Source organism: Trifolium pratense, linkage group LG5 (assembly GCF_020283565.1).
Source record: "Trifolium pratense cultivar HEN17-A07 linkage group LG5, ARS_RC_1.1, whole genome shotgun sequence".
NCBI classification, from domain to species: Eukaryota; Viridiplantae; Streptophyta; class Magnoliopsida; order Fabales; family Fabaceae; genus Trifolium; species Trifolium pratense.
This window is the reverse complement of record NC_060063.1, coordinates 53,355,940-53,491,356: the sequence shown is the minus strand read 5'-3', so window position 1 is coordinate 53,491,356 and position 135,417 is coordinate 53,355,940. Positions and strand designations below refer to the sequence as shown.

Below are 135,417 nucleotides of genomic sequence, written 5' to 3'. Positions count from 1 at the left end.
GGCTTTGGTAGATCATCTTGAGCTTCAGCCTTTCTTTTTGGTTTCCTCTTAGGATTATACTGACTTACAGGAGCAGGAGGAACCATACTTCTATCAACAACAAATCCTTCTTGTCTGAGCACCTCCAAATAGTCCTGAATAATGTGCTCAGCATCAGCTTCAGATATAAGTGGATATCCATCCACATACAGACGATCCTCAAGCCTAACAGTGAACTCTTGTGGGGGAGCAACAGGCTTAGATGCAATCAAACGCATCTTGGACAGAAAGTTAGCATTCAGAATTTCTGGATAGAACCTCTTCTCAACCAATTCAGGGTGGAATTTCCTCAAGTTCTGAACAACATGACCTTGATGCAGAAGGTCAGACAACAGCCTAGGATAAACTATAGTAGTTTTCCTCTGAGATTTACTTGCAAAGATGGCTTCACAAATCCTTTCAAAGAAGTAATCTCCAAGATTTACCTTCTTGTCTGTCAGAAGGAAGTACAGCAGATGACGATGCGTCCAGGAGATTGTATCAGTCCCACCAACCCTTGGACTGATAGCTGCTATGATGATCTTGAAAAGAACTCGACATTCATCAGTCAAACCCTTTACTTTCCCTTTTAAGGAGAAGTCTGTGCATATGAGATGCAGAAGATCATCTCTGAATCTTGTATCCTTTTCAAACACATCTAACTCTATCCCAGAGTTAGGTAGACCAAGAAGAGCATTGAAATGAATAGGCGAGATTGCCATGTTCATCCCACAGATATTTGACCTAATCTGTACACCTGTATACTCCAGCAAACCCATTTCCTTCCTAGTTTTACCCTTCAGACTAGGATTCCTCTCAATAGCAGCAAGCTCTTCCTTCTTAGCTTCATGCTTATCAAATACCTTTGCTTTCATCCAGAATTTCTTCAACAAATCTGGGTAGATAGGACCGTTAAGCATGTCGAAATACTTATCCCAACCTTGAGTGGTAAAGTACTTTTTAACATCAAACCCATTAGCTTGTAGACCATCGAAATCAACCATCTTCTCTGAAAGAAAAGTAAGTTCAGATTCTGGGAATTCCATCTCATTCCCAACAATCCGAAGATTCTTGAATATGAACGGTGGAATCCTTTTTGAAGAAGAAGACGAAGCACCAGCCATTGTTGGAGATTTGGGTAAGGTTTGGAAGACTAACGAGAGAGAAAGAAAGTTTGTTGGAGGTTTAGAGAGAATATGAAAGTGTAGGTTGTGAAAGTGAATAGTGTGCAAGTGTATTGTGTAAGTTTTATTTAAATGCACACAGTTAACACGAAAATAGCAAATTTGGGAAGTTACGCTAATTGACAAAAAGTTGAATACCAAAAATCATCATTAACCACCCACTACCTGACACACGTAGACCACGTGCAGAAATTTACTCGGTAACTGCTATTTTAATGGACAACTGTTCAGCAGTGAATACTAAACGTTTCCCACTAAAATAATTCAGAGCCTCTGAGTTATTTAAAATTCTCTATCAGAGTTAAGTACTTCAGAGCTTGTGTTTCAGATGTTCTGAATCATAAGTTCTGATATACCTAACCTCTTACACTTTAATTGCCAAAAACAATTTTTCATTCAGAGATTGAAAACATGTTCAGATGTTTCTTTATAAAATCAAATCTTTCAACAGATAAAGCTTTAGTAAATATGTCAGCCCATTGATTTTCAGTATCAACAAACTTAATATCTATAATGCCTCTCTGAACATAATCTCTGATAAAATGGTGTTTAATTTCAATATGTTTGGCTCTAGAGTGTAGGATAGGATTTTTAGATAAATGAATGGCTGCAGTATTATCACAATATAAAGGAATATTGTTACTGCTTACCTGGTAATCTTCTAACTGATATTTTAGCCAGAGTAGTTGTGTGCAACACTTAGCTGCTGAAATGTATTCTGCTTCTGCTGTAGACAAAGCTATAGTAGTTTGTCTCTTACTAGCCCAGGAGATAAGGTTTTCACCAACAAATTGACAATTGCCACTTGTGGATTTTCTTTCAATTTTATCTCCAGCATAGTCAGCATCACAGAATCCATTTAGCACATAATCATTGGATTTCTTATAGAGAAGTCCAAGATTAGTTGTTCCTTTCAGATACCTGAAGATTCTCTTTACAGCTGTAAGATGAGATTCTCTAGGATCTGACTGGAATCTTGCACATAAGCAAACACTGAATAAAATATCTGGTCTAGAGGCTGTCAGATAGAGTAAGGAGCCAATCATACCTCTGTAGACCTTTTGATCTACCTTTCCTTCATCATCTGACTTGCCCATGTTGGTAGTTGGATGCATAGGAGTATTCATAATCTTGCAGTCATCTAGATTGAATTTCTTCAGAAGTTCTTTAGTGTATTTTGATTGATGAACATAAGTTCCTTCCTTCTTCTGATTGATTTGAATTCCAAGAAAGAACTTCAACTCTCCCATCATGCTCATTTCAAATTCATCCTGCATTATCTTAGAAAAATTCTTGCACAAAGCAGCATTAGTTGAACCAAAAATAATATCATCAACATAAATTTGAATAATTAAAATGTCTTCTTTGGTTGTTTTTCTAAAGAGTGTGCAGTCAACCTTTCCTTTCTCAAAACCTTTTTCAAGAAGGAAATTACTGAGTCTGTCATACCAAGCTCTTGGAGCTTGTTTCAGACCATACAGTGATTTCTTCAGTTTAAAAACATGTTCAGGGTTTGAGACATCTTCAAAACCAGGAGGTTGCTTAACATACACTTCTTCAGAAATAAAACCATTTAAGAAGGCACTTTTAACATCCATTTGATATAAGGTTATTCCATAATTAACAGCATAAGATAGAAGTAACCTGATTGCTTCAAGTCTAGCAACTGGTGCAAAGGTTTCAGTATAGTCAATCCCCTCTTGCTGACTATAACCTTGTGCAACCAATCTAGCCTTGTTCCTTACCACTTCACCTTGTTCATTCAGCTTGTTTCTGAATACCCATTTTGTTCCAATAATGTTCTTGTGTGAAGGTTTAGGCACTAGAGTCCACACATCATTCCTTTGGAATTGATTCAGCTCTTCTTGCATTGCTACAATCCAAGCATCATCTTTCAGAGCTTCATCAATCTTTGATGGTTCCATCATTGAGATAAGACCAACTAATGATTCCTCATTTCTCAGTTGAGATCTTGTCTTCCTTGGACTATCCTTGTTGCCTAATATCAGTTCCTCTGGATGTGATGATTTGTATTTGAAAGTATTTCTTGGGGGCTCATCATCTTCAGACTCATCAACATCAGGTTCAGCAGATGCTTCAGTACTTGGTTGTTCAGAGTCTGTAGGAACTATTGTGTTCAGAGGTATTTCAGAGAATGGATGTTCTGAGTAGTTAGGAATATCTGAATATTGATCCTCTGATACCTGAAATCTAGACAAACCTTCCACAAGCTCTGACACTTGGTCAGGCTCTTTGTCATCAAATTTGACATGCATAGTTTCTTCCACAGTATGTGTTTCAGAAATATACAGTCTGTATGCTTTTGAGCGTTCAGAGTATCCTATAAAGATACCCTTATAACCTCTAGCATCAAATTTCTTTAGATGGACTTTGTTGTTTAAGATATAACATGTACATCCAAACTGATGAAAATAAGAAATATCAGGTTTTCTTCCTTTGAACAATTCATAAGCAGTCTTGTTCAACTTAGATCTGATATAGATTCTATTTTGAACATAACATGCTGTGTTTACAGCTTCTGCCCATAAAAACTTTGCTACATTTGTTTCATGCATCATGGTTCTGGCCATTTCTTGCAGAGTTCTATTCTTCCTTTCTACAACCCCATTTTGTTGAGGAGTTCTAGGAGAAGAGAATTCATGCAGAATGCCATATTTTTCACAAAAGTTTTCAAAAGGTTCATTTTCAAATTCTCCACCATGATCACTTCTAACTTTTAAAATAGTGTAGCCTTTTTCATTTTGAATTTGTTTGCAGAAGATGCTAAACTCATCATAAGCTTCATCTTTTGTTCTTAGGAATTTTACCCAAGTCCATCTACTGTAATCATCAACAATTACTAATCCATACTTCTTTCCATTGATAGAGGCAGTTTGAACTGGCCCAAAGAGATCAATGTGAAGAAGTTCCAATGGTCTTGAGGTAGAGACAATGTTCTTAGGTTTAAAAGATGATTTTGTAATCTTTCCTTTTTGACATGAACCACAAAGTGTGTTTGAGTGATATTTGATTTTAGGTAAACCTCTGACAAGGTCAAGCTTACTAAGCTTAGAGATTAACCTCCAGTTAGCATGGCCTAACCTCTTATGCCAGATCCATTTTTCTTCACTCAAGGTCAAAAGACACATTACTTTTTGTTCATTCAAATCAGAAAGATTAATTTTATAAACACTGTTCTTTCTCAGACCTTTGAATACCATGGTGTTATCAGATTGTTTAGACACAGTACATGATTCCTTATTAAAGACAACTACATAACCATTGTCGCAAAATTGACTTATGCTCAATAGATTATGTTTGAGTCCATCAACTAACCAAACATCATTAATAGATAGGGAGGAATTACCTACTGTACCTGTACCTATTATCTTTCCTTTCTGATTTCCTCCAAAGCCAACAGAACCTCCTTCCTTCATGGTTAGCTTGGAAAACAGTTGTTTGTCACCAGTCATGTGTCTTGAACACCCACTATCCAGATACCATGAGTGTTTCATGATATTTCTTTGAATGGCAGGCTGTATGAGAAACAACTTTAATCACTACGATGGAACTCTTTATCACAGTTAATGATAAAGTCATCCCAATATTCTTCCTCTTCATTGATCAAGTTCTGATTGTTCACTTGAGAACTTGTCAGCCATTGGTCAAGGACATAAGCCCTTCTTCCTTTGCATAGGACTTGTTTCCATACTCTAGGTAGGACATATCCTTTCCTAGTTGGTAAATCTGAATGATACATAATTTCAGCTTTTGGTACCCATCTTCTGGGTCCACGCTTGTTAGTCCACAAATGCTTACTGTGTTGTTGAGTGTGAGAGAAAGATTTTGGTTTGGAATAATAACTCTTTTGTAAATGGTTCTTAGTTTGAGTTCTGTTATTATTCCAGGACTTGGATTGTTTATGCTCCCAGAGTTTGTATTTATCACCAGTCCATTGATTTGACTGGTTATATTTACTGACTCTAGAATCATAAATAACCTTAGTCCTATGTTGCCTCTGAGGTTTGAGGTTTGACTTTCTTTTAAAAACTTCTGAGCCTTTAGGTTGACTTTTCTCATGAACTAGAATTCCTCTGGTTCTAGAAGTTGAAGCCTCAGATTTTGAACCTTTCAGAACATCTGAACTAATACTGTCAAGTTCTGAATAGCTTTTATCTTCTGAGCTTTTCTTCCCAGATCCTGAGGAACTTGGTTCCTCTGAGTTGTCATTTCCCAAATCTCTCAGATTATTATCCTCATCTTCCAGAGTACCAATTTTCTTTCCTTCTTCACTCTGAGGTACAACATAGTAAACCCAAGATTTTCCAACCTTTTTGGGATAGGTCTTTAGCTTTGAATATGTTCTACCATATTCATAGCCAACTCCCTCTCCTCTATGTCTCATGACATTATAAACAAGATTAGCAGCTTTGCTCTTACCAAGGTTGAGATGCACAAACTGTTGAAGAGCCATTTCTTGCTCATCAGTAGGTTTGTGACACACAGCACAACCCTTTTCAAGATCATTTACTCTATTCAGAGTTTCTTGATATAGACCTTGAAAATGTTCTGCTTGTTCAGTCAGAGTGTTAAGGTTTTCTTGTAAAACTTTTTGTTTACTTAACACTCTGAGATGTTTCTCAATAACCTTGTTAAGTGCAGTTATAAGTTGAGATTTAGAACAATCAGAAAATACCTCATCAGTTACTTCTGAATCTGATTCTGATTCATCGTCTGAGTCTACATCTGAGTCAGTTGAAGCCATTAGGGCTAGATTTGCTTCTTCTTCTTCCTCAACTTCTTCCTCAGATGATAGCTCTTCAAAAGTAGCCATCAGACTCTTTCTCAATTTGCTTTTGAATTGTTGCTTCTTTGAGCTGTATCGTTTGCTTTTGTCTTTAGCAGACATTTCTGGACAATCAGCAATAAAGTGTCCTGGCTTCTTACAGTTGAAGCAGTTCTTCTGATCATCCTTTTTGCTGACAAAATTTCTTGAGCTGTTTCCTCCTCTGAAATTTCTTTTGTTAAATCTGTTCCATTGCTGAAACTTGGTGAATAAGGCAAACTCATCCTCATTCATCTCATCCTCTTGACCATCAGCAGAAGATTCTTCTTCAATATCAAGAAGCTGAGTCTTAAGAGCCTTAGAAGTAGTCTTAGTTGACTGTAAAGCCACTGACTTAGACTTCTTCTTAGTTTCTGAGTCAGCATCCAGAACCATCTCATGGCTTCTGAGATTGCTTATCAGAGCTTCAAGACTCAGAGTCTTGAGATTTTGAGCTTCCTCTATTGCAGTGACCTTAGGTCTCCAAGCAATAGGAAGACTTCTCAGAATCTTCTGAACATGGTCATAGGTTGAATAACTTCTCTTAAGAGCTTTAAGACCAGATACAAGGATTTGAAACCTTGTAAACATAGTCTCAATGTTTTCATCTTGTTGCATAGTGAAAAGTTCATATTGTCTTATCAAAAGACTAGCTTTAGCCTCTTGAACCTTTTCATTACCATCATAGGTAGCACACATAGAATCAAAGATAGATTTAGCAGTAGACTTGTTCTCTATTCTGACATAGTCCTCATGTCTAATAGCACCAACAACAATATCCTTTACTCTATGATGTTTAGTGTAGGTTTTTAGGTTAGCTGGTGTGAGTAACTTTCTATGCTCAATGGACAACCTACCATGTTCATTCAAGTTTTCAAAAGTTACTCCCAACTCAACCAAATCCCACAACTCATGATCAATAGCAGTAATATTGCTATACAGTCTCTCTTTCCACCACTCAAATAATGAAGCATCACCATTGAATATAGGGGCTTTTCTATTGCCACTATGTTCATGTGATTCATTACTTAAGTAGTCATAACCAAAAGCATTTCTAGGACCACCACCAGCACCACTGGCCTCACCTTCACCAGTAGTTCTAGTACTACTATCATCTCCTCCAGACATAGTGTTCTCACAAGATCTTTACTGTCTCACTGTTAAGTGAAAGTAACAGACCAGGTGCTCTGATGCCAATTGAAGGTGTGAAAACACAAGAAGGGGGGGGTTGAATTGTGTTTTAGCTAAGTTAATACTTTTTCAAGTTCTTAACTCAACTACGTTAGCAGCGGAAAAGTAACACAATAAATAACAAGATAAAGGGAGAGAGAGATCACACAAACAATTTATACTGGTTCCTCTCACAAAACGAGAGTAGTCCAGTCCCCTTGCACTTCCAAGGGATTTCACTATAATCACACAAGATTACACCTGCTCAAGCACACAAGCAAGAGACTTCTCAAACAATGCTCAAGCACACAAGCTTAAGACTTCACACTTAAGCACACAAGCTTAAGTCTCACACTTAAGCACACAAGCTTAAGTTACACACGTAACAATAAAGTATATAAAAATATATAAGTGCTCTTAGATGAACCTAAAAGAGAGCAAATACAAATAGTACAGAGTATTTGACTAAAGTGCAAAAACACTTGATAAGATTCAGAGCTTGTATATCAGAGTTCAGAGTTTGTTCAGCACACGTTCAATTCTTGATTATTGTTATATTTGTTGTAGCTGAATCTTCTAGTATATATACCACTAGAAAAGAGTCGTTGCAAAAAGAACCGTTGGAGTTGATAACCTTTTGTCTTCAAGCAGTCTGTCTTGATGCAGTTGGTTGTATCCAAAACTAAGAAAGAGTTTCAGGTACTTTGACTACTGCAGAGTGGACTTTCCTTATTCAGCTAACAAAACTGAAGACCCACGTTCTCAAGATAGGACAGACAAAACAGAGGTAGCTGAGCTGATCAGACTTGAAAGGTCCTTTTCTCCATTGGTAAAAGAGTTGACTAGCAAAGGGAATCTTCACAGCTTTCAAAGAGATCTTCAGAGTTTGATCAGACTTTACTGAAGTCTTCATCCTCTGAACGTAGTAACCTCTGAAGTCCAACATCTTCTGAGCGCTTGTGAACTTCTGAGTTCACATCCTCTGAACTTCACTCAGAGCTTATATGATGCTTATATCTGCGCACTTAAAATAAATTTTTAGTCCTTCCAATTGTTTATTAATACTTTGTTATCATCAAAACCTTTATAGATTTAGGGGCAAACATTTTTAAATCAATTTTGTTCCAACAAAGTAGTTCAACTGGTTAAACTAGTTGAATTAAAGATTAAGGAGCAAAAAGTTCAAGGTTCAAGTCCTGACAAAGAAGGAAAACTAACATAATATTTTAATACTAACAATTAACACTGCTTATAAAAAAAAGGTAAAGAACATGTTGGTTTGGAATGCAGTGACACGTTCTGATCATTAAATTAAAGATAAATAATAGTGATTTTTGAATATTTTTCATCATGCTCATGCAACTAGTTGAGCAAAGAGAAATGAAATCAGTACAATGATCAAATGATCAATTGTTAGTTAGTTCAGTGGTGATTGACGTCGAACTTGGTAGAAAAGACTATGGTTCAATTCTCCACAAATGCAATCGAGAGAGGGCTGAAACCACTTGATATCTATAGAACTGACTCCCGAACCAGATTAAACTGACGGTGAAAGAAAAAAAAAAATGTTGATACAATTATTATGATGATTCAATTATTATTAGTGTATGTTTTGGCAATGCTTTATTTGAATTTGGACATATTACCAATATTAGTGGAAAGTTTTAGATCGGTTTTGTGTACGCTACGTACTCCTAGAAACTTTTGAAGGCCGATGAGTAAAGAGAAATTGAGATAAATAATGTGAATTTTGAGAAGGATACAAAACCGGTGGTTGTTGATATAATAAAATATCTATAAATATTGTATTTGGTCACACTCACAAAAACTATTATATTATTTAATAATTCGAAAAGTAAATGTTATATAATTATTTTTTAAAAATACTTGTTTTACTTTTTATAAGTGTGACCATTTAAAAATATCTTCCAATTAGATTCATTAATTATTCTATGAGATATTCTTTTACTTATATTGGGAGCCAACAAAATATACGTACAATAGTTTATTTTTGTAAAGTAAAATAGATTTTAATTTGGTATTTGTGTCACATCAAGTGAAGTTGGAGACAATTTATGCTTAGGTAAAAATATACCAGTACGTATCTTTGGAATAAATTTTAGACTTTTTGGGATTGCCAAACCAATGCGACAAAAATAAAAAAACCATTGTTTTGTTGTACTTCTGCCAAGCCTCTGCTGCTCAAACACCATAAATCCATTGTGTCAAAAAAAAAATCCATTAGGGTTTATTATTAAAAAAAATTCACTAAAATTATTATTACAGTACTCCCTCCGGTCTTAATTATAAGAAGAGATTTATTTTTTAGATACATTGAAAGTTTAATGTATCTAGTTTATATTATTGTCTGAATACATTAAATTTTAAATGTATCTAAAAAGTGAATGTTTTCTTATAATTAGGACTAGAGGGAGTATTATAGAAGTGGGTAATAAGTGTCCCTTTAAGCATGTAGTCTGGTGAATGTTTATCCAAACCTTTAAAATGCGACATTTTGCCATAAACAAACTTTCATAGTGTATTTTGACATATTTGAACATATATAAAAGAGAGGAGAGATGAACAATCACCTAAAAATAGTCTCGCTTTTAAGTAGGATTTTAGACCTTATTTTTTAGACAAATTTGAAATCAGTTAAAATTATCTCTTTATGAGAATGTCTCATCTTTTATTTTTGGATTAAAATTCTAATTAATTCTTATCAATGACACACTTACAATTGTCGTGAAGAATAATGCTAGAAAACACACTCTTTAACACACACATTTCAACACATTTTTTATTATTAGTTGAATTTCATATTACTCCCATAAAAAAAATGTGGGTCCCTTTATAAATTTCATGAGACCCATATGAATTTTAACCTATAAAAAAGAGTGTGATAATTAAAGAATGTGTTGTTAACACTCCTTACGAATAATTGTCATTGACTTATCAATAATTTCATGACTATGGCGCCTTATTAATCTTCTAATTAATCTATTTTTGTTTTTTCTTTTTCCCCTTTCATTTTACTTTATTTGAAAATATGATTTGATTAAATCCTTAAATATCATTTAATTTTAAGAGTTTGATCTAATGATAAAAAGATAGACATTAAATTATGAGGTTTCGAACTCATGCAAGGATTTAAAATGTAAAATACCTTTATAAATATTATTTGAACTCTAAAATATTTCCTATTTTAAACTCAGACACTATCTCATACCCTAAATTTTCTTACATAAAAATAAAATAATAATGGAAACACTTAAATCTATATATTGTATTTTCATCACATAATTTTAACCGTCTCATCTCTCACCATTATGAGATCCCTTAAACCACACCCTTCTCATCACTAACTTTGGCTCAACACCGAACTGTATATATAGTTATATACTCTTACCTTTTTTTTTTTTTTTTTATAACCCGCTAGTTCATAGGAAAAGATACTCTAGTAGGCCAGAGTTCGGCCACGAGATAAGTAAAGTCTGATCAAGAAATTGTTCTACCCAAGAATAGAACCCGGATTCTCCCGAAATCCGTCATTTTTAGTGAAACTCATTAACCACTTGAGCCCAACGACTTAGTTTATATACTCTTACCTTTACTTTACACACATCTACTAACTTAAACATTTGAATATTTGCGGATACTCTCACTTCAACAACAACTATTCAAATGTAACATACTCCTCAATGTTGATCATTTTTTTCTCACAAACATCCGTAAACCTGTTTAATGCAATAACTACCAGAGTCATGTTAACACGCGTCATAAGAGTACAAAACAATGTATCTTAATATAGAAATTATACATTTAATGATATAAGAAATTTAATGCTTAAAAGTAAAAATGCACAAGTTTCAAAAAATAATTTCCATATTTACTTAGTAATGTAATTTTTAATTTTTTTTTGAAAGTAAATACCAATTAATTACAGTAGTTTGAATTTTTGTGTATAAAAAGAAGAGTTACTCCTCCTACTTTGAATTTTCGTAACAGTATCTATCTTCTTCAACGTCGTGGACCACGTCGAAAAAGGGCCATTAATCCAAAAACATGTTGTCTCTTCTCTCTCTCTGCATCACTTGTTTGCTCTTATTATTTGCAGAAAAATAAAATAAGAGAGAGAGAGAGAGAGAGTCCAACTTCTCCTTTTCACACTCCAGTCCACCACGCTTCCTTCTCTTTCATCTCACTCCAATCTCATTTTCATTTTCATTTTCATTTTCACCTATAGCTATAGTATCTTTTACTATTTTATCCTTTTATTCATTCACAAAAACACGTATTACTTTTCAACTTCACTTCAAATCAATTCGTTCGTTTTCCTTCAAAATTCTACCCATTTTCAAATTAATTTCTCCTCCATTGGATCAATTCAATTCAATTAGGGTTTCATCCATCCAACTCAAGATCTACCTAACTCAATTACTACTACCGGTTTGGATCCGATCGGAGCTACAAACAGCGCCATCAAATGGCGCTGTTCAGAAGATTTTTCTACCGAAAGCCGCCGGATCGGCTTTTGGAGATCTCAGAAAGAGTTTATGGTTTGTTTCCTTTCTAATTCAGTTTATATATATATATAGAAAGTGTTTTTTCAACTCTAGTAATAATTTATTTATATAACTCAAAAGATAGCTGAATTTATGGTGTTTAGAAGCTATGTATGGTAATAAACTTTAATTAATAATATCATTTTGAATATTTGCTATGGTAATGTAATGTGTCACAACAATGTGGAACTTCCTTCAACTTAATTAGTGAAATTTGGAAATGTGCATTTTCTTAACTCACTCTATTGTCCTCTTAACACATTAAGGCCTGTTTGGATTCGCTTATTTCAGCTTATCTATACTCACATAAGTTTTGTGAGAACTTATGAAAACAACTTATGATAATTTTCATAAGTTCTCCAATATAGGTTATATAAACAACAGCTCGTAGAAAGTATAAAAACAATTTATCTTTTGCTATTAAAATAGCTTATAGCTTATACATAAGTGCTTATCATGATAAGAGCTTGTGCGATAAGCTGCAAATATTGTTGTAGCTGGCTTTTAAGTTGTAACAGTTGCTTTTTTGACATTGAAGGACGGATGGTAGTTGGCAGAATGAAATTTTGAAGTGGCTTTTTCTGTTAATTTTTAGTTGTGTAGTCTTGATATTTTTTTAAGCTTATGTACAACAATTTCATTTCCTCTTTGTTTAGAGTTTTTGGCTTTTCTAGTTCTCTGCTACTGCTTTACTATATCGTCAAGACCAAGTTTTGACTATTTATTATGTGTTTTTCTGTTGTAGTTTTTGATTGTTGCTTCTCCCCGGAAGTCTTGGAAGAAGATGAATACAGAGTTTATATGGGGGGAGTGGTGGCTCAGCTACAGGATCACTTTCCGGATGCTTCTTTCATGGTGTTCAACTTCAGAGAAGGGGAGAGACGCACCCAAGTCTCGGACATACTTTCTCAGTATGACATGACAGTTATGGAGTATCCTCGGCAATATGAAGGTTGTCCTCTTTTGCCTCTAGAGATGATCCATCACTTTCTTCGATCAAGTGAAAGCTGGCTGTCTTTGGAGGGGCAACAGAATGTGCTTTTGATGCACTGCGAAAGAGGAGGTTGGCCTGTGCTGGCATTCATGCTCGCAGGTCTTCTGTTATACCGGAAACAGTACACCGGAGAGCAGAAGACTCTTGAAATGGTCTACAAGCAAGCTCCTAGAGAACTACTCCACCTGTTAACTCCTTTCAACCCACAGCCTTCTCAGTTCAGATATCTTCAGTATATTTCAAGGAGACATTTGGGTTCTGAGTGGCCACCATCGGAAACACCCTTGTATCTGGATTGTCTGATTCTTAGAGACCTTCCATTATTTGATGGTGGAAAAGGTTGCAGGCCTGTTGTGCGTGTTTATGGCCCGGACCCTTCAAAACCTGCCAATAGAAGTTCAAAGCTTCTTTTTTCAACCTCAAACTCCAAAAAGCATGCTCGACACTATCAACAGGTGCTTTATATATTTACCATATTGACACTGAATTGTGAATTCATTAGATTGAGCGTGTTCTTAATAAATTTTCATCACAGGCAGAGTGTATGCTCGTGAAGATTGATATCCATTTTCGTGTGCAAGGAGATGTAGTTCTCGAGTGCATAAATTTAAATGAAGATTTTACTGGTGAGGAGACGATGTTTAGAATTATGTTCCATACTGCATTTGTGCGGTCAAATATATTGATGTTGAACCGTGATGAAATTGATATTTTGTGGGATGCAAAGGATCAATATCCCAAGGACTTCAAAGCAGAGGTAAGTTATTGTTGTTCTTCTTCTGCAAAAGTCATTTTCTTAAGCAGTAGGAGTTGAACACATACTCATATCTGTATCAGGTGCTTTTTTTGGACGCTGATGCTGTTATACCTGATGTGAACACAGTCATGGTGAGTGAAGATGCAAATGAGATAGAAAATGCTTCACCTGAGGAATTCTATGAAGTGGAAGAGATTTTCAGCAATGCAATTGATGCACAGGAAAGTAAGGCAGATGATGATTCTCAAACCTTTCATGACAATGCAGTGGGTGGTGAAAATCATAAAGGGATCTTGAGGGAGGATTCAGATCCTCATGCTTTTCAGGATTGCACGCAAGATTATGGGATTCTCAAACAGGTTGGAAAGATGGATTCCGGTATTAATGCTGTGAAAGATATATCCGTTGATGATGTTAACTACAAGTTCAATAAGAGCATGGATTCAGATCCTCAAGCAGTGAAGGACATTGCCATGGATGATGGAGAAATTAAGTCAACTTCCACTGCCATCACTTATGATATGACGATACCTCTGGAAACAAAGGAAATCCTTGAGGACGCTGATCGGGTATCAGAAATTATGGAGAACAGATTTGATGAAGATAACGAAGCAACGGAAAAGGAATTAGATTACAAGGAAGGGCAGCCTATGCCTGATAGTTCCAAACAAAAATCTGGTAAACTACTTCCATCTACTGCTAAGAAACAATTTCCATCAAACTCAAAGCCAGGAGATACTGTTGGAAAACAAAAGATTAAAGAAACCGCTGCTTTTCAGGCAAAACAAGCTAAACCAACTGCAGTGACTAGGTGGATTCCTTCTAACAAGGGTTCTTACACAAATTCGATGCATGTATATTATCCACCATCAAGGATTAATAGTGCACCAGCTGGACTGTCAAATTTAACCACTTCAAAGGAGAAAATGGAAGATAACAAAGCAAAATCTTCATCTGCTCCTTTTGGCTCTGCAGCAGTTGTTTCTGCTGACATGAAAAATGACCTGAAATGTCGGAAGGTGGCCACTTCAAAATCGTTTGGCCACACAGTATCAGAAATTGATGCAAAATGTCCACCATCACCACCATCAAAAGAGACATCTCTTAATTCAGCTACTCGGGCAGAAGAACAGAGCTCAGAGCAATTGCTACAGCCTCCCCCACGGCCTCCTCCTCCTCCCCCTCCTCCACCACCCCCTCCGCCACCACCCTTAACATCATTTAGTAGACAAGACATTAGGGTGAATTTACAGCCTGAAACTTCTCCGTCACTTCCACCTCCGCCACCACCTCCACCCTCCTGGAAGTTTGTGGCTTCATCAATAGTTGGAGAGACCCGTGGTTCCTTACCACTCTTGCCACCCACTCTTCCCTTTGCTAGCAGTGAAATTACATCAAAATTTTCTGAAGTATCTACAACTGTGACCCTGTCAAGGCCTCCCCCTCCTCCACCACCACCTCCACCTCCACCAATCCCCCCTCCAAGGTACGAAGTATCAACCATTCCTCCTCCACCACCACCACCAACAGTACCTCCTACAAAGCGTGGAATTTCATCAATTCCTCCTCCTCCTCCTCCTCCCCCCTCATTTCCTATGTCTTCATCAAACATTTCTTCATTCTCGCCACCTCCAATTGCATCTCATAAAGCTCCAGCCCCACCGCCACCCCCACCTCCGCCACCTTTTGCTAATTCATATATAGGTTCACCACCTCCACCTCCTTTTAATAATGCTCCACCAGCAACACTTCCTCCTCCACCACCACCACCACCACTTCCTCCTTTTACTAGTGCTCCACCAGTACCACCCCCACCTCCTCCACCCCCTTTCAGTGCATCTCAGTCTACACCCCCTCCTTTTAGTAGAGCTCCCCCACCTCCACCTCCACCTCCTCCAATGTCTAGAGCCCCTCCGCCTCCACCTCCTCCTCCTCCAATGTCTGGAGCCCCTCCACCTCCTCCTCCTCCAATGTCTAGAGCCCCTCCGCCTCCACCTCCTCCTCCGATGTCTAGAGCCCCTCCACCTCCTCCGGTGTTTGGAGCCCCTCCACCTCCACCTCCTCCTCCGATGTCTAGAGCCCCTCCACCTCCTCCAGTGTCTGGAGCCCCTCCACCTCCACCTCCTCCAATGTCTAGAGCCCCTCCACCTCCACCTCCTCCGATGTCTAGAGCCCCTCCACCACCTCCTCCAATGCACGGAGCACCACCACCACCACCACCTCCTGGTGGTGGTGGTCGAGGTCCTCCTCCTCCCCCACCTCCTGGTGGTCGAGGCCCACCTCCTCCCCCTCCTCCTGGTGGTCGAGGCCCACCTCCTCCACCTCTTCCTGGTGGTGGACCTCCACCACCACCCCCCTTAGGTTCCAAAGGTGCCAGTGTTGGACCTGCACGCCCTGGTCCAGTGGCACCAGGTCGTGGTGGATATGCACGCCCTGGTGCAGTGGCACCCCGACGATCCTCCTTAAAGCCTTTGCATTGGAGTAAGGTTACAAGGGCATTGCAAGGAAGTTTATGGGAAGAATTACAAAGACACGGAGAACTGCAAATGTAATTCTTGTCTACTTTTGCACGTGCTTAATTTAATCATTTAAATTTTGTATAATTGTACACTGTTTTTCTTGTTATCTATATTCCGATATTTGTAATGACTGATTTTGTGTTCTTTTCTAGTGCACCAGAGTTTGATGTTTCAGAGCTAGAAAAACTTTTCTCTGCAAATGTTCCAAAACCTACTGATTCAAGTGGCAAACCTGGAGGGAGGCGCAAGTCTACAGGATCTAAACCTGAAAAAGTTCACTTGGTATTCTTCTATATGGATATTAATGAAATGTGATTTTTGAAATTAGGCATGCATGAGAGGTTACTTGATGCTATTCACTTAGTCTTTCCTTCTAGAAATTTAATACACCATGATTTGTAGCTTTACTTCACAAAGGCTTTCTATAGTTGAACACTACATTTATTTCCAAATAGAAATTTTATATCTTTAATTTTATATACTTTGTGATTTGTTCCTTAAAAGAAGCAGTCTTCATTGTCACCTATCTTGACTTATCAGATAATTGCCGTTAACTTGTTAAGGAGACCAATGTATACTTTTCTTTAGTTTTAGCATGTGAATAAAATTACCAGCCCACCTCGATATGTAACACATAATCATTGCTGACTGTACTGATTATGTCCACAATAATTATTGATCTATTATTGTCCCTTCAGTTCATTGCCTTTCCATGATTAAAATTCTGGTAATTAAAGTTTTATGAATTGTAAGGTGCATATTGATGTTGCTTTTTACCTGTCAGTGCTTACCGCTTAAAGCCAATATTTGTTAGAAACTCATTGACTTGTTTTTTTTATTTGGTGCTTCTTTAATAACTGTCACTGATCAACAAATTTTGTATTTGTATTATTGATGGGTAGGTTGACCTAAGGAGGGCCAATAATACGGAAATCATGCTAACTAAGGTTAAGATGCCACTCCCTGATATGATGGTAAGCTGATGCTTTCATTTTATCTATTTTATAATTATGCTAGATGATTGATTTAAGTCAAACCATTTTATATTGAAAATAAATATTCTTTTACAAGAAGCATTGCTCTGAAAATAACTAATTTTGTTTGCATTCAGGGTGTTTCTTAAAATATTTTTTTATATATGGACAGTTATATGTTAATAGTATTAGTACTATAAGTTAGTTGATAGGAGATATTGCCAATAACAATCTTTTTCACACATATCTGCTACAAGTTTCTAGCTTATGAAATTTCCACTTTCAGTGGCAAATATTATTTTTTCTTACATGTTGAAATGAATACTCTCAGGCTGCAGTACTGGCTTTGGATGACTCGGTATTAGATGTTGATCAGGTGGAAAATCTCATTAAGTTTTGTCCCACCAAAGAGGAAATGGAACTTTTGAAGGTGAAGTTTAACAACTTTATCCATACTTCTTTTATCTCGTTTTAACAATTAACGGTTCTAGTTTGATGCTGCTGCTTTTACACTAAAATGCATTCTCCTACTTTGACTTGTTTGCTTTGCTAATTTTGATTCCCCCTGTTTATAATTGTTTAGGCATACACTGGCGACAAGGAGATTTTGGGGAAGTGTGAACAGGTGTGCAATGTTCTATTTTAGTCATTGCATTATATGTGATTGTTATTAATAGAAAGTGTTAAGTAAACATTATATGGGGTGTCTTTTGTGGATTACCGTTAACTGATTGTTATTAGTAGAAAGTGTTAAGTAACACATTCAATTTGTTTGTTCATCTTTATCATTGATTTCAAAAAAATATGGAAGGAGGTGGGAGGAATGATGACTGAATAATGTAGCCAGGTACCAAAACTTTAATGCATATGAAGTTAAAATTTACCCACAAATAAATTGACAGTGCTTGGTTGCTTGTGAAAGGAAAAGTGATTTAGCATTTACAAATCCCCATATTTCCCTTTAGATATTTGGTTATAAACCAATTCTTTAGGTCTTAGTTGATTTAAGTTTCTATTATATATATGCATTTGTAATTATATTATATTTATTTGGTCGTTTCAGTTTTTTTTGGAGCTGATGAAGGTGCCAAGGGTGGAGTCAAAATTAAGAGTATTCGCTTTCAAAATTCAGTTTCAGTCTCAGGTTTAGTGGTGTTTGTAACATTTTCTTTGTTTTGTGGATTTGGTATTTTCCTTCCGTTATCATACTTTCCTCTTTATGCAGGTTACAGAATTTAGGAAGAGTTTAAACACTGTGAACTCTGCCTGTGAAGAGGTACTTTGCTTATGCAAATACTAACATTATGCTGTTTGTATTTCTTTGACCTTATGCATTTTTTTTTTCTTGGTTATAGGTCCGAAAATCTTACAAACTAAAGGACATCATGAAGAAAATACTTTTTTTGGGTAATACATTGAACCAGGGAACAGCAAGAGGTAAGTCTTTTTTAGTTGTGGTAATTCTTATCATTATCTGTTTCTGGACATGGTAGACGCAGACTTGATGGTGCTAGCTCTATTTTTAACATTTAGATAATCACTGGCTGTTCCTATTCGTCGTTAGAAAAAACTTTTATGGGATTCTATTAGGATTTGGATCATGTTCATCATCTCACCATTAAAATTTATTGAATCCCACTTATCTATTTTTTAAGTTTAAACCCTAATGAATTTTAATGGCGAGACGATGAACATAACCCTCTCATGTTTGACTCCAAATCCATTCTATTAGATCTAATCTAATGTATGATGGCCAGTTTACTTTAATATCAAATGTTTTCATTTTTGCAGGATCTGCAGTTGGATTTAAGTTGGATAGTCTTTTAAAGCTCACCGACACTCGTGCTTCTAACAATAAGATGACACTGATGCATTATCTTTGCAAGGTATGAGTTACTGAGTATCAATTGCCATAAACAAATATATCATGTGATTGCTAACCGTTTTTTCTATTTCTAGGTGCTAGCTGAAAGGTCGCCCGGACTCCTTGATTTTCACAAAGACCTTGTTAGTCTGGAAGGTGCCACTAAGGTGATTATTTATTTTGGTTCTATATAGCCCCCCATCCCCCCCAAAAAATATCAACTGCAGTTTACTACCCTAGTTTGTTGGTCCAGTTTTACTCTTCCCCTTGTAAAATTGAACACTGAGCACATTTCTTCCTGTTTTAATGACCAAACGATAACTGATAGAAGCTGATGAGCAGGGAAGTGACTAAAAAAAGATCAATTTACCTCTTTCAATCATCATCAAAGCTCAACCTTTGAGACCAAAGTTCATTCCTTTGGCATAGTTATAAGGCCTTTTTCTTACCTACTAAAAAATCCATGAGACTTTGTGAAATTCTTGTAAATTCGGTATTTAGTTAATTTTGTAATTTATGGGAAAAGTGCAAATGGACTTATTTAAATTAGGGTGGCAAGCTGCATTAAACAAAATAGAAAAAAAGACCAAAATGCAAATAACTTCCTTCACTTATGGTAAACTGGTTTCAAATTTGTAATCTACTTAAAAGATAAGTGAAAAATATTTATTTCAATCATAAAGTATGAAAATTCAGAAACCTTAATTGAAAATGCAATTGCCAATAATCACAAAATTCAGAGAAATTTCACCAAGGAACAGAGATGCATAGGTAGGAGTACGGTACCAGTACCGGGTATGGAAAACATTAGTTAAAAAAAAGGTACGGGTACATTAATAAAACACATGAGTTGTTTTATATAATATAACACGAGAGCTAAATAGTTCAATTCACGACAAAAACTTCACAATAAAAGTTTAAACTGTGTATGGTTACATCAAAAAAAGAATCTCAAATAATCTTAGTTATTATATTAATATATGAGAAAGCAACAAATTTCACTTGCGACAAAGGGTTTTTTTTCCCTTCAATTCTTAATGGATCCAAGGGATTATTTTCTGGATGTTGAGTGTACCCTTGATTTACTTATTGGTCAAAGTTGAAATGGCTATTTGTATTTTAGCCAAAAGAAAATACTGTTGGGATAAATAGGACTTTATAACTTTTGGGTATAGGTAATAATGATATTACAATGTGAATTGATTGGATACATGAATTATTTCAGATACAATTGAAATCATTAGCAGAAGAGATGCAGGCAATCACCAAGGGATTAGAAAAGGTTAAACAGGAGCTTGCTGGATCGGAAAATGATGGACCTGTGTCCGAAGTTTTCTGTAAGGTGTTTATCTTTTTTACACAATAAGGTTTTTTATAAGGTGTTTATCTTTTTTAGACAATAAGGTTTTTGTATTGGCAGATTGAGAGGTTACAACTTACAAGACTCACTCAATTACTATGTTTTTGGGTTATAAAGGCCTCATTAATGTCACCAATATTAGAAATGTGCATTTTATGCATCCAAAAGCATAGTAACAAAGCTCTTCAATTCTTTATATGTTTCTTTTGTTCATATAAATATTATTTGTGTCAGAAAATGGCTATTGAGATCTTTGATTTTCTTTTTATCAGTAATCAAGTTTTGCATCATACTACTAATCTAATTCTACTTTATATGGTTTATTATCTGGTTTACATTTTCTTAATGTTCTGTTCAGACGTTGAAAGGATTCATTATGGTAGCTGAATCAGATGTGGCAGATCTAATAACACTATATTCTACGGTGGTAATATTCTTAACCATCATTTTGTTACATTGAACACCAACACAGAAATAAAATGATCAAGTAATTTGACCATGTATGGACAGGGTAAAAATGCAGATGCACTTGCACAGTATTTTGGCGAGGATCCAGCTCGATGCCCATGTGAGCAAGGTAAGCTAATCATTAATATGTATTCATGTCGGGTGGTATAACATGTGCCAGTTGGTCTTGTTTACTGGTGACTTATTTTATCATATCACAGTTCATTAACATTATTTAACTGATATTTGTATGGAAAGTACATTTTCATCATCTGTTGCATTTATGGTTGGGACAATCGTGTATAGTATATTCTAGAAATTAGGGGTGATGTAGAAGATGGTTTTCTTCTCTAGGTTTGGGGAAGCATGCTTGGACTTCAAGGCTTTCTATAGACGAGAGGGAGAACAGTCAAGTAATAGTAAAATGAATATAGGGGAATATTTAAATGAGAGGTATTGCTGTTACGTTGTGGCTACAGCGTAGCGGAATTTGTACTAGTCTCTATTGTACTGTGATACACTATTTAGTACAAAATATTGTCAAATAGATGCTGTAGGGGCATTGTGGCACTGTTGCATAGAAGAATTTGAAAACCGCCATTTTCCGTGCTTAACAACACTGGGGAGGAGTGAACTGAATGAAATTTCGTCATCCAACTGTGATTAGGTTTTGGTTGAAAACTTTAGTGATAGGTTTTCTTGTCTGGTTCTATAATGCTCAAGCTAACTTAGTTTTCTTGCTGGTTTAATGGTTGTAGTTACTGCAACTCTATTAAATTTTATAAGGTTGTTCCGGAAAGCACATGAAGAGAATTGCAAACAAGCAGAATTAGAGAAGAAGAAAGCTGAGAAAGAGGCTGAAATGGAGAAGGCTAAGGGCGTTAACTTAACAAAGAAGAGTGCAAAAGATAGTTGAACTGGGTTTTCTTCTCCTCTGCACCAACAGCCTACTCTTACCGAAGAGCAGGAAGCTACCCATGCAGGGGGAATGCTTCTGAGGCCAGTTATGCCTTACAAAACTTCTCCATCTGCGATGATGATGTGAAAATGAGCCTTTCGAGCTTATCTATTGAAGGTGGAATATCAAATGCATGCCACCTGGGGACGTTTGAACACACAAGAAGTTAAGAGTTGATTTTTTGATGCTGTTGAATCAGATATATTCGGCCCATTAATCCTTTTTGTCAGAAGACTAGTATTGAGTTTACTCCAAATGGGTCTTTGGAATGATGGATCGTTCCCGTCGTGGTGGATGCTTATCATGGAACGTAAGTGCCGTTTTGCCAGAACTGATGCTTACTGTGATTGCTCAAGATGCCATCTGCATCCTCCGATGAATGCTATTAAATGGTGGACCCAACCCATCTCATGATGGTTCAAGAAGAAAATTTTGTTGTGGAGCATGCTTTCTGTTCCTGTAGAGCTGGCATTGGATTGCATCATTCATTTGCCTTATTTTGTCCAACACTAGAGCAGAAGCTTTCTGGATTTGCAAAGCCCTGCAATGTAGTACCATGAAACCCTTGTACAAATCACTAACCCTCTCCTTTAGGATCCAATTCTTTCTCATTAACATAGAAATTAGTTTTCCTTTTTAAGGGAGATTTTGGTAGATACCATCCAGAAATTGTTGTATAGATGCGAGGTTAAGAGAAAATAGAAATCAAGTCAATGTATTTGTAACTGTAATATATATATAAGTGAAGAGAAGGTCTGATTAGAAACGCAGTGCAAGTTTCATTTTTCATGTGAAATAGCATTGTCAAGTGTAAAATGTTATTGTAACATTCTGTTGTACAAAAAGAAATTCTTAATTTGCTTGTTTTCTTTATAACTTGTTAGTTATCTCACGTATTCCAATGGACAGTGGATCCTCTTGGTAGACACATAACGGACTTGGATCCTCTCTAACGATTCAGCAGTCCAGTAAATTTGTTTTAAAACTACGACAGACATTCCTACGCCATGCAATAGTACTTTTTTACACGATTTTTCTTCTGCTGCGCTGCTGTATCATGGAAGAGGATTCAAATCTGCAGATAATTGGTCGCTACCATTTTCAATGTGAATTTATTGGCGTATTAACTGGCCAATAACTATAATCTTCATAGGGACGCAAAATCTTCTCTATAGTTGTTTATAGTTAGAAAGAAACTAGTAAACCATAGTAACTCATACACAATAAGGCAATTAACACCGAATCATGTGTCTTATTCACACTGTAAAATATTGCCAATCTACAAAGTAGAACTTATGAAATCAAAATACAGAGTTTAAGAATATGACAGACATTTATATAAAACACTGCAGTATATGAATTTCCCCAACTTCTTGTCTTTGCACGTAACTAAGATGAGGTTGCTCAATCGAAACTCTTTATGCCTTCAAAGCAGTTCGATTTCTGCCAACATGAATAAATTGGTAAATACCTGCTATATATATATATATACCTGTTCAAAACAACTGGTATAGCTCCTTCTCTTGCATAAAGAAAAAGCCTTGGTCAAACTAATAAAATGCTACTTCATGTTACTAATTATGGTAGTTCTTCGAAACTCTTATTGTCAATGTAATCATAATTGCCTTCATCTTGAAAATGCATGTCCTCCTGACCGATGCATGATTCTCCTGTCTTAAAGCTTTTGTAAAACAAGCAGCTCACGGTGGTGTCAAGGATGATGAAGATTGAGTACAAGTATGCGATGAAAATCCCCTCTAAAACCACTAAAGGCTTTGGCTTTCCAACAATATGATATTCCCTTACAACCCTGAAATGAAACAAGGCCTCAATTGCAGCCAAGGCTACATTGACAGGAAGTGCCAAGAACAAAGCCATTGATGTCTTTCCTCTTAGCAAGATACAAGCTTTCAGAATTGCTGAGTATCCGCCACGCCCCTCCATACCAGATAGAGCAAGTGACATATTGCATATCACAAGTGCATTGGCAAGAATCACAGAAAAGAGAACTGCTCCGGTCGCTGACAGGAAGAGGACGAAACTAGGAGAAGAGTAGCCAAGTGTTTCAATGAAGCTGAAAGCCAAAAACATTAGACAAAAAGAAGTTGCATTTGCCGATAAAATCAAGAAACAGTTGCAGATATATGTGTGGAAAAGTGGCTTGTAAAGGGCTATTATTGAGGCGAATGAAGGTGGAAAAGACGGTTTATTGTGATTGAGTTTAAGAGCTTGGATTATGGATGCTTTTGCTATGAGAAGAAAAGTGAGTGTGAAAGGAAGAGAAAAGATTGAACAAGTTATTGTTTGAGAAACCTTAAGGTTAAGAATGTTGAACAATAACGAAGACGAAGGAAAACCAGCAGCATCAAAGAGAGTCTTCAAACGGTTATAAATTTGAGGCAAAAGAGATGAAGGAGAAGGAACTATAGCTTGTGAGATGAGTATTGAAGCTGAGAAAGGAAAAACAAGAAAAGCTATTGAAGAAGTAAAATAATGATAGTTTTGGAGAAAACTATGAATTGATCTTCTCAAAATCTTGCATGAAACTTCCATATTGTAATGAATCTTGAATCAAGTTTTTCTTCTTAGTTCTAACCAATATAGAACAATAAATAAACTATACAATACTCATGTCACAAAGTATGTGATGTGATGTGATGAGGTGTTAGTGTTTCTTTTTCTGTCTTAATTTTTCTTAAATGGGTTTGTTCTTGTATTTGAAAATGGTTATTGGTTGGTTAGAGAGATTAAGAGTTGGTGTTTGTGATGAAAAGATAGGCCAACAAGAAGAAACTAACGACTTTGTATAAGGTGAAGTTGTTTGGACTTTGTTTTTAACTTAGTTTTTGGACACATTTGTGTGTATAGTATAAGGATAATCTTTGTGTTTTACGAATAAGAACCAAATTAGGTGATTTAATTAAGAAGGGAAAGAAAAGCATAGATGGTTTCACAATTTGGCAATATAAGAAATTTGGTATATGACAGGTCTTCAAGTTTTGTCTTCATGATGAGGGGTCTTTTTCTCTTTTTTTATTGCTTAGATTATACATTATTATTTTCTAGCTTATAATTGATGATGGCTACAAACACTTTTTCCAATTTTCTTTAAATACTATATTGTAAATTATGACAAAATTAACTAATGAAGCATTCAAGTTGGTCCCATAATTCTTGAAAATAAAGCGTCATTTTGTGACATGAGTGTGAAATAAAAAGGAACACTACACCATCCACAAATCATAGTAAAAATATCAAAAGGACAAAACTTAGCTACAGTACTGTTTTTGCTGTTTTCAAATTAAAGTTGGACACGTGTATGTGTGAATAACTGATTTCACGCCGTTCCAATTTCATTCTCGCACCGTTTTTTTTTTTTTTTCCTTTCTCCTTTAATCCCACTTTTTTCATTCTCTCTCTGCGCCATTTACGTTCTTTTCCAACCTCCATTCCTTTTCACTACTCTCAACATGTTTAAAAGGCTGAGAAATTAATAGATGGAAAATAATAAATTGTGAATCAATTCAAGATTCAAAATACACACATTTTAATATGAATTTATTTCACCCAGATTTTTTTTTTCTTTCTAATTTACTATGGCTTTATGAGAGGTAAGTGAAAGGGGGTTCTTCAATCTGGACAATTAACGGGATACTTCACATCCCATGTGGAAGGGCATGGTGCTTTAGTAGAGGATTGATGACCAGGATATAGGAAAGAAAACATTGAAACGTATGAGATTCTGGTTATGTTAATTGTGGCTTCCATGATATATTGATATGTATGCAGTGCAGACTGCAAAGCACCTCTACCAGCACAATTTAATTTGGAAACAAGTGTTAAATTCGTGTCGGTTGGAAGCCGTGAAGAGTGATTGAAGAGTACAAAGAAGATGGAGGGGAGGTGGTTGTTGGGAGCAGAGAGAAAGAGAGCACTGCTTCCGTCAAAAAGTAACAGAAAGTTAATAACATCGTTATAGAGATTTAACGTAGTACACGTGTTTATATTTTATTTGGGAACAGCAAAAACAGTACCTATGGTACTGTAGGTAAGTTTTGTCCATATCAAAATTGTTAGGTTGAACACTTTGATCAAAATATGAACTTTGACATCTCCATTTATTTCTTCTATTGTTATTTCGTCCGTTGTTTGAATTTTTAATTACTATTGTTATTTCATCCATTAAAAAAAAAACATACGTCCCAATGAACATAGTTCAGTCGGTAGGGACATTGCATATAATGTGCAGGGACGAGGTCGAACTCTGATACATCCACAGGTCCACTACTTATTCACCTTAAAAAAAATGAATTTTTAGCCACTAAACTTCATAAAAAAAAAAAAAAAGAAGAAAAACAAACACTATACACCTTGACAAAGAAGGAATGTGGAATTTTAATTAAATTTAGGTTGCCGTAATAAAAAAAGAAAGAAGAATGTGATATAATTATAAAGTATAGTAATAGTAACTTGTGATGCATTCTGGTTAAGGTAGGGCCATGACTATAGTTTTGGTACTTTTGGCATGTTCAATTGAGGATTACGTAGCTTCTAAGAGACTTTTATTTGTGTTTTAAAACTTAAAAATCTCTTCTTACTTTTACTTTTACTAATATTTTATGCTTAAATACGTTTTTATATATTTTGACTGGTTTAATAAGCAAATCAGGTTTGAATATGATTTTAAATATGATTTTTAATCTGTTCTCCAGTTTGACTAGTTTTTTTCTTTTTATAATTTGACCGAACATGCAATAGATGAAATAGTAGTAGTACGTTTTAATTAATGATAATACTATTATTATTTTATAAAATCAATAACTATATACAAATCACTTATTTTGCATTATCTATTATTTTGGTCCATTTATTTTTAAATTTATGATTTCGGTCTTTTAATTTATAAAATGTCCATAACTTTTTTTCTAGACATTTGATGTGATAACTGAAATAAAAATTAATTGTTAAGTAACGATTCACATAAAAAAGGTCACATTATCAATTGAAATTTCATTTTTTTTAGGAAAGGGAAGCAAGGTTTTCAAAGCGTTTTGATGGTTTGACATTCAGTTATTTAGGTTCTTTGGCGTGCACGGAATGAAAGCATTTTTGAGGCAAAAGTCCGCTCGCCGGAGGACATTTTAAAAAAAATTATACTACAATTTATAAATAAAGTTATATGTATATGCAATATATTTTCCATATTCCCCAATGGTTTGTTAGTCTAATAGATTAATTACTTTTAGCAAGCAATTTTCAAGACTTGTGATCGATACTTTAATCCAAAATATTAATTTTAATTATAATTGAATAATAATGAGGGTGATGAAAAAATATAAAAAGAAAATATGACAATCGTATCTTTGCAGGTTTGTGAAGCTGTGGTGCAAAGAGTAAAAATTAGAGAGTTCAATATTAATTAAAATAGTTTTTTTTTGTTTTTTTTTTTGACAAAATTAATGTATAATATTAACATTCAATTGCACCCCCTCAATTATATGTGTCACCGCCACTTGTTTGAGTTGATGTCATTGGTGTTTATGGTTAGTAATGCTAATATGATTTTGTGGGTGAGCTGAACTAAGCTAGTTTGACCCTTATGAGTGAGGACATCTTAGGGTGCGTTTGTTTCATGGTTACAAAAATTAATCCCAGGAACAACTTTTCCTGGCATGACTTTTCCAAGGAATAAATTTTTCAAAAAAGTGTTTGGATACATCATTAATTCCCAGGAATCTTTTATTTAATTTTTCTTAAAATAATTAATATATTTTATTTTTGAAAAAAATAAAAGAAAGAAAGAGGGAACATTTGTGAAATCGTGGGTAGATAGTGGTGTAGGCTGGTAGTTTTATACATAACTGATTTTGTTCCTTGGGAATAAAATATTCCTGCGTCTATTAGAAGGGATTAATAATCCTGGCAACGTGGGAAAAAACCATTTCCCTAGAATAATTATTTCCTTGGAACTATTGTTGGTTTCATTTTAACAAACACGGGTAATTTTATTTCCAGCCTTAGATTCCCAGGAATATGTTTAGAATCCATGAAACAAACACACCCTTAATATAATAAAGGATCAGTGGTTTTGCAAGCCCCATTTTGAAACCCTAAATTCTTGCCCAATCAATCTCCTACATTTGTTTCTTCTGACCAACCACATCTTGCCATGCCATTTAGGGTTTCATTTCATTTTAGGGTTCAATTAGGGTTCAATCCTCTTCATTACATTCATTCAAATAATTCTTTGCCAGATGTCTCATGTGGACCTCTCCTATAACTGCTGGTTTATGCAAACAACAGGTATTGCTGGTTTATGCAAACAACTGGTATTGCTGATTTATGCAAACAATTGGCACAAGTGGTTTATGGAAACAATTGTGGTTTTAAGATTGCTTTCCCAATTTTTGTTCATTTGTGGAGTTTTTTTTCTCTCTCTTCCCCCTCTCTCTCTCGTACGCTCTAGCTCTTTCTCACCTTCCTCTCACACTTTCATCTCTCTTTCTCTCTGCACTCTCCATCTCATCCTTCACCATAACATCCACACAACAACCTCCACCACCATCTATGAAATTGAGGCAATGAAATGATGAAATCGGTAAACAATTTTGAATTTTTATGAAAAAATGTTGAAAATTGATGGATTAGGGTTTGGTTGATTTAGGGATCAAGACCAAGGCAGCGATAGTGCCAACCTTGCATGCAAGAAGCGAAGGAGAAAAGAAGAGCGCTCGCTGTTGTTGAAGGTGAAAGGGAGCGCATGAAATCGAAGAGGAAAAGGGTTTCTACCATTCACGAAGAAGATGAAGATCTGAGGGAAATTGGGAAGAAAGAGTTTGGGAAGAAAAGAAAGGAAGGAAAGGGAAATATGGCCGAGTGAGAAAATATTTGCCGGCGGGAGAGAAGTTCCGGCGAGGAGGAGGAGTTCCGGCCGAGAGAGTTCTTGTGGCGGTTTGTGGTCTCTTTCTCTCTTATCATTCTTCGATTTTCCTTCCTCTATTTCAATTACTTTTTTTTTTTTTTTAACTTTGTTTGTTGATTTTTGCAGTAGGGTTGGGCATTAAGGTTGCAATCAAGTCGGTATTTATGATCGCACCGCCGGTAAGAATATAGGTTTCAATTGCATAAATTAAATACTCATAATTGACTTTGTGATTGTGAATTGTGAATATTCTGGATTTTTAATTTGGTATAAGTATTTGGCTTTGATAGATTGTTGTTTCACCTTTCACCTCTCAAAACTAGGGTTATCAAATATAGAATTGAATAAAGCATAGGTTTTTAGTTGCCAATTTTCTGATTGTGGAAAAACCTTAGGTTTTTAGTTGCCAATTTTCTGTTTGTGGAAAAACCTTAGGTTCTCACCATTTCTCTACAAATAATTGAAAACAGTGAAAAGAGTATACATCTGTCAAATATTGAATTGAGACTGGGAAGAATTGTGAGATTAATGCCAAACTGTGTTTTTTTCTCTTAATCTGGAATATACATTCTTTTTTCTGAGAATTTTCTGTTTCTTTCGTGATCAGGCACAATAGTTCCAGTGCTTTTGGTTTGCTGTTCACTTCTATGACACATATGGGCAATCCCTTTCAAACATTCTTGTATCCCTCCAAGTAAGTTAACCAACCTTCAAACGACTATAATTAATGGAAATTCACTTGGATTTTTGACAGTTGGAAAATTTTGAATTTGCCGCAGCCATTTTTCTCAGGGCTGCCTTATTAAGATCAAACAGATCATGTTGCAACTGCATACTTTGAATGTGCTTGACTGAGTTGAAACATGAGCAATCCTATCTTTAGATCGGACAGCCTGAGATACATGACTGGCAAATTCAGGATTTTCCAACTGTAACAAATCAGAAGCATATTTTTTCAAGAATATAGGTTTAAATTGGGTCTGCTTTTTATGATTTGGTAGTCACAGTTATTAATTGACATCATTGGTTTGTATTCATATAAACAGATGGGAATAAGCGCAGTTGATTCTTCAGTTGCTGGTCTTGGTGGCTGTCCATATGCTAAGGGGGCTTCGGGAAATGTAGCTACCGAAGATGTTGTGTACATGCTTAATGGTCTTGGTGTGAAAACCAACGTCGATATTGAAAAGCTCATGTCAGCCGGCGACTTCATCGGCAAGCATTTGGGGCGCCCCTCTGACTCAAAGACCGCCATTGCCCTTAGCCGAGTCACTGCTGATTCTTCTAAGATATGATTATATATATAGTACCATATAAATATATTTCCAGGTGCTTCAACCAATGACAGATCATTCTATATGTTTCATGTGTCATTTTTTTGTTGCATAATTATAGAACAAGAATAAATTTTCCACTCACATTGATGAGTTAGGAAGCAGCAATGCATATAATATGTCAATAGCAAATGCAAGGTTCTCATTTGAGTGAAATCTTGCATTTTTTATACAGCCATCATGCATGCCATTCATTTGTGTATAATGATGTATAGTTAGATATGGTTATACACGGATGACTCATTTTTAACTCTAAATTGATTATATCTTATAATTTTAATTTCATCTCTGTCATAGATGTTTGGTCATGTCGTTTAAAAAAATCATATGAAAGAAACTGAGAAAAATGGCAAGATAAGTAAGGTCATGGATGCCACCCTTGAAGATTTGCAGTAAGTTTGTTTATCTAACCCGGTTAGTGCACTTTATTCAATCATTTTTTGTAGTGTACTTATATGGTTATTTTTACATTGGGGTTTTGACAATTTCTGATTTTGTAGTTTTTGTGTGTAGGTTTTGATATGTGATTTCTTGAATCCATCATGGTAAGTGCGATAACATTAATACTCTTTTATATCCATTTATGCATATCAAAACTATTTTAGGATTCACTGTTGAAGAGAGAATTATGAGTAATTAATTCTCTGATTCTGTTAAGTGATATATTTCAAGTGCATGCAAATTTTAGAATTTTTAGAAGCAATGAAGTGTTACAACTATTATTATTTAACTTCCCTATAATAGATTACATGGTCTATATTGATATCATTTGAGGTAAGGCTCTTATATGTCATGTTCCAGCTCTATTATGTTTCCTATTTGCCTCTTTGACCTGTCATCACTTAATGTCATGTATATTATGCTCTATTATCTTATGTTTGCTTATAACATGTTTGTTATTGTTATAACCATAACTATCACTAATTAGGTGCATACCAAATAATTATTGATTTGTTTCTATGTAAGTTTAAAGTAGCACATGCAGGGAAGATATGAGAATATGAAAAAAATACATGCCTAAAGTTGGTTCTCTTGGGCTTTACATGATGTTCAGGACATACACTTCACAGGCGAGTTGTATGAAAATTTATGAGCTGATTATCAACAAAGCCTTCCTAATTTAAACATTATGATCCTTAATTCCATGTGTTAACGATGAAAGTTAAAAGTGGTTTTTTCATGATGTAGCTATTGGGGGTTTGTTTTGTTGGTTTGGGAGATTAGGGATATTCCAATTAGAAACACACTAATTAAAACACACTAATTAAGCAACTAAACCCCTTAATTTTTTTTTGTAAGCAACTTTTTATTCCTTTTTTACTTGTGCATATAAATTTGGAACTCATGTTGGCGAATCATAATTGCTACTTTTTAGGGGAGGAGGGATAGGTATGTATGGTTACTACTATTTTATAGGGATGACTACATCATCATTGATACTTTTTAGGAAGTCTTGAGCATCCAATCCTATATTTTTGAATAACTCCTTCACTAATACACACATATTTTCTCATTGATCAAATACACCACTCTTCTAATTTTCTTTTCTATTCATCTCCTCTTAAATAAATAAAGGGTTAGAAGAAGATAATTTTGAGATGTTGAGTGTTGAAGTAATTGACTTTTTCTTAACGGAAAATTGATTGGTATTTGATTATATTTTATCTTCTTATGGTTTTTTTTTTGCACTTGAATTGCAGAGTATTATAGTATGGGGAAATATTGGTGGTGTTTGATATAGGTTACCTGGTTATGCCTTTTTTCCTTTTGAAATGCTAGAGGTAAAAAGATTCTAACTTCTGCATTAATTTTCTCTGATTATGTCTCTTTGTGATATTTCAATTAATTGAATTTCTTTAGTTTTGTTTGGTCGGTGGAATGAGATTTTTATTGAGCATGGCTTAAGTGGTGGGGATTGAAACATAGATGAAAAACTTCTATATACACCATGCATGTTCTCATTTAAACTAATGAGGTGAAAAATACAAGCAATACTAATGAGGTAAATTTTTTGTCACATAGCAGCAACGTGGTTCTATTTGTAACATTTGAACATCAATTTGGTTATCTTTTTATCTCAGATATGATGAATTTCCAAATTTTATGCAGGGAACTTTAGATTGTAGGATATGATAGAAGATTATCAATTTGGTTTTGGGCCTTCGATCTATATGCGACATGACTTCCTAAAGAGGGAGGGACCTGGAGTTTGAAGTTATCAACCAAATTAATGGAAAAAAGGAGTTGTGATTATTTTTGAATTATTGTTTAGAGGAAGAGAGAAATAGATTGAGTCTATGTATTGATGTTTTTCTTTAAAGTATATCCTAATGTACTCTTGCATCCTTATTGTGCATTAAAACTTTTTTTTCTTCATATTGTCATGATAATGATAATTTATGTGGTTGTTTTTGTAAATTGAATTTGGCTTCATATGATATAATGAGATTGACCTAGAAAAGTCTTATACATTGAAGGTTGATGAGAGAGGAAAGGAAGGTAGAAATAATTCTCATATGTTGAAGAATACTATTTTGGAACTTGCTATCATGTCCTTCACAAAATTCTTCTATCATCACTAAAATTTCTCCTACCTATATTTTGAATAGCACTCCTATGTCCCATACCACTTCTATCTATTCTCAAATCTCAAATAGTAGTAATCTTTCTATAAATGTCATGGGTCATAGAAAGTTCCATTATAAAATTCGGTGTGATGATTCACTTGAAGTGTGCATATGGTCTGCATTTATGTTTGCAATGATCAATTATGTTTAACCCACTTAACTAAGATTAAATTATATGATGCCTTTAATTTAAAACATCCTATATTTGCAATGATATATTATGCTTAATCTACTTAATTGACAGCATCCATGATTGAAATAAATTTGGTGTTCCGCCAAATGAACCAATTTGTTTAATTTTTATATGCTTATGACTAACTTCATTTGACTCATAACATCCATGATTGACAACAACCATGATTGTTATGTATATGACGTTCTTTCAAACCCGTGCATCGCACGGGGCGGTGACTAGTTATCTTAATTATTTGATTTGATTCTCTTTCTACACGGATTATATGAATATATAATTTAATTAAACATTAGTATTAATCAATATTTTAATTAGTTTGTCTATACTCTCTTCCTTGGTGTGATGTCAACATATTTATTGACATTTCATCTGAAATTTAAATGCAATTAGCCATTAGGTGATTGAGTACAAAATTATTGTTGTAGGCTTTTGAAGGTTAATTTGGAGTTACCTTGTTTCTTCTTCTGCATGTAAATTCTAAAGCAAAAATACCCCTATTTAAGAAACCATTTTTTGCTTATACGTAAAGAATTTAATTGGCATCATTGTAATGTAAAAAGTTCTTCAATTTCAACATATCTCAACCAATCATATTTTTTACTTTATAATAACAATATATATATAAATTAAATTTATTTTTAGTTTACGTCAATCAGAAACGAACCTAAGACTACTGAACCTAAGGGCTTATATAAATTAAATTTATGTATCAAAGTTAATCCGTTTCATCTCAAATATAACTAACAATGAGTTATTATTTGATTCAAAATTTAAATTAATAAATACTCAATTTTTTATTTATTTACTTTGAGGAGAAATACATCAACTTTTCTTAATTAATTGAATTTATATTTGAAACTTAATTAGAATTTCCAAATGACACTTTTGCAATAGCTACAAGCACTATGAACCACTCCCCACATTTATACGAATCTAAAGTGTCGGTTCCTTTTATTTATGGTTAAGATTAGTCAAAAAAAGTTTAGTTTAGTCAAGTTTATACTAGTACTATTATATTAAATATTCTAGTCAAAAAAAGTTTGCCTTATATTAAATGTCATGTAGTATTTGTGTAGAAACCAATCAAAATTAGGTTTGATACAAACAGAAGCTAGTGGTTGACTAATGGATTTTTTTTAGGCCACTCTTTCTCTTAGCCCCAATTTTTTGTTTTTATTTTGAGAATAAAATTTGGATTCTACGTTTCGAATCATATATGGGTTTGGAAAACATTTTTCGCTCGGTAGGTTTCAAAATCTAATTTCCAAACTCGTATGTAAATGTAGAAACAGAAATGCTCATATCATTTGCGATTTTTGCATTTGAAAATTGATTTTCTCTCCCTACATCACTACTTCAAAAAATTTAAGTTATTTGATCAAACCAACTTCTTGTAAACCTAACTATATCCTAAAGGTTGCTCAGTAATAAGGACTAATATAAAAAAAATTCAAGTCCCTTAATGGCAACAAGTTGATAACAATTTTACCTTCAAAACTATTACTAATAATTTCAATCTCCAACTTCACCTTCCTTGAAAATTGACCATTTGAGAAAACAAAATTGAACTAGAATTTGCAGACTCATCACTTGTGACACCATGTAAGTGATCATCATTTCTTTCATATTCATTTGTACTTTGATCTATAAGTGGAATATCAACATGTGATGAAGCTATTTGTAGTTGCAAAGCATGTTCCAAATGCCACAACACATCACCCATACTAGGCCTATCAACACCATGATCTGCTAAACATTTCACACCAATTTGTGAAAAAATCTTGTATGATTCATGATTTATAGTATCAACTATATTTTTATCAATCATCTTGTGAAGATTCCCTATTCTATATTGTTGCAACACCCAATCAGCTAAGTTAGCTTGTTCCATAGGTAATGTAGGACACACAACTGGCCTAGCACACAATACCTCAAATAGGACTACACCAAATGAGTATATATCAGATTTTTGAGTTAGTTGTTGGCTTCTGAAATATTCAGGATCAAGATATCCAAAACTACCCTTAACTGCAGTGCTCACTTGAGATTTATCTTGGATAGCTTTTGATAAACCAAAATCTGAAACCTTGGCTACATAATTCTCATCCAAGAGTATATTTGTTGTCTTCACATCGCGGTGTATTATACTTTGAGATGCACCTGTATTACAAATATAAAAGTGAATTAGTTTGTTGATCAATATGAAATCTAAAGAGTTTCCGTCTCTATCAAACTTTTTTTTGGTTTTCACCACCAGTATCCGGACCATTGGACCGCCTAATCTGGTTCGGGGGTCAGTTTTGGCCCCCTCCCTACCAAGTCCAGCGCCAATCACCACTGGACTTGATTGGTTCTATCAAACTTATTTTACATATGAGATAAATATTCATCTGTTTGATTGTGTAATTTGTAACAATTAATTACCTGTATGGAGATAATGCAAACCGCGAGCAGCACCGATGCATATCTCAAGCCTTTTTTGCCAAGACAAAGGAGAGAAGTTAGAGCCATAAAGGTGCGAACGAAAAGGGCCATTAGACATGTAATCATATATAAGAACCATTTCTGAGTTTTCATCACAGTAACCTATTAGTGAAACTAAATGGCGATGTCGCATCTTAGAAAGCATGCTTAGTTCTGTTATAAACTCATTCATCCCTTGTCCTGAACCACCACTTCCTCTTTTTATAGCAACATTTGTTCCATCTTCCAATATTCCAAGGTACACTTTACCAAATCCTCCTTCACCAATAACTCTTTTATCATCAAAGTTATTTGTAGCTCGTTGTAATTCGGCAAAATGGAAGAACTTTTCTTGCCCTCTTGGAGAGTAATGAACAAAATGACCACCACCATTCTTACTCTTAGGTGAATCAGATGTGTTTAAATTTGTGTTGCAACTTTTCTTACGTCTCGAATGAAGAGGAAGAATCCATGAAGATAAACTTCTACTTTCTTCCCAATCTAGAGGTCTCCTTAACCACCTAATATACATTATTGCTAGTAACAAAAATGCTATCACAGCCAATGCCAAGCCAACAATAGCAATAATTTTCATTACCTTGGATGTTACATTTGGTCCTATGTATTCTCCATCAACAGAGAAAAAACCATCCAAACTATTAGCACTATTGCTCATTTTCATCACCTCAATTCCATTCAAAATTGCATTGGTTGTACTTAGTTGAAGATTAGGTGGCCCTACTTGAATCAAGATAGAACCATTTGTGATATTAGATGAATCAATCACAAAATCCATGTAAAACGCGGTCGATAGAGCTTTGGTTTGAGATGAAAGGTCCAAAGCTTCCACACCTTCAATCCCATTGATGTATACATTGAAATACAATTGATCAAGACTTGTGCTAACAATGTCACAAAAATGCATTCTTATCAAATAAGAGTAGCTTTCTTCAACATTCACCATCCAACTAAGATTGAACTTTGGTTGCATAACTTCAGTGTCTTTCATTTGTACACATGTTGCATAAACTGAATTTGGAGCAATCAATGGTGTAAGATTAACACCATTTTCTTGTGAATACTTTATGCTTTTATTTGAGACAGAAACACTCATAGAGCCTTGTGGAAAAATGTTATATGAACCATCAGTCTCCCATGTTCTTGACAATGTGTCAACCTCAGGAGTTATGGTAGGGCCGCCGACATTTATTCTATAAGATACTTGCAAAGCTGATTTCATCAAACCTTTGAATTCTCCAAGTGGAAAAACTTGAGTTGCTGAATCTGATATAAGTGTATCAGGAGCTGAAACAATTTCAATTGCATTGATGAATGCTAATGAATCTTTCTTTGGTTTGAACTTGAGTGAAAATCTAGCATCAAGAACATTAACAAGATATTCTTTGAAAAAAACTGAATTGTTATTAGTAGGAGAGAATTCATGCAAGAGAACAAAATGATCAGTATGAACAGAGAAAATAGAATTTGTTAGATTGTATGTAGGGTTAGAAAAAGGGAAGAAATAAAGACGAATCCAAATTCGACCGATTTTGGAGATGTAGAAAGTGTATATAGATTCTTCTGTGAAGACTCTAGCAGTTTGACATAAAGGCAATGACGAAGGAGGAAATATATTTGTTATGTTTATTGAATCTACTGAAATTACAATATCTTCGGTCGTTGAAAGGAGAGAAGTAGTTTCACGATCAGATTTGAAGTTTCTACCATCGTTTAGCAGAGTTTTAACGGGGGATCCACAATCAATAAGATAATTAACCAAAGGTGTAAAAGAATTATGATCAGTGACGGAAATAGACCTAGACGGGAAAAAAAAGAAAATGAAAAGAACGAAGAAATTATATGAAGATTTCATATTAACATCTTTATTCTTTTTTTCCATTTGAGATTGAAATTATTATTCAATAAGGTAACAATGAAGTGGACATTATATGATGAAGGTGGAGACATGTAACAAATTTTAATGTATGAAACTAGAAACAAAAAATTGGTTTTGTTTGTTGGAATGGAAGAGAGTAGTAAGTGAGAATAACAAGCAAGAGTTGTTGGTTGCATGTTAGAGGGTGTTTTTTGTTGAAGAGAAACAAACAGAATTGGTAAAAATTGAATTATTATTATTTACATCGAAATATACGTTACACCTTACAATGTTTGTTACTTAGGATGTTCGTTGAACATGAAACAGTTGAAAACGCGTATCAAATAACTAGAATTGGTTTTGAAACAAACAATACTTTAGCATCTTAACAAACAAATTAAGGTTATGCAAATGAAAATAATGTATAATGCAACAGAATATAGTTTTAGTTTTCTAAATTTGGTACATTTTTGTGCTTTAGAAATAGGCTTTGACTAACCAAATTGAAAAATAATAACATGATTACTATATGAAAAATGATACCATATTGTTGGGTCACGAGGGGACAACCCGGGAATGTAATATACATTGGTAAACAGCTTTACATTCCCTTCCCTTTTCCCATTACATTCCTATTACTTTGTTTTGGTTTATAAATAACATACTTTTATATAATTTGCGTTTGATATTTTTGACTTTCTAGCACTAAAGATTGTAGATCTTTTTAGAATAGTTCAAAGACTCGTGCATATTAATGTTGTATCTTCTAAATCTCTAGATATAGTTTTTCACTACATGATTGAATTTATCATCAAAAAAGGATTAGTGTCGCAGTTAGTTATCTAAAAAATTTCATATATATATATAGGGGCTTGCTAATTTAGACTCACATAAAAACATGAAGGTCTAAATTAACAATGCGCACATTTTCACTTTGGACAAAAAACCCTTAACACTTAGTTATTTACACTAGAAAATTGAGGGTTAGTTAGGTAAATTTTATTAAATGTTGTGCATTCGTTTGTTAATTTACACTCACTTAATTATAACTATATGCAACCTAGAAAATCTAAAAAGACAATTTGATACAATCCAAACATATAGGTGTTTATAAATAAAGTGGGTGTAAAGTAGCAAAGTGGGTGCAAATTAAGGAATATTTTTTATGAAAGTTACAAAACTATCCCTCGAGTTACTATAGTTTTAAATAATAAATATGAATGGTTTTTTGATCCAAAGTGAAAATGTGTGCATTGCTAATTTAGACATTCATATTTTTAGGTGGACTAATTAGCAAGCCCTATATATATATATATAGACAGACTCAAATAGTAATATGACCCAAGTTTACAAAAAATAAAACTAAATTAACTTTTTTGCTCCTTCATTAAAAATAAATCTATTATTTAGTTTTATTTTTTTTTACCAAAATAATAATAATAATAATAATCTTTTGCATCAAAAACAAGAAAAAAAAATAATAATTTGTAAGCAAAAAAATAAGATAATCAAAACAAAACTAACCTAAAAAAATGGATATATATTCAAAATTTTAGTTTACTAAAAGTATTATTATAAATACCTCATAGTCCCCTAATTAAACACTACTCTACAATTTAAGTGTTTTGTTAATTGAGAAGAAACCTATGAATGGGAATTCTATTCTCCATTATTGTGCTTATCCCGATTTCTTTTGTTTTGCAGTCTTACAAACTTCGAGTTCTAGTTGAAGAAACAAATGAGAGACTACAAGCTAAACACAAAGATGTTCATCTTTGCTCTAAATATAGTTGATATATGTAAGCCATAGTTTTTAATTTCTTCAAGTGTATGTATGTAGTAACTAGTTTTATTATTCTTATCAAAAGTGTATTGGATGATCCAAACTTATTTGTAACATTGACTAGTTGTTTATATATAGCAAAGTGAAGTTTTTCTTTTTTCTAGTTTCGTATTTAGGTTGATTTCAATTTTTTATTTGAAGTTTTTATATTTAAAGTTTTTTATTTGTGCAATTTGTGATATCACGTTTCCAATAATTTCAAGTTGTTACCATTGCATGCAATCATAAAATTTTCTATTCACAATTTATAGAAAACAGTGGCACTTACAAAAAAATATGAGTTAATTCACAAACCATCTCATAGTTGAAGATTGAAGTAATATCATCACCTATGAAGCATGGCTATATTTGAGAGAGTGTACCAGTGTCGTGCACCGGTCAGTGCTTGCGGTACTCATATGGTACATACCGAAGCCGTACTATTTTATTAATTTATTATAAAGAGTACGCGATGGGTCAATGTTGGATACGTCAAACATAAAATATGTATTTTTATTTTCGGTTTTTATTTGAGAAGAATGAAATTTCTAATGAAAGAGGACCAAAAATCTATTATTTTTAACAAACAAGTTCCAATACACACTATTTTTATTTTTATTTTTTTTATTTTCAAAATTAAAAGATACATTTATTTTTTAAATAAAATACTTTAAAATTTAAGAACATCTAGATATTAAGGTAGGGATAGATATCTCAACTATGTTGGCACCTCTCTCCTTCCCCGTCCTCCACCTATAACTCATATTATTATTAAAAAAGAAAAATAAGATATTACAAGGGGGACTAGACCTTACCCGGGCCAAAGACTTAACGTAGAACAATCAAGCATACCAACTCCTATTTAATCCTAAAAGACAATATAGAAATCCTAATAAATTAAGGCGAATGCACCGACCGTCAGCACGGAACGGTCCATGTACCCACTACTCCCTGCACCAAGCTAAACGATGATGGTTTTTTTCAAGCTAAATAGTCTGACGTCAGGGAATGATACAGATATTGAGATAGATCCGGACAAAGTGAGACCTCTATATCAACCTCCAACCTTCGACAATTCAAATCTTGTTGAAGCAACCCATAATTAATTGAAAGCCAGATTAAGGAATGGTCAGTCAACAGGATCAAGCCCCACGAGCACATGAATTACCAAAAACACCAGCGGCTACATCCGTCAACACAGATTACCAAAAAATTCAATTGACAATACTAATAATATTGAATACCTTCATCTAAAATCAAACACAAAATATCTTGTCACTTCATCTAGGAACTAAATACTAAAAATAAACTCAATAGTATTTATTTTTATTTATATTTATATTAAAAGAAAATCTTTGTAATAAAAAAAATGATTTTAAAATATAATAAAAACTGATTTAAAAGATAATTTTATTGAATATTATAGTGGACTATAAATAAGCATTTGAAAAATGCATACTGCAGAAGCAGAACCAGAACCCAACAACTCTCTAATCTAACGAACCCTACAAAATTCAACTTTCTCAATTCACTCCAAATTTGGCATGACAATTCTTCAATCTTCAATAAACAATGGTCAATGATCGCATTCATCATCACCGTGGTTCAATTCCCGTCATTGCCAATCCAAACGAATCGCCAATGGTAGTAATCAATGATAAAAAAAACGATTTTTCAATATTTCCCCCAATTAACCACGAAAATCTCAATCTCTTCACAAATCACCAAATTCCACCACAATTGCAACCGCAATCACCACCTTCTTGTTCTCCTCCGTCTTTTTCAACTTCTGATTGCGAAACATGTGGTGAATATTCGCCACAATTGGATTCAACTCTTCGAAAAGGTGGAGACTTTATTGGGTGGTTGTGTATTGGTTTTCAGATCTTACGTTCTAAGTTCGTTTCAGCTGTTTCATCTTGCCGGAACCGTGGAGGGGCAATTCGGTCATTTGGGTTACCTGCTGTCACTGTGGTATTCATTGTGATGATGTTGATGAGGAGGAAGAAGAATAGAAGGAGGAATCGGAATCTTACGCCTAATGAGTCTCGTCTTGTGCAAATCATTATGGAGAAAGATGGGGTTTGTTCAAATTCAATTACTTTAATCTTGCATTTTGTTTATTTTTATGTTTCATTGGAATTTCAAAATTTTAGTTACTTGTTGAATAAAATGCGTTTATGCCATGATATGATACTAGCATTAGCATAGAATAGAAAACATAGTAACTACTTAAGTCATTGTGCTCAAGTGATTAATGAGCTCCCCCTAGGACGAATAGCTTGGGAACCCGAGGTCGATTCCTGGTGGGAACAATTATTGGTTAGACTTTACTTTCCTCGCGGCGGCTGAACTTTGGATTACCCCCTTTCCCTAGAAAACAGAAGGTTAACACACAAAAAATAAAATAGAAAGCATAGCTATTTTGCTCCATTGGATGGAAGAGCTAGTGAATTGGATAGGATCACATTTATAGGGAAGAACTAGGACTAGTTTGGGTTTTGGAATAGTTTCTTGCTTTGAAGGGAAGTTTTTTAATTGATGTAACTTTATAGGTCTTGTTTTGATCAGTTTCTTGCTTAGGAGTATAATGTTATAGATGTTTATGGAAAAGTTATATAAGAGAGCTACTGAAAATAATGCGATGCAGAAGCTAATTTCAACTTATGCAAGAAGTTATTGTTTGAAAAATTGAAGTTGTTACAAGATTCTTTTAATTTTTTGAGTTTAATTTATATGTTGTCAGTGTAAACAGTTTTACACTGTTGGCAAATCATAACCAATCAAGTGAATGAATTTAAAAATAGTTATGAATAAAGGAAAATGTTTTGAATAATTTCACGGTTATGATTGATTGACAGTGTAAAACATCTGTTTACACTGATGGTGTATATGAATTAAATACTTTTTTAAAATGCTTCTTGATTAGTTTATCAGGGCTTGCTCATGAGAACATAGCCCTGTTTAGTATTTTATTCTGTTTGGCTACTTTCTCAAGATTGGATCCGTAGTTTGCATAAGCATGGCCGGGCATGTTTGTCTCTATCTAGTTTCTATTCCTTCATTTACCTCTAGTCAAATACAATGATGTTTGCCTCTGTCTGCATTCTATTCATTCATTCACCTTTGTATAAATACAATCATGTTTGTCTCTGTCTGCTTTCTGTTCATTCATTCAGTTGAAGCCTTACTTTTGTTGCAGTTTCTTGTCTGTCCTTCATTTCTCTGGTGTTTCTTCTCTGGTTCTGATTGTTTGTTTTATTTACAGAAAATTGCCCAACTTTTGCACCAGATAGCACAAATGAATGAAATGCTGATTGAGCGTCACAAAGCTTTGGCTGCAAAAGTGGTTAAATGATTGGCTAAGGTTTGCGAATATGGTACCTATTGCAAACCACATTCATGAAGAGTACTGGTAAAGATCTTTTCTGTAGTACACTGATACTGTCTTTCTTCTTTCCACTTTGAAGTATCGCTGCTTACATTTGCACTTTGCAATTTGCGTGGTTCTGCAGGTATTTGTTGGTATGTAAATAGACAAAAGAACTAATTATGATTCTTGGTGCATATTCCCCACTACAGCAGATTGTTCTAACATGAACTAAGAAGTGTTTTCATCTCAAACATAATGGAAGAAAATGGCTGGCAGGGAAACTAGCAGAGCACACTCTAACTGTACTAATGTTTAGTTAGCAATGTTCTTCTTGCTCCGAAATTTAGCACATATTGCATTTTTACAAGCTGTTGATCTCAAATTGGCTCCAACATTTTGGTTTAGCTTTAGGAAAGTCCTAAACTTGGTTTTATTTGACCAAAATCTATTCTTATTTGCATTTAGCTTTTGTTAATGAAAGAGGGTCAATTTTCTCAAGCATGTAATTATTTTTGTATGAAATTCTTAAGCATATTATGTTAGGTTTGATTTGTGATTCATGTGTATGAAAAAAAAATTATGCAGAAAGGATTTTGTCAATGGTACCCAACATGATATTATCTACTTATCTATTGCTGTAGAAATAATGATGTTTTCCTCCCTTTTATGATAAAAAAGAAAAGAAAACCAACATTTGAAGTGTTTAACAACTCATTAGATTTTAAAACTCAAAAATAAAAATAAAAAATACACTAAAATTTATTGCTTAGCAACTCAGATATCACTGGACAATGTGATTTGGATACAGGCCATTTTTAAAAAATCAAACTGGCTTATTCAACAGCTAAACCAAAAACTAGAGAATTTTAATGGGTTGAAGATAACTTGGAGTTGAGATTTCTGTATGATCCTTTCTCTTTTTTTTTTGAGGTAAAGATTTCTGTATGATCCTTGGTATATACTGGATGCAACCAAATGCATCCCAACTTCCAGTTAGTCAATTCTATTACCAATTCTACCTCAGTAACTTGGTATGGCTCTTGTTATGGAAAGCAAAACAATTGGCCGAAGCTAAAACATGGTCTTACACTTGATATTTGTTTCAGGGTTTTTTATGTTGCCTTATCCTTTCTTGCTTTTTTCCTTGTTAGCAAATCTTGTGTTAGTTTCTCTATTGTGAAGTCTAATTTTGTTTGTATCTTTTGGCTCTCTTTTATCACAAAATATTATGTCCCGAAGAATCACGTTTAAATCCAATATTATAGCAAGTCGCATGATGTGTTTGGAAATTTCTAAAGCTTTTCAGAACTAAATCAGGAGTGACTAGCGGGGACAGTATGTGTTTCCTAACATACTCGGTCTCTTTCTTACTGAATGAGTTTTGACGCGAACATCGCTAAATAACTTGGATACATCCTGTTACTGTAAGATTTCCTAATATACAAGTAATGTTGCAGCTAAAAGTTTCTGGTGCATGCATGGTATAGATATTTTTTTTCAGTCTCGTTATGACTTGCATGTTAAAGCATCCTCTTTAACATTCATTCTGGATTCACTATCATCTTGAGGGTGAACATGAATCCAGACATTGTCCAGAAGTTGAAGTGCCGCATGTCAAAAATTAACTTCAAATGATAATTCTGGCTAACTATATTGTACATTTTCTTTCTTTCATTTGTCTTCTCTTGGAATTTTGGAAACAAATATTTGAGATCTGCAAGCCAAATACACAGAAACAGAAACCAGTTGTTACCTTATGTTACAAATAAAAAAACATAAAAAATCAAGAGGGAGTGTATGTATATTAAGTTGAATTCATGCCCCAAAAGAGAAAATACAATGGAAGCTCAGTAAACAGCAGATCAGCAAATAAAATTTGTTTGCTGATAGCTCAAACACAGCAGGGAAAAAGATAACTTATGAAAGAATTCTATCCTAACATTTCAAAGAAGTACCAAGACAACAGAACAAGCAGAAGTTACATATGAACTGTCACAAAATCAAATTCCACTTCTAATCAATTACTATCTGCAATAAATAAGCAATTAAACTAGTTATTCTCACTAGCTTTTTGATTCACTACTTTCTGTAGAATGCCTTCGAATATCAAACTGGTCGACAAACTCCAAAGGAGTAACTGTCTCATTTCTAATTCTCTTAATCTTAGGACTCAACAGACCGCGATGCCTGAAACCGTAGAGTTTAAGCACTTGATTATCAGCAAAATTGAAAGCCCTCTCCATACTACTGAGACACCTCTCAACAGGATAATCTCCATAACTTCCACACGGCTTACAACCCACAAAATGAGTCACAAACGGCCACCTCTCATCCCCTAATCCCGGATGATACTTCTCAATCATCTCCTCATACCGATCAACCAACCCAGCCCAATAACCATGCAAATAGTAAGAATTCTCAAGAAAAACCTTATCCATCCACTTTTCCTTCTTAGACAGTAACAAATATATCAAAGCAGACTGATCATCAGCCTCAAAAGCCGGTCTCCCTTTAAGATTAGCAGTCAAGACCTTCCCAGCCTCTTCTCGAACAGGACCTTTAGGACCCATCGGAGCCCACTCATCAAGCAAATCCAAAGACCACTGACAATTCCTAAAAAGAAAACTACCAGTATTGATAGCAATCCATGACTTCTGCTCAAACAACAAATCAGGATAACCATGAATAACCAAATTATAATCATCATACTTAGACAAAGGAAGCTCAAAAACCATATCAGTAAACAATGCATCACTATCCATCCACCAAATCCATTCAACTTCAGGATGTGACAACATCAACCTCCTAATCATAGGCAATTTAGCCCAATAACCAGCAAGTTCAATATCAAGATGAGCCATATTATAAACAATTTCAATCCCATGTAATCTACAATAATCAATCTTATTCTTAATAGACTTCAACAAGTAATGATCCCCAATTGGGTTATCACAAGGCTTAGGAGGAGACCCAGTTAGTAACAAGATTCGAGCTTTACCTCTAACAAAATTAGGGTATTCAGGGTTTTGAACAAGCCATGTCTTACGCTGAGAATCCCAATCAGAAATCTTGGGACCAAGTGTGAAAGTAGCGTTTGGATTGAAAAAGGTTTCATCTTTATCATTAGGATCAGATGGGTCAGCGTCGGATCGGATCTCAGCGAGGATACGGTTTGTTTCTTCTATGATGTTTTGGTTGACGGCGTCGGAATCGGAGGAACTGAGGTTAACGCCGATAGTGCCACGTAGGACGAGGATTGTTACGAAACCACAGAGGATTGTGATTTTAATGTTGTTGAATGTTTTGTGGATCTGTCGACCGCGGCGGTTTTTGCTGTTGGTGTTTGTTGTTGGTAAACCTGCACTACTGGTTCTTTTGTGAACTGTTGTATTCTCTTTTCCCATTTTTTTTTTGTTTTGTTTCTTTCTATTGTCTCACTCTTGCTATGAGTTTCTGAAATTTGATTGATGAAATTGGACACACACAACACAACAAAACAAATCTGGTTTATTGAATTGGAAGATATAAGAAGAAAAGAGTTTTTCTACTTTCTAAAATGTTGGGTTTATGAACTAAAAAATTCATACTACAATCAGAAACAGAGCAACAAAGACATTCTCATTCTCATTGGGAGGTTCTGTTTTTTATTTTGTTTCAACCTAATCTAGCAGCTTAGTATTATTAATATTAATGTTTATGTTAATGTAGTTGGTCAAAAAGAAAGTTTATGTTATGTTAATGTTGCAAAGTGAACATTTTTTTTAGTTCCTACGCGCATATCAAATCAAATTACAGTACAACAATGGATGGAGTTGGACTGTACAATTTATTATTTTATTTATTTATTTTGACAAATATTTTTTTTTAATTTTATTTTGATAACACATTTTTAGGGGGTTTTTAATCATTATGTGAATTAATATTTCATTTTCTTTTAATCATTTACAAGTTTTTAGTATCTGACTCATTGAACCGCATAATTTGATTCGGCGACTAATTCGGCATCAAGTCGTTTCTGACTTTCAGTTTTCTCCCAATTGTAGTTATGAGGAATCGAACTGTGGTCCTTCCTACCAAATCAAACGTCAATTACTACCGAAACAACTAATGATTATTCATTATTGATATTTCATATTTTTTTAGCTTAAAAGGGAAAGTGGAGACATTACTCTATCCGACAAGTTAAAAGAGACAAGCAAGTTTCAACCACACACTTATTTAGATGAGACATTAGGCATGATAATTGAGAAAAAAGTTAAACCAAGGCACAAGCATAGGAATTGATTATTAATACTATATATTATTTTCAGTCAGTAGAATTTAAAAATATTGATCATAATCATAAATTTGAATTGTTACATGGTACTAGGAAAAAATTGACTGTTAAAAGCATATTTTTACAAAATTAATGAGGAAAAGAGAATTAAACCCCACACATCTACATCTGAATCCAGCTTTGGCTGTTCTGTCAAATGGACCATTTCTTGTCTGTGATCTATTGTGCACTCTACAACATCAACAACGTGTTATTCAGTTCTTCTACAAAAACATAGCATCTTCAAGGAAGAAACACGTTACACATTACATAACGTCACACTCACACTCACACCAGCATGCAGGCAGGCCAATGGGAAAGTGTGTGGATCCAACTTCCATATTATTGCAAATGGCATCATGGGTGAGAAATGGCCAAAGGTCCTACAAGATCCCCATACATGAATCTTGTCTATTTCATTTCCTTAACTTGCATGTGCAATGAATGCAATAACCCATGTGCCAGATTTCAAAATATATTACTCTTGCTTTCGCAGAATCTCAACATTGTGATACTGTCTACCTGAAGATAGTATTAGATACATATCAGCATATCCAACCTAGAAAAATGACCATTTTTATCATGCCAAATGAACCTCAAATTAATTGAGTTTAATTAATCATGGAGAAAACAGAAAGAGACATAGCCAAATGCAATGGTGATTAGTGTGAATACTGAAATAAGCTTTTCTGGGAATTCAGGTCCCAGAAAGTGAAACTATTACTCACTTGCAAAAGCACCCGTCGTTAGCTTTGATAACCATCCAAGACATGCATTATTAACTATTTTTGTTTTAGGATCCGAGGAAAAAGTGATGACACAATACGGTATCACTAACAAACATGAAAAAGCAGAGTAAAATTTGAACTTAAACTAACAAAAGATAAGATTATTAGGATCCAAGTAAAAATTGATAAGTACAGTTTGCACAAACCAGCAGTAATGTATTGTTATAAGCAGGCACCAATAATAAATTGTTCACAAAGACTACATAAATAACAACCTAAGATGCTGCAGATTTCTTTTTCATTTTCTTCTTCCATGCTGCAATTTTTCTCATTTTCATTCTCTCAAGATAATTTGAAAGTTTCTGCTGAGGCTTGGCTTTTGAGCTATCCACAACATTGATTTTTTCTGGTCTTTTAGGTTTATATACTTCTGTTATTGAAGGATCCAAAACATCCCTTGAGCACTGAAGAGTTATGCCCATACATGTGGCTTCATCCCAAAGTTCTTTTCCTTTTTCAAAATCCCCTCCTCTACAAAGCTTTGGAATGAGCACATCATAAACTGGTCCATAACCTCCCACTGAGCTTCCCTTCATTTTCTCAAACAATTCAAGAGCATGATTTACCCTTTCAACCCCACAAAGAATACCGATCAAACTGTAATAAAACTTATGATTTGGTACTAAACCTTTTTCAATCATTTGATCCACTATCTCTTTCCCTTTACCAAATCTACCACTCAGAAACAAAACCCTTGCCACCAGATAATAGCTGACCCAATCTTGAGTAACACCAGATTTGTTCATTGCTTCAAGTATTTGACAAGATTCCTTAACTCTTCTAGTCTTCCCCAAACAAGAAAGCAAAATGTTGTAACTGATTGAGGTCGGTGAAACCTTATAAGACCTCATCTCCATCATCACATTTAAAGCTTCAGGCACAAGTCCTGAAGGATTATGTCTGAGATTCCTTTCACAAAGGCACCTAAGGAATGTGTTATAGCAAACTAAATCTGGGATAACCCCGTTTGTCTTCATCTCTTGAATGATTCTCCTAGATTCCTTCACATTCCTCTGCACAGACCAACCATAAAGAAGACTTCTATAAATGCAAGGTAGCACGCCTTTAATCTTGTCTTTATGATGCCAAACTACACCTTCAGCCCTCTTAGCATGCCCTTTAGAGCAAAGAGCGTTAATAATAGCAGTAACCGTGAATTCATCAATAAGACACTTATACTTATCTAAGTTCTTAAAAATACCCAACGCCTCGTCTTCTTTTCCGAGTTTAACAAAATTCTCAGCTACAACACCAAAAGTTTGAGCATCCATGACTCTACCCTCCTTCTTGAAATCTCCAAGCAAGATATCCATTGCCGTGTAGTCTTTCTTTTCGGCGAAAACTCTAAGAGCATAATTATAATCCTTGTCTTCCAAATCATAACTCAAATTTTTATTGGACCATAAGAAGAACCTGAGCATTCTTCTAGTATGTGCCTCATGTTTAACAGAATCAATAACTTGAGCTACAAGAGACGAAGTTAAAGAACCCTTAAACTTATTTAGACTTAACTCTAGATCATCTAGTCCACCGACAGTGCTGGTGACAATATTGCAGAGGTCTTGCAACTGGGGAGGTGCAGATATTGATTGCAATGTGGAATAGAGAGACCCTGAAAATAATTGGAACTTATGGGCACACGAATTTTGAAGCCAACAGCGTTTAAAAGCGGAGCTTAGCATGTTGAATTTTCATTGGAGAAATTCATCAAACATGTTATGTGCATCAGTTGTAACTCCAAAAATGCGGTTTTCTTCGGAGAGAAAAAATGGAAATTCATTCGAATGGGACGGTTTTTCTTCAATGGCTGAAGACAGAGATCGAACCTTCAGAACAAGGCTCAGGTTTTGTTTGAAAATTTTCGTTACGTTCCTACTTTCTTGCCTTCAGAGATTCAAAGAGCGTGCAGCCATCGTGTGTTTCGTGGAGAAGGTTTTCGTAAGATATATATGATAGTAATTGGTTCCATTTAAACCGATGAAAATCTTTCAATTAGCGAGATCAGTCACTCACATCATTTAATGTACGAACGTATATTATTATTGCTTTGGGCTTACTATTTATTTTTTTTTTTGTGCATTTTATTATATTGTATATTTTATTAATTTGGGTTCAAAATAGTTAATGTTTTTGTTAATAATATTTTGTTCAATCTTTGTATATATACGTGTTGGTCGATTTCCGAAACAATTTACTGATGATTTTGGTATACAAATTCATCATCACATTCTTTTGGTTGATCCAAATAAAAAATCATTTAAAGTGTTGGTAAAAAAAAGTCAAAAAAATTACGTTCTACATGATTTTTATCATATTTAATTTTGAGTATGAGTTAAGTTAGTTTATTTTTGCTCTATTTTGAAAAATATAAATGACATATTTGATAAGGAAATAGTTTATCCAACTCACAATTCTCAAATAAAATTTATAATACAAAAAAATTATTTTTCAACATCGTTTTTTTTCTCGTGGCCAATTATATATTGTCATTTCAAGTTGACAAAAAAAATATGTTGTCATTTCAATAGTTAATTAAAGGCTTAATTAGTAAAATGATCTCTTAAATATATTTTTGGTTTTAAATTGGTCCCTTAAAGAAAAAAAATGTCTGAATAGGTATCTTAAAGACATCTCCATTAATCAATTTGGTCCATAAAAAAAGGTCTGAATAGGATCAAACTGATTAATGAATATGTCTTTAAGGGACCTATTCAGATCTTTTTTTTCTTTAAGGGACCTATTCAGACATTTTTTTTCTTTAAGGGACCCATGTGAAACAAAAAATGTCTTTAAGAGACCATTTTACTAATTAAGCCTTAATTAAAGTTTCAAGGAATGAGTTAAAAATTTTGTTACAAATGATAATGAATAATATACTAATATAACTTCAAATATGGTGTAAGTTTTTCGAAATGTATAACAAATATTTGAATCTATGTCATATTTAAATATTCGAAATGTATAACTGGGTGATGTAACGGAATCAACGCCGAAGTTGTTTCTAACGCTCCTACGTTCGCTGATATTGCTCGCGTAGTCTATGACCTTTCTATCAACCTATTCTACACATTTCTATTGATAACGCTCCTACGTTCGCTGATAGACGCTGATATTGATCTATACGATATAAATTTTTAATCCAACGGTGAGTTTTATAAAATTCGTTTTCGTTATAGTAGTATTCGTAACTTGTGCACGGTAAAAGACTTATATACTTGGCCTATTATGGAGACATAAGACCATCTTCATTGGTAGTACATATTTCAATAAGAAGTGATACCTATTAGAGCACCATTATCCCAAAACTCAATATGAGTTCTTTAAGTGGGTCATATATCATTCTTTATATTATTTTACACTTTTCAATTATTTAAGCAACTCAACCACATTTCTCAAATATCCATACAACTCATCAAAAACTCTTAAATGGGTCTCATTGGGTCCCACATGTTTTACTCATTTATATTTTACAATAATATATAAAAATGTATTTTACTCATTTGTTTTGCGGCTGAAATAATGTCGCTCTCGCAGCTCCCGCTTTTTTGTGTAGTCACAGCTTGTTTGTAGCACCCAACAAATTTTTGAACTGCATGATTTATTTTGTGCCATCGACCTTTTAGTACCATTGGTTTTCTTTCTATATACTTTTTGTCGCGATACTTGTTATAAGCTTCACCAATCCTCTTCCAAAAACTTTCTCCTTTTTGATCAATCCCAATAATTGCATTCTTTGAACTGTTGAGCCATGATTGAATGAGAACTTCATCTTCCTTTGGTTGGAATCTTGTTTTTGGCGTCTTAACAACCGTTGATCCAACTTCTTCACCAATGTTAATAGTTTCCAACCCACCTTGAGTGCAAAACTGTGGTGTTTCAGGCACTTGATCAATTGATTGCATGCCACTACTACTCATTTGAATCCCATGAAGCATAGTGGGGTTAGTTAATTGATATGGATAATTTTCAAAGTGTGGGTTAATTTGTAGATTTGGAATAAAAGGAGAATTTTGAAAATTCGGGTTAAAAGTTGGATTTGGGTTAAAAGGTGCATTTCCAAAGTATGAGTTTTGTTGATTTGAGATATGAGAAGAATTGCCACTATTTTGTAGATTTGGAATATGAGAAGAATTGACACTATTTTGTATATAATTTGACCAAGAATTATGGTGATTGGGGTTCATTGTCAAGTTAAATGTGAAAAAAATAATTTAAAAGAGATAGAATAAATAGTTAAGACTAGATGTGAATGAAAAAAAATAATGAAGTGAGATATCTATTTATACCAAAAATGATTCAAATTTTTTAAAATAAATGGGATATAGCCGTTGCAGTACTCATTTATACCATGTGTCAGTTTGTAACCGTTGGTAAACAAAGCAATGCATTGCACTGTAGCAACGATGAATTTCTTTGAATTATCCATGTGCTCCTGACAAAGAGCGTTGCTTTTCATGTAAAAAGCACCGATGTGTATGGTCTTAGGTATTAGTACTACCTTGGAGCAAAACATATTTAATAGGTACTACTTCTCAAATAAGTAGTATCATCTATCTTCTCATTATAATATATTTTTTGGGATCTACTTATAAAGATATAGAGTTATTGGTGGGAGTGATTTAGTGCTTATTAAGTACTATTATTAAAAATTTATAAACTAGTGATATGTACAAGTGAAACAGAGTTAAATACTCAAAATAAGAATGCTCCATTGCGGATGCTGCACGATTAAGCTACTAGATATTTTAGGATATTTTGGTTGTGATTAGTGGTGGTGGCTCAATGGGTGAGCAAAGATATTGAACTTGAAGTGACGTGGCCAGCTATCTATCGCTAACAAAATATCAACCCACAGCCACACTAACTACTAAATATCTATTTCTCTTTCCTTTTTCACTTTTCCTCTCTTTTTCTTTCCACGTCATTTCCCTTTTGCTATCTTACGCCCCCATTTTCACCCACTTTATTCCTTCTCCTTCTTCCTTTTCAGCGCACGTTAGTCCCCACCAGCATCCATCGCAAATTTTCCAATCCCGCAAACCCCATTTTCATTTCCAGTTTTCTTCCTTTTGGGTCACCAAAAAATTTGATTTTTTTCTTAACTATTAGATTTTTCCAAGTCCTCTTTGATTTTCCAATTGTGATTTTTTTTGGGATAAAGTGGGTGATGATGAGAATAGTTTATGAATTTCAATTTCATAGATGTAATTAATTAAGGATTTGGGTTAAAAATTTGGTTTTGGATGGAAGTTAGGTTGTTTTAGTATTGATTTGTGTTTAGTTTAGGGCAAAGGAGTTAAGATGGAGATTGAGGAACTTATTGATTTGAATAGCAAAGAGAGTAATTGTGGTGGAAATAATAGCAAGAATGGTGATGGATTCATTGATAGGAGTAAAGTTAGGATTTTGCTTTGTGATAATGATTCCAAGAGTTCAGAAGAGGTTTTTACTCTTCTTTTGAATTGCTCTTATCAGGGTATGAAATTTCCCCTTATTTTTTTGGCTAATAATTTTTGTGATTCATTATTTTATAGTGCTTAAGGATTAGGAATAACTAGTAACACTTGATCAATCTTTTGGTTTGCTTATGTGTTGTCACAAAGATTAAATTCAAATTTTGCTTTGTTATAAAGGTGTAGTGTAAGACATGAAAGGATGTTGTTATTTTGTATGTCAAATTTAAATTTCTTCTGGCTAAATTGATGTCTTCTTGTTATGGAGTTAAGAGTTTATTTAGTTTGACTTATTTGAACATGTCCTAAGTTCAAATAACTTAGGACAATAACTTAGGACACGTTCATAAACTATTTTCGGCTTATTTTCATAAGCTCGTTAGACTTTAGGATAACTTATGAAAACAGCTTAAAGCTTATATGAGAAGAATTTGATGTAATTTTATCTTTTTGATAAAGAAATAGTTTATACATAAGTTCTTGTAGGATAAATGCTTATGCCATAAGCGCCTAATAAGTTATTTATTCAAACATTGCCTTATATCATTTATTAAACTCATTGTGTTCTCTATCCAATTATCAAATTGTTTCCTTTTGATGCCTACGCCTGTTTCTTCAAGGTTATGAAACATCATTCCAAGAGGAGTATAAGTTAGGCATTTAGTCTGTGCAAGGGACTTGCTTACTTCAACTTTTAGAAATACGTCTAGTGTGGATTTTCATTGGGTGTTCATGAATTTGAGGTTCAATTTTATTTGTAAGAATTAGTGTCCAGATGTATGAACTTGTGCAATATTTTCCCCTTTTGAGTTCCCTCTCCCTTCCTTTTGAACTTCCATGAATGAAAAATACCTTTGCATGTAATGATTTGATTAAGTGTTCGCTGTTCCTGGTGTGGATGCAGTCTGGCTTTTATGATTTAATGCTTCTCCAATTCCTCAAATATTCACTAAAGATATATAAAGTATAAACTATGGATTTTTCATACTTCACAGTTACGTCTGTAAGATCAGCAAGGCAAGTTATTGATGCATTGAATGCGGAAGGGCAATATATAGATATCATACTAGCTGAAGTTGACCTTCCAACCAAAAAGGGCATGAAGATGTTGAAATACATAGCACGGGATAAAGAATTGCGCCGAATCCCTATTATAAGTAAGCTTTGGTTCTTTATTTTCACAAGGAACTTTGTAAGGCTAACTATTTTATTCAAACTATATTATTTTCTTTTGTCAATGTTATTTATTATTTTTATTTTTGGTTTAGTGATGTCTGCACAAGACGAGGTATCAATTGTTGTTAAGTGCTTAAGACTCGGAGCAGCAGATTATCTAGTAAAGCCTTTACGCACTAATGAACTATTGAATTTGTGGACACACATGTGGAGACGGAGACGGATGGTATGTATTGTCCTACTTCATATTTATGGATGTTGGCCTCTTGTGTTTATTCATACTATTTTTTCATTTCTATCTGTTCTTAAACTTCACCTGTGGTCTTTACTATGCATGTGCAATTGCATATCTCCATTTTGCGTCTTTTCCGATCTGCTTTTTTTTTGTGAACATTTCCTTATCCTATCATTCCTTATCTTCTTTTACGTTTAGTTCTGTTATATCCTTTCCCCTTCTAATCTTGTGTTACACATGCACTTGTCATATCTCCACTCCATTGCACATCCGCATTACATTTTTCTTTAAACTTCTAATGCATATTTCATATCATATATTCTCAAATGGAAGTTGAAATAGGTTTTTTATATCTATTCTGACAGCTTGGACTTACAGAGAACAACATCTGTAGTTATGATTTTGATATGGTAGCATCAGACCCAAGTGATGCCAATACAAACAGTACCACCTTGTTATCTGATGACACAGATGACCGGTCCAAAAGAAGCACTAATCCAGAGCCTGTAATTCCAATCCAACAAGAACAAGAGGTAAATGTTAGAAAGACAGTACTTATTAAGTAATAAAAAATTGAAAGTAATAGGTTCAGCATGATCAGATATTGACGAGATTGTGCATCACATGGAACCTTGAAACTAAATTGATTATATGAAGATATGGCAGTGTTTTTAAAATTAAGTTTAAGCTTGCTTTGCAAAGTATTTCACCTTTGACTGTGTAGACTTTGATATTGGCATTGTTCATACTTCCATTTATCACTTTCCAAAAAGAGATATATTATGAATTATAATGATATGATCAAGATTGTGCCTTATAGTTCATGCTATCATATACTTCAAGATTGTGCCTTATAACTCATGTTGTCGTATACTTCTTCAGGCCAGTAGTGCCACTGCTGCTGCTTCTGCTGCTGCTGCTGCTTCTGTTATTGAGGAGCTTCCATATGCTCGTGCATCAGAATATCAGCCTGATGTACCCGGAATTAGTGATCGGAGAACAGGTATGCTCATCCTTTTCGTTTGAAGTATACAATGTAGTGCCCAGCTATTCATTTTCTGTGTTTGTATGGGATAACTTGTTTGATAGATAATATGACACAAATTATTATTAACTTCAAGTTTTCCTACCTTTCCACACCTTCTATTAGCCAATTTTGCACTGTTATATCTTTTCTTCAATTTCAATAAAATTAAATACATGTGTTTGTTCATGCTTTGGTGTTATATATTGTACAGGTTCTTTAGGACAACATCCACCATGCAACAGAGTTACAGATGGTAGCTTTGATGGTAGTTTGCACATCTTACTTTTCCTTCTATAGCTTCATTTTTATAATTATAAAAATGACTTTAGTATAGAAGGGATACATGCGTTCCTGAAGTTGAACAAAATTTGACTGATGTGAGAACGCGTTGTCATTTTTTTTTTTCTTTCTGATTTTACATAATTTTGCAGGACATTTTTCATCAGGTCCAAAGAAGAGTGAACTAAGAATTGGAGAGTCATCAGCCTTTCTTACTTATGTCAAAACAACAACCAAGAAGAGCAACTTTGAAGAGACTGCTCATGTCGATAATAATGGTACTTCACAAGCAAGGGTGGAAGATATGATGAATCAAGCATGTTCTCAACAAGGGGGTAATGACCTTATAAGACATGAAAATGGAGAAATGTTTGAAAGCCATTCACAAGATGACTTACCTAGAAGCAATAGTATCCCCGATTCTTTCTCTGTTGACAGATCATGTACCCCACCTGCATCAATGGAGGTTTCACAGCAAAATAATTACAATGAAGAACATCCACATGGGGTGGTTCATCCAAGAAACGGAAGTTATGGTTCTCAGCTCGACCAATCAGGCATGCATGCCCAACATGCTTATCCATATTATACACCAGGAGGTTTTAATCATGTTATGATGTCATCAGCACAAATGTATCAAAAGAATATTCAGGACCTTCAGAGTCATGTTAGTTCATCTATGATTGCCCAGTACAATAACGTTCCCCAATGTCCACCTCATGCAACTGGGATGACACCGTTCCCGTATTTTCCAATGAGTATTTGTTTACAAACTGGTCAGGTTTCTACAGGCCATTCATGGCCATCATTAGGAAGTTCAACTTCGTGTGAAGCAAACTTAAGAAAAGTTGATAGGAGAGAAGCAGCATTAATGAAGTTTAGACAGAAAAGAAAAGAGCGATGCTTTGATAAGAAAATTAGGTATGTCAATCGGAAACAACTTGCAGAAAGGCGACCTCGTGTTAGGGGACAGTTTGTGAGAAAGTTGAATGGTATTAACGTGGATCTAAATGGACAACCTGCTTCCACCGACTATGATAATGATGAGGAGGAGGAGGATGAAAGCAATGATGTGAGAGATTCCTCTCCTAAGGATGCTTGAGAAGGTCAATTTGCCTCTTTGGCCTAAGCGTGCAGGCACAATGAATTCTTCCCTGCACTAAAATTGTCCTTTTCAGGACTTGCCTCTGATCCTTGCTTTGATGGAAAATTATTGTGTCACCATAGTTGACGAGTGCGTGCCCTTGATTCGACTTCGACCTTCAGGGATGCTGATTCAATTCCATTGCGCACCCTCATCCTGTGGAGTTAAAACAAGCTCTTGCTTGGTCTCTTTTGAATATCACTTTTTCAAATGATTCATTCTACTGAGCAGAAGATGAACCTCCTGCTGGTTATGTCCAATGCGTTTAAAAGTTTCACACTTATGTTTACTTGGAACTGTTTGGAGCAGGTTGTAGTTGTTCATAATTACAAAGAATATGTCAGACACCTTTAAATTACTACGAGTTTTTGGTCGAACAAAATTACTACCAGCCAAAGCATTTTCTCCTCCCTCATTTTCTTTCTAGAATGTCTAATCACTCTTGAAATTTTCAGGGGACTCTTTTAACAAAGCAAAATAAAGAACAGGGTTCATGAAAGATACTAATGCAGGGATTTTGATCCTCTCATCTTTGAATCCAACATGAGGAATTATGTTGATGATTTCACCATTTAATATCATCAAGTTTTACAACTCAAAAAATATGTAAATGGAGCCCATTGAATTTTAATGTTGAGATCATCTACATAATTCACTTTTTAGGGCCCGTTTGGTGCGCATGATAGGATAGTGACAGGATAGGATATACAACAGGATAGTGATAGGATAGGATATCAGCAGGATAACAGTTATCATCAGTTATCCTATCCTGTGTTTGGTGCACACAGGATAACAAACATGATAACTATTATATCATATTTTTAATACATATTTGTTCATACCAATATGATAAGATACATAACATATTTAAATGATAAAATTACCCTCGTAAAACAATTGTTATTTGTTAAAAATTATATTGTAATACTTTGAATTTTATAAATAAAAATATAAATAAGTAATTGTACAAAAAGAAAAAGTAATCAAATAACTTTAAATTTTAAATACAAATCATGAGAAAATAAACAAATTAAGTTTTTTATATGAATCATGATCAAATAAATAACTCAATTATTTTGCAATAAAACTACCATTGCAAAAGAATTATATTTAAGTTGTTATTAAAATTAAATTAATATTCTTATTTTGCAATTTTTTAATAATTATTTTAATTTAAAATATTGTAATTTTAGGAGAATTTTGATTTTTTAGATTATATAAATTACAAAATTACCCTTGTGAGAAAATCACATATATATATTTAAAAATTAATTATTTTATTATTAATTTACTATCAAATTATTTTATTAATTTTCAATTTTTTATTTTAAAATATATTTTATAGAATAAATCAACGATATTTTTTTTCTTATCCTATCCTGCTGGTAACCCAGCTCAAATTCAGGATAAGAATTTTAACTAGAGAAACAGGATAGGATAAGCTTCAGGATTAACTTATCATATTCTGTTGTGTCACCAAACACTAGATTGAGACAGGATATGATATAGTTATCCTATCCTGTCTCTTATCCTGTGCACCAAACGGACCCTTAAAGTATAATTCACTCTTTTTAGCACAATGAACCTTTTTTTTTATATAATTTTTATTAAAATATCCTCAGCTTGCAACGACACTTCAATGGTTCTTTGATTAAAATATAACTTTTTATTCTTTTGTTCCGATTAATATGAGTAACTTGCATAAACATATACATTAAATATGAATAAAATGTAATATCTAAAGTAAAGTTGTAGGACTTAATATGAATTTTTTAGAGTTACATTATTATTGAAGTAAAAAATGAATGAATTGTTGTAAGATAATGTGACCCACAAAATATTTTTCATTGAAGTTCACCATTGAAGATGCTTTAAGTAACGATGTAACTTGTACGAAATTTTAAACATAAATTTCATATTAGTTTAAAAGTTGGAAAATGTTAACTAGAGCATCGGTGCCCCAAACCCTAGTTAAAGAATTAAATATGGTAAAACTTGTGTACTCTACTTTTAAAAATATAAGAAAAATATTAATTGGTTTAAGAGGGAGTAGTTAGCATAGCATGAGTAGTTAGCTTTTCATTGATGCTTTAGAATTTAAGTATTCTTGACAATTATACATTGGATGCTAAGGATTCGGATTGTCTGTTGTTAAAATAACACGCAGTTACATGTCATTTTACATCATGTCATTAATTAGAGATCGGACGGTTCATATTACTTTTCAATAATAAAATCAACTGAAAACAGTTTCAACGGTTAATCTCAAATCGGACAGCTTAGATCAATAACTGCGTGATGCAGTTAGTGCGTCAAATCTAAACACTTGCTAACTGAGTGCCACGTTGCACTGATCAACAAATTCAATATTTGATGACTTGGATATTCAAGTAGCAAAAGTAATCAGAGGATGAAACAAGAGATTTATGCCCAATCTCCCTATGCGCTCAAACGTGCAGTGCAACAACAACTATCTCCACGAGGAAGACAATAGGGAGGAGGAGGAGGAGGAGGAGGCCAGAAAAGTGGCACAAGAGGTTCTCCTACGAGACTTTGCTTCAACCTTTTCCATCAAAGATAGTTTCGGTTATATTCAAAATTTGTATGCAGATAACATGTTTGATGAATTTCTCAAATGAATTGAAACAATCTTGCCTTCATATTACAAGTACCCTCAAGTGTCCCTCTATTCCACATTGCAGCCAACATCTGCATCTTCCCAGTTGCAACATTGTTGGTGGACTAGATAATCTAGAGTTAACTTTAAATAATTTGAGGGTTCTTTGACTTTGTCTCTTGCACCTCAAGCTATTGATTCCATTATACATCAGGCACACACTACAAGACTTATGGTCTAATCAAACTTTTAGTCCTGTAGCCGACACTTTTGTTAAACCGGGAAAACAAAGATGAAGCATTGGGTATTTTCAAGAACTTAGATGATGCATTGTTGATTGTTAGGCTTGGATGTTGATTAAAACTTGTGTTCCTGCAAGCGGGAAAAGAGTTATTCAAGAGCATGTCTTCTCGTTACTTCAAACCTGCAAAACCGAAACTAATATCGTTCAAATTCATAGCCAAGTAGTTCTCAATGGCCTCTCTCACAAGAATAATATCATCACCAAGCTTCTTTCATTCTATGCAGTCTTTGGTAAACTCCAACTTGCCCACAAACTTTTCATTAAAATCAATAATCCAAAAACCACCGTTTGGAACCACATGATTAGAGGCTATGCTAGCAGCCATACACCTTGGAAATCTGTTCAATATTACAACCAAATGTTGTCAACTGAGTCTGAACCTGACGGGTTCACATACTCGTTTCTCTTGAGTGCTTGTGTGCGAGGTGGGTTGGTAAGAGAAGGGGAACAAGTGCATGCGATTGTTTTGGCAAAAGGGTATTGCTCAGATGTGTTTGTGAACACTAATTTGATAAATTTTTATGCAGATCGAGGTGGTGTAGAGCAAGCACGCTATGTGTTTGATGATATGACTCAAAGAAGTGTTGTTAGCTGGAATTCTATACTTGCTGGGTACGTTAGGTGTGGTGATTTTGATGCTGCGACAAAGGTTTTTGAAGAAATGCCACTTAGAAATGTTGTTTCTTGGACGACCATGATTGCTGGGTGTGCTCAGAATGGGAAATCTGTACAAGCTTTGTCGTTGTTTGGTCAGATGAGGAGAGCACATGTGGAATTGGATCAGGTGGCGTTGGTGGCAGCTTTATCAGCATGCGCTGAATTAGGGGATCTGAAGTTAGGAAGATGGATCCATTGGTATGTTCAAAAGAGGCAACAACAACCCTCTGTCCGCTTGAATAATGCACTCATGCACATGTATGCTAGTTGTGGAATCATTGATGAAGCTTATCAAATGTTTACCAAGATGTCTCGGAAAACCACTGTGTCTTGGACTATCATGATCATGGCTTTTGCAAAACAAGGTCTTGGGAAGGAAGCACTTGATCTGTTTAAAGATATGCTTAGTGATGGCGTGGGGAAAAGTGGGGTAAGGCCTGATGGAACAACCTTCATTGGAGTTCTTTGTGCTTGTAGTCATGCCGGGTTTGTAGAAGAAGGACGCAGAATTTTTGAATCGATGATACATACTTGGAGAATCAGCCCACAGATTGAACACTACGGATGCATGGTTGATCTCTTGAGCCGTGCAGGTTGCTTAGATGAAGCATGTGGACTAATTGAAACTATGCCTTTTAAGCCTAATGATGCAATATGGGGCGCCCTTCTTGGTGGTTGTCGAATACACAAGAATTCAGAGCTAGCATCACGAGTTGCAAAGAAGTTAGTTGCTGAGCTCGACAACACTGATCAGGCTGCAGGCTATCTTGTGCTCTTGTCGAACATATATGCTTTTGCCGAAAGGTGGCAGGATGTTATTGCAGTGAGACAGAAAATGATTGAGATGGGTGTGAAAAAACCTCCAGGCCAAAGTTGGACCCAAATTAATGGGGTTGTTCATAATTTTGTGGTGGGTGATATGACTCATAAGCATTCATCTTTAATTTATGAAACCCTTTGTGAGATTACTGAGCAAGCCCGTATGGAAGGCTATAAACCAGACATAGCAGAGATTCTCTTGGATGTTGAGGGGTAGCAAATATAAGAAGAACATAATACAGTTATTTTTGCATGTAAGTATCAGAAGGCAAGTGCTCATTTTGTGGTCTTTTTAACCATTTGTGCTTATTTAACCCTACCGTTTTTTTTCTTTGCTTCTCTTTGGTTTTGCTTATGATATATGGATATTGAACAATTACAATTTCTGTAACGTGGAGAGAATGGGAAGCCTTGGTGCATTCTTGACTTTTCTTTTTCAGAGGCTTATATGACATGCCCTTGTCTGCACTGTGCACAACTGCATACTTGAGCAAGAATTTCTGATGCACATAATAGAATATGTTCTGAACAATTCCAAATCCTTTATTTATTCGTTTTTTTACCTATTTTCTCAATATGTCCAAGTTGTTCTCTTTCTATACTTTTCTTATCTGATATTATCAATTATCTTCTTCTCCTAAGAGTGGATATCCTCTCAATCTCTCAAAAATGAAAAGCTCAATTACTATGTTTTTGGGTATACATAGGCGTAAGCGTAATTAATGTCACCAATTCTAGAAATGTGTGTTTTACACACCCAAAAGCATAGTATTGGAGGTCTCCATTTCTTTTTGAGGAAAATCAGAGTATATCTCAACTCTTCAACTAAATTTTAATGCCGATATGATATGCCTATGGAATTGTTTGCCTATTATGCCTTTGTTGTTGATCAATAGTGTTGACAACATTAAATATAGTGTTCTTATGTTTCTTTTGCCTGTATAAACATAATGTGTTTCTTTTTATTTGTAATCAAGTTTTCCATCATATTACATTAACTAATCTAATTCTACTTTATTTGTTTTATTATCTGGTTTACATTTCTTAATGTATTGTTCAGACATGAGACATTGAAAGAATTCATTACTGTAGCTGAGTCAGACGTGGCAGATCTAATATAAATTATATTCTATGGTGGTAATATTCTTAAACAACCTTTTGGTACATTAAACACCGATACAAAGAAATAAAATGATCGATTAATTTGACCATGTATGGACAGGGTAATAATGCTGATGCACTTGCACTGTACTTTATTGAGGATCCTGCTCGATTCCCATGTGAGCAAGGTATGTTTTGCATTAATGTGTATTCATATTGTGGTATCACATTTGGCCGTTGATCTTGTTCACTTGGTGACTTATATTACCAGATCATAGTTTATTAACATTATTTAACTGATGATTGTAAAAAAAAAACATTATTTAACTGATATTTGTATGGAAAGTATATTTTCATGACCTGTTGCATTTATGGTTGGGGCAAGTTTGTCCTGTATATTCTAGAAATTTAGCTGATAGGTACTTGTGTATTATAGGGTGCTCATGTCCCGCATCGAGTAGTATGGGATGCTCGGTGGAGTATTTAAAAGGCTTAGTTCTTCCTTCTTCATAGCTAGCTTTTAAAGGAGGGTTCTCTAAAGGCTCAGATACTAATCATAGGCTTGATGTAGAAAATGGTTTTCTTCTCTAGGTTTAGGAAGCATGCTTGTACTTCTTTTTTTTAATGTTTCACACAGAATCCGCACCAAGCTACTTCATGGCTTTTCTATAAGATGAGAGGCATTGTAATGAATTGATAGAAATGCATGTTCTCCTTGGCTCTTTGTGTCAGCATCGCTGTAAAGAAAGGCGGTGAAAGGTGGAGGTGTGAGAGAGAGAACAGTAAGGAATAGTAAAATGAATATAGGGGATTATTAAAATGGGAGAACTGAACTGAATGAAGTTTCATCACCCATGTGTGATTAGGTTTTGTTTGGAAAATGTATTGACACATAATGCAGTGTAGGCTCCTTTGCAGCAGTGGAGGCTCCTATGCAGTTGGATTACATATATTTAGAATATTGATGGTCGCTCACTCAAAATTTGATAGTTTGAATTCAAACTCAATATTTTAAATTGTAAAATTAAAGTCAATATTTACACTTTTTAAAAATTAAATACATATTCCGTAAAAAAAAAATAAATAAAAAATACATATTTTACTAAATAAAATTTCTACTTTTAATTTCTTAACATGTGCCCTATGCCCTTGAGGCACATGTTAACCTTTTTCATACTTTTTAATGTTGATCATTTGTTTGATCAAATTTGACATTATTTGAAAGCGTTGCCCATAGATTCATTGATTGTTGCCAAGAAATGCAAATCAGAGCAATCACTTCTCCGGGAGGTCCTATATTCAACTTCTAGGTTGAACCATTAATATAAATTACGTTCATCGTGCAGCAAACTCTTACGTTAATGCTTGCTTTTGCTTCGGGTGATAACAAAGTGAACTTTTCCCTTATATTTTAGCTTTTCTCAATCCAAGTATAAATTTGCGTATATTGGTAATAAAGATTTAAGAGGAACTTGTTCCTCTATAATTGCACCTTAGTTCTGGTTTTTCTTTTCCTTATAAAAAAATGTCATTTTATCAACAAAAAAAAAACTTTCATTGAAATTAATAATCACGTTTCTTTTATTTACTCCTTTGCCACATGAAAGGAAGTTTATCCTCGTAGATCAACTTCTACATGCAATGAATGATCAATTTCTTGGCGACTAATTTAATCCCTGCATTCTGATGATAGTCATACGGATCCAAGGAGAAGACTGCATCAACAAATGTCCCAGGTTTGAACAAGGAATCAAGTTCTGTAGTGTCGAACTTAAGAAGCCTTTGCACAAACCCAGATGATTCTTTTTGATATATTTCAGTTGTGTAAATGGAAATCTCTTCGCATACTGTTGTAGGTATACTGCAATGTATATGTCGCAAATGTCAGAGTTAATTTTCATTAATCAAATAAACATGTGTGTGTGTGCGCGCGCACATGCATATGTACAAGTCAAGAACTTACTGTAATCTTATAGTAGGATAGTTGAAGAAGCCCTCTTTCCTAGTAACAATTGGCCTCCAATCAGAGCCGCTACCAGATTCCAAGGATAACTTACGGGCAACATTGTCACATGCATCAAGAACATTACATAAACTTGGTAATGGATCAACCACAAAATTTAACCGTGGCCGACCAGCACTATCAACAAATTTTGTGCTTATTCCAAACCGCACTTTCAAACCAGAACAATGAAGCTGAAATGGGAAGCCATCATGATGCAATTCTATCTTTTGACTGGCGCGATAAAATGGAACAAGAGATGCATCAATGGAAGAAATACATATTTTTTCTGGCTCTAAAATAGCAATAGAGCTGCTGCAAGCCTGGGGCATAGAAGAAAAGGCTGATGAATCAGGTGGATATTGCATGGGTTTTTCATCCATGGCAACATCTTTCCCAATGGATTCTCTATTATTTTTATCCTGAGGATCACGAGAGCTAAAAGAATCTGATTGAGCATTACTGGAATGTGCAACATTTGAGACAACCAATTTTGTGTTGCTTGGTGCAAGAGAAAGGATTGGATGATTTTTATCTATAGTTTCAGGAGATGATACCAACACAGAATCCTTATTCATATTTGACAAACCCCCTTCTGGTCGAGATTTCCCATTATTGCGGCTTCTTGTAACAGCATTTGGTGAAACCCAACATTTTTCAGCCAATATATCTGGGAGACTTGATTCCTGTAAGTACAAAGACATTATCATTATTTTTACCATAGGTTAAAAAATACATAATAATATCAGGGAAGAAATTTTTGTAATTCAAACGCGCGAAAGATTAACAGAGAAAAAAAAAGAAGAGAAAACACAAGTGCATTCTAACAAGCATACATCAGGTTTAAAGACTCGATGTTTTGTCTCTGTAAAATTAATAGGAATGCTGATGAACTGACATCAAGTTTACAAATAAGTGTATCAATTAATACGAATTTGAAATGTTGCTACAGAAATGGTTGATTAGTTTGCAAAACATAAAGATTTTTTGAATTGAAAATTACCAAGAATAGAACTGTTGCGCAGCATTTGAGAACTTCAAGATTCATCCGAACATCATCTAAGCTCCTGAAGATGCAAACAAAACATAAGCAAAAAGAAATTGAATATAGCAGATGATATTAAGGCATGAGATATAAGCTTTTATTGGAACAATTACCTGTGTGTCTGTTGTCCAAGACCAAAATAGGTAGCAAGAGTAGCCATCTGCAGTGAATAATATCATAAAATTGTAATTTACAATTTTCAGATGCTATCATAACCTAAATGAACAAACCTTAATTTCCACAAGGTGCAATGCTCTAGTTTTCATTTAAGGGGATGTTTTTAAGAGCTTTTGACTGACATTACAGGCCTCCCGTTTGGATAAGCAACTTTTTTTTGCAGCTTATAGCACAAGTGCTTATCACGATAAACACTTACCTATAAGTTTATATAAGTTATTTTTATAGCAAAAAATATAAAACAAAGATAAAATATTTTTATATTTGCTACAAGATATTTTCATGAGTTATATTGGAGAACTTATGAAAATAAGTTGAAAAAAACTCGTGAAAATTGTGATAAGTTGTCCCAAACATTCACACAAAACTTATTTCAATAGATAAGCTCAAATAAGTCAATTCAAATAGGCTTTATATCTTACATGTAAGCATTCAAAAGAGCTTACAAAAACAATATTCATAAATTGTTAGAATTTCCTCTCATTTTTTCCTCAATTATAAAAAACAGCACAAACATAAAAATCTTATTCTCTTACTGAATTATTATGATATTTAGTCAACTACTAATTAACTTGTACTAGTATAACTGACCCGTGCATGCGCACGGATTAATTTTCATTGAAAAATATGGATTATTAAAATTTTAATATTTTGTGATTTATTAACTAACAAAATTTACTTTATATAGTTAATGTAATTTATCTAAATATGAAAAAGGATACATATAAAATTTACTTGTATTTGCAGTTACGCTGTGAACCTTAATACAGGTAAATGTGACCGCAATTGCCGTTCGCTAAAATATTCTAAAACCTTTATAATGCAATTTCAATTTATAATTATGATAACAAAATTATTGTGACATGATGATACCTTCATGTTACCGGCTCTTTTTCCAAACTTTTGTGTCAACAAAACCAAAGAATCAATTGTACCCTTAGGTTTAGGCTGTGAATGTTTAATCGCAGCAAAAGCATTACTAATCCTCACACAATCAAATTTTAAGATATTATGACCCGCCCAAATCCTCCCTGCACAAAATTCACAATCAAAGTAAAACACAGATAAAAGATTAAACTTGTTGAAATATGATGCACATTTCTAGATATTTCTAGAATACATCAGTAGTTTATAGAATAACTTAGTATTGATGCAAATGTCTAGAATTTTCTAGAACACTTTAGTAGTTCATAGAATAAATCAATACCATACATGTATTAGGAAAATGTCATGAAAATTCTAGAATATAGTATATTGTTCCATGTTACTAAATACTCCAATACTTGCTCTCACACTACTTGTTACTATCTTTCAACTGCATTCTACACTATCAAACTATTTTTCTAACTATCACTACTACCTCAAATACTAACAAAACTAACCGTGAAGAAGATTGTAGACTGCAGGAGCAATATCAGCGAAAGTAGGCGCATTTTCAACAGCTTCGCGGCTGATTCCATTACATTGCTTCGATTTCTCAGAAATGAGTGAAAGGTCAGCAGGTTGGACCAAAGATGTGTAGTTTCGAAGCTCCGTCAGTTTCCTAGGACACACCAGAATAGCTCCGAATTCTAAAATTGCAAAAGGCTGACCTTGTCCCGGAATGGTGGTTTCTACGTCGAAGAACACAATCTCAGATCGATCATCGCTGAGAGGAAGAGAATCCATTTTATTTTATTTTTTTGAAATTAAAGATAGAAATTCTCGTGCTAGTAGTTTACTTAGGCTAAGGTTTTTGTTACTTGGATTGATTTTATTGATGTTACTTAAACGCGGCAACAACGTTAATTTATAGGATGGATCAAAACAACATGGGTTTGTGTGTGAGGCTATTTCCAATATCACTTGTAGTCATGCACGGACATGTATTGCATGCGGTCATTATCTACCATTTGATCAATATATCAAAATGAATTTATCAGATATAAGGGTTGTGATTTACCTGCAGTCACTTTTTGACTGCATGAAATCCATACCCAGTCATGCACTCAAATAACCATGCAGTCATGCATTGCTTTGCTAGCCTTTAGATTAAAACTTTGGTGGTCCAGTTTTTAAAATGAATGGCTAAGATTAACCTTGTAAATGTAGTATGTTATTTTATGTTTTATTATAAGTTTTAAATGTACTCCCTCCGTCCTAAATTATAAGGAAAAAAACCTCTTTTTTTTGTCCCAAATTATATGGGAAAAATCATTTTCAAGATGTTTTTTTCCTTAATCTCATAAAATTAAATACAAATTGCATCTCTTTCCCCTTTTTTCAATGAACAACAACCAATAAAATTTATTTTTATATCTTCTCATGCAACTTGTTTCAAGAAAAACCCACAAAACATATTTTAAATCATCATGTTTTACTTTTTTTTAATAAGTGTGATTTTTTTTTTCCTTATAATTTGGAACGGATGGAGTATCTAATTATTTTATCTTATATAGAAATATCTCTTCAGCTTTTGTTAGGTCATTAATTAGAAATCCTAATTCCCCACAAAATAATAGTTATGGTGTGTGGAGCCCTTTGAACTCCTGATTACACGTTAAAATAAAAAGTTGTATTGAAAAACAACAAACAAAGACCTTCCATTTTTTTAAAAACTAAACGTCTTTTCAAAATTTGTGCAGTCGTTCATTTCCCATTTCAACGCGTGCCTCAATGTTGAGATATCAAGTGTCATAAAAAGTCTCTCATTAGTTGAAAGAGTTAAGATTGACCAACATATCAAGAGATCTTATAAACATATCTTATAAACATAATGTCTTAAAATTTTGGTAAAAATGTGATATCAAAGTCACTTCACTTGCATGATTGCTCAATATCCAATATATCAATTCAACCTAGCGAGACTCTCTTAGATAGCCCAACACTCACTATCTTCCTCACTATTGTCTTCAAGAACACTTCATATTTCTATATATCTCTCGCTCCTTCTCCCTCCAACAACCCTTATTATGCTTTTAAACTTTTTTCTCGTTCCAATGTGCAACTATCATATTTCCTAATCGTGTCTTTAGTCCCCAGGACACGCAACATGTAACGACCCAATTTTCGTATTATTATTTTTATGTGTTAAAATATTTTATTTTAACGTGGCATTTTAATTAAGTTAATAACTTGAGTTATTTATCGAGTACTTTAGTTATTAAGCGAATGGTGAGAGTTAACGCGTTATTGGGCCAAGCCAATTGGGCTTGAGGCCCAATGGGCCTTGTGAGTGTGAGGGGGCGCCCATAAGGGCATAGTGAGGAAGAGAATTCATTTCTCATGTTCCTTTTGTGTTCTTGAGAGGAGAAGAGAGAGCTGGAGGAGCTAGGGCAAGAAGGAGAGCTAGGGATTCGAGATCTTCGTCGTGTTTTCTTCGAATCCAGGTAAGAGAGTAGATTTCATATTCGTGGGTGACTCGAGGAAGGGGAGAATGTCGATTTCTCCTCACCCGAACTTCCTCCACCCCATTTTCGTTTTAGCTTAGAACGGATTTTCTTGATGGAAATCGTTCCTAAGGTTCTTAATATGTTTAACATGCTTTTAACATGATTAATGAACGAAAATAATGGTTAAAAACGAGTTTTCTAATGGATTAAACTCAAGAACTTTGTGTTCTTGAGAGTTTTGATGAAAAAGTGTCAATCTTTACTTTTTCGATGTTTATGGCGTAGATCTGAGAAATGAACTGTCCTTTTGTGTTTAGATATGCTTGTTGCACTTGAATATGAACTTATTTGGGGTTTATAACATGAAAAATGACTTATGTGAGAGTTTTGAGAGTTTAGAGTTTGAAATGAGAAATGTAGAAAATTGTTATCTATGAGGCCTGAACCTTTACGTGCAATTTTGACCTCTTTTCGTTGCGAACTGGTTTTAGTGGCCAACATAAAAGTTGTAGCCCTGTTTGTTAGCTTTCCAACGAGTATATGTGCGTCTCCATTGGACTTTCGTAGCCCAAGTTATGATCGTTGCAATGAGAGGCTGTCCAGTAAATTCCGCCTGAAACGGCAGAGCAGTGAGCAGCCATCCTTTCTGATGTTTTTCCGCCCCAGGCGTAAATATTTCCGCCCCAGGCGTAAATGCTGCAGTTTGCACCAGTTTTTCATCTGCGATCTTCCTTTGCATGTAGTTTCGAACCAGTATCTTATTCTTACATGATTGTTGATGATTGTTGATGATTGTTGATGCTTGTTGATGATTGTTGATGCATATATTGATTGTTAATCATGTATGAAGTATAAATGAAGTATATTAAGGTGTTAATCAACTTAATAAAGAAGGATATTAGAATTATGTTATTCTAATAAAGACGGATATTAAGGTATTGATTATCTTAATAAAGACGGACGTTGGATAGTGTTCCACGTTATTGTTGACGGGCTATATGCCAAAATTGTTGATGAATATATTCATGAGTTTGAGTGCATGCATCATGAATATTTAGGGATATTGGCTTGTCCAATAAAGAAGGATATCGAACTATATTGTTTGATAAAGAAGGATATCGGAGGTGAAATACCCTGATAAAGAAGATGGTACCACATGCATTAGAGGTGTCTAGAGGACATAGCATGAATGTGAAGCATTAGATTGCATTAGGGATTATGTGTGCATTTATGATAAATAATGTTTGACACATACTTGGTAATGTTGATTGTTAATCCGTATGTGAGGAGCAGAGTCCGTCATGACTATAAAATGAACAACGCAGAGTCCGTCATGACTATAAAATGAACAACGCAGAGTCCGTCATGACTATAAAATGAACAACGCAGGGTCCGTCATGACCATAATCTGAACCGTGTATTTGTGGTGTTAGATTACATTAGGAACTTTATGTGTATTCCTATTTGTAATTGAGTTATGTGTATTTGTTGATGTTTTGGTATTGTCCGAGACGACGTGAAACTATATGTTTGGTGTATTTTGTGGATGATTGATTAGGTGATAAATGAAGTATATGCATGATATATGAATATGCATGAATGATGGTGATGTATATGTATAATGTATGATTATGCATGTTTTTATGAAGAAGTGTTTAAGTACAATTTACTTACACTTGTATTATTTTGAGTATGTTATCTAACTCTCTTTTATGTGTTATGTGCTGGACCGTTGGGGGTCCAGATTTTACAGGATTTTGTGGTATTCGATGTCGAGTCGTCGGTGAAGCTCCGCTCTGATTGTGACACGGGAAAGGGTTTTATATTGTATATAAAGTCTATTGTCTAGGTTGTTTTGTATAATCAATAAATGCATTAGTTGATTTAACATTTGTATAAACAAGTATTTTTACTAATTAACTACATTAGTATTATTTTGATTGAAGAATGTAATACTCGAACCACAACTTTTATAATATCGAACATTACTTTCCGTTGCGTATTTTGAAAAAGATTTTACTAAGGTAGAAATATATAAATAATGGGTTTGGGTGTTACAATTGGTATCAGAGCAGGTCGTCTTCGGACTGTGTGGGTTATGTGTCGATCAGAGCAGGTCTGTGCAGTCAGACCAAGTGAGTATTGTGTGTCAGTCGTGTTTGTCTAACAATTTTGTGTTGTTTGTTTTGTGAAATCATTCATGTTGTTCATTTAGGAACTATGAGTGGTGTGAATTGGATTAGATTATCCATTCTTCTTGTGAGTAGATGTGTGAGTATTATACTTCTATGTTTATAATAGTTGTATATGCGTAGAGTTTAACCTTTTTGTAGTTTAAACTTGATGGATTGATGCTTATTGCTAATTGTTGATGATCCGGCATGATATAAAACTGCATGTGACGATCCGGCATGATATAAAACTGCATGTGGTAATGATTTGAAATAATTTTAAAAACTAATATTATTTCTTGAAGATTTTGGTGAAAATATGGAGTTATTTTCTTTTGGGTGAGTGAAAATTAATTTTCAAAATGGTGAGAAGAGTAGGATATTAATGTGTCCTGATATGTGTTTGTTATATGTTTGTTTATAACATGTGCTAGATGATTACTAGGCATTTGAATTGCTATGCGTTTTATGAGTAAAAACATGAAGATCTCATAATCCTATGTTGTAATTGTGATGCATGATTCTAATTGTGCTTTCAAGTCTATAATGATGTTATATGCTTGATGTTTTGGATTTTGTGGATTAGTGAGTCGAGAAAACGAGAGTTTAGTGAGCGTAAGTTCAAAACCGTAGCAGAGCACCCAGATTTTTGGATGTGCTCGCTAGGCGAAGAATGAACCTCGCTGAGTCTCGCTAAGTCTTGCTAAATCCTGTGAATGTTTTTGACTTGTCTCGCCGGGAGCTCGCTAACTTTTGCTAAGCGAGGGAGCCAGACAAGAAATTTATTTTTTGTTGACGTCTTGTTCTGAGTTGATTGAATGTGAGTATGAATTATTGCTATGCAATGTTCATTTTTCTTGTGTTGTTTTGATTTCCTAACTTTGAGAAGTGAGGGAAGTATAGGTTACTTGAATGCTTGCATGAATTTGTGTTAGTGTTTAGGTATCGTGGGTTGGGTTTTTCCCCTGTATGTGACATGCGTGTAAACGATGTCGATACTAGTTTCTTCTTAGGAAGAATATGTTTAGAGACGATAGAACAGTTAGGTGTGAGCACTGGAAGTTCTAGTGGAAGAGTATGAGTGAGTTTGAGATAAGTGGGGGAGAAGGTTATATCCCTCCGAGATGTTTCGAACGTGAGAAGATGAGATGAGTAGAGATGTTCTTGAAGCGGAATATTCAGGAATTGGCGACGTTGTTCAAAGTGGAATGAATGGGCGCAACAAGTTTTGAGAAACTACTAGAAGAGGAGTTGTCGGACCAAGTGTTTCGCCGTGAGGCGTTAGTGAGATTGGTTAAGTAAGATGAAGAGAATTCGAGACGGTTGGAGATCGTGTGTTGCACTAAAAGTTTGAAGGCATCATTTTTGTGGACCAAGGTTGAAGTACCTGTTTGATCGGAAGAAGTTGAATATGTAGAAGTGGAAGTGATTAGGATTCTTGAGAGGTGATGATTTTGAAGTAAGTTGTCATCCAAGGGGATCAGATGTTGTACCGGATGTTGGAGTAAGAAGTTCTACGTGAGTCGTGCATATGGTAGTAGGTTGAATTGGTTGAACAGTTTGGACTTCTAAGTCTAGTGTGTGAAGTAATTTTCATAAGAGATGTGAAGATTAGTGAACCGTTGGTGTTAATTAATTGATGAAGGGAAGTAGGTTTTAAAGTAAATAAGAATGGAGTTGAGAAATATCATAATAGGATTGGTATGTTTGTTGAATCGTTGGAAGTGAGGATTGTATGAGTAGTCGAGTTTATTCGAAGATGGAAGTAGGATAACAATTCGAAAGATTTTGTGAGAGGCTTGCCGAAGAAAGGGTAATTGGATTTGGATAATGGCAGGGCAATTTGTGTCGAAGTTGAATGAGATCCTAGAAGTGGAGATGAAGCTAAAAGAGAGGTATTATTTTTGAATGATGAAGAATAAGAAAGTTAGCCGTTGGAGAACGTGTTGAGAGTGAGTAATAGGAGGTCATGTTGGAAGTGACTTGTGTTAGGTGAGAGTTTGCGAAAAGGATTACCGCACATATGAGTAGATGTTGTGTTTGAGCACATATAGTAAGGAGTTGAAGGTGATGCCTAAGGTAAGAGTCAGAGAGCATTTGGTAGTGCCCACAAGATAAGAGTGAGTAAGTATTTGTTAAGGAATTTGGATTTGTGGAATGGAAGAGTCGGTAGAGACTAGTTTTGTTAGATGCATCGTGGATGTTGATGTAGTATGATCGTGATCGGTGGCAATGAAGTAAAGGATTTTAAATTGTTTCATCATGGATGATGAAACGTTAGTGACTTGGTGCATAACTTAAAAGGTATTTGGACGAGAATTTTGGAAATTTTCTAGAGATGTCATATTGGGATTAGACAAGGAGTCATGAGTAAGAATACTAAGACAAAGGTTGATTAGAATTTAATGGATGGGATTAGATCGTATGACGAGTATTTGGAGCTTTGTGGATTTAATTCGATGAGTGAATAAACGGAGAAGAGTGTGCTTGTTGCAATACAAGATGATGAGGAACATCGATAGATGGATTATGGGCAAATTGAAGATGTCGTTTGGAATCAACGAGATAGAGGTTATGATTGTTTGGAGAACCAATTTTAGGCGGTAGCCTAATTTTGAAGTAGCAAATTGCTAAGGGATTAAGGAGAAGTGGTATTGGAAAATGTTTGCGTTAGGGAATGCAAATATTGGTTGAGAGATTACTTGGGAACGGAATAGTCGTGTTGGGATTCGACTCAATGTGAGAAAAGGAATTTGACGGTTAGAGACGGTAGTTTTTAGCATGTGTCAATAGAGTTTGAGAATGTTGGTCATCAAGTGATTGTTGGAATTGAATTATCGAGTGATAAGTTGGAATAAGATTCGAATATGAATAAGTGATGTAACACGGTTAAGTGATCCATGAGGGAATCAGAGACTTATAGGATTTGTGGAGTTGTGGAAGTATTCCACGGAAGTATCTTTCGGAGAGTTCGATTGGTTATACCTGTTTTGGGGTAGAGTTGTGAGTACCGTAGAATGTGAGTCTGTGGATGTTTCGTGCGGAGTGGACGTTTTAGCGGTTTGATAAGAATGGTTTATGCCGATATCATGATTGTTGACTATCTATCGACAAATTGAGGAACTGGCCGTCCTTGATCTCTTGTTGATAAATAGACAAAAATTGTGTTGGATGGGATAAATTAATTTTGTCAAACTTGGTAATGTGCAGTGTTTTGAACGTTTCATTGGAGGGTCGGATACAGGAGTTATCCGGAGTTGTTTTAGTAGCGTAATTTTCGAGGGCGAAAATCTTTTAAGTGGGGGAGAGTTGTAACGACCCAATTTTCGTATTATTATTTTTATGTGTTAAAATATTTTATTTTAACGTGGCATTTTAATTAAGTTAATAACTTGAGTTATTTATCGAGTACTTTAGTTATTAAGCGAATGGTGAGAGTTAACGCGTTATTGGGCCAAGCCAATTGGGCTTGAGGCCCAATGGGCCTTGTGAGTGTGAGGGGGCGCCCATAAGGGCATAGTGAGGAAGAGAATTCATTTCTCATGTTCCTTTTGTGTTCTTGAGAGGAGAAGAGAGAGCTGGAGGAGCTAGGGCAAGAAGGAGAGCTAGGGATTCGAGATCTTCGTCGTGTTTTCTTCGAATCCAGGTAAGAGAGTAGATTTCATATTCGTGGGTGACTCGAGGAAGGGGAGAATGTCGATTTCTCCTCACCCGAACTTCCTCCACCCCATTTTCGTTTTAGCTTAGAACGGATTTTCTTGATGGAAATCGTTCCTAAGGTTCTTAATATGTTTAACATGCTTTTAACATGATTAATGAACGAAAATAATGGTTAAAAACGAGTTTTCTAATGGATTAAACTCAAGAACTTTGTGTTCTTGAGAGTTTTGATGAAAAAGTGTCAATCTTTACTTTTTCGATGTTTATGGCGTAGATCTGAGAAATGAACTGTCCTTTTGTGTTTAGATATGCTTGTTGCACTTGAATATGAACTTATTTGGGGTTTATAACATGAAAAATGACTTATGTGAGAGTTTTGAGAGTTTAGAGTTTGAAATGAGAAATGTAGAAAATTGTTATCTATGAGGCCTGAACCTTTACGTGCAATTTTGACCTCTTTTCGTTGCGAACTGGTTTTAGTGGCCAACATAAAAGTTGTAGCCCTGTTTGTTAGCTTTCCAACGAGTATATGTGCGTCTCCATTGGACTTTCGTAGCCCAAGTTATGATCGTTGCAATGAGAGGCTGTCCAGTAAATTCCGCCTGAAACGGCAGAGCAGTGAGCAGCCATCCTTTCTGATGTTTTTCCGCCCCAGGCGTAAATATTTCCGCCCCAGGCGTAAATGCTGCAGTTTGCACCAGTTTTTCATCTGCGATCTTCCTTTGCATGTAGTTTCGAACCAGTATCTTATTCTTACATGATTGTTGATGATTGTTGATGATTGTTGATGCTTGTTGATGATTGTTGATGCATATATTGATTGTTAATCATGTATGAAGTATAAATGAAGTATATTAAGGTGTTAATCAACTTAATAAAGAAGGATATTAGAATTATGTTATTCTAATAAAGACGGATATTAAGGTATTGATTATCTTAATAAAGACGGACGTTGGATAGTGTTCCACGTTATTGTTGACGGGCTATATGCCAAAATTGTTGATGAATATATTCATGAGTTTGAGTGCATGCATCATGAATATTTAGGGATATTGGCTTGTCCAATAAAGAAGGATATCGAACTATATTGTTTGATAAAGAAGGATATCGGAGGTGAAATACCCTGATAAAGAAGATGGTACCACATGCATTAGAGGTGTCTAGAGGACATAGCATGAATGTGAAGCATTAGATTGCATTAGGGATTATGTGTGCATTTATGATAAATAATGTTTGACACATACTTGGTAATGTTGATTGTTAATCCGTATGTGAGGAGCAGAGTCCGTCATGACTATAAAATGAACAACGCAGAGTCCGTCATGACTATAAAATGAACAACGCAGAGTCCGTCATGACTATAAAATGAACAACGCAGGGTCCGTCATGACCATAATCTGAACCGTGTATTTGTGGTGTTAGATTACATTAGGAACTTTATGTGTATTCCTATTTGTAATTGAGTTATGTGTATTTGTTGATGTTTTGGTATTGTCCGAGACGACGTGAAACTATATGTTTGGTGTATTTTGTGGATGATTGATTAGGTGATAAATGAAGTATATGCATGATATATGAATATGCATGAATGATGGTGATGTATATGTATAATGTATGATTATGCATGTTTTTATGAAGAAGTGTTTAAGTACAATTTACTTACACTTGTATTATTTTGAGTATGTTATCTAACTCTCTTTTATGTGTTATGTGCTGGACCGTTGGGGGTCCAGATTTTACAGGATTTTGTGGTATTCGATGTCGAGTCGTCGGTGAAGCTCCGCTCTGATTGTGACACGGGAAAGGGTTTTATATTGTATATAAAGTCTATTGTCTAGGTTGTTTTGTATAATCAATAAATGCATTAGTTGATTTAACATTTGTATAAACAAGTATTTTTACTAATTAACTACATTAGTATTATTTTGATTGAAGAATGTAATACTCGAACCACAACTTTTATAATATCGAACATTACTTTCCGTTGCGTATTTTGAAAAAGATTTTACTAAGGTAGAAATATATAAATAATGGGTTTGGGTGTTACACAACACATCGAAAGGGTAATAGAATCTTGAAAGGCTTGGTGATATTGTAGAGCCAACCATGTGATAAATTTAAAATATGGATCTTGTTAACAAGTGTACTTTGACACTCTTTAAACATTCCATTCAAAAAATTACACACTACAATTTTCAATGTTTTGACTTTACCCATATTTTAATATGTGAAGCTCCTCTCAGTAAATTAAAGTTAGTTGCTTTTTGTATTGTATTAAGGGTGTTTTGGTTTTGTATTGTGAGTGAGATACCTATGGGAATTGTCTCTTGGATTTTTTTAAATAACAATCCACCACTATGATTTTTTTTTCTGGTGTTGTCCATTAGCATTAATCAATGTTGAAACCGCGTCATATTAGATAATAATATTATTAGGGCTTTAAGTATTGAGCTTTATGTGTTAGTAGTCTAGTAGTCCATTATGAATTATTATAAATTGTATTGTAATCCTTATTTTGTTAAGTAATGCAATTCTGATATTATTGAAACCCTAACCGTCTTTTTATATTTGTATCTGAACTTTAACAATATGATATATCAATGTTTTTGTATACATTGTGTTATTGTTTCGATTTAATGTACAGATGTACTGTATAAACATAAAAAAAATTGGACAAAAATATGACATCGTACTCTCTCCACTCACAACACGAAATCACGGATATCAAAGCGTGCAACAAATATTAAAAAAAACAGAAAATGTAACTTTTGTAAGTTTTGCTAATTTTTTTTTTTTGTTTAAATAACATTTTTCTTTAATGTATATCTCTTTTTAAATATTATTTTCACCTCATAGGATGTAAAAAAGTGTTGTATCAAGTGCCTACTAGCCACCTTTACTGGGTTTCTCGGGTAGTGGTGGTATCACTACTAATATTAATGCTGAGTTGCAAGCGATCTTACATAGCTTCCAGATGGCTTGGAACAATGGTTATCGATATGTTGAGTGTGAATCGGATTGTCAATCGGATTTGAATTTTATTCAGGATAAAGTTCATACAACTCACCTTTACGCACCTGTTATTGACCTCATCAAGAAGTTCATTGATTATCCTTGGCTCTTGTCTTTCCATCATTCCTTGAGGGAAGGTAATAGTTGTGCAGGCCGGTTAGCTAAATTATATTCTATGGTGGTAATATTCTTAAACAACCTTTTGGTACATTAAACACCAATCAAAGAAATAAAATGATGGATAGAGTGCATCTCATGTTAGCTCTCTGATGCTGTAGAACTGGCATTGGCTTGCATCATTCATTTGCCTTATTTCGTCCAGCACCAGAGCAGAAGCTTTCTGGGATTTGCAAAGCCCTGCAACTGTAGTACCATTAAATCCTTGTACGAAGTACTAAAAGAAAATCTTTTTGTAAAATGTTATTGTAACATTCTGTTAATCTGTTGTACACAAAGAAAATATTAATTTGCATGTTTTCCTTACAGTTTGGAGGTAACTCACGTGTCCTAATGATTGTAAAGAATATTCCAAGGACCACTTCCCACTGGATGACATTTTCCTTTTTGCCATGCCCAACTCAAAGCCTTTAAGTTCCACATGCATTAACCATTTTTTATTTTAGTATTTTTGACAAAAATAATAAGAGTAAGCTTTCTGGAGTACTATTATATAAACTTAGAGTGTGGTGCGCCAAACACAAATGCAGTTTTTTTGCAATTAAATTTGAATTCCATTTCCTTAGGCTTTGTCTGTGTGTTGGCTTTTGGAGGGGAGGTGAGGGGAGGCTCGGTTTTCATTTTTTAAATTAAGAACACTATAAAATGTTTTCTTAAAATAATTGAAAGAAGAATACGATAAATGATCACATAATACTTTAATGTTTAATCACACTTAGATAAAAAAAACATTTGTGTTTTTAATTTAAAAAAGAAAAATAAATTTTCCCTCACTTTTTTTTTCTTCCAAAAAACAACTCGCAAACAAAGCATATTTGATCTCAATGATCCTTTATTCCTCTCGGCATTTGACACATAAAAGGCTTGCATCCTCTACCACAAGGCAGAGGTGTAGCAATAATTTTTTTTTTATAACTTGACAATTAGTCCCTTAACTTATTAATGTTACAAATTAATCCCTCAATTTTAATTTTATTTTATTTACTATAATAGTCATTTTCTTTAGTTTTTTTAAAAACGTTAACTTTTCCCTTCTAGGCTTCTATTTTAGCTTTTCTCAAACCAAGTATAAATTTGCTTATTGGTAATAAAGATTTAAGAGGAGTTTGTTCGTCTATAATTGCACCGTAGTTCTATTTTTTCTTTTCCTTATAAAAATATGTCATTTTATCAAAAAAAAAAAAACTTTTATTGAAATTAATAATCACGTTTCTTTTATTTACTCATTTGCCACATGAAAGGAAGTTTATCCTTGTAGTTCAACTTCTATGTGGAGTTGAGCGAGAACATCCATGAGTAACTATAAAATTTATAAAAGTGAGAGCATAAATTAAACTACTAGAATAAAATTTAATCAACTTTGTAACACAAACAATGATTAATCTATCAATTCTGATGGCATGAGGTATGTGTACCATCTAATATCTACGGTTAAATCTACGTTTCTTTCTACATGCAATGAATGATCAATTTCTTGGCAACTAATTTAATCCCTGCATTCTGATGATAGTCATACGGATCCAAGGAGAAGACTGCATCAACAAATGTCCCAGGCTTGAACAAGGAATCAAGTTCTGCAGCGTCGAACTTGCTGAAAAGAAGCCTTTGCACAGACCCAGATGATTCTTTTTGATATATTTCTGTTGCGTAAATGGCGATCTCTTCACATATTGCTGTAGGTATACTGCAATGTATATGTCGCAAACGTCAGATTTAATAATAATTTTCATTAATCAAATAAATATATGTGTGCGTGTGCGCGCGCATGCATATGTACAAGTCAAGAACTTACTGTAATCTGATAGTAGGATAGTTGAAGAAGCCCTCTTTCCTAATAACAACTGGCCTCCAATCAGAGCCGCTACCAGATTCTGAGGATAACTTACGTGCAACATTGTCACATGCATCAAGAACATTACATAAACTTGGTGATGGATCGACCACAAAGTTTAACCGTGGCCGACCAGCACTATCAACAAATTTTGTGCTTATTCCAAACCGCACTTTCAAACCAGAACAATGAAGCTGAAATGGAAAGCCTTCATGATGCAATTCTATCCTTTGACTGCCCCGATAAAATGGAACAAGAGATACATCGATAGAAGAAATACATATTTTTTCTGGCTCTAAAATGGCAATAGAGCTGCTACAAGCCTGAGGCACAGAAGAAGAGGCCGATGAATCAGGTTGCATGGGTTTTTCATCCATGGCAACATCTTTCGTAATGGATTCTCTATTAATTTCATCCTGAAGATCACGAAAGCTAAAAGGATCTGATTGAGCTGTACTAGAATGTGCAACATTTGAGACAACCAATTTTGTGTTGCTTGTTGCAAGAGAAAGGATTGGATGATTTTTATCTATAGTTTCAGGAGATGATACCAACACAGAATCCTGATTCATATTTGACAAACCCCCTTCGGGTCGAGATTTCCCATTACTGCGACTTCTTGTAACAGCATTTGGTGAAACCCAACAATTTTCAGTGAATATATCTGGGAGACTTGATTCCTAGGACAAAAAGATTATCATTGTTTTTACCCTAGGTTCAAAAATACATAATAATATCATGGAAGAAAAATTAATAGGAATGCTGATGAACTGACATCAAGTTTACAAATAAATGTATCAACTAATACGAATTTGAACATAAAGATTTTTTGAATTGCAAATTACCAAGAATAGAACTGTTGCACAGTATTTGAGAACTTCAAGATTCATTCGAACATCATCTAAGCTCCTGAAGATGCAAACAAAACATAAGCAAAAAGAAATTGAATATTGCAGATGATATTAAGGCATCAAATATAAGCATTTATTGGCACAATTACCTGTGTGTCTGCTGTCCAAGACCAAAATAGGTAGCAAGAGTAGCCATCTGCAGTGAATAATATCACAAATTTTCAGATGCTATCATAACCTAAATGAACAAACCTTAATTCCCACAAGGTGGGGATGCTCTAGCTTTCATTTAAGGGGATGTTTTGAAGAGCTTTTGACTTCCATTTTTATTTTATTTTTTTTGAAAACTTGGTATCCGGCTCTAGGACGACTAATCCAAGGGGACTGATCCCACCGCCCATGCGGGGCCATTTATAGCCAGAGTTTTTTACTCTGTATGGACTAGCCCACCGAAATTGGCACTAACGGGAATCGAACTTGAGACCTTGAGAGGAGCATACTCCAAGGACCCAGGTTTTGACTTACATTATAGGCCTGTTGGATAAGTAGCTTTTTTGCAGCTTATATAGCACAAGTGCTTATCATGATAAGCACTTATCTATAATCTTACCTAAGTTTCCATTTAGAATTATGATAACAAAATTATTATGACATGATGATACCTTCATGTTACCAGCTCTTCTTCCAAACTTTTGAGTCAACAAAACCAAAGAATCAATTGTACCCTTAGGTTCAGGCGGTGTCAGGTTAATCGCGGCAAAAGCATCTCTAACCCGCACACAATCAAATCTTAAGATATTATGACCCGCCCAAATCCTCCCTGCACAAAATTCACCACAAACCTAACATTAAAACCCCTAAAATTTTCTCAACAAAAAAGCAAAATATAGATAAAAGATTTTCTTTTGAAATCTTGGCATCCGGCCCTAGTACCGACTAATCCAAGGGAGCAATCCCACCGCCCACTGGGGGTCATTTAAAGCCAGAGTTTTTAGCCCACCGAAATTGGCATCAGGGGAATCGAACCTGAGACCTCGAGAGGAGCATACTCCAAGGACCCAAGCTAACATCACTAGAGCAACCCAAAGTGGGTTAATATAGATAAAAGATTAAACGAACCGTGAAGAAGATCGTAGACAGCAGGGGCAATATCAGCGAAAGTAGGCGCATTGGAAACAGCTTCGGCGTTGATTCCGTTACATCGCTCTGATAACGGAGAAATGAGCGAAAGGTCGGCGGGTCGAACCAAAGTTGAGTAGTTTCGAAGCTCTGTCAGTTTCCTTGGACACACCAGAATTGCTCCGAATTCTAAAATTGCAAAACCCTGACCGGTTCTGGTCGGAACGGTGGTTTCTACGTCGAAGAACACAATCTCCGATCGATCATCGCTGAGAGGAAGAGAACCCATTTTTTAGAGAAATTCTCGTACTAGTAGTTTACTTAGGCTAAGGTTTTTGTTACTTGGATTGATTGATTGATATAACTTAAACGCGGCAACAACGTTAATTTATAGGATGGGTCAAAACAACATGGGTTTGTGTCGTGTGGGTTTGTTTTATGATTGGGCTATTTAGGCCCATTACGGAAGTTATTACAAACTTCATTGTGAGGTTGATTATAGATGTAAGCTTGGTATATACTATTATACCCCTTTCATGATTATTTATAGATAGATGGAAGGTTTGGTTTTGAATGAGAAAATGGTGTTAGTTATTAGTTATACTTTGCTTTGTGAAGTAAGTTGCGGCACGTTTGGTAAATTGGTACAAGTCTCGTAGGAAAGTGATTAATATGAGGGAACCTAGAGTATAAAAAAAAATCCTTTGTATATTACTTACGTAGACTTACAAGGTTTTGCTGGTAATATAGGATTCTCGAATATCCTTCATGCTGAATTATTGGCAGTTTATCACGGTTTAGCTTTGACTTGGGAGCTGGACATCAAAGAGCTTTGGTGCTATTCTGATTCTAAGACCGTTATCAAGTTGTTAGCAGATCCTGTTAATGATTGGCACCACTATGCATCTATTATTTATAATATTAAGAATCTCCTTGCTAAGGACTGGAGGGTTAAAGTTGTTCACACCCTTCGAAAGGGCAACACCTGTGCGAATTATTTAGCCAAACTTGGAGCAGGAAACCCTGGAGTTTATTCTCCTATAGCTATTCCACCTAATGAAATGAGTCTCCTCCTGCTAGCTGATGCTTGCGGGACTTTATTTTCTAGATATTTTATTTGTAGTTTGTTTTCCCTTTTCTTCCCTCCTTGTACTAAAAAAATTCATACCATTAATTTTTGTTGAATTTTTTTAATATTTTTTGGTTACATTTAGTATTCAAATCCCTTAGATCAAACATAATAAATTTACTCCCTTTTTTTATTTAAATACATCAAAATATCAATTCAAATATTAATAATAATTCAATTTAGAGTCTACGCAATTTAAAGATTTTATGCATTTAAGTTCTCGAATTCAAACATAAATTGTTATCTGCTATAAGCTCGAAATTTGGTCTTGTCAAATAGAATCTTACCTTAAAATAGGTTATTGTTAGAGCACTAGTTTATTTTCATTATACTATTTTTAATTATAAATAACAGTTTTGGTATAATATCATTATTAAATAGGATGAAAAACATCAATTTTTACTTAAATTTTATTCCAACTTAGATGTGCCAAATTTTTATTAAAAAGCATTTGTGCCAAATTTTATTTATATATGTAGTTATAGAAGAAATACTAGAAAAGAACTATAGCTATGAAGTAGAACTAGATGGTACTGGTATTTGTTAGAAATGGATAATCAGTATATCCAAGCACAGGATCTTGTGCATAAAATGTGTTTGGATCAGGATAGTTGAACTCATCAACATTCAGCTCAAATCTTTTAGGGAGATCTGGATTTGCCAAAAAGAGACGTCCATAAGCCACTAAATCAGCAGCACCATTTGCTATAGCATCATTTCCTCCACACTTATCATAACCTCCAACAACTATAAATGTCCCTTTGAAAACCTTCCTAATAGGCATCAAGGACCACTTGGTAGTATCAGACTTGTGAAGTTCTTTCACCATCCTAGGCTCAATCATATGACAGTATAGAATGCCCAATTGATTCAATGTTTCGGCCATATAAATACCTAAGACTTGAGGATTAGAGTCTTCGCAATCATTATAATCCGCGAAAGGGGACAATCGTACACCAACTTTGTTAGCTCCAATCTCATCCGCTATTGCCTTCACCACTTGAAGTGGGAAGCTACAACGATTCTCTAAGTTACCTTCATACTCGTCATCTCTGTCGTTCACTTTGTCTTTTAAGAATTGATCCAACAAGTATCCATTAGCTCCGTGTATCTCTACTCCATCAAAACCTGCTTCTATTGCATTTTTTGCAGCAATTTTGAAGTCATTGACAATCGTAGGGATTTCGTTTGTGCTCAGTCGACAAGGAGGTGGATATTTATTAGCCGCGGAAGCATCATTATTGTCAATGTCTTTCCGAATGGGCTTGTTTGTGCATGATATCGGAGGCTTACCTTCGGGCTGGTATCCTGCATCCAATTATCAAGTACTAAAGTTATGTGTGCGTGTAACTTCTTATCAAGTACTAATGATTTGTTAATTTCAAGTTTTCTTTTACATGAAATGAAATCCTTGTAATGTATGAATAGTTATGGTTATAGGATAAAAATGAGTATACCATAATTGGATACTCTTCCAGCATGCCAAAGTTGACAGAAAAATATCCCCCCTTTTTCATGAACTTTGCTCACAATTGGTTTCCATGCCTCTATTTGTTCCCTTGTCCAAATGCCGGGCGTACCTTTAATTTGGTCGACATCCAAACAACACCGGTAAAAACATATCATAGATTGCATAGTACAAATAAATAACGAGTTTAATTTTGATACATTGTCAATGTAAAAAATTGTACACTATTTATATATAGTCGAGATTACCCTTGTGCTGTGTCAGACACACCAGATGCTTCCCCAATCAAGAAACCACCCTTAGTTGCTCTTTGAGAATAGTATAGAGCCGCATGAGGCTGAGGGACAAAATTGTAAGACCTTGATCGCGTTAAGGGTGCCATCACTATCCTATCATATATCATATATATATATATAAACATAGTAAATTAAACCACTTTTTAAATGACAAATGCTAACATCCATCCTAAATCCTCATAAAAGCATACGATAAACAACTTAATTTAGAAATATTTTTCTTCAAAGTTGTGCATTCAACTTTTCAAAAGTCAAATTATTATATGTTTCATTGTACTGTATTAATTCTATTTTGAGTTTCTTAACATGTACCATTAATAGACTCTCTTCATCCTAAAATATAAGTAAAAATAGGCTGTTAATATATCTGATCTAAATTTTAAACAAAATACATCAATTTTTGTTGACTAATTTTTACTTATATTTTCAGACCGATGAAATACATTAACAAGACCCTTTCCAATATATGTGCATGTTAAAAAAGTCAACGGTATGTATCAACTCTTCCATGCATCAAATTGAAGAACTAATTAAAGATGATTTCAAAGAATCACAAAAAAAGAAAACCAAAGGAGTATATATATACATATAAATAATTACCTGTGTGATAGATTAAAGTTCCCCATGTTGTATGGGGTGAGCAGGGGTATTGTTGTCTCTCTTCCCTCGACTACTACGTTGCCTTCTCCTTTCTTCATCTCCTATTTCTACTTAGTCCACAATAATAAATTACTTATCCTTCTATGTAGAGTTTATATCTCAATATGAAGTAAGATCAGATAGCAAGGATGAAAAGTCTTGTATAAAAATGTTTTGTTTAATGTAGACAAATAAAATAGTCTTAGCGTGGTTTAACCGTTTAACTTTATGATTGTTTTACATGATAAAATAAGAAAACTAATTTTGCTTCTATTTTACTAACAAATTCTTTATTTCTTTTTAATTTCAGATGTGCACCAAATGCAATGAACAAATTAAGATCTAACAACATAATGAGAATATGGGCCTGTTTGTTTGAGATTTAAAAAAAATGATTTTTTTCAAAAAAATGATTTTTAAGAAAATAGATTTTTTTGAAGAAAATCTAAAGATATTTTCCGTTTGTTTACAATCATAAAAATCTATTTTTTTAGAAAATGATTTTTTGTCATGTTTGGTACAATTGTGTAGAAATGGATTTTTAAACTATCAAAACAGCTTCACTTTCCAGATTTTAGAAAAAATAGATTTTAGAAAAAATAGATTTTCAGGAAAGCTATTCAAAATAGCTTTTCATTTTTAGGGAAAAAATGATTTTTTTATCAAAATGATTTTTGAAAAAATCTAAAACAAACACATCTAACATTAAAAAAATGATTTTTTTATGGAGAGAATAGATTTTTTTTGGAAAAAATCCCAAACAAACAGGCCCTATATGTCCTATGAAATCTGCTAGCTAGCTAGAGGGACGTCGGGAGCCAGAGAAAGGGGTACCTGTTGGGTCATCGACGAGGGGTAGCTGAAGATCATTCACATTGAGTTCAAGAACAACTCTACAAGTGAGTTGAACGTACACCACACTTTAACCCAAAATCTTAAGGTGTTAGGTTAATGGATCCTCTCACTTATAAAGTGTTCAACCTCCACTTTTCTAAGCAATGTGAGACTTAACCACTCACACTTGCCACAATAATCTCCCCCTCAAGTGTGAGTCCATCCATTCTTGGATATGTTCCCCCTCAAGCGGAAAGCTTTCTTCATCCTACACTTGTACCGCCGTAAGCCTCACTGCTCCACGAGACTCGATGTCTGACCACCTTTGTCAGGAAGACTTTCGATACAAGGAGTCAGTCGAACCCTTTGTCGAACCATCGACTCTGATACCACTGTTGGGTCATCAATGAGGGGGCAGCCGGGAGATCATCCACATTGGGTTCAAGAACAACTCTACAAGTGAGTTGGACACCACACTTTAACCCAAAACCTTAAGGTGTTAGGTTAATGAATTCTCTCACTTATAAAGTGTTCAACCTCCATTTTTTTAAGCAATGCGAGACTTAACTACTCACACTTGACACAACAATATCCGCAAGATATTTGGACGTGTTATTTGTTTTTTTTCACTTTTTTCACTCATTGTTTTATAGGAAGATTTTTTTTTCTTTCCCAGACGAAATTTTTATAGTTAGATTAATTAGGTGTTGATTTTTACCAAAAAAAATAATTAGGTGTTGATATTTGACCGGACGTGACTAAAAATGTGTTGTTAGTCGCGATACTATATAAGAATTTCTTCTAATCCTAACATTATCTGCCTCTAAAAAAAATATAAATATTATTTTGACTGAGTTATTTGACAGTTTTTTTTTTTTTACCTTCAAAACATATCAATAACTATAAATGATATATTTTTAGGGCCTTGCTACGAGTGTTTTCGGGACACTCTTTAAGAATTCCATTTAAAGAAATATTTTATTCAAAAAAATAAACATTACAATTTTTAATACGTTAACTTTATACATTTCCATAAAAATTCTACAAAAAGACTTATTATTTAAGGCCTTAAAAAGTATTATTTGCTATGTTTTTATACCATGTAAGAAAAGAGTGATTCAAATTTATTTTTTTATCATGTTTCCTTCCTGTGTCAATTCCATCATTTTCATGTGCAAGCAAATATTATTGTTAATTGTTAATGGAGTGTAAGTGGGTTTAGAAAATTTGCAAGAGCGCTGCTATATCACACGAAAAAAATATCCCGAATGTATCCCGAAAGCAACATATTAATTATATACTCTGCACCGCTTGACCCTATAAAAATAAACTTCAGTGTCCTCTGCTTTTGCTGCCACCGATTGTTTTTCTCATGTGTACAAATGGCCAACAAATCACACTCCAAGATTCAACAAACACTAACAACCACACTCATTTTGAGCATAATTTGTTGAACAACCCGGCAAACAAAGAACAAAAAGTGAGAGAACCATAGACTGTTTTACAATTTAGAAGCTTCAATTTCTTAATCTCTTCTATAATCAACCAATTCCCCAATATCTTCATGGACACACCATTAAAATAAAGAATTTTTAAATCCAAATTGTTATCAAAATCTTTACTTTAAAAAAACCCCATCTTAAAAATACTTCCAAATAAGGAAAAAATAAAACCCAGTTGAGCAACAAGCTGGCCTTAAGAGGTAATAGAAAGAGATCTCAATTGATTGCAAGAGTTTGAGAGATATTATGGAAGATGAGCAAGAGAAAAGAGAAAATTGTATTGAAAAAAAAAAACGTTGGTGTTGTTGGGGGATGAGATGAGAGAGATGACACAAACATGATTTATTAAATTAAAGGCTTAGATGCTGCCACATCATTCGGGAAAATTTCGGGAACAATGTTTTCGCTCTAAGAAGCATTTTCCAATTTGCAATTTCTGATGAAGAGGACATTATTAAAGATCAACGTTATTAGAACATGGAAGCTTGTAGTATGGAAAATAATGCCCCTTACCAACTTTTCAAAATTAAAATACCGATAAATTTTTTCAAGGAATTGAACTTTACAAAAGGGAATATTCTTATACGACCGAGGCCAAATATATATCTTAATTACATTGACAAAATATTAATTTTATATTTTATCCTTTTAATTTTTTAAAAATAATTAAAACTTTAATTCTACATTTTATTTTTAGGTGTCTAAAACTTGTGCCTATAATTATGTGCTTAGAGAAGACCTGTTCTTCAAACAATTTAAAGAAAACTTGTGTTTATATACTTTTTTATAAAATAAAATGTTGATTATTCTTCTTTAAGACAGTTAAAAAACTAAATAAGGGCAAACTTCTTAGAACTTGTGTAATCTATTTTTAAAATATAAACAATATTCTTTTCAATTCAAAACTTATGTTTTTTTTTTTAGTTGCTTAACTAACTCTTTTAAAAAATATACCACTAAAGCTATGAGTTTGTCGGAAGTATTACGCTAGCTGAAAGCAAAATAATATATACAAATAGAACAAGTACATCAATTGTCATTGAAACTGAATTTGGTAGCATAATTGAGTTGTGTCTTAGAATATTAGCAGAGTTTGATAACTGTAAGGTCAGTTTTGTTAAGTGACAAGTCAAATCGAGTAGCTCATGAATTAACTCGGACGATTCCTATTTTAGATAGTCTTCAAGTTTATAATTTTTGTCGACCTTATATTAAACCTATTATTATGAATGAAATCCACTAAATTTGTTTAAAAAAAAAAACCACTGAAATAATTTTTATAAAATACAAAATACTACTATAAACTATGGCATTCCTTTTATTGGTGGTGAGTCTTGTCGTGGGTGATCAAGTCAATGGCTCAATGCTATTATTTTATGTGTATACATCCAAAAATAAATATAATTATTTCGAGCGTACCCTCTTTTTATTTTTTACTAATTAGTTTAGTTGTCTTGATAAAAATAAAATAAATTAGTTTAGTTGTAAAAATTTCACATTTGTCATATGCACTAAAAAAATTCACATTTATCTTTAAAAATTATAAATTGAGTATATGACGGTGTACCCAAAAAAAAAATTGAGTATATGACGGTTAAATTATAATTTATGCATTTAAAATGTAATATTTTTATCAACTAAATTATACTTTTTTAACAACTTCTGAACCATGTTCGCCGGAATATTTCAAGCATCTCTTTATATCGAGTATTATATTATAATAATAATCATAGTAAAAGTAACGATATTTTTTTTGACAAAATAGTTTGTTCAAATATCATTTCTAGCCAATTTAACGGTGAAATTTTTAGCCACGAACTACTTAAAAAAATCATTTCTTTTATAAATACTAGCGGGCCAGACATACGCGTTTCGTGCCTGCCTGTGTCTAATTTATGTCCAAAAAAATGTCTTATGTTATGATGAATTTGTTAATAAAAGATTTTTATTGCTAAAAAAATAAGGGTATTGTTGGTATTATGAAAAATCGACACCAAAAATATTTGTATCATTTTTTTATATAGTATAGATGTAATATTAAGTTGGTAATTATTCATGTATAGGCAACCCATTTGCCACTTATTTACATTTTTATGATTTGATATTTTTTTTTATAAATTGATTAGTTAATGAAAGTTGTGAAACTAAGTCAAGGATAAAATAGATATATATTGAAAAATTCATCTCAAACTCACCTATCATTTTCATATATTGTTATAGATACGAGTATATAATATAAAAATAAAAAAGTAATTTTGAGGCGTCTCTGACTCTGTTCCTGTCCTGCGCTCATGATTATCGCAAACAACTGATCAACAACAACCTTAGCTTTCATTTTCCATTTGATTGTTGACGGCGCAACATTTCTTGCCACAATCTCTACCTTCCTCCTTATCTTTCCAATTTCAATCTCAATCTTCTTCAATAACCTATCTGCTGCATCATGACCCATCAACGTTTGCACCCTCTCTAATACCCCCACCTTATTCCTTCCTTATTCATTCATGGATACTGGACTAAACGAAAGACCCTTTTTGGGTTTTCGTTTTGTCTCCAAATTTTTATTTTGCGCCATTTCTGGAACTCTCACTGCATGTTTTGCCCTTGGTATTTTCTAATTTCCTTCTGCTATCTATTCCTTCATTTCATTTTTTGGGTTTTAATCTTTTTAACATTTTTGGGTTGTCCTAAAGTTTCAAACTTTATTAAAATTTACCTTTATATTGGTGTTGGCTGTTAGGTAGAAATATAACAAGAATATGTTTTTTTTTTTTTGTTGGGTGCTAAGGGGGCCATGGTAATCCGGAGTTTGGCCTTAGTGAAGCCGGCTAATAATTGTTCCCACCAGGAATTGAACTCGGGTTCTTTAGAAAGATTCCTTCCTAAGGGGAGCTCATTAACCACTTGAGCACAATTACCTGGTTTATTTGTTTTTAAATTCTGAAGCTTAAACATGAAGAATTAATTGTTTGCACAAATCAAATTTATGTAGTCTTTTTTTTTTTCATGACTTGAATTGTTTGTAGTAGAATTTATGTTGTAGATGCTTTTGTTTGTTTATAAAAGCTGGAGAATTTTTGGGGTGTTGAATGTTTTTTACCTAGTCCATAGCCATTTTTTTTAGTGTTGTTTTGAGGTGTGTTTTTGTTGGTGTGATCTCATGGATTGTGTTTTTCAATTGCAGCTGGGGCCCTCACAGGAGCTATAGCTGGTGCTTTAGCAGCTAAGGCTACAAAGAGTGGTTTTCTCCGGGGAGTTTCATTGGGTGCCATTGCCGGGGCTATACTCTCTGTGGAGGTCTTGGAAGCTTCTCGTGCGTATTGGTGTATGGAGCAAACCGGTGCACGTGGTGCATCATCTATGGTTGGTGATCCTTATGATCTTGATTTACATTTAGCTTGATTCTTTTATGAGTACAATAATCTGTAGCTTGCAAAATTGATATGGTTTAGCTTGAAATGCATAGATATGGGAGATTTTATTACTTGCACTTGCTTGTGCTTGTCCGTCTGAAGAGTGTTTTTTGAGTGGCCATTTTAATTCATAGTTTTAAACCAATTTTCTAACATTTAAATCCAGGCAGATTTCATAGAAGAACTTGTTCGTGGAAGGCTTGTAGAAGAATCGCTAACACCTGCTATTTTAACCGCATACAATTTGCAAGTAATAACCTTTTCTATATCTCCCACAAATTTTGTTGTCTTTTAAAAGCAATAGCTTTGTGTGTCTTTTGATTCATATAATAGTCTAGTTGCGATGTTGAAATCCGAGTTGGCAGTAACAAAAGCAGTTGGATATGGCCGATTTGAGATGGGCAACTCATCTGGTTACCAACTTTGCATATAAGATCCACGAATAATGCCACTGGTTTTTCCTTTATAGTGTGAAAGCCTGTAAAATGCGAACTTTGCTTTTCTGCTCATGTCTAATTTCATGAACATCTGTTGAAAAAACCTCAGAAATTAGCCTCATTTCTTTCATTGCACCTGGAAATGTTTTTGTTGCCAGTTTGATCAACTTGCGCCTTTTGGTGATTGAACAACATGCTTGTTTACCCTATATCATATTTGAATTCTGAAGCTAAAAAAGCGGAAGTTTTTACTATTTATTTTGTAAACAAAACTTCAAAAGTAATAGGAATGCTAACCAGAGAACATGAAATTGAAAACAAAGATGAGTATTTATCCATACAAATATAAAACACGGTAAGGCAAAAACTAGAGAGACACCCCAAAGCTTGTTTTGTAAAGGTTATTGAAAATCTATGTTGATGAATACACCGGTGATGCATTTGTACAGTATTATCTTTAACCTTTTTATGTATTTTTGGAATCATATGTTGATGTCCATTTCTAATTTTTTTTTGTGTTATTAATGACAATGATTTCATGCATCTCATTCTAGTTTGTTCTCGTTTATTTTTATAACTCCAAAGCAGACCATTCTAAGATTTGTTATCGTGCAGCTAAAATGAACTTTTTAAAATGCTTGCTGTGTTGACTGTATTGTACTTCCATATGGTTATTATTAGTATTGCATCCATAATTTCACAGTTTTAGAAGTCATCTGTGTATCATCTGCTGTAATTTCATTATTTTGTCATTTTCAGCACAACATATTGTTTTTAACGTATTATTACCATTTGTTTTAGTTTGAACAGGTTGGAATTGCTAATAACGCAGGCTATGATGAGTTTCATGATGTTCATAGCTTAGCAGCATCCAGAGGATTGTCAGGTGATTCGTTGGATAAGCTACCGCACCATATGATTTTGAAGGACATGAAGGCAGAGGATACTTTCTGCGCAATATGTTTGCAGGTGATTATTATTTTCAGTATTTGTGATATAATGACCACAAAGATGCATTGCTTGCACTGATACTTACCACAATTCTTCATTATCTCCATTTGAGTTTTGGATGATAGTGTTAATGTAATCATTGAGAAATATAATTTGCAGGATATTGAAGTAGGTGAAATCGCAAGAAGCTTACCTCGTTGTGATCATACATTTCACTTGATATGCGTGGACAAGTGGCTTGTCAAGAACGATTCGTGTCCTATTTGCAGACAGAATGTATAGTTTTTCCATTGGTATTGTGTTTATATTTATGGTCAGATGTATATGTTGTATTTAGTTGTTTATATGCAAACTTTTATTTTTCCAGAAAGTGGGAGGATGCATTTGTATAGTTGACATTTTCATTTTTATACCATTCTGTAATCTAGTCCAATAATGTTTTGGTAGGAAAAACCAAATGCTTAATTGTCATGTTTTGAAGAGAAATTGATAATAAAGTTTGAAAAGCAGATGAACCATTTTCTCCTATCTTAAATTGTTTCTAGTAAATAGGGATTTATGTCCTTGAAATTGTAATGGTCTATCAATTTAGTATCTCCAATTTACGAATTAACAATTTAGCCTCTTAAATTAAAAAAATATCAATCAATTTAATCTATTCATCCATATATTTCTCTAGTGAGCATTTGTCAAAACTACTCCAATTTATAACAGTGCATAGTTCTTAAGTTTTGTGGCAAAATTTGTGAAAAACACCAATTTGATTGATACTTCCCAAATTAAATGACTAAACCGTGCTATTTTGCAAATTTGAGAAAATAAATTGAATGAACTTTACAATTTCTAACAGTGCCTACTTAAATTATGTTGTGTGTGCCTTAAAATCTCAAGTTTTTCTGTTAGAAGAAGTTTCAGGTTCTGCCTCACGCGTGGGGCAAATTGCATTGCATCACTCACTAGGCTCACATAATGGCAATATATGGTGATTTTTGTGATTCTAGGTACTGGTCCATGCATGGGGCACATAGTATTGTACTTTCTTCCTGCATGGAGCGCAGGTTCATGAAAATTTCTCAACGCACCCACCCACTTTCTCCCCCACTCCCCAAAAAATTCGGAAAATGTTTTCCGAATTTTTTATAGTGTAAATTTTACACTAAAAAACAGTTCGGAACGTATTTTCTGAATTTTTTTAGATGCGCTAGGGAGTGGGGGAGAAATGTTGAGGTGCGTTGAGAAATTTTTCAGGTTCATGTGGGCGCATGGACCATATTTGTTATAAAAGCCTATGAAGTTGACAAAATTTGACTTTTTGTGTGATAGGGTTTGGGAAAAACTTAGATAGACAAATAGAGGGATTTATTGGGTGATCAAGATCAATGAGTGCACTTTGGAGTAGATCTAAGGTTGGGAAACACATAGAAAGCAACTTGGGAGTGAGCTTCATTGTTCATCTTTGTTCTTGAGTGAAGAGAGAAAAGTAGAGAACAATTGTGAGCATTTTTTTAGCACCTTTTGTTGAATCTCTTATTCAAGGGAAGAGATTGAAAAATGGGTAGAGATTAGGTTTGTTTTTGGTGAACAATCGTAGCTAATTTCTTGTAATTTATTTCATCTATTGTAAACATTGTTCAAATAGTGAATCAGAGAGCTGCTCTCTCCTCAGATGCAAGTCATTGTTGGACCGAACTGAGTAATAAATATCTCATGTGTTTTGTTCCTCTTTACTATTTCTTGTTATTTACTTCGTTGGTTTATGCTTACATTTAGATTGTTAGAATTAATATTGCTTGAAATGCTTAGTGTTGGTTGACATTGAACTTTTGCTTCATTGTTATTGTTAGATTGAACAAGAGGTTCAAAATTCACAACAAACAAATTATTTGAGGTAACAGTTTTTAAGGTCAGTTTGATAACATTTAAATATTGGAATCCAAGTTTCTAAACATGCAACCCAAAAATAAGAAACTCTGATTATGAAGTGGTCTCCAAGTTCTGATATTTTAGAGGAAAATTTTATGGTGAGTTAACAGAAAAACAATGAAGTAGAATAGTTATTGAAACAACAAGCGATTAACTTTGTATGTTAAGCAATGGATTTCTGCTGTCAAAGGAAGAACTTGTCAATAGAGCATTGAGATTAAGGAATGTTCTATTGACACTCTTAGAGCTAGAGATGAAACCAAATGATATTAACTTGGAGAAAAAGAGAGAAAAGAAAAGTTATAACTGGTTTTCTTTCAACCTTATATAATGTCAAAAAACACAAAACTTCTTTACAGTATGGTGGAACACAACAGAAAGTTACAAGCTAATAGACAGTAGGATTATTAAAGAGGTTCTGATATTCCAAGAGATTATACACAAATATGCATCACAGCAGAAGCCTTAATTGGCTGATTTCTAGTTTATTCCACAGAGAAGCAAGCAAGCCATGTCAAATCGGCCTGCTTATGAATATTGTCTGTCAGGTTCAAACACAGTAAAATCAACAGTAAGAATTAGATTGAGATCATGCTCGGGATAATATTTTTTCCAGCATCGCATTTTTTCATGCAACCAAGAGTAAGATTTCTATAAGTATCAAGTATTTATCAGTCATATACATGCGACAATTGAGTTGCAAGTTTAACAATATGATACAATAATATTGAAACTAAATTGCAAGCAATCTCAGCAATTATTTTACTTGATTATTTTTGTATGTTGACAGTCAATTATGATCTTCAAGAGTGTAACCGTTCCATCATAAAAAGAAATGTCAAAATTTAATTGAGAAACCTTGATGCTGCAAACATGAAGCTTACATTCGATCGTAAAATGGAAAGGATACCACGGAGGTATTTCACACAGCAACTGGCGCAGGTCTTTTGCTAGCTTTGATTCCTCTTATAGCTACAAGGGAATTGAAACCATGACAAATATCAGAATCACATTGAATTTTCATGTATTACAATGTATGCCTCCGGCTCAAAATTTCAAAATATTTTTTTAAAGGTACCTTCAGCATAATCTTTAGCTCCAAACACAGCGGAACCAGCAACCAGTGCATTAGCTCCAGCCTCAATCACCTGCCAAATAACATAATACTGAAAATTAGATCCTACAACTCAAATCGGTTCAGTACATAATAGAACACTTGTTACATATCTAAACCAAAAAAAAAAACTTGTTACATATCATTCTAAACTATAAGTGATGGAAGACATGTGATTATATGTATACAGCACCTTGTAAGCATTTGCCGGGGTAACTCCACCATCCACTTCAATCCATGGATTCACACCCTAGTGAGAGAAAGAGAGACTATTTAAAGATTATGTAAGAAATAAAAATTGGTACATACACAAACACAAATTATTGCAGCATACCTTCTCCGCGCACAATTTTCTCAAATCAGAAATTTTCTTTACTTGACTCTCGATAAAACTCTGGCCACCAAAGCCAGGGTTTACGGACATAATTAAGACCAAATCAACCACTGCGATCACCATAATAAGATTATAAGATTTTATTGTTTTTAATTACCAGAAGAACCTCAAAAAAAACGTAACTCAACAGACATTAGTCTGAAATGAATAACAAAATTTAAATTTATACTCCTTTACTTTTTCACTTTATTTCCAAACAAACCTTTTCTATTCTGTTTATAAAATACAGTTACCAGTATTTTCAGAGACAGAAAAAACGAAGTAAAAAACACAGGCTCACCATCAAGGACATATTCTATTGCACTTAGTGGGGTACCAGGGTTTAGGACAACTCCAGCTTTAGCTCCCAGACTTTTCACCTAAATCAAGAGAACATAATTAGATACACAAATATAAGTTGAGTTATCTGTTATTATACTTAAAGGCTGAGACATTACTTAACTATTAAGCCTTACACATCCTTACTGTGTTCTTGCTGTGTTCTTGACAAAATTGTGAAGGTTTTTTATTTTGAATAAAAAATTCTGAAGTTGTATTTGATAATTCTGAAGTTATATTTTCTTGATATCAACTCTGAGTTGCAGCAATATTGTTCAAAATTGAGATAGTTCAGAAGAAAACCATACTTGATTAACAGCACGATGCAAATGGATAGTGGAAGATTGTTCAGCATGAACACTGATTATGTCAGCTCCAGCTTTGATGAAATCTGGCACCCGCAGGTCTGGTTCTACAATCATCTACAGCGCTTTAACTAGAGTTAGAAAAAGCAATCATCATTCAATATCAGATTAATTTAACATATGTATAAAGATGAATACCAAGTGAACATCCAAAGGTAGATCCGTCACAGGGCGCAATGCATCAACCACAAGAGGTCCAATTGTAATATTTGGAACAAAGCGACCATCCATAACATCAACATGAATCCAATCACAACCTGCCAACTCCACTGCTTTCACCTAGGAAAGATAACACAATAATTCCAACAATCATGATTGTTGACAATCAGAAAACACGCTAATATGACTTAAAATAAGAAAACAAGTTTACAAGCAATTATCAAACATGATAAAGCATGTTATAGAACCTGTTCTCCCAATTTTGCAAAGTTAGCGGAAAGAATAGATGGAGAAACAATGATATCGCTTTTTGAAAACTTGTCTACACGAGATGTAGCCTTGACCACAGTTGAAACTTTCCTCCTGAATTCACAAAAAAACAAGTAGCAAAAGGATATTAAAGCAGATTGCATCATGCTTTCAAATACCACATGCCTTATCGAACAAATGTGTGTGTGTAGTGCTTTCATAGAATTTGGTACTAAAAGCTTATATGAACAAATACAATGACAGATGACAAATCTTTCGGTCTTAGAATTTGGTACTAAAAGCTACAAGCAAATACATGCAAATGTTGACTAACTAATAAAATGAAGCTCTGAATTTAACATTGTTTAGCCTATGGATGAGAATGCTAAACCTCCTGAACATTATTAGCAATGACATGACAAATCTTTCAGTCTTAGAATTTGGGACTAAGCCCTTGACTCACCCCTACAAAACCAACTTGTAGGGTAAAGACTGCCCAAATCTTATAGGGACTACTTTGACCTATATATGGCTTAGACACAACCTTAAAATTTAGGCTTAGAAACCTCACAAAACCAACTTGTAAGGAGAGAACTGTCCAAGTCTTACAAAAACTAATTTTACCATTTCTCTAGTCAACATGGGATCTCAACGGTTAGCGAGGATGCAAAAGAAATAGAATCATCCATGTTATATAGAACATCATAAAAATAAATGAAAACAACATCAACATGTACTAAAACCAGGATAAGAAATTGACATCGCAATGATGGTTGTATTGATAAATCATTAACTTTGAATTAACCAAGTCCAAGCTGACAATTGACAAAAAAAAAAAATAATAAAGCCAGTTGGACTCGGTTAATTCCAAATGATAAATTATTAACTTTGAATTAACCAAGTCCAATCTGACAATTGAAAAAAACAAAATAAAGCCAGCTTGGACTCGGTTAATTCCAAAGTTAAATGATCACATAACATTTGACAGTGGTTTTGGTATATAATTGAGATTTTTCAAAAATTGAAAGTAACATAATAGATGATCCTAGTATAACATTTCAACCCCTCTAAAATCCTTATTCCAAACATCATAGCCTAAGGTAGAAGTTAATTTGCCTAATGTAAATAAATATGAAAAGTTTATATATATTTCAATTGAATTTGACTAAGAAGCAATGTTATTATAGATAAGTTATCCCCATAGAAACCCAGCATCACATAAAAAGGTCCATATTCAATTGAATTTGAAAAAACAAAATACCTGGAAAAAGTGAGAGAAGAGGGATTGAAACGAGAAGTTTTGTGAAGGGAGAGTCCATTGATTTGAGATTGAAGGGTAGAAGAACAAAGTGAAGATGCAGTTGAAGCCATTTTTGTGGTAAGTTTTGTCCTTCACAAAGTGTATCAATTGAGTGAAGGTGTGTGAATAATAACGTTGTTTGTTGTTATTTAAGAATGATGTTGTAAAAATCCAGAAAGGGAAAACGTGTGGATGACACGTGTTGGTGGGGCTTGGAGGATGTGTGTGCTTATCTGCAATGGTTGGTCGTCGCTCTGCTTTTCTTCATCCGCACCCGTTTGCTGTTCTGTTTCTTCTTCAACTAACTCAACCAAGGATATTTTTGGGTTTTCACATTTGTTTATATTTATTTGGACATTTATTCAACTTTTTAGTACAAAGTTTCTTAATTTATTTTATTGTCCAGGTACAATTATTTTGGAGATTTCTTTTTGACAAACAATTACTTTTCCAATTTCAATTTTATTTTTATTTATTTTTAGATTCATGTATTTAATGAAAAAAACTTGTACAAATAGATGTTTATAGCTTAAATGCACTTTGACCTTCAATTTTGAAATATCAAATTAAGAAAATATATTAAATTTAAGTTCATACTATTCATTTGTTTTTCTCGTACATCTTAGACAAATCCACAAAAAAATTATGACATTAAGAACATGTTTAATCATTCAGACATTCACAGGTGGGAATAGGTTAATGATATCGAGTTTATACATCTAGGTATTATTCATCTTTGTACCTGAAAAAGTTACGTTAATATATATATATTATTTTGTATCAATAAAAAAATACTGGTAAAATTCAATTAAAATTGCATATTTAAAGATGAACGGCATGATTGTACCAAAATAAAAATAAATGCCATGATTTTGATCCTCTCACAAAAGAGAAGAAAGAAAAATAAAAAAGAGGAAGAATTTTTTTTTTTATGCAAAATAAAAACTAAAAGTTGCTTCAAGTAAAGTGGTCAAAAATGAGAGAACGTGCTCTGATAATCTGCATATGTTTATACCTTTTGCGTTTGACACTTTCGGTTTTCTAGCATTCGAGGCTGTGGCGATGTTGAAAAGAGTTCAAAGAGTCATGCATAGCAATGTGGTGTTTCCTAGGTCTCAGGATGTAGTGTTTAAAAGAATTGGTTTTGCGATTCAAAAAGGATTAGCGGCGCAGCTTGTTGCCCGTTTGCCTTCCATTCAAGTATAATTATCTTACATATATAATTAACAATTAAAACACGATTTGATCTCCGAAAAATTGTTGAGTGCCAATCACATAATTACAAATAATTATCTCACTCTCAGGCCACTTTATTTTCTTTGGAGATTCAATAATTGGCAATATTAGCAAAAGGTTCCGACAGATTATTTGGTTAGCAACGACATGGAGCATTTGGCGCACGCACAATAACATTATATTTAGAGGCGACTTTGTTAATGGTTCCTCTTTAGTGAACCAAATAATGTATATCGCCTGGTTTTGGTTTAGGTCGCTTAGGGAGCAATGCTAATTTGACTTTTTCTGACCGGAGCCAAAAAAATAATTTGAGTTGTTTTCTTTGTATCTAAAGAGATTATTCCTGAATCGTAAGGGTTGAGTACTTATTATACTTCTTATACCATTCGGCATCCACTCCCTAAGAAGTCTCCAATTCCAATCACCATGGCTATCCACTAAATCACTCACTTTAGCATTAATTAACTCACTTGGTATCACCACATTATGTGATTATGATCTGATAAACATGGTTCCAAGCCTTCATACTTGAACCATCTCCAACCTTCCAAAAACAATAATCATTCAAGTGTAACCTCAACTTAATAATATTTTTCCATAAATGTGAGTTACTTGATCTATAAGCAAGCGCAGCACCCCTAATCAAGTCTTAATTAACTGAACAAAAGCCTGAAACCATATATAAAGTTAAAATTGATTCACAAATATTTTGTAGTTAAAGTGTTTTCCGTTTTTGAGAAATAAGTTAGAACCCATATTTGATTATTTGATTATCATATATATCAATGTTTTAAGAACCGGACCGGAAGTCGAACCGTTGTGACCATCGGTTCAAGGTTCAACCAGTCGGACCGGTTCAACCGTTATTGAACCGTTTACATTGAACCGTTCATATAATTTTATTATAATAACAAAATAGAATGAAATTTTTTTTTTCTCTATAACAAACTAACAAAACACAACTTAAGAAAGTAATAAATAAATAAATATTAAATAAAATAAAAAGAATAATACTTAGCTCAACAATAAGCCCAATTTTTTAGTGAAAAAAGAACATACTTGACCCAAGCCCATTTACTAAACCCTAAATATAAATATCTAATCTAGTCTTAGTATATATACAATACAAACAATATGCAAATGTAATCAGCCGTCACTTCATCTTTCTCTTCTCACGTGAGATTTTTTTTTTTTTTTTCTTTCTTATTTTTTATTGGCACATCATTTCTTACATCTCTTCTTCAAGCTCAATCTTGTTCTTTTTCTCTCTTTTCTTTATCTTCTTCAAGCAAATCTCTCTCTTTTCTTTTACTTTTTTAAACAAATCAATTACTTTTATTTGTATAAAAGCAAAGGAAAAGAAAATTGAATCTTTCTGGTCTGTGTATTTCTTTTCTATGTCTGGATTTTTTTGGCAAAAAAAGAGCGTGAAAAGATACTGAAAAATAGGGAACAAATCTTTTTTTTTTTTTTAAAGCTAGATTCCGAACCGGCCGGTTTTTTAAAACCGCCCCCGGTTCGGCGGTTTGAGCGGTTCAGGACGGTTCGTACCGGTTTCAAGCGGTTTTTTTCCGGTTCTGCAGACTACCGGTTCTCAGCACTAGTCTGGACCGCTGCTGTGTCCGGTTCCCAGTTCCCGGTTGAACCGGTTGAACCGGCCGGTCCGGTCCGGTTCTTAAAACATTGATATATATACGTTTCAAATATATTGTGACGACAAGTCTCCAAATGGACATACCCTCTCCTTCGTCGCACTTAAGATCCTAACGCAATCGCACTGCAGATCGCATACTCAGCATTTGAAAGTTTGGTTCAGGACGGACCGGAGGTGCACCTGCACTGCAGTCACTTTTGACATATCCGACAATGTGGATGCACAATTCTACTGTCGTATCTTAGACGATATAATAGCTAACAACAAAAACTTGGATCGACTTGTCAAAATTGAAAATCCAAGACCTGATCACTACCCACGTCTTGTTACACCGTAAGGGAGATGGACAAAGTTTACAAGGCTAGCTATTGACTGTTCTTGGAGGGTCATTATGCTTGCATGGCCAGAATACACCAATGCCAAGACTGACAAAATCCTGGATAATATGAATCTCTTTCAGATAAGGAATGAGATTATTGATCACGATGATGCTCCAGATTGGGCATGATTGGCAGCTTTATGGTAAAACAGACAAGGAATTGCAATTTTGGTGTTTATTAATTACTTTTGGAGTAGTTTATGATTTTAATGCCCCTGTGTTTTCAACTTATTTTTATGTGTGAAATCTTTGTTTAGTTTGTTATTCCTCGTGTGTTAATTGTAGAACTTTCAACTAGTTTCAGCCTCCTCCCAATCGTAATTGCGGGGGATCGAATTGTGATCCTCCATACCAATTCAACGCCATCTACCACTGAACCAACTAACAATTGGTGGGGGTTTCATAGCTACTTTCATTCTACCTCAGAAGCTAAAGTTATAAAAAAAAATGTGAAAGTTCTGATTACAAGGCTTGTCGAAGAAGCCTTGACTCGTCTATCCGATTCTTCATCAAATTCTGATCGATGTAGAGAAAGTTCGTCCGAGGTATAAGCTCTTGTAGATGTAGAGAAAATAAATATCGTATAAATCAACTATTTATTTTGCATATTTTCAAAAAAAAAAAAATGACACAAACACATAATGGAAAATAGACTTTTTAGTTGTCTTGTATTCAAATGTTACTTTCTTGAGTTTAGTAGTCCCTCGTTCATGGAGCAATAACAATTAATATAGGTTTAATTTGGTCTCTTGTATTTAAAAAGTTTCAAGTTGGTCCTTTATGTTATTGATCTCATAAATTGGTTATTTTTGTTAAATTTTGAGTTAATTTTTTCTAACTTTTTGTTAAATTTTGAGTTATTTTATTCTAAAACTTTCACATAGTATTCTCCTAAGTGGTCTGCGTACGCAAATTCATTAGACAAGTCGACGATTTAAACAAAAATTTGACGAAAAGGACAAAATTGAAACTCTTTAAACATAAGGGACCAAACTGAAATCTAAAATAAACATAAGAGACCAAATATGCAATTAAGCCATTAATATATTATTAACATGTTATAAACAATACACAATAAGCTTTCTCTATCATTTGGCTGAGGATCAATATATTCTTGACAAAGTTTAGTGGGAAACACACCACAATAGAAGAGTAATGGAGAATCAAAATCATGTAGAAGGTCATTATCAATGAAGAATATGTTATATGTCTATATCTCATGTGCTTACACAAAGTTGGGAAGCACATCTCCATATGGTATCTAATTCGAATCATTTCCAAACCAAAGTCAAAAGAGATTAGACTAGGGTAGCTTTTGGAAATTTCCATGAAAATCAACAATTCTATATTACTTTCAAGTTTCAACCATGTAGCTGTCACAATATTGGTGTTTTCATTGTTCATTTGTTTTCATTTGTCAAAAAAAAAAAAAAACTTTTGTTTCATTCGTTTTCATTTGTCCAAATAAGTTTAAAGAAATAATTAACACAATAATTTCACTTATATTTTAACAATATTATATAATAAATTTTTTACATTAATATAGTGACAAGCTCAAATATCAAATAAAAATCAATTGACCAGTACGAATGCACGAGTCTTTAAACTAATTTTTATCTAAAATTTATAATATGTAAATTTCTGTATTATTTGTCATTTTGTTTACAGTTTAATAAAAAATATAATTGGTCATATATATAATACCTAAAGTTTAGCTCTAAATATTAACAATCTTAATTTTTGAATTAGCTTATTTTTGAGCTTATGCAAACAATTTATGCAATATAAATTAGATTTTATGCTATTTTATGAGTTCATACGTAAAAACTATTTTATCATAAACTAACTTAACAAATTTATAATAATACATAAAAATTACATAAGCTTAAAAATAAACTAATCTAAACAACTCTTAATGCTTTTTTCTGATGAAGCTGAAACCACAGCATTTTAATATACTACCTAAACTTCTCACTATTAAAAAAAACCTAATAGCTCCCGATTTAGTGCCTTTGTTTGTGTAAGAAAGTTGAAACGCAATTTACTGGATTATGGACACATGTAACCACATGAACTTGTTACCATCAAAGATTGTCACATTTTTAGAATTTTTGTGACAAATAATAACAACTAAAGAGTCCACGTATCACAGACCATTCCCTTCTCGTACAAAAGTCCAACAAATGTGGTTCAATTCAAACCCCAATTAGATTTCCCCAATGTGAAGTTGTATAACTTATATCATATTTTCTATATCATAGTAACAAAATTCTCCAAAGCCAATGATATGCCTCCATATCACCATCTACATGATGATGTGCATGAGCATATACCAATGGGATCCCTTTTACTAATAGTTTATTTTTATGCTTTAAAGGAATGTATTAACTAACTATATAATTGCTTATTGTGGAAAATGCACATTTTATAAATATCTAGTATACACAAGTGACACCACATCATATCATATAGACATTTTATGTGGTTATGATGGGCCAATGAAACGAGGATAAAATTGACTTCCCGCAATTGGGTTGGATTAATCTTTATAATTCTTTAAACAAAATATCTACTTGGAGATCTTAATTCCTGTTCATCGTTTGTATTTTCTCATTTATAATATTTTTCTCTTACTTTATATATGCATTCCATCTTCTTGGAAGTATATGCACAAAAGACCCAATTAAGTTGTCTCAAGGGTGTGAAATATTTGACATACCTAATCACAGTAGAATTAATATCGTGTTAGCTAAGTATGATAATGACACGTAGAAAAATTATGTTTATATAGACGGCGTTTTGACATTATGCTTTTTGTACCCTTTTTTTTTATTTTTTTTAAGATAATTTAGTTGCTAAAAATTCTGTCCCAAAAATAAATAGAGTATCTAAAATTTGAATCTTTAACTCCTACATATATAATACGATGCTTCTACTAATTAGATTAAATTTACATAGACACATTTTCAATTTATAACCAACCATTTTTAGATGAGAGCAAAAGATAGAGATGAAATTTTTATCTTTATATATAAATGTGATGATTTTTTATTTTTTTTACAAGGAATGTGATGATTAATTAATAAAATAAAATAGAACTCATATGCATGGTTTTCTTTTGGGAGTCCATTAGGCCGTAGATTATAGAAGCAAGGTCGGCCCTCTGCATATGAGGTGAGCTACTGTATAGGGCCTTAAATATTAAGGGGCTTCGAAATTTTTATATAAGTTTATTAAATTTTTTATATATGTAAAAAAAATTGTTACTTTTAAATTAAAGTAATATCTTGTTTGCTAAAAAAAATAGATTTAATAACTAAATTTAATACTAGAACGTTCTTAATTTTATAAGTAATTGCAATTGATTATAAACAAGAAGTAATATTTCAATAAAAAAAATGTAAATTAACAACATATTATATTTAAATAATGAAAGTCATTAGATTTGATTGAATAGTGAAAATTTTAAGTAGTATGCAAATGACATAAATACAAACAACGATATGCTATTACGTAATTAGTCCTATTTGAACATTAAAATATAGACATTATACATGACATCTTAATATTGTATATATTAAAAAAAATTCTCTTATATTTTTGGCTAAATTGTATTTTTGTCCCCAAACTTTTACAAACTTGCAATAAATTTTGATCTCTTAACTTTCAAAATAGTATTTTTTGCCCATTAACTTTTACAAACTTACAATTTTGATCCACTAACTTTAACTCCTTTTACAAAAGAATGACCTCCAATAATTTTGACCAAGTCAGCGCACATATGATGACAAGTGACTTGCATGTCACATCAACATGTTTTTGGACGATTTTTTTTATTTGTTTTTACAATTTTCACATATTTTTTTATTGACATACGTGCAGTAATCAATGAGCTCTTATATTTTGAAACGAAGAGAGTATTTTGACAACCAAATTTTGATGTAGAAAATGATTTATCAACTGCCAATGGGTCCTGAGATACTCTTACTTAGGTGTCGTCCGTTAGAAAGGCCTAACTTTCTCCCAAAAGTGACATCATCATATGATAGTCTCACACAGTGTGGGACACACCCCCACAATTGCCAAATTGTCCATGAGCGTCAGGTGCTGCCAACGGAAAACGGCAAGTGGTAAACCAATACACGGGAGTGGATTATCTCCGGTGAGATTTTCATCGGATTTTCTCATGTTTAAATCTTACTCTCATTAGTTATTAATACTACATTTCACTTTTTATTTTATATTTTAAGTATTAATCACAATAGTTGAGATTTCACTGGACTGTTATGTCACCGGAGAGGATCCTCTCCCCCCAATACACATAAATAAATTTCATTTTCTAAAATGACCTCCACACCCTTTCAAATTTTAACAACAGAAGGACTTTTGCTAATATATAACTAACCAACTCACCATATGTGACATAAGTGGAAAGTGGTAGATATTTAGGTCCTTTAATCATTTGGTTTTGGGTTCGATCTCCGACTGGTGCCTATGGAGAAATATTTGTTATGAGAGATCAACCCCTTAAATGAATCTCAGTTACCTCGAAAGGGATTAGTCTCTGCAGTTGCACACAGAAGATACCTTTAGTTTAAAAATATATATATTTAACTCACCATTTAATTTCAAAGTTTACAATTTGTGCATCAACTACTGTATATTGGATCATGGTTGCTATTAATATTTTAACTATGCATACTAATTTCTTCAACAACAAAAAAGAAACTATACATACATTCTCATGATTTGATCAAAAAAATTATTTATTTATTTTTTGAAGCAATTGATCAAAAAGTCTTAGTGTTTTCTCGTATAGTAGCATTTCATAGCTTATTTTGAAATATAATTTTGCAAATTTGTTGGATAGACTCTATAAGTGGTGTTCATCCTATATATAGTAACTTTTTTTTTTTACGCAAATCCTATAATAGTACTTAGGAGACTCTATAAGTGGTGTTCATCCTATAATAGTACTTAGGAGTACTCAACCATATTAGGACTACACAATTTATTGCATCTTTATCTATTATTGCATTTTTTTTTTCAGTGTAAATTTTTTTTATAATTTTAAAGCTATTTTCAATAGATTTTCATAAAAATTATTTTTGGAAAAATTGAGATTTTGACTTTGATATTCAATATTGTATGTTTATGTTATGTGATGTCAAAATTAGTGTTTCAATTTTAAAAAAACGAATATAAAAAACTTTTAATATTTTGAAAAACGATTTTATAAAATCTATTTTAAAAAATACAAAGAAAAAATTGATTTTTTTTAAAGTTGAAACAAACTGGCTCATAGCAACTCAGTCCAAATCTCATGTCACGTGTTGAACCTGATAAGGACCGTCACCTTCTTCAAATCCACCTAGAGATCCAGTGTATGTGTTATTTATGGAAATGCATTAGGTGAAGTTGATTTTTTTGTGCAGATGTTTTGATCGAACGGTTTAAACAAATGCAGTAAAACAATACAGTTTTAAATCATGACCGTCCAGTCTTGATCGGATGGCTATAAATGCTTGACTGCACAGAAAAAGAAAAACTCATGGGATTCGGGTCCGTTATTTATGCAGACATAAATAGCAAGGGACTTTGGCTAAAATGGAAGAGTTTGACAAGTGGTGCACGGTGCACCAGTTGTCAATAACTCTATAACGAATATGATTTTTATAAAATTCACCGTTTAAGACTCATCAAGATTAACGGTTTATGAATTTTTATTAAATACCGATAATTTTGGTAGGTCTCAATAGCTTATCAATTGATTTTTAATTTTTTTAAAAATTTATATGGATGATCTATATGATATAAACTTTTTATCCAACGGTGAATTTTGTAAAATTTGTATTCGTTATAGGGTTATTGATAAATGGTGCACCATACACCACTTAATCAACTTGTGCATAATAGAAGACACCATAGGAATGATGCTCTCCCCTATGGCCCGACACCATAGTGAGAAAAAGAAGGAAAATTAAAAAAAAAAAGGTTAAATGATATGATTAAATTAATTTTTTTGTAGCTCTTTTCATTATGTGTTAAAATATTTTTTATGGATCATAATAAATCTTACGAAGCCTATCACACAAATTGCATGAAGCGCTTTAATTTTAGAAAACTAACAATAATTAAAATTTTAAAAAATAAAACAAAACAAAATATATACTCCCTCCGTCCCATTTTATAAGATCTTATTTGACTAAATGCACTATTCATATGTGTTGTTTTGACCGTATTTTTAAAAAAAATATATAAATGTAAATATTATCATATAAGATCTTGTTTGATTTGTTTCGATGAATATTTTTAAAATATCAAACTGCTTCCTCTTTCTACAAAATTTCTTGTATTTTTGTTCTTATATGACATGCGTGATTTCAACCTCATTCCCACGGTAAAAATATCCTAAATAAAATTAAACACTCCCCGGGCCCCTTAAAAGAAGGACCTAAAAATATTAAGAAAGGATAATATAGGTTTAGATTGAGATCACTCTAGATGATTATGAAAATGAAATATAAACAGCTAGCTAGCTAATAATAGCTATGTTAATTATTTATTTATAATCACTAATACTCCAAGAGTAAGTTGAACAAATATGAACGTAAATTAAAAGAGAAAATCCATACAAAAATTGGTGGATTTTTCATAGTTAAGGATGAAGACGTGTAGGACTCAAATTGGTGGATTTTTGTATGGATTTATCATGTGCTATAAAAATATAAACACCACATGGCACAAAAAAGAGATACGTATATTGTATTTTTGGACAAAATAAGAAAAAGAAGATCAATGTTCTCATGTCATGCCATTACAGCTTCAAAACGGAATGCATGTATATCATGAAATGGGAAATGGATGATATTTGACAAATTCAAATGGATGAGTAACATGATCACATATAAGGACAAAATTAACCACTGTGAATTTCTTTATTTAATTAAAAATTCGGATTCAATTGAAATCCTCTTAGTAAATTATTAGGTGGTGTTTAGTCTAAAAAAATTAAAAGAGAGGAGCACTTCAAATAGGGATATATTTTCATCATTTATTTTCTCATATATCAACATACTTGGTCAAGAAAATGCTAATTGAATATGACTTTTAATGGAGTGAAATTGAATCAAAAATTAAAAGTACTACTAGTACATTAAATTAAATAATCAAATTTAGTTGAAAAAAAATATAGTTATAGGTAAAAAATAAGACCATATCATCTCACATAGATATAGGTTTTATTTTCCCTAAAAAAAAATTCACGGGGAAAGAGTGAGTGGATATCGTGAGCATAACTCAATATTGGTAAGAACATTGCATGTAATATGCAGAAACTGGAATTCGATCCCTGATACTCATATTTATTCATTTTAAAAGATCAAATTCTAACCACTAGTTTTCAACCAAAAAAAGGAGCGAGTGGTTTTAAGTATATTTTTTGGACTTAGAATCCATCTTAGTGCATATTTTTCTCTCATTTAATCTAAATAAGTGGTTTTCACATAGATCAACACGGGAATGGATTGTCTCCCGTGCAGTTTCCACCGCAGGGAGTCCAGTGAAGATCCCAACCCTTGAATTCATCTTTTTCTTTTGTTCATTTCTCTCTCTTGCCTAAATCAATGGATGAAATTTGACTGGACATTTACTTCACGGAAGACAATCTGCTCCCGATCAACACATATATCAGATTTTTCTTTCATGTTTTTTATCATATTTTTTGGGCAGTGTTTGTTTGATTTATCATTTTGTTATGTTGTTTGTTTAGTTCAAATTGAAAGATTAACTTGATTCAAGTATTGATTCAATTAATGATTGGGTCATCAATTTCACATGTCGAAAGATACGAGTATTTCAATTACTTTAATTTTGTCTCATTATTTATACGTATGAGCATCTCGTTTTATCTTATTAATTAACTTGGAGAATGTATGTATGTTTGTGGATTTTTTTTTCTTCTGTTTTGTGATGTCCAATTTATATTTGTATATTGGTTCAAAAAAATTTATATTTGTATATGGTATATTGTACCAACTTTTTTTTAAGCATATATTCTTCTACCTATTTCAATGTTGTTATTATTTTAGTAAAGTAAAATGAAGAAAATATCATATCCTTGTTCTAGTTTCAAAATTTTATCTTATACTCTGATTTTCTATTGGAGTTTTGTTGCAACTGGTCCTACCTAGGTTTTTTTAATTACATGTCATAGTCAAATATTCAATAGCAATATGTTGGGTTGTACTGGCATGGCACAAATTCTTTGTTCTCATTTGACTTATACTTTTTTTTTTAGTAAAACTTGTACTTGTATCTTGACTACAAAATTAACACATCAGGTCACATTTACTATTCTAAAACTCTTCCTTTTTGAGAAGCTGCCTTATATAATTAGTGAATTAAGTCTCTTGTTTTGTGTTAACTTTCTTGTTTTCAGGAGAAGTAGCGTTCAGCATAAATAAAAATTGATCGAAAGATTTTTCTGAACGATTCGTCATAGGTGGACTAATATTATCATTATATTAATAAAGCAAAATAGTTTGAAAGATGTAATAATTAGAGAATATATAGTGTGAATTCTCAATACATATTGTTGGCAGAGTGTGAATTTTAATGTTTTAGGTGAATTTTTTTGAATTGTTTATTATACACATGGTTGACAAATGAATCAAGGCTGAATCAAAGTGCAATATGAATTATACACACGCACATAAAACACAAAACAGAGAAAAAGGGTGAGAAAAAGAATGTCTGTTTCTGATTCATGATTTGTACAGTAAGGTTTGTAGTATAGTAGTAGGTAAATGCAGATAAGTTGTTTGTCAATATTTGTCTCTGTCAAAGTACGCGCGTGCACGTGTATAGTTGAGAGATAGAGAAACTTGCTACATTTTCAATCAATCATCATTCATCATTCATCAATCAATGGTATTATGGTAATGTAATGCAACTGTATATAGTCCCCACATTATTAGTTATAAACTTTATATATGCAATTCAAACATTACCAGAAATCAATATTACAAGTTCACAACCAATCGATAGTTGGTTCAGTGGTGATTGACACTGTACTAAATAGGAAGGACCACGATTCGATCCCCACAACTGCGATCAGAAAGAGACCAAAATCACTTCATGTCAGAACTGACCCCAAATCAAATTAGACGGTCTAGTAGCCGGATACTGATAATAATAATAATAATATCACAGTCTCTCCATTATTAGCTTAGCTATATAGTATACTATATAGTTTAGGGTTTATACAATACAAATCCAGAAAATCAAGATCAACAAATTACATTACTTAATCATATTATTTGCAATCCAAGCTGACAAAAAATAATAATAATCTTGCTTATGCTATGCATAAGCCTATAGTAGTAGCTTAATTATACAAGATTTCTTACACTTCCATGTCTAAATAACATAACATATGCTTAATGCTTCTTCACTATACCATATTTGAAGACAAAATCATAAATCTATACAAAATAAAATAGACACAACACAAAACCCATAATTAATTATTATAGACAACATAATATGCTTCTTTCTTCATTGACCTTGTTTTCTGTTATCTCAAAAGTACTTCCTCAATTTAAATTTAGTAATTCCACAAAGTACCATCAAAATCAACAGCTGCAACAGAAGCAGGTGGTGGACGATTCTGATTATTTTCATAAGCTCTTCTACCAATATCAAAAGAACATCTTTCACCATTCATATCAGTAGTTAGATCAGTTTCATGTGAAACTTGTCTCTCAGTCTTAAAACCATTGTTTTCATACAAAGCTCTTAAAATTGCTTGATCTTGCATACCACAAACAGAACCAGGAAATTGCAAATTAACCGCAGATTGATTATTATTATTATTAGAGTATAATGAACCAGCATTAGAAGCTAAAATTCTTGAAAAATTATCGAGTTGATTATTCGATGAAACACCGTAGATTGAGTTGTTGAATGAATCAAAGATCCCTCCTTGGTTTCTTTGAACATCAATTGAATTGGAGAAGCAGGGCACGTAAGCCGAATCATTCGATTGTTTGAGTTTTCCTATAGATCGTGACGTATCAGTAAGGGGTGGCAAAACAGAACAACCCAATTCGTTACCGAGTGAATCCAACCTCATTATCCCAGAAATATGTGTTTTTTTACCAGCTGAACTCTTCTGAAAAACCCTACATATAACCCACTCGTTCTGCGAAATGCGATCAAATTCAAATTCAATCAATAAAAACAAAAAAAAAGTACAATTAGAAAAAACAGAGAAATTAAAGGAATGAGTAATACCTTTGCAGATTTGGGAAGATTATGAACAGAGAATTTACCCTCAAGTCGATATTCATGCATGACCCAATTACTTTTTTCTCCTTTAGGTGCTCTTCCTTTGTAGAAAACAAGAGTTTTCTTCATTCCAACCAAAGATTTTCCTTTGAAAATCTCTTTATCTTTCCCAGTAGCTTTCCAATAACCTTGTTCTGTTGCTCTGTTTGTTCTTAAACCAGTTGGGTATTTTCTGTCTCTCACACAGAAAAAGTACCATTCTTTTTCTCCCATTTTAGCTTTCCCTACAACCCAAAATTTCAATTTAGAAAATTTTTCAATCTATGAACAAAGATTCATATAAAATTCAAACGTGAAAAAATGTAAAAAAAAAATAAAAACTGGGTCTTGAAAACTTGATTGGTTTAACTTTAACTTACATGGTAAATCCCAAGGTTCAGATTTGTTGAGGTCTACATCACCAATAGCTCTTGCAGAGAAATTTGAATCAAGAACTTTTTTGTAAAGATAATGACTTATAAGCTCTTCATCATTAGGATGAAATCGAAAACCAGGAGGCAAATCCATCTTCTCATCTTCTTTGTTACATGATAACAGAACGTTTTCCATTCTCTTGTGTTATTTATTCTCACAATTCAAAAGATGAAATTTTGATCAAAGTAAACAAAAGGGTCAGCTTCAAAAACCTTAGATCAAAGATTTTAAGTGATGAACAGAGGAAGAAAAAAACAGAGGGAAAAACAGAGGGAAAAAACAGTTAAAATGAAGAGAAAAGAGATGTTTGTTAGTGATGATGTAGAAAAGAGAAGGAATTGATGGAGATGATGAAGATGAGAGAAAGTGAAAGTGGTGGTTGTGAAAGAATTGTGATGAGAAAAGAGAAAGAAAGGAAAAGAAGAGCATAAATACTGGAGTTTATGGGAGGAAGAAACGTGGAATGTAAGGTAACTTGGTTTGTTTGTTTTTTATAGCCTAAAAGCACTTTTCTTCAAATTATTTCTCACATTATAATTTTATCATCTTTACCCTAAATGGTTCTATTTCTGACTCAACCCTCCATTCCCAAATTCCATGCATCTAATTTATTTAATTATATCATCATCAAATCATTTATCCTAAGTTAATTTGTTACTTTTACTGTATGATACTGTAGGTCATATAATGCCCATGCCTTGGATAATATACTCATATAAAACAGTAAAATTCAATAGTGAAAAAATGTGTTAATTTTTTACTGTGGAAATGAATCCAAACTTGTTTTGTTTATAAATAAAAATTTAGGTGAGTTTGATAATAAAGGTTTGTCTAGATTGATGATTTTGGAAAGACAAACAAGGTGACTCCCTCTTCTTCTCACACAGCCCCTGCCCCCTGCCCCTATATCCTAGTTTATTCTTTTAGTTCATCCACTAAGAAGAGGTGGTTCTAGGGTCAATTTTTGATCTAAAATCACCCTTCTAAATTATTTTTCCTTTCATTTTCATTTAAATGATTATTCACATAGATTTGCTTATTCGTTTTATGTTTTTTAGGTTTGTCGTCGTCTTGTGCAGCGTTTGTTGGTTTTTCATTTTAGTACGGTGTTTCGTTGATTCAAATTGACATATCTACATCAACTCATTATAGATCTGATGAAGACTTGAACATCAACGTTGCAGATCCGGGAATATGAATATTTTGGTTACTTTTATTTTGTCATATTTGTAGGCACTTTCATGACGTCGTTGTATGTTATTAACCTAGGTGCTGAAAGATTGTTTATAGATTCACCTTCTGACTCAGAGGGTGTAAAAAAAATTAAAAAAAAATTGTTTGTAATTGAAGTAACAAAACTACTAAAATTTACACGAAGGGTTTGGAGGTCCTGAGTTCGAAACCGGATGAAAATGTCTAAGGTAACATATCGACAATGTCATAAAATATTGTTCATAAGGACGCTAGTTAAAAAAATAAAAATAAAAATTTTATATCGAAAACAACATTATTTCATACTCTTAAAGCTACAACCTTACAAATTTCAATATATTGTTCATTTGACGACAAGCGAATATGACAGCTCATAATTACTTAGCTAGGGCGGTCATTTCATATGCTAATCGCCAGTTATTTGATTATGCACCTCTTTGTATTTTTCCTTATTTAAATGAAATAAATTGAATTTGTGTTGTTAAACAAAAGTGGTATAAAAAATTAATTTTTACTCTATTTTTCTATGTGATTAATTCTTATTTGTTTGGATAAATTATCCACAACGCTTTAAAATAAAATAATTTTAAAAAGAAATTTGTTACAAATTAGAAGAGAAAAAAAAAGTGGAATAGAGAAGAAACTCTGATGACATCTGTTAGGAGAATCGACGTCATGCTATGGTTAATAAGGTTACTAGTACTCAAAAAGAGCACCCTTTTTTGCAAAAAAGTTGGCCACAAACTTATCTTCAGAAGATCTCTCTAATGAGATTGTTATATTTGTGTAGCACATTAAGTTTTTTTTTCTTCTTTTTTCAGGTGATTAGCGGCTTGAAATTCCACCTTTAAAAATGGAGCTCATTAATCTCTTTAACACATAAATATTGCCCTAGGGATAGTCGTGTTATCCAAAAAAACATGCAAAGCAACAACCATTATGATTTATGATCTCTCATAATTCCACCAAAATTAAACCACCATGATTAGCATCAAATTCAATTTTTAGGTAAAATAATTTTTGTTCAAACTTTATTTACCTAGCGACTAAATTTCTGATTACCATATTTCTTCCTCTAAAATTCGGAGAGTTAATGGAAAGGTAAAAAAAAAAAATGCTAGTTAACATTGTTGATATGGCCTTATCTTGTTTTTGTGGCAAGAACAAGTTTTGTTAATTAACTACAACTCATGAGCTCTTCATAACCAAACTTTTCATGATAAGTAAAGTAACATTGTTGATACGAACGTATTGACTTGACCATTAAATCAATCAAAATATGCTCTAAGAATTTACCAAGACAAACCTCAAAGTGTAAAATCCGCTTCTATGAGTTTTAGCATATTTTGTACTAACAAGATTCCTACATTAACAATATATTTGAACTCAAATTCATGTTGACTATGAATCAATTTCTGGTCTTACTTGATGAGAATGGGTGTAGTCGGTGGTGCTTCTCTCTGATATGTTGAGTGAAGGGGAGGAGGATTATATTTGCTCAAGTTAATTTATACGTGAAGTGGAAATTTTAGAAAAAAAATGGATAGTGCCGTTAAAAAATAGAATGGATAGTATATGACTTTCTTCATAACAATGATGGGTTAGGATCAAATGACACCAACTAGTTTGACACCAAATGTTACACCTCTCAATAACATTTTAACCGATATAAATTTTATAAAATTCACCATTGGATTGAAAGTTTATATAATATAGATCATTTGTGTAAAATATCAGACAAATCCAAAATCATTTGATATGCTATTGTGACACATAAAGATTAACGGCATGTAAAAAAAGACGCAAACCGTTAATTTTGATGTATCTCAATAGCATATCAAATGATTTTAGATTTGCCTGAAATTTTACACAAATGATCTATACGATATAAATTTTTAATCCAACGGTAGATTTTATAAAATTTATATCGGTTTTATATCGGTTAATGAGAGGATATATATATATATATATATATATATATATAGGGTCATGCTAAACAGTGCCCCCGGGGCACTAGTTAAGCATACTAAAAAAAGAAACAAATGAAAAAGTTAATGATGAGAGAGAATAACTTTTTACATATTAAAGCATTGAATGCACAATTTACGAGATGAAATTTCCATATTTATATCCTTAACTAGTGCTCCGGGGGCACTGTTTAGCATTTTCCATATATATATAATATATATAGTCCTAAGCGTAGAGTCAAGGCCATTAATGTGACGATGGATCTAGTATCCTTACCATTAATGATTGTCGGAACAATGGCAGAAAAGTCATAATTAGCCGTAAATATTAATCATTCTGATGTCAAACATTACAAAAGGATTAGTGTATGTGGCCGTTGGAAAGGGACGCTTGGCTTTGGGCCAACATGCTCTTGGACCGAGTTTGATACCTAAATGGACCAAACTTAAAACCGAATTAGATTTAGGTCCTGTCCAAAACAACGTCATTACCAACCTAATCAAGCAAAAGTGAATCAAACTAATTTATTTAGCTATTAGCAGGACTGCTACAAATATTATTTTTGTTTTAAATATTTTTTTTGACACAATATTTTTGTTTTAAATAGATTTAATGAATATTTTAATTTAAAATTTTGGAAGCACTTAAATTACATGAATCTTTTGGTAGGGACAAGTGTTTTGTTTGCAAATTGGTGCATTTCAATGCAACTCAACATATATATATGCAATATTATAATCAGCTTTTATACTTCATTTTTCCTGAGAAACATGAGATTTAAGAAAGATAGGGAAAAAAACTCTTCCTTTAACTTGTTTTTTTGGGACAGGACTCTTTCTTTAAAAATTATATATCGTTATATTATTAGAAAAGAAAACAGTATTCGGAAGCTAATATTCTTTTTCACAAAAAAGCTATCCCAGCTGTAAGATTAATAAGTACATATCAACCAAGCAATCAAGTGATTGGATGCGAATAGTTGATGAACTTTCTATTCGAAAGAATTTGAGTTTAATTTTTTATAAAATTAATTATTAGTTTTTTTTTAGTGCAGAAAAATTAATAATTAGTTAGATATTATTTATCTTGCGGCTGAGTCAAACTCTAGATTATTAGATAATTTTTTTTTAAAATAAGAAGAAGCAAAAATCAGTTATGTCACTTTATTAGATCTGAAATTACAAAAATGCATATTCAATTTAAATGCATAAATTTTCAACTTAAATGCATTTTCAATTATGACTTATAATTTTCTGAAAATTCTCTAAAAAACAATATACAAATTATTTATGCTAAAATTACTTTTATTTTTAATTTACAACAAATAGACCAAGTATTAATTTATGGTTAGTGTTCAAGTTGAAATCCACTAAAAAACAAGTTAAAAATCTGAGTTGGATTCTATTTTAAGTTCTTAAATTGTATGTCATTGTAGACCACCAAAAGATAGTTAAGTTAGAACGCAAATTAAGTTATGTCATTGAAGATATTGTAGCAATGAAAACTATTCCACCGTCAATAATTTTACATTTTTTATTGTTAATAACTACAATATTATATTGTCAAAAAATAAACTACAATATTATATTGTCAAAAAATAAACTACAATATTATAATTGTAGAATAAGTTTGAACAACTTTTGTAAAAGTAGTAAATATTTTATGAACAATTAAGTAGAATGGATCAAAACACAATTAGTCAAAGTAATTAACATCTTATATGATGTACAACCATTGATATTGGGATATTAATATTCACTGAGGTGGTTGCAAAATGATGGGCCAAATTCGTTGTTCTTTCATAAGCTAATTTGTCTAGTAGTCTACTCCACTAAGTGAATATGTGTAACAACTTTCTTTTTCTTCTTTTTATGAATGAAGAAAAAAATTTGTGTCCAACAACTTGACCAAACCTTACAAAGGATGATGATATTGTGTGGGGAGCAACTGAAAAATTAAATTTATATGATGATAAGTTGGAGCATTTGGCAAAGAAACTGAATTTTGTGAAAAGACAAAGTGTACAATTTGCGAGCATTGTGGTGCTTCAAGCTAAGAATTATGGTGGACATAAATTTATGTCTAAAATTTTTTTGTGAAGGGTTGAAATATCCTTGGGCCTTGAGTGAGGTACTTGAGTATGTACAATAATTTAATTTTATTTGAGAGAATGAATCTCTATAATAAAATTTAAATAAAAATTGTAACAAAAAAAAATTAAATAAAAATAAGTTAAAGAAAGTTGTTGAATTGTCTTTAAATTATTTTTGTTTATATTTTGTTATAGAAGTAGGTTAATTGATTATATTAGGGGTTTTTTTATTTCAATCATTCAATGATATTATCTATGTTGAGTTCCTTGTCATCTATTAATCAAGGCATATCTCGAGCCAAGGATATATGCGTCTTTTTGAGTCAGTTTGCTACTCAGGTTATCTTCTCTGTATTAACCTCATCGAGGCACTAAGAACATAAAAAATTTACTCCGTAACAACAATCAATTTACTCTTTTACGCCCATAAAAAAATAATCAATGTGTTGCTTCAGAGAAAAAAATCAATGTGCAAATTTTATGATTATACTTGGTGTTTCTTCCGATACTGACCTTTTAGTGCATGCTACTATATAATAATAATAGTAAACGAACGGGCCTTTTAAACCTTTGGTCCCTATTTAAAACTTTGTTTTGCAATTAAAACTCGACAGCAGCTTTTTGGTGCGCCCGAACTAAATTCACTGAGTATAAACGGGCTGGGGAGTCTATCTTTAGGGACTTGGAACATCCCAGATGAGAGCCCGCATCTCAACCAGAGGTTGTGTAACTTGGGCAAGTTCTAGAAGGGCCACTGGGGGGGGAAGTCTCTTTGAGAAGATCAATACAAGACTTATATTTGTTGCCTCTAAAAAGAGGGGGTGACAACCGCCCATAGATGAGATTATAATTTTGATTAACCTCAAAAGTCAAGTTATATCTCGGATGGCCGAGCTGGACCTAGACCCTTCCTGGTTGGGTTGAAAACTTGGTTTGGATCACTTAAACTAATATTCATAATACAGATCCTGCTAATTAAATGATCATTGACTTGAAATAGCTAGCACTTGCTGCTATTCACTCAGCAGACATCAGGTGCGATGCTAATTGGAGAAGGACTAACCAGAACCTTACCGGAAAGCACTAGCTTGGAGTGTTCGGTCGAAGATTTCACTATATTTTATAACTCGGAAAAACCACTCTAGCATATACTTTTTGTGGGCTTTCCTTGACTTTGACCTTTGCAAAAGAACAACTTGGAGTCAAGGTTCTTTCACGTATACTTCAAATAAAACGGGACACTACAATGTATGTTACCCCGTTACAAACCAACATAACGTAGATTATGGTGATTATATATACCATTATTTAGATTATTCAAAGCAAATCCATTGTTTGACCAATTGATTAGAAACAATGAGTTTGATTGAGGTGAGGCATTGGTGTTGAAGTGGGCCCTGTTTCTCCTGTTCCGACATGACGAAACGAAAGACACAATTCACACAACCATGTTGTGGAATATATACAACGGGACTAGTAATAGTATTGTGTGCTTTAAAATTAAAACCCGTTATCTTATAATTGTACTATAATTCATCTTTATAGTAATTTATATTCCTTAGTTAGGCAAAGGTCTTTAATTAAGACTTGATAGATGTGTATGCTATTTGGTAATCTTTTATTGGCTGCTTCATATTTAAAATCATTGAACTATATGATTTGATCATTTTGTTGAACTGCCTAACTCTAGAGGCAATCTAGGGGAATTTTTTGTAGTAATTCATTTCATTCATGAATATATATATATATATATATATATATATATATATATATATATATATATATGATTAAGAATATAAAATGGAAAAATCAATTTCGGCCATTATGGAAACAAGAATACGAGTTCAACAAAGGTTCATTACATCAAGGCTTGCAACTTGCATATTGCTTCCTTAAAAAAAACAACGTATTAAATTCTTAGGTTCGATCTTTATTGCCAACATTGTAAACTAAAAAAATTATATAAAAGATGTTGAATACATAAATTATTTAATATAAGAGACGTTGAATAGATAAACTATTTATATTAAGTCACTTAATATGACCTAGATAAATTATATGATCTAAGTTTTTTTTTTTTTTTTGAAGAAGTTAAATTAGCTCACTCAAATTGAGTTTATATAGTTTGATTATTTAATGTTGACAATTTCAACTATGGAATACTCAACATTCTTTATAGCTATCAAAGATTTTCGGGCTATGGCCCTCATTGATGTAAAAAAAAGATTTACCAAGAATATTTTCTTACCTTTCCATTTGTAAAAATATTTAAAAATAAAAACGAATAACACACTATCTGACCAAATTTAATCTAAAAATTGACAGTTCAATTCAACCCGACTTAATATTATAATTAGAATTCTTCCATTAGAACCAAATTAGAGTTCTTTGTATGACCAATATCTAGTTTTGGTATAAAAAAAAAAAGTCCAATCCGACACATATGTACATTTTTTTTTTACTAATCATATACATTAAAATATGTTGAATACCACAAAAAGGAATGGCAGCTTGCAGCTAAATAATATAAAGGATTAGGATATTCCTATTTGATCTGATTGGATTATACTTGTGGATTCTTTTTAGTGACATCACTATTTCAGATTGCAAATAATAGTGTCACAAATTAAATTACAAAAAAAAATTTAAAAAATGTTATGTACATTTTAGTGTAGAAAACTATATTCACTTTAATATTTTTTAAAAATGTAGTTAAAAATAATATTTTTATCTTATAAAATATTATCTAATTCAAACTTTCATTATATATATTATTTTTGTTATTGAATAAAATAAGAAAATATAGTGAAGAAAACTATTAATTTACTTGAATAAAAAAATTATATAAAAATAAAAAAATTTATTTAAAAAAGTTATTTTTACATTCTGTCAATATATATATATATATATATATACATTATAACATGAAATAAAAACTATTTACTATGTTCAAAATTACTCCTGAAGAAACTTGATCTGTACCCATTTTTTATTTGCAAAAAAATATCCAATCGACTAATCTAATGACGAAATAACGAGTATTAGGTGTTGGAAACATGCATGAGTCAAAAGTGAATCTTGGAAGAATATAATCAAATTACAAAACAAAACAAATAAATACACTTCATTTAAAAATGCATATGTTGCTCTTTCTTTGACATTTTCACCCGAAAGGAGGTTTTAATTTGTCTAGTAAATTTGATTGGTTTATAGATTTGGGTTAGGCACACTTATTTGTATGCTTTTACTTTTAAATTAGTGGGCACATGCACCTCTTCTTATTTACATGCAGAAGATGCCACAACTTCTTCTGTTTAGTGTTCGTCATCCAATTATCTTATGAGTTTAATTGTTGTGCATTGTCAGTGTAAATATTTTATACATATACATTCAATGATGTGTTGCCACATCATTTAATAAATGTGACACATAATGTGTTTTTAATTACCATACATGATGTGTCGGTATATTATTGGACGCATGTGTAAAATAACTTTACACTAACGGTACATATAAATTAAATTCTTATCGTATATGCTAATGTACCGAAATTATTGGAGGATTCATGTCACGTCCTATATATATTAAACAAAGCATAGTACATATTTAGATTATTAAGGTAAACATTCTATAGTAATTGATAGGTAGGAGTTGATCATACATTATAGATCATGGAGTACATTGTTAATTTGTTAAAACTCACAACAATGACGGTTGTGGGACAGTACATGTATTAGTTTATTTTAGATCGCTTTCTATTAGCAGATATAAATCTATAGTTTATTTTTTTTGACAATCTAATCTATATATAGTTTATATAAAGTATAGTTTTAATTGGAAAATTTTAATATGACCACTAGTACAAATGGTCCATGGTGGATAAGTAATTAAAAAATATTTAAAATTTTTATGAAGATATATTGTTGTTTGGAATTATAAGTTGATGATCGTCTTTATTTTTACGACTGAAATAATGATTTAATTGATACCGGTTTGATTAAAACAACAAAAAATAAAAATTTGACTCGTATGGAACTGACACCAATCATGTCATGTTTTTAGCTATAAAGATTAAGAGAGTCGTGAGTTTTTACTTTTAAAACATATTGTCGACAATCGTTGAAATTTCAGATAATTTTAAACATTGGTCCATGGACCACTTATGAAAGTGGTCCATCATAGCATTAGCCAGCTTTAATTTGCCCTTATTTGACCAAAAGAAAAATTGAAACAGATTCACCGATATGCGTATTGACACAGTCAACCATCTGATTTATAATATATGGTCGAGATCATTTTAAGAGATTTTATAATAGTGTTAGCTTTTGCCCCTTCCTTTAAGTATTAGGGGGCAAAGAGATAAGCAATCAAAACCAAATTGGAATAGCCAGTTCAACGAGACTTGAAGAAATTAGTGGGATAATAGTAGCCCTCATATATCTTTCTTATTTATGTGATCATAAAGTAGAGAGATCAAGTCCATGTTATGTTAGTCTCTTGAGCTTAGAAATATAAGGTTATTCGATGTATAAGCAAGGAGATAGTGGGGGAGATAAATTAAGTGCATGCACGTTTGAAATCACGGTAAGTTTGACGAAATCACAGTAACTGTTACGATTTGTCAAAACTTTAAAATATAGTTTTGTAGAAATTATGGCAACTCTTTCCGACTCTGATTTTGAAATTCGTTAGAATCATACTCAAATTTTGAACTCAACACCAATTTAAAATTCATTTGAATCACACTCAATTTTGAAGTCTCAACTCTCAATCAATGAAAACACAGAAAAATCAGTAATATTTGTCACTAAAACCCAATCCTAAAAAAAGCAACTAGCTTACTGCCAAATATATCACGAGGAGAACGTGGAAGGTTTGGTGTATGATTTGCATGTCCAATAATTCATCTCCATTATAAAAATACATAACTAATTTAAAATATAAGTAAAATCTAACTAATTCTATCATATTTAATTAGCAAACTTCATTTAAACAGATCTTGATTAAAAATGAGCTGATCAACACAATGACGAATCAATGGGAAGCTTATTAATTTAAATAGAAAAATTGGGAAGCTTATTAATTTAAATAGAAAAATTGGGAAGCTTATTAATTTAAATAGAAAAATTGGGAAGCTTATTAATTTAAATAGAAAAATTGGGAAGCTTATTCATTGAATTTTAATTTTGCATTCGTTTAAATAATATTGTCGTGTTTATTAAGGCCCAATAACCGAACAACACTAACACTGGGCCAGTTAAAAAAGAGCGAAATTTCTCTTTAATGTCGAAATATACAAAATAAAAATGAATATTGGCTTATTCATTGAATTTTAATTTTGCATTCGTTTAAATAATATTGTCGTGTTTATTAAGGCCCAATAACCGAACAACACTAACACTGGGCCAGTTAAAAAAGAGCGAAATTTCTCTTTAATGTCGAAATATACAAAATAAAATTGAATATTGGCCCATGCAGGTCTCGAACCTGCGACCTTCGCGTTATTAGCACGACGCTCTAACCAACTGAGCTAATGGGCCACTTGTTATTTAAGTTGCTTACGTCTATATATTGAGCTTAAATTTCCAGCTGCAACGAACGGATAAATTCCCAACTTTTGGTACTCGATTGTGCTAATTGTAATTTATCTATTTATTCTTTGGTACAACATTATGTGGCTATTTAATTTGGAATTTTTTTTTTTTTTGCCGTAATTTAATTTGATTCCTTTCTTTTCGAATTTAATCTTTATAAATATATAAATCACATCATCATGTTATAGATAAAATTTGTTCAAAACGGAATACTATCATATCTAAAAGCATGACCTTCTTAAACTCCACTTTTACAAGATATAGATAACAAACATTTGAACCATTATTAGCAAATGAGCTTAGCTGATTTAATCTTTAATTTTTTGGAATTAATTCAAGAAGGGTTTTAATAGGATAAGAGTTTCGTATTGGATGAGACATGATTTGAAGATAATTTTATAAGTGGATAGAATTTTCACCTTTCAAGTTAGTTTCGTATGATTGAGTTAGACTTGATCCAAGTTATAATTTAGATGGTATGAAAATCTCTCAAGTATTCTTTGGACCACTTAATATCAAGTTCGTCCACTATTTATATATATACACCAAGGGGAATGGATTATCTCCCGTCACTGGACCATCCAGTGACATCCCAGCCTTTCAATAAAATAGAAGGAAAAAAAAGTTAAAGAGATAAATAAATTTTAATGGTTGAAATTGACAATTGAGAGTATCAAGTGAAAACCCACCGGAGTTAATCTAATCCCATACACCAAGATCAATAATGTTGGATATGAATAGGTATATTAAGAATCTTACATTACACATGAAATTATTTGAAAATATGTTTATAACTGAAAATATGCATCTTTAAACATATTTTGAGTGGGAGGTCTATCTTTAAACATAAATAATATTTTTTTAATCAATCTTTTTTTTGGTTTACAATGTCGGCAATAATGATCGAACTTAGTACCTCAATGCATACTACTAGGGACGGATACAAGTAGGGACTATGTGTGGCTAAAGCCACACCAAATTTTTCACAATTTTTTTTGTTTGTGCTTTTGATGTACATATCCTGTAACCATACTCCCTCTAAACATGGCTTGTGTTTATATTTATCATTTTGCTACTCCAATTTGTTATTTTTTAAAATTAAAAACAATAAATATGTAGCTATTATATGCTTATTTATTTTTAATCCAAAACCTAATGGTATAACTAGTTCTTCGGCGACCGTAGAAGCAACAGAAACTCAACATCCAAGTGAGGGTATTAAAGTTGTTGATTATGAATCATTGGAAATAGATCCAGGAATTAGTGTTTTAATTAGCCGTTTTGCTTGTTTTAGTGGCCTCTATAGTTTAAAGATGTCTTTTTTTTCTGCTATTAGTTTGAATTGGTGTATCAAGAACCTTATGCCTTAATTAATACATGGAAAATGCTGTTTTGTGCGATAGTTTCTAGTAAAGAAAGGCAAGAACTATTTTTAACCGTTGATTTACACAATAACCTCCCCATGTTTTCCATTAGATCTGCTTGTAACCGTTTTAGCATTTTATATTGCAATGAATCACGTATAATTCTTGCCTTTCGTGTGTAGTGTCTTCGTACTATTTAGCAATTCTCTTAATACATTATCTTTTTTATGTCCATTGTTTCTTTATTTTTATATTTTTTTTGTTATATATTCTTTAAAATTTTAGCCACACCGAATTTTCATGTCTGGATCCGTCCTTGCATACTACCCAAATCCCTCACCACTATAACGAACCTAATTTTTTTTTTTAATCAATCTTTAAACATAAATAAATATATAACTATATAATTGTCAATGTCATGTTATCCATCGCAACCGCAAAAGAGCAATGTGGTTAGAGTCAAATAAGTGACACGAACATACCTTTTGGTTAATATCATGGCAAATAGATAAATTTTTATCAATTCATTTGTCAAATATAAAAATTGATGGAAATAGTTTTAAGGAAGATTCAATGAAATTCATCGAAGGTTCTATTATAAATCAAATACATTAATATTTATTAACCAACTTGTCTCTAATGAAAAGTAAAAACTAGATGCAATGAAATTCATGGCACAGAGGACTACATTAACATACAGAATTTTTAGAACGAGACTAGTATCAAAATTTTCTAGGACTCCCATTATACAAGCTTCATCAGTCTAACAGTACATTTTCTTCAGTACAAACTTTTCATAAATTCTTCTACAACATCAGGCAAAATTTGCTAATATTTGATAGAACATTCATAACTGTATCAAGTTAATAGTGAATTGGAATGAGATACTGCCTCGTTTCCTAGAAGCCGACGAACCAGTATGTGTCTCACCAGCATCAAATTCAATTGTAGAAAGGCAACAGCATTCAATTTTACAATCGACAAACACTGAACCAGTTAGTATTTCAATTTTTATAGTCCAGACTTAACCAAACATGTCAAACAAGACCATTCAAACAAACAATGAAGTCATACATGCAAAGCATACACCAAACATCGAAAAACAAGCCTTCATTAATACCAACATAGAACAATTTATTTCATAAGATGCTTTTGGAGCCCAATGATTATCAAAGGCTTCAACAAAAGCAACTTTCAAATCTCCGTTCTCTATGACAATCATCAGGCTCAAACATTCTGTTATTGTAATATCCAACTAGATATTTGACCCAAAGTTGCATAATGTATGATCAAATACATAAGATAAACATTGAGCTCAACAAGAACAAGGGGACAAGTAGAAAATATAACAGTAAGAAATGGCCTCAGAGGTAGTGACAATTAGAGCATATATCATCAAGTAACACTTCTGGTAATACGTGCAATGAATAAATACATCACTGGCCAAATCATTACTAAATTTTCTGAAAATTTCTCAATGCATGTAAATCAAGAATTAAAATTGGAACATTAAAGCTGCAAAAACGATTTGAAAACTTGTATCTCAATAATTTAAAGATTTCCCAATAAACTCAACATAAGACAATAATGTTCATCTTAAAACAATAAGCATCAGAGAGATTCCCACGACAAATCATCATTTTCTCTAATTAGGAGATCGGATGTCCCTGTCTAGTTTGTCATCACTTGCAAATTGTATTATCATGGTACTAACCAAGAACAATTAAAACAACAAACATTTTAACAAGCCTAAATCATATAATCAATCCAAAGAAAAACATCATTAAAAACATAAGAATTAGAAGCAAAATATGTTTTAAACCCAATCAAAACAATCAATTATGAAAAACATATGCATCAGAGAGATTCCCACGACAAATCATCATTCCCTCTAATTAGGAGATCGGATGTCCCTGTCTAGATTATCATCATTTGCAGATTGTACAATCAGAATACAAAACAAAAAACCAGTTAAACAACAAAAAGTATAAGATTTCAATTAGGATTGAACAAAACAAGTAACTAACAACTAACAATCGTTAAAAAAAATACTAAAAAAACCTAAATAAAAAATTGAATTTCTGAAGTGTAAAATGGGTGCCTCAGAGTTAGATTGTATTCATAGAAATTAATCTCAAAGTATATTTAATAACACCATCATAGGCACAAGATAATTAAAACGTAATTGAGATTAAAAAAAAACACAACATACAATCGCTAATGTTCTTCAATGAATAAAACAACAACCTACTGAGAGATGATGGGACAAGAAAAAACGCTGTCGGAAGAACGAAACCATTGTTATGTTGGGGTTTATGCTTTGTTGTGAATATATATATAAAGAGAGAGATGAGGGATAGAAGAAATTAGGGTATTCGAGAATCGACGGCTGCGATTAATATATGGAAATTTCATATTATCATCGATGACCCGAACCGTAGGGAATAGAAATTGGTCTGTTGAGGAATTAGCCCAAACTATGTCCACTAGTGATAAGGAAATTTTTTTTTTCTACCCCAACAATTTTCACTCTACCCCAACATATTTTTCAAAATACCCAGTATACCCTTATAAAAAATTAATATATTTTAATTTTTTTTTGTCGTATTATACTGTTCCGGCAAACTGTTTCATCCTCCAAAAAAACTGTTCCGGTAAGTATTTATATTTACCGGTATGTTAATTTTACCGGTACACTTTTTAATAAATGTTCCGGTACACTTGATTTTAATAAGTGTTCCGGTATGTTTAATTTAAACACTATCTCTTCGTTAGATGCAGTTTTTATGCAACATTTTCTTTTTATGGTTCCCTTAATTAGTTCCTGTCTTAGTAACTGAAACTGCATTCTATCAAGATTTACCACATATATGCTGTCGTATTCTTCATGACTTCACTGCTGCAAAGTGATGTGATTTTTTCTGCTACTTGGATAAGAAACTTAATTAAACACTTAGCATAAGTGCTTATCATATAATTGGTTATACCATTAAATGATAAGCTAAAATTAGTCAATCCAAACAGCCATTTTCTTCAAAAAAAAAATCCAAACAGACCATTGATATATAACACTCTGCTTTTTGTCAATCCAAGAATAGCATCTGAAAATTGTATGATGCATTTATCTTCAAAGACAAAATAGACCTGGCAACTATGCTTTGATTTGAATTGCTTATTTTTAATTTCATCATTATTACAAGTTTTATTCTTTTACATGAAGCTTGTTGGATCTGAAGGGGAGAGGCAATTATCAGATACAGATGTCCAATCAGCAATATGGGAGGTTTGTGGTGATTCTGGAGCTTTACAAGTGTTAGTTGATCTTCTTCATGTCAAGTGAGTGCTCTGCAGTTAACGATGAACGAAGAGATCAGCGTTTAAATTAAACATACCGGAACACTTATTTTAAAATCAAGTGTACTGATAAAATCAATATGCCGGAACACTTATTAAAACCAAGTGTACCGGTAAAATCAATATACCGGAACACTTATTAAAAAGTGTACCGGTAAAATTAACATACCGGAACACTTTTTAAAAAGTGTACCGGTAAAATTAACATACCGGTAAAGATAAATACTTACCGGAATAATTTTTTAGGAGGATGAAACAGTCTACCGGAATAGTATAATACAACAAAAAAAAAATTAAAATATACTAATTTTTTATAAGGGTATATTGGGTATTTTGAAAAATATGTTGGGGTAGAGTGAAGATTGTTGGGGTAGAAAAAAAAATTTCTAGTGATAAGAGGTTCTTTTTGCATTCAAGTAGGCCATATTGAGTTGGGTTTGGCCAAAACCAAAATCCGAATCACATAAGGTATTTCGGATTGGGTCGCCCAAAATAACTATCCATTTTAGCATTGGGTCGGGTTGGATAAACCCACTCATTAGTCCCCCCCCCCCCCCCCCCCCCGTGTGGTTCCAGCCCCCTCCCAATCCCAGTTGTGGGGGATCGAACTGTGGTCCTCCCTACGAAGTTCAGCGTCAATCACCACTGAACCAAGTAACAATTAATATTTTTAAAAGTCCTTATACATGATTTTTAGCATAAGATTTTAATGGATTAAAAACTTAGATTTTCGAGATTTCAAAATATTTTATGGATTTTTAAAATTTAAAATAACTTTTTTTTAAAAAAAAAATTGATATTTGGCCCACAGATCTACTAATCTAAGGGTCTGTTTGGATTTAGCTTATTTTTTAGCTTATAAAAATAGTTTATGCAAATAAATAAACATTTATGATAATTCATAAGGTTTTACTAACAAAAAATGTCTCTTTATATGCTATTTTTTCATAAACTACATTGAAAAACTTATAATAATACATAAAAAAACTACATTTATGTATTGTGCTGAGGAGAAACTTATAATAAACTACCTTGGCACGTCTTGTGCTGAGGAGATTTCTTGTTTTGTGTGTGTGTGTGTATATATAATTTTGGCTTGTTAAAAAAAATAATACATAAAAAATTATGCATTTGCATCGCATAAGCTAAAAAATAATTCAATCTAAAAAGGGTATTATTAATATTGAAACTATTTTTTTTTCTTTTTGTTTCAAAAATTAGTTTAGAAATTAATTAAAGAATGATTTTTAAAAAAACAAAAGCAAGAAGTGTGGTAAATTTTATCTTATTTCAATTTTTTAGGAAATCTTATTTAATTTTATATAATGATAAAAAGAAATTTGTGTAGTCCCATAAATGTAATTCAAATGGTAGCTACCAGAGATATTATTGGAGTGGCCGGTATTCAAACCACGGATTTTATATTTTTTCACATTTAAATGTTTGAGTCTAACCACAAGCTACTTGACAAAAAAAAGAAAGAAACTTGTGTATGGTATAAGATTGATTTCCTTTATTAACGATATAAATAGCCAGATCACAATAATAGGAAAAAGAAAGAAAAAACAAAATATTAAGTTAAAAAAAGATAAAACTTGTATTACACAATGTATGAAGTTCAACCAAGTCTTTGGGCTCAAGTGGTTAATGAGCTTCACCAAAAATGACGAATTTCGGGAGAACCCGGGTTCGATTCCTAGGTGGAACAATTTTTTGGTCAAACTTTACTTATCTCGCGGCCGAACTCTGAATAACTAGGGTCCCTTTCCTTTATGAACCAGAGGGTTTATAAACCAACACAATGTATGAAGTTCACAACACGTGCAAATAATGAGGTAATGTCCTCGGTTTTTAGTGCACACACAGGGTGTCAACACCTAGACTTAACGGGTTTACATGTATTTTTGATCTCTTTATTTTTTATAATTTGAATTTTTTATCCTCTAATTTCCATATCACTTTTACTATTTTTTGGTATTTTTGTCCTTCACCGTATTTTATTTTTTATGATGTTGTCTATTTATTTAATGCATGTCGGTGCATATTAGGCGACACTGAATATCCGACAAAAATACATCTTATAAGCGTTGTCACATCATAAATGAATATGTTATGTCATCAAAAAATGAAGTGGGGCTACCAAAATTTCAAAAAGAAAAAAGGTAAGATTGAAGATAGGATAGGACCAAAACTTCATATCTAAAAAAAATAGAGGAACACAAAATGTATTTAAGCCTTTTTTTGATATAAATTAATAAAACAATTTTTTTTTTTGGTTTACAATGAGCTGAGAATCGAACTCAGGACCTATAACATACTATTCAAATCCCTTGTCACTAGACCAAACCTAGTGATAAAAAAAATGATAATTATTGATTTTTTATATTTTTTGTACTATAAGACAGATACACTAGCTATGACCTCTCTCAAACAATGTTCAACAATTAATATTATCGACAGAAAATCTTTGCTCGCAAAGAATGGAGAAGTTCTAAACAAAGAGAGTGTGCAAGAGATCCAAAAGCACCCCTAAGCTGAAAAAGGATCTCCCAAAAGAATGAATTAACTCACCTCCTAGTATAACCTTTCTAGCAGGAACATCCACAATAGATCCAGTACGTTTGACAAGATCTCTTTCTTTGATAGAGATATCACTACCAAAGACTTTCAAAGGAAACAAAAAATGAAATCTTATACCAACCGTCTGTCCTAGTATAGCTTTAAGCTGGATTTTTTTTTTTATTCCTAAATTCTTCATTCATAATTCATGTTTTTTTCCTGTTTTTTTTTTCTTCTTGAGTTTTAAGGCATATAAAATGACATAGAAAAAGGGGCATGTAGAATTTTTTTTGGTAAGAGGGGCATGTAGGATTCATAACAATGAAAAATATACATTTTTTTAATGGAATGTTTCATTCTTTGAATTTGGGTATGCATGTCGCCATAGTTTGATTGATTTTTTTTATTTGATTGATTCTTAAGAAAATCTATTTTTTTATACGAATTCTTGTCCTTGGTTGTGTTTGAGCATTTAATTTTGAAAAATATCGATTTTTAGAGCAGCGTGTCTCGTTTCTTATTATTTTTTTGATTTTGATTATTGTTCTGGATGAACTAGGATCGCTTATTGGATGTTCATCGATTTCTATAATTCATGTGCGAAGAATTGCGTTATATCCTAAAAGAGTGTGTGTAATTTTACATTCAATATTTAATTAATGAAGTTTTTTCAACTATTTTTGTTGATTTTGATTTTCCAATTGACTTATAAAATATTATGATATGAAGGAAGTAGAAGAATAAAAAGCTATGTCGAGAAAGTCAATTGAAATTTTAGACGATTGCATGGAAGGGGAAAAGCAGAAAAATGTCCAAAAACGTGCAGATGACTCAAGTTTGCTTATTCCTCCGCTCAGTCATGATACCTCAGTCAATTGTCTTGCTCGATTGTCAAGGTCTGATTATGGCTCAATTGCTGTATTGAACCGAAGTTTTCGATCACTCGTTAAGAATGGAGAATTGTATCAACTTCGACGAAAAATGGGCATAATTGAACATTGGGTTTACTTTTCTTGTGATGTCCTTAAGTGGGAGGCGTTTGATCCAAATCGTGATCGGTTGATGCAATTGCCTAAAATGAGTTCCAATACATGTTTCATGCTTTCAGACAAGGAGTCATTAGCTGTTGGTACAGAGCTTCTTGTTTTTGGAAGGGAAATAACAGGTCCTGCCATCTATAAGTATAGCATTTTGACAAATTCATGGTTGAAGGGAATGAAAATGAATACTTCGAGATGTTTGTTTGGTTCTGCAAGCCTCGGAGAAATAGCAATATTAGCTGGTGGTTGTGATCAACATGGCAACATTTTGAGCTCTTCTGAGCTTTATAATTCAGATACTGGCACTTGGGAGATTCTTCCAGACATGAACACACCAAGGAGAATGTGTTCTGCTGTGTTTATGGATGGAAAATTTTATGTCCTTGGTGGGGTTGGAGTTGACAAAACAACACAATTAACCTGTGGTGAGGAGTTTGATTTGAAGACAAGAAAGTGGCGCAAAATACCTAACATGTGCCCTTCTCGAAATGGAGGAGATGGTGCAAATCCGGTCAGTGGTGAAGCACCTCCTTTAATTGCAGTTGTAAACAATGTATTATTTGCTGCCGATTATGCACAACAAGTAGTAAAAAGATATGTCAAAGATCTAAACTCATGGGTCACCATTGGAAGCCTTCCTGATCGAGTAACCTCGTTAAATGGATGGGGAATGGCCTTCAGATCATGCGGAGATAAGCTAATTGTCATTGGAGGTCCTAGTCTTCATGGTGGAATGGTAACAGAAGTCAATGCTTGGGTAGTAGACGAAGGCTCACCACAATGGAATTTAGTTGCCATAATTCAATCAGGGAGCTTTGTGTATAATTGTGCTGTGATGGGATGTTGAAGTGCTTGTTTGTGATTTCTGGATTGAAATAACAATCTTAACATATTGGATATTTTTTCCCTTTCTCTTTGGGGAAATTTTAGATCCTTTGAAAATTATTGATACAATGTTAAGAATTTCAAATTTTATTGATGTTATCTTCTTTTTATTTTGTTCATTAGATTGAGTCTTTTGGCATATTATATATGCATAGGGAAATAATTTGAGTTCATGTTACATATTGGTCGCAATGCTTGTATCCATAAGTTTGAATATATGAACCAATGCATAATTCTAATTGATCTCAATTTTATTTAATTTCAATTTATCCTTTTATAATTGTCATTTATCAAGGATCAACTCTTCTAAAAACTTAAGATATTAGTTTCTCACATCTTCAAGCAAATGTTCTTTGACATTGAATCACAAACGATGCACAATTAATCCTATGCTACCATGAGTTGAAATTGCAAAAAAAAAAAAAGAGACTATACATGTTGTTAGTTTTTTTCATGTACCACAAAAAGGTTTAACTCTCCTATAGCTTGTATGGCAGTAAGTTTACTGATAATTTTATTATCCCTACGATATCATTCATGCATCTTTTGATCCTCCATTATTCTATTAAATTTGGAAACAAATTAACTCTGACACTGTATATAATACATAATACATTACATATACTCATGTTAGTTGATGTCTTTTTTATTTGAGAAGAGATAACATGGTGACCCGATGAGAAGGAAAAAAAGTCAAAATTGTATGTCATGTGTCATTTATTACTACTAGTTATTGTAATTACTAGTTGTCAACGTCAAAACATCATTTCTCTAATTCTATTTAAGACCATTATTGTTTCATTGCATCATTTAATTTCATACCTATAGTTGAAATATCTGTGGCCACACTTTCACGATATTCACAAGTATGATTGAAAAGAGGTTGAAATTATTTGATATTAAAACTGACTCTCGATCCAGATAGCGGTCTAATAAACCGGATACTAGTGGTAAAAAAATAATTTAAAAGATACTTCATTTAGTCATTTTTAAAAACTGTTTCTTACCAAAAAGATCGGAAATAGTAATTCGTGATCAAGTAGGTTTGTTGAACCCGGCACAACCGGGTCATTCCACAAAATTGTATATTTCATTAACATATTAAAGCATTCGTAAACACAACTTTCAAAAATATATTTTGGAAATTTCTAGATGAGTATCATAAGCCTTTATTTTGTTAATGTCTCTTAATTAAATTGTATTGTTTTTATACTAGTTACATGCTATGAAGCACGGACTCCGACATGGACACTACGACACAACACGGACACGGACACGGCGATACCGTTAATGTAAAAAATATATGACACTGACACCACTACATATTTATAAAAGATATAAATTGAATCAAAATATATATACATGTAAATCTAAGTTGAATAAGTTATTTCTTAAAAAAAGTTTTAAAACAAGATATAATAATATTTTACTTTTATTTATCCATCTATTATCGAAAAACCAAAAATATTATAAGCATCAAAATGTAATGTTTTCAATCCCTCATTGATCAATATTGTTGTTTCGACACATGTTTAACTTTTGTAGATATGTCTGATATGTGCGTAAGGAGAGTATAAGTAAAAAAAAACAATTTTTTGGGGCACTTGACCGACACGTGTCGTGTGAGTTTCTTACATGTGTTGGACACCGATCAAAGAAGTGTCAAAGTAAAAAAAAGACTTTTTTTTGGAAACCGGTTTGACCTATCCAACACGTGTCATACGAGTGTCGGACACCGTGATACGTCTAATCATAGAGGTGTCCGTGCTTCATAGGTTACATGACATTGATGATTTTTTTCAATAGTCTAATGATTATAAATTTCACCTTAAAGATTAATAAGTGGAGTGTCTAGGGTTCGAATTCGACTCCTGCATAATATCATCTACCAATTGAGAAGCTCACAGAGACTGATGATTCTATAATAAATGTATATGAAAAATGGAAAATCAATAAAAGCAAAAAATCTTCTTCTTTTTGGTACATAAAGCAAAAAATATTTTACATATATATATGTTAGAGAAAATATCATTTTGGTCGGTGAAATATGTTTGTGTTTATCGATTATTAGTTGATTTAGTGGTGATTGACGCTGAACTTGGTAAGAAGAATCACAGTCCGACCTCCCACAATTGCAATCGAGATGATGCTGAAACCACTTAATATCAGAGCTGACCCCTGAATCAGCTTAATCCGGTGATGAAAGCTAAAAAAAAAATGTATTTGCTGACATAAACAAGTATGCATATGATCTTAACAAAGTAAATGATATCAAACAAATTATCAAGTCTTGGCATACGTCTATAGTAGTGAAGACTTCATATGGTCAAATGAAGAAGCATCATCTAGTCACGTGAAAAAGCATCATATGATACGACCAAATATTAAAGATGGTAAAATATTGACTAGTGCTCTTAGAACATTAGTTAAGAAAATTACAGTATATTACCAAATATATAGTTTTTTTTTTTTTTGAAATTTGTATAGTTAACTTTGTAAAAGTGCAAAAAATATTATTTTCAAAGTTAACTATAAACAGTTAACAATTTTTTGTTTGTTTCCGTAACTGGTTAAGGAGACCTTAAAGATATCATCCAGCAAGTTTACCAAACCAAATTTTTCTAAAACATTTTTTTTTTGTCTAGAAATTATGAAATTTAATCCTTCGCACAACAGATAAAAAAGTGAAAAAAAATAGTAACTTTGATCCGAATGATCCTTAAAAAATATACACATATAGATATAGTTTTAAAGAAGGGATGTGTGGAACCTTCCAGTACAATTAGCCCATATGACTCATACATTGGTGTCATTAGTTATTTCAATGACATTGTCTCTACTCTCTACAACAAAGGATAAGAAAGGTAGAATTGAGCATGCAAGCTAGTTTATCAACAGTTTTCATATGCAGTAGTTAGAGCGGCTTGGTGCATCCAGAGTCGACCCTAACCCAAGGAAAGTGAGGTAAGGACTTTAGGCCTCAACATAGGTTGGGCTGATTCTGGGTGCACCAAAACCAATGCTAACGACACACAGGTTAGCTAAAAAAAATATAAAAAAAGGGCTAGATTTTAACATCAACAAAAGCTTGAAAACCCCCAAACAAAATTACACTCAATGCACCTAGCTACTAAAATTGTTCATTGTGCAAATAAATGATCTTGACATTTGTGGCCGATAATAAAAACGCAACAATCTTAAGCATTAGATTGTCGCACAAGTAATTTCAGGAGGAGCTACATATGTTTG

General features: G+C 33.1%; 16 protein-coding genes, 2 long non-coding RNA genes and 4 other non-coding genes across 38 annotated transcripts; 8 read left to right on the top strand and 14 right to left on the bottom strand.

The window, feature by feature from the left end:
* Positions 1 to 11,185: 11,185 nt before the first annotated feature.
* On the top strand, positions 11,186 to 22,508 carry LOC123887010 (formin-like protein 20). Of its 4 annotated transcripts, XM_045936275.1 has the most exons (17): positions 11,186 to 11,756; positions 12,508 to 13,211; positions 13,292 to 13,513; positions 13,594 to 16,061; positions 16,185 to 16,314; positions 16,935 to 17,006; positions 17,338 to 17,436; positions 17,590 to 17,631; positions 18,070 to 18,150; positions 18,232 to 18,282; positions 18,362 to 18,443; positions 18,798 to 18,892; positions 18,966 to 19,037; positions 20,096 to 20,212; positions 20,589 to 20,657; positions 20,741 to 20,807; positions 21,436 to 22,508. In XM_045936275.1, exons 1-17 carry the CDS (start codon positions 11,684 to 11,686, stop codon positions 21,591 to 21,593), a joined length of 4,602 nt encoding a protein of 1,533 aa, XP_045792231.1. In that variant the 5' UTR covers positions 11,186 to 11,683; the 3' UTR covers positions 21,594 to 22,508. The 4 variants fall into 4 exon arrangements, 3 of the variants coding, with proteins under 3 accessions (XP_045792231.1, XP_045792232.1, XP_045792233.1); XM_045936276.1 differs by lacking the exon at positions 21,436 to 22,508 and having other exon boundaries at positions 11,214 to 11,756; positions 20,096 to 20,207; positions 20,741 to 20,813; XM_045936277.1 differs by lacking the exons at positions 11,186 to 11,756; positions 12,508 to 13,211 and having other exon boundaries at positions 13,374 to 13,513; positions 13,640 to 16,061.
* A 359-nt stretch (positions 22,509 to 22,867) lies between these two features.
* On the bottom strand, positions 22,868 to 24,567 carry LOC123887011. The gene is made up of 2 exons (XM_045936279.1): positions 23,148 to 24,567; positions 22,868 to 23,113 (listed from the first exon to the last, which is right to left on the bottom strand). Exon 1 carries the CDS (start codon positions 24,186 to 24,188, stop codon positions 23,214 to 23,216), a length of 975 nt encoding a protein of 324 aa, XP_045792235.1. The 5' UTR covers positions 24,189 to 24,567; the 3' UTR covers positions 22,868 to 23,113; positions 23,148 to 23,213.
* Positions 24,568 to 27,796: 3,229 nt separating this feature from the next.
* On the top strand, positions 27,797 to 32,267 carry LOC123883779. Of its 10 annotated transcripts, none has more exons than XR_006800458.1 (8): positions 27,801 to 28,593; positions 28,684 to 28,736; positions 29,165 to 29,251; positions 29,604 to 29,886; positions 30,189 to 30,283; positions 30,405 to 31,672; positions 31,752 to 31,893; positions 32,001 to 32,267. It is a non-coding gene; the product is annotated as an uncharacterized LOC123883779 (long non-coding RNA). The 10 variants fall into 10 exon arrangements; XR_006800456.1 differs by having other exon boundaries at positions 27,802 to 28,593; positions 30,189 to 30,305; XR_006800457.1 differs by having other exon boundaries at positions 27,800 to 28,593; positions 30,405 to 31,893.
* A 1,969-nt stretch (positions 32,268 to 34,236) lies between these two features.
* LOC123886897 (probable receptor-like protein kinase At5g61350) lies at positions 34,237 to 37,074 on the bottom strand. Its single transcript, XM_045936171.1, has 2 exons — positions 35,136 to 37,074; positions 34,237 to 34,871 (listed from the first exon to the last, which is right to left on the bottom strand). Exons 1-2 carry the CDS (start codon positions 37,072 to 37,074, stop codon positions 34,237 to 34,239), a joined length of 2,574 nt encoding a protein of 857 aa, XP_045792127.1.
* A 3,225-nt stretch (positions 37,075 to 40,299) lies between these two features.
* LOC123883926 lies at positions 40,300 to 42,805 on the top strand. Its single transcript, XM_045932894.1, has 3 exons — positions 40,300 to 40,954; positions 42,141 to 42,287; positions 42,388 to 42,805. Exons 1-2 carry the CDS (start codon positions 40,445 to 40,447, stop codon positions 42,228 to 42,230), a joined length of 600 nt encoding a protein of 199 aa, XP_045788850.1. The 5' UTR covers positions 40,300 to 40,444; the 3' UTR covers positions 42,231 to 42,287; positions 42,388 to 42,805.
* Positions 42,806 to 44,041: 1,236 nt separating this feature from the next.
* Positions 44,042 to 45,990, bottom strand: LOC123883925 (probable xyloglucan 6-xylosyltransferase 5). The gene has a single exon (XM_045932893.1). The coding sequence runs from the start codon at positions 45,647 to 45,649 to the stop codon at positions 44,309 to 44,311; it is 1,341 nt and encodes a 446-aa protein (XP_045788849.1). The 5' UTR covers positions 45,650 to 45,990; the 3' UTR covers positions 44,042 to 44,308.
* A 1,294-nt stretch (positions 45,991 to 47,284) lies between these two features.
* On the bottom strand, positions 47,285 to 49,479 carry LOC123883924 (pentatricopeptide repeat-containing protein At5g61370, mitochondrial). The gene has a single exon (XM_045932892.1). The coding sequence runs from the start codon at positions 49,028 to 49,030 to the stop codon at positions 47,564 to 47,566; it is 1,467 nt and encodes a 488-aa protein (XP_045788848.1). The 5' UTR covers positions 49,031 to 49,479; the 3' UTR covers positions 47,285 to 47,563.
* Positions 49,480 to 50,571: 1,092 nt separating this feature from the next.
* Positions 50,572 to 51,532, bottom strand: LOC123886896. The gene is made up of 2 exons (XM_045936170.1): positions 50,975 to 51,532; positions 50,572 to 50,628 (listed from the first exon to the last, which is right to left on the bottom strand). The coding sequence occupies exons 1-2, from the start codon at positions 51,530 to 51,532 to the stop codon at positions 50,572 to 50,574; spliced, it is 615 nt and encodes a 204-aa protein (XP_045792126.1).
* Positions 51,533 to 51,865: 333 nt separating this feature from the next.
* On the top strand, positions 51,866 to 57,047 carry LOC123884032 (two-component response regulator-like APRR1). Its single transcript, XM_045933028.1, has 7 exons — positions 51,866 to 52,824; positions 53,797 to 53,958; positions 54,070 to 54,203; positions 54,578 to 54,745; positions 55,095 to 55,215; positions 55,451 to 55,504; positions 55,671 to 57,047. The coding sequence occupies exons 1-7, from the start codon at positions 52,650 to 52,652 to the stop codon at positions 56,618 to 56,620; spliced, it is 1,764 nt and encodes a 587-aa protein (XP_045788984.1). The 5' UTR covers positions 51,866 to 52,649; the 3' UTR covers positions 56,621 to 57,047.
* A 2,003-nt stretch (positions 57,048 to 59,050) lies between these two features.
* Positions 59,051 to 63,184, top strand: LOC123884078 (pentatricopeptide repeat-containing protein At5g66520-like). The gene is made up of 4 exons (XM_045933081.1): positions 59,051 to 61,313; positions 62,120 to 62,196; positions 62,282 to 62,348; positions 62,597 to 63,184. The coding sequence occupies exon 1, from the start codon at positions 59,630 to 59,632 to the stop codon at positions 61,274 to 61,276; it is 1,647 nt and encodes a 548-aa protein (XP_045789037.1). The 5' UTR covers positions 59,051 to 59,629; the 3' UTR covers positions 61,277 to 61,313; positions 62,120 to 62,196; positions 62,282 to 62,348; positions 62,597 to 63,184.
* Positions 63,185 to 63,263: 79 nt separating this feature from the next.
* Positions 63,264 to 67,160, bottom strand: LOC123884081 (protein NEN1-like). Its single transcript, XM_045933083.1, has 7 exons — positions 66,767 to 67,160; positions 66,258 to 66,415; positions 65,321 to 65,367; positions 65,166 to 65,229; positions 64,124 to 64,848; positions 63,777 to 64,021; positions 63,264 to 63,520 (listed from the first exon to the last, which is right to left on the bottom strand). Exons 1-6 carry the CDS (start codon positions 67,050 to 67,052, stop codon positions 63,793 to 63,795), a joined length of 1,509 nt encoding a protein of 502 aa, XP_045789039.1. The 5' UTR covers positions 67,053 to 67,160; the 3' UTR covers positions 63,264 to 63,520; positions 63,777 to 63,792.
* Positions 67,161 to 77,177: 10,017 nt separating this feature from the next.
* On the top strand, positions 77,178 to 78,133 carry LOC123884082. The gene is made up of 2 exons (XR_006800655.1): positions 77,178 to 77,356; positions 77,443 to 78,133. It is a non-coding gene; the product is annotated as an uncharacterized LOC123884082 (long non-coding RNA).
* A 960-nt stretch (positions 78,134 to 79,093) lies between these two features.
* LOC123884080 (protein NEN1-like) lies at positions 79,094 to 81,996 on the bottom strand. Its single transcript, XM_045933082.1, has 6 exons — positions 81,577 to 81,996; positions 81,120 to 81,277; positions 80,607 to 80,653; positions 80,452 to 80,515; positions 79,568 to 80,286; positions 79,094 to 79,459 (listed from the first exon to the last, which is right to left on the bottom strand). Exons 1-6 carry the CDS (start codon positions 81,863 to 81,865, stop codon positions 79,225 to 79,227), a joined length of 1,512 nt encoding a protein of 503 aa, XP_045789038.1. The 5' UTR covers positions 81,866 to 81,996; the 3' UTR covers positions 79,094 to 79,224.
* Positions 81,997 to 83,171: 1,175 nt separating this feature from the next.
* Positions 83,172 to 85,197, bottom strand: LOC123883038 (putative 12-oxophytodienoate reductase 11). 3 transcript variants are annotated; one of them, XM_045931730.1, is made up of 3 exons: positions 85,070 to 85,197; positions 84,163 to 84,562; positions 83,172 to 84,013 (listed from the first exon to the last, which is right to left on the bottom strand). In XM_045931730.1, the coding sequence occupies exons 2-3, from the start codon at positions 84,338 to 84,340 to the stop codon at positions 83,229 to 83,231; spliced, it is 963 nt and encodes a 320-aa protein (XP_045787686.1). In that variant the 5' UTR covers positions 84,341 to 84,562; positions 85,070 to 85,197; the 3' UTR covers positions 83,172 to 83,228. The 3 variants fall into 3 exon arrangements, with proteins under 3 accessions (XP_045787686.1, XP_045787687.1, XP_045787688.1); XM_045931731.1 differs by having other exon boundaries at positions 84,163 to 84,557; positions 85,070 to 85,192; XM_045931732.1 differs by having other exon boundaries at positions 84,163 to 84,510; positions 85,070 to 85,190.
* A 4,503-nt stretch (positions 85,198 to 89,700) lies between these two features.
* On the top strand, positions 89,701 to 92,773 carry LOC123883039 (NEP1-interacting protein-like 2). 2 transcript variants are annotated; one of them, XM_045931733.1, is made up of 5 exons: positions 89,701 to 90,051; positions 90,629 to 90,807; positions 91,024 to 91,107; positions 92,096 to 92,263; positions 92,405 to 92,773. In XM_045931733.1, the coding sequence occupies exons 1-5, from the start codon at positions 89,949 to 89,951 to the stop codon at positions 92,525 to 92,527; spliced, it is 657 nt and encodes a 218-aa protein (XP_045787689.1). In that variant the 5' UTR covers positions 89,701 to 89,948; the 3' UTR covers positions 92,528 to 92,773. The 2 variants fall into 2 exon arrangements, with proteins under 2 accessions (XP_045787689.1, XP_045787690.1); XM_045931734.1 differs by lacking the exon at positions 91,024 to 91,107 and having other exon boundaries at positions 89,706 to 90,051.
* A 1,684-nt stretch (positions 92,774 to 94,457) lies between these two features.
* Positions 94,458 to 98,380, bottom strand: LOC123883037 (ribulose-phosphate 3-epimerase, chloroplastic). Of its 2 annotated transcripts, none has more exons than XM_045931728.1 (10): positions 98,029 to 98,380; positions 96,767 to 96,881; positions 96,498 to 96,638; positions 96,303 to 96,416; positions 95,957 to 96,035; positions 95,617 to 95,726; positions 95,476 to 95,532; positions 95,247 to 95,316; positions 95,053 to 95,140; positions 94,458 to 94,709 (listed from the first exon to the last, which is right to left on the bottom strand). In XM_045931728.1, the coding sequence occupies exons 1-9, from the start codon at positions 98,136 to 98,138 to the stop codon at positions 95,091 to 95,093; spliced, it is 846 nt and encodes a 281-aa protein (XP_045787684.1). In that variant the 5' UTR covers positions 98,139 to 98,380; the 3' UTR covers positions 94,458 to 94,709; positions 95,053 to 95,090. The 2 variants fall into 2 exon arrangements, with proteins under 2 accessions (XP_045787684.1, XP_045787685.1); XM_045931729.1 differs by having other exon boundaries at positions 94,458 to 94,692.
* Positions 98,381 to 110,620: 12,240 nt separating this feature from the next.
* Positions 110,621 to 112,635, bottom strand: LOC123885872 (NAC domain-containing protein 100-like). The gene is made up of 3 exons (XM_045935211.1): positions 112,046 to 112,635; positions 111,633 to 111,910; positions 110,621 to 111,540 (listed from the first exon to the last, which is right to left on the bottom strand). The coding sequence occupies exons 1-3, from the start codon at positions 112,233 to 112,235 to the stop codon at positions 110,944 to 110,946; spliced, it is 1,065 nt and encodes a 354-aa protein (XP_045791167.1). The 5' UTR covers positions 112,236 to 112,635; the 3' UTR covers positions 110,621 to 110,943.
* Positions 112,636 to 122,838: 10,203 nt separating this feature from the next.
* Positions 122,839 to 122,912, bottom strand: TRNAI-AAU. Its single transcript has one exon. It is a non-coding gene; the product is annotated as a tRNA-Ile (tRNA).
* Positions 122,913 to 125,935: 3,023 nt separating this feature from the next.
* Positions 125,936 to 126,023, bottom strand: LOC123887831. The gene has a single exon (XR_006801823.1). It is a non-coding gene; the product is annotated as a small nucleolar RNA R44/J54/Z268 family (small nucleolar RNA).
* A 158-nt stretch (positions 126,024 to 126,181) lies between these two features.
* Positions 126,182 to 126,269, bottom strand: LOC123887830. Its single transcript, XR_006801822.1, has one exon. It is a non-coding gene; the product is annotated as a small nucleolar RNA R44/J54/Z268 family (small nucleolar RNA).
* Positions 126,270 to 126,424: 155 nt separating this feature from the next.
* On the bottom strand, positions 126,425 to 126,500 carry LOC123887826. Its single transcript, XR_006801818.1, has one exon. It is a non-coding gene; the product is annotated as a small nucleolar RNA Z267 (small nucleolar RNA).
* A 4,493-nt stretch (positions 126,501 to 130,993) lies between these two features.
* Positions 130,994 to 132,130, top strand: LOC123887446 (F-box/kelch-repeat protein At1g74510-like). Its single transcript, XM_045936764.1, has one exon. It carries the CDS (start codon positions 130,994 to 130,996, stop codon positions 132,128 to 132,130), a length of 1,137 nt encoding a protein of 378 aa, XP_045792720.1.
* Positions 132,131 to 135,417: the final 3,287 nt, after the last annotated feature.

Excerpts from the sequence above, each read along its gene's own strand:
- LOC123887010 (XM_045936275.1), top strand. The coding sequence starts at position 11,684 with ATGGCGCTGTTCAGAAGATTTTTCTACCGAAAGCCGCCGGATCGGCTT. Across the intron at positions 16,062-16,184 it reads AGACACGGAGAACTGCAAAT|TGCACCAGAGTTTGATGTTT; the intron begins GTAATTCTTGTC and ends GTTCTTTTCTAG. Across the intron at positions 16,315-16,934 it reads AACCTGAAAAAGTTCACTTG|GTTGACCTAAGGAGGGCCAA; the intron begins GTATTCTTCTAT and ends ATTGATGGGTAG.
- LOC123887011 (XM_045936279.1), bottom strand. The coding sequence starts at position 24,188 with ATGGAAGTTTCATGCAAGATTTTGAGAAGATCAATTCATAGTTTTCTC.
- LOC123886897 (XM_045936171.1), bottom strand. The coding sequence starts at position 37,074 with ATGGAAAAAAAGAATAAAGATGTTAATATGAAATCTTCATATAATTTC. Across the intron at positions 34,872-35,135 it reads TTTGCATTATCTCCATACAG|GTGCATCTCAAAGTATAATA; the intron begins GTAATTAATTGT and ends TTTGTAATACAG.
- LOC123883926 (XM_045932894.1), top strand. The coding sequence starts at position 40,445 with ATGGTCAATGATCGCATTCATCATCACCGTGGTTCAATTCCCGTCATT. Across the intron at positions 40,955-42,140 it reads TCATTATGGAGAAAGATGGG|AAAATTGCCCAACTTTTGCA; the intron begins GTTTGTTCAAAT and ends TTTTATTTACAG.
- LOC123883925 (XM_045932893.1), bottom strand. The coding sequence starts at position 45,649 with ATGGGAAAAGAGAATACAACAGTTCACAAAAGAACCAGTAGTGCAGGT.
- LOC123883924 (XM_045932892.1), bottom strand. The coding sequence starts at position 49,030 with ATGCTAAGCTCCGCTTTTAAACGCTGTTGGCTTCAAAATTCGTGTGCC.
- LOC123886896 (XM_045936170.1), bottom strand. The coding sequence starts at position 51,532 with ATGAACCCCAATCACCATAATTCTTGGTCAAATTATATACAAAATAGT. Across the intron at positions 50,629-50,974 it reads ATATAGAAAGAAAACCAATG|GTATCACTTCTTATTGAAAT; the intron begins GTACTAAAAGGT and ends GTGCTCTAATAG.
- LOC123884032 (XM_045933028.1), top strand. The coding sequence starts at position 52,650 with ATGGAGATTGAGGAACTTATTGATTTGAATAGCAAAGAGAGTAATTGT. Across the intron at positions 53,959-54,069 it reads GCGCCGAATCCCTATTATAA|TGATGTCTGCACAAGACGAG; the intron begins GTAAGCTTTGGT and ends TTTTTGGTTTAG. Across the intron at positions 54,746-55,094 it reads CAATCCAACAAGAACAAGAG|GCCAGTAGTGCCACTGCTGC; the intron begins GTAAATGTTAGA and ends ATACTTCTTCAG.
- LOC123884078 (XM_045933081.1), top strand. The coding sequence starts at position 59,630 with ATGTTGATTAAAACTTGTGTTCCTGCAAGCGGGAAAAGAGTTATTCAA.
- LOC123884081 (XM_045933083.1), bottom strand. The coding sequence starts at position 67,052 with ATGGATTCTCTTCCTCTCAGCGATGATCGATCTGAGATTGTGTTCTTC. Across the intron at positions 65,368-66,257 it reads AAAGAGCCGGTAACATGAAG|ATGGCTACTCTTGCTACCTA; the intron begins GTATCATCATGT and ends TATTCACTGCAG. Across the intron at positions 64,022-64,123 it reads TATCCTACTATAAGATTACA|TATACCTACAACAGTATGCG; the intron begins GTAAGTTCTTGA and ends TATACATTGCAG.
- LOC123884080 (XM_045933082.1), bottom strand. The coding sequence starts at position 81,865 with ATGGGTTCTCTTCCTCTCAGCGATGATCGATCGGAGATTGTGTTCTTC. Across the intron at positions 80,654-81,119 it reads GAAGAGCTGGTAACATGAAG|ATGGCTACTCTTGCTACCTA; the intron begins GTATCATCATGT and ends TATTCACTGCAG. Across the intron at positions 80,516-80,606 it reads CTTGGACAGCAGACACACAG|GAGCTTAGATGATGTTCGAA; the intron begins GTAATTGTGCCA and ends TTGCATCTTCAG.
- LOC123883038 (XM_045931730.1), bottom strand. The coding sequence starts at position 84,340 with ATGCAATCTATGATATGTTTTTACCGGTGTTGTTTGGATGTCGACCAA. Across the intron at positions 84,014-84,162 it reads TGGAAGAGTATCCAATTATG|GATACCAGCCCGAAGGTAAG; the intron begins GTATACTCATTT and ends AATTGGATGCAG.
- LOC123883039 (XM_045931733.1), top strand. The coding sequence starts at position 89,949 with ATGGATACTGGACTAAACGAAAGACCCTTTTTGGGTTTTCGTTTTGTC. Across the intron at positions 90,808-91,023 it reads CACGTGGTGCATCATCTATG|GCAGATTTCATAGAAGAACT; the intron begins GTTGGTGATCCT and ends ATTTAAATCCAG. Across the intron at positions 92,264-92,404 it reads TCTGCGCAATATGTTTGCAG|GATATTGAAGTAGGTGAAAT; the intron begins GTGATTATTATT and ends TATAATTTGCAG.
- LOC123883037 (XM_045931728.1), bottom strand. The coding sequence starts at position 98,138 with ATGGCTTCAACTGCATCTTCACTTTGTTCTTCTACCCTTCAATCTCAA. Across the intron at positions 95,317-95,475 it reads CCCCGGCAAATGCTTACAAG|GTGATTGAGGCTGGAGCTAA; the intron begins GTGCTGTATACA and ends GTTATTTGGCAG. Across the intron at positions 95,141-95,246 it reads AGCTAAAGATTATGCTGAAG|CTATAAGAGGAATCAAAGCT; the intron begins GTACCTTTAAAA and ends ATTCCCTTGTAG.
- LOC123885872 (XM_045935211.1), bottom strand. The coding sequence starts at position 112,235 with ATGGAAAACGTTCTGTTATCATGTAACAAAGAAGATGAGAAGATGGAT. Across the intron at positions 111,911-112,045 it reads TGAACCTTGGGATTTACCAT|GGAAAGCTAAAATGGGAGAA; the intron begins GTAAGTTAAAGT and ends TTTGGGTTGTAG. Across the intron at positions 111,541-111,632 it reads ATCTTCCCAAATCTGCAAAG|AACGAGTGGGTTATATGTAG; the intron begins GTATTACTCATT and ends CGCATTTCGCAG.
- LOC123887446 (XM_045936764.1), top strand. The coding sequence starts at position 130,994 with ATGTCGAGAAAGTCAATTGAAATTTTAGACGATTGCATGGAAGGGGAA.